The 107087-nt window shown below is 29.3% G+C and overlaps 8 protein-coding genes across 18 annotated transcripts; 2 read left to right on the forward strand and 6 right to left on the reverse strand.

Annotated features, from left to right (window-relative positions):
• The first annotated feature begins 12847 nt into the window (after positions 1-12847).
• On the forward strand, positions 12848-16630 carry LOC132947342 (cyclin-J-like). The gene is made up of 6 exons (XM_061017607.1): positions 12848-13724; positions 14069-14191; positions 14266-14437; positions 14506-14781; positions 15543-15699; positions 16116-16630. The coding sequence occupies exons 1-6, from the start codon at positions 13722-13724 to the stop codon at positions 16270-16272; spliced, it is 888 nt and encodes a 295-aa protein (XP_060873590.1). The 5' UTR covers positions 12848-13721; the 3' UTR covers positions 16273-16630.
• A 2373-nt stretch (positions 16631-19003) lies between these two features.
• LOC132946984 (pseudouridylate synthase 1 homolog) lies at positions 19004-24236 on the reverse strand. Of its 4 annotated transcripts, none has more exons than XM_061017140.1 (7): positions 23655-23924; positions 23181-23379; positions 22953-23119; positions 21969-22236; positions 21787-21887; positions 21418-21718; positions 19004-21100 (listed from the first exon to the last, which is right to left on the reverse strand). In XM_061017140.1, exons 1-7 carry the CDS (start codon positions 23659-23661, stop codon positions 20863-20865), a joined length of 1281 nt encoding a protein of 426 aa, XP_060873123.1. In that variant the 5' UTR covers positions 23662-23924; the 3' UTR covers positions 19004-20862. The 4 variants fall into 4 exon arrangements, with proteins under 4 accessions (XP_060873123.1, XP_060873125.1, XP_060873122.1 ...); XM_061017142.1 differs by lacking the exon at positions 23655-23924 and adding an exon at positions 24021-24236 and having other exon boundaries at positions 19005-21100; XM_061017139.1 differs by having other exon boundaries at positions 19005-21100; positions 23496-23923.
• Positions 24237-29585: 5349 nt separating this feature from the next.
• LOC132946412 (cyclic AMP-responsive element-binding protein 1) lies at positions 29586-36619 on the reverse strand. 2 transcript variants are annotated; one of them, XM_061016405.1, is made up of 8 exons: positions 36161-36619; positions 35175-35289; positions 34952-35095; positions 34669-34786; positions 34508-34597; positions 32879-33013; positions 32713-32806; positions 29586-31439 (listed from the first exon to the last, which is right to left on the reverse strand). In XM_061016405.1, exons 2-8 carry the CDS (start codon positions 35262-35264, stop codon positions 31292-31294), a joined length of 819 nt encoding a protein of 272 aa, XP_060872388.1. In that variant the 5' UTR covers positions 35265-35289; positions 36161-36619; the 3' UTR covers positions 29586-31291. The 2 variants fall into 2 exon arrangements, with proteins under 2 accessions (XP_060872388.1, XP_060872387.1); XM_061016404.1 differs by having other exon boundaries at positions 34949-35095; positions 36161-36615.
• Positions 36620-59285: 22666 nt separating this feature from the next.
• LOC132946650 (uncharacterized) lies at positions 59286-60092 on the reverse strand. Its single transcript, XM_061016695.1, has one exon. It carries the CDS (start codon positions 60090-60092, stop codon positions 59286-59288), a length of 807 nt encoding a protein of 268 aa, XP_060872678.1.
• Positions 60093-63328: 3236 nt separating this feature from the next.
• On the reverse strand, positions 63329-73254 carry LOC132946497 (uncharacterized). Of its 5 annotated transcripts, none has more exons than XM_061016520.1 (18): positions 73100-73254; positions 71164-71263; positions 70963-71102; positions 70633-70693; positions 70446-70576; positions 69968-70371; positions 69117-69415; positions 67269-67453; positions 66909-67195; positions 66744-66846; positions 66570-66660; positions 65801-65899; positions 65327-65523; positions 65048-65247; positions 64703-64961; positions 64431-64616; positions 64131-64344; positions 63329-64065 (listed from the first exon to the last, which is right to left on the reverse strand). In XM_061016520.1, the coding sequence occupies exons 2-18, from the start codon at positions 71225-71227 to the stop codon at positions 63968-63970; spliced, it is 3018 nt and encodes a 1005-aa protein (XP_060872503.1). In that variant the 5' UTR covers positions 71228-71263; positions 73100-73254; the 3' UTR covers positions 63329-63967. The 5 variants fall into 5 exon arrangements, with proteins under 5 accessions (XP_060872503.1, XP_060872504.1, XP_060872502.1 ...); XM_061016521.1 differs by lacking the exon at positions 73100-73254 and adding an exon at positions 72884-73076; XM_061016519.1 differs by lacking the exon at positions 73100-73254 and adding an exon at positions 72420-72856 and having other exon boundaries at positions 63330-64065.
• Positions 73255-74599: 1345 nt separating this feature from the next.
• Positions 74600-80593, reverse strand: LOC132947370 (dynactin subunit 2). The gene is made up of 8 exons (XM_061017639.1): positions 80329-80593; positions 79309-79383; positions 78687-78823; positions 78509-78617; positions 77761-77909; positions 75876-76089; positions 75173-75458; positions 74600-75016 (listed from the first exon to the last, which is right to left on the reverse strand). Exons 1-8 carry the CDS (start codon positions 80365-80367, stop codon positions 74817-74819), a joined length of 1209 nt encoding a protein of 402 aa, XP_060873622.1. The 5' UTR covers positions 80368-80593; the 3' UTR covers positions 74600-74816.
• Positions 80594-84362: 3769 nt separating this feature from the next.
• On the forward strand, positions 84363-87178 carry LOC132946592 (COP9 signalosome complex subunit 6). Its single transcript, XM_061016640.1, has 3 exons — positions 84363-84832; positions 84914-85353; positions 86798-87178. Exons 1-3 carry the CDS (start codon positions 84524-84526, stop codon positions 87006-87008), a joined length of 960 nt encoding a protein of 319 aa, XP_060872623.1. The 5' UTR covers positions 84363-84523; the 3' UTR covers positions 87009-87178.
• A 696-nt stretch (positions 87179-87874) lies between these two features.
• LOC132946591 (protein Fe65 homolog) lies at positions 87875-96937 on the reverse strand. Of its 3 annotated transcripts, none has more exons than XM_061016638.1 (15): positions 96754-96937; positions 93597-93740; positions 91170-91446; positions 90950-91105; positions 90652-90836; positions 90470-90582; positions 89908-90029; positions 89632-89824; positions 89424-89551; positions 89028-89194; positions 88866-88970; positions 88604-88803; positions 88360-88539; positions 88075-88272; positions 87875-88014 (listed from the first exon to the last, which is right to left on the reverse strand). In XM_061016638.1, exons 2-14 carry the CDS (start codon positions 93706-93708, stop codon positions 88096-88098), a joined length of 2115 nt encoding a protein of 704 aa, XP_060872621.1. In that variant the 5' UTR covers positions 93709-93740; positions 96754-96937; the 3' UTR covers positions 87875-88014; positions 88075-88095. The 3 variants fall into 3 exon arrangements, with proteins under 3 accessions (XP_060872621.1, XP_060872622.1, XP_060872620.1); XM_061016639.1 differs by lacking the exon at positions 96754-96937 and adding an exon at positions 96492-96508; XM_061016637.1 differs by lacking the exon at positions 96754-96937 and adding an exon at positions 95734-95892.
• Between the last annotated feature and the right edge of the window lie 10150 nt (positions 96938-107087).

Consider the following 107087-nt stretch of genomic DNA (forward strand, 5'->3'; position numbering starts at 1 on the left):
TATGACTTAGCCGACTTAGGTAGGTACATAATTACGCAGGGATAACAAACATAAAATAAATTGTCCTACTTAGGATAATAAATTATTCTCACTAAGGGCCAAGGGGCATTCGCATTTTGCATAATATACTGTATTGATTCGACATTCGTGCAGTATTTTGATGCATAAGAGCGTAACTACACTCTAAGAGTTGGTAACACCATTGAGTATTGAGTATATTTTGTAAGTACAATATATACTCAATGCACAATGGTAACAAGTAAGCTATATAGTGCTATACAATTATTGTTATTACTGTACAGTAGTAGTACAAGTTTAATATTATACTTTATCGACATAATAAAGTGTAAAATAATAAAAGTACCTACTATTAGTTTGTAATAAATAATAATTACATCATGTACAATTTTCCATTTGAGCACCAAAGGGGGTGGTACAATTTTGATTTTGATTTTGATTTTTTGGGTTAGGTAAAATTTTTTTATTGATAGGATGGTTGTAAATTTACTTTGTTAATTTCTATATCGGTATATATTTAATTTTATCATAGTTCTTGGAGCATCCCCCACTTAAAAAATCTTGTTTGTGCCACTTAGGTACAAGTGAAATGTACTAAACATAGTAAGCGGTGTATCTACGCATATGGAATACTTATTACTTTCCCATTTACCCATTATTCGGACTAACGTCCGACGCGTAATTTAACGATCCGAATGGCGAAATCGGATAACAAAGCAGGTTCTCCTACGTAGCATGTCACTGCATGTCTGCATGACAATATTGAAATTACATTAAAAGAATCCGGAAACAATTGTTTCGTAGGATTAGGTATATACGTACTGTAATTTAAAGTCTAGAAAGTCTAAAAAGTTAAAATCGTAGCTAAGGTGTTTTAGGAATCTACATTTATACGAATATTATATAACTAAATAATAATTAAGGCAGTTATTTGAATATTGCGATAAATATATTATTATGCAAGGAGATATTATTCATATTTCGTATTCTATCCTTCTTCTTGTTCTACTTATTAAATCAAAATATAACTATTATATTTAATATTACAGCGGTAGCGTATACACTGTATACGCATATATACTATATAGTTGAAGGTATCTGTAGTTCAATCAGTGGTACAAATAGGGCGGAGGACCCGGGGCTTTATGTTGCAATGTAGTCAATGTATAGGTATAAATAACCTGCAGCTCACTTATTTAATATTATCATTGAGTGTATATATTGTATATTGTATATATTGTACAATGTATTCATATATACGTACGTCTCAATGATATTATAATAAATGGAATTAATAAAAATCTATATATTAGCCACTTAGGTACGTTATAACTTATAAGGTTATAAGTTATAAGTTATAAGTTATAACATATAAAAAGTATAATTCTTCATTACAAAATATATTAATATTTATTAAGTACAACATTCGCAAAAAAAAATGTTAAAATATCATGCGCTATTATACATTTGTTAACTTAAAACCTAATTAATGTAAAAATACATTTTTATAATTTTTAATTTTTCTTGTCCATCTTATATTTTAATTGTTCACAAAGAAAAAATCAAGATAAAATATACGATAACAGATAAACACGACATTTTGCGGTCCACAATAGGGATTGAGATAATTCAATAATAAATTGTAAAGGTACCTTTAAGCTATCTAGCTTTATCTATCAACAATTACTTACACAATTACACGTGCAGTTAAGTACCTATTACACATTTACATGACATTATACGAGTTACGACAACAATAATTATTGTTTTTATAATTATATCAATAAATAATAATTAATAATATATCCGAATTCTTTTTTAACCCCGCGGTATTGTATTATAAATCATGTTTTCTAAACTATAAAAACAAATAGGCGAATTACATAAAAAAAAATAGACCAATGCCAGGCAACCAGGGGCGTCTAAACTTTTTTTACTCGAGTATCTAGTATCTACGGGCCTACCGCATACAAATAAAATATTCTTTATAATCATATTCACAATTTTTAGTTTTATAGAAATTCAATACTTAATACACATAATACATAAGTCCAAGTTTTTAACGATTGTTACGTCATGGCGTGTGATATGAGTTTAGTATTGTGTATTTTCCCCGTATACGACCTATACTTTGGAACAACAGCTGTATAATCGCAGATTTTTTTCTCAGTAGGTAATACCTAGTTAGTTTGTGGCACCGAAGTCCATGTAAAACGTCAGGCCATTTTCATCATAACTTTATACTATGAGCATGAGTATATATTTAAGCTATAATACATTATATGTACCTAAACATATATTAAGCTACTTCTATAAATAATTAAGATATTGAGATCACAAAGTTTTGAAATTGCCTTACCACATTTTAAAAACTTCGGCGCCAATGCTCAGTATAATCATGCTTCTGAACTCAACATTTAATTTTAATTTAAGTAAATTAGTACTAGGGTCCAGATAGAATATTTGATACTGATACTGATAACAGATAATGTACGATAACTATTACAATGTCAATTTATGAAATGATACCTATCTATTAATAATTTTCTCATCGTATTTCTTACCATTCTTAACAATGCATTAATAATTTTAAAAAGAAAACACTTAATTAAATTTCCTACTTGTAGCAACTAATTTACTAATAATATATAGGTACTTATAAGAAATCAAAATTAAAAAAGACAAAATAAGCATGTAATATTTCTTAGTAGTTTGTATTAGATATACTTTATCCTTATGAATAACTTAAATTCAACCGTGTGATGTGATCGCAATATTGGAACTTGGAACTTGGAAGTATCTATATTCTACGTAGAGCAGTTATTAGTTATTACTTATTACTTATTAGTCTAAGCTCAGGGGGATAGCGAGGTTGTATATAATCTAATAAATAATTTTTATATTATTTACACCTATATATAATAGATTGCAAACTAATATAATAAACATCGAAGTATACGGTTGGTTTTAAAACTAATAACTTGTAACTTTTACCTCTTGATAATGTTAAAATATACGTTTATTTCACAAACAAATAAATATTATCTAAAAATTATTTTAAAAGTTAAAAAAATATAATTTTTTCTTAAATAATTTTTTATTTCCATACCTATTATAAGTGCATATTTTAATTTGAATATTTAGACATTTTTTTAATGTTCATTAAAGTTTATAATATACATATACCTAATAGTTGTAGACTTTAATGTTATTTCAAATTTAAGTTCAAAGTACAAAAACACACTAGGTCAAAAACTTAATCCTATCAATATAACATATTGATTTATGAATTGATATTATTTAAGACTATAAATGGTTTATTAATTATAATTAATATAATTTATTTTAAGTTATAATTGGAATAGTATACAGAATATGGTAGCCAGTATAGGTATTCAATTTATCAATTTATCTATTTATAGATTACTTTTCTATATTCCTTCAGTCTTAACTGAACAATTTTAATTGGTGTTAAATTAAAATTGTGCATATTATTTATTATATCTATAGTCTCTAAACTATAATAGATATGAATATTTTCAGAAAAATATTTTGCTGTATAGGTAGAATGAGAAATTATAAAAATAAGGAATGCCATTAGAAAAACTCACTTACAACAAGTAATATTGAATACATTTGGTTTGTTTTTATCATTAGTGTACACTGTACAGTGTATTTAAGTTATATAATTGGGCATTGGCACCTATATTATAATATAGTCAGATACACTATAGAAAATATTTATGGGGTAGTTAATTGTACATATAGACATATAGTTATATAACTTATAACTTATAACTTATAGATTATAAATAGTAATAGAGAGCCTTAATATATACCTAATTATCTAGACTCTCTAGATAATAAGTATCCATCAAAATGTATAAATTTAATATTACTTAACTACCTAATTAAGTCCTTATAAGTATATAAGTAAATATCTGCAGTGACTTAGTGACAGTGGCTAGTGCAATACATTTTTCAAGTAGACAAAATATAATAATTTAAGTGTCTTTTGTTTTTTAATTTACAAAAATTTCGATTTTAGTTTAGGTTATACCATAATACAGTAATACACATAATATTATTGGATATAACATAAAATTCATAATATCAACCATCGTAAATTATAAAATTGCGTGGTCGAGAAAGATCATGTAAGTAAGTACACTCTACGAATTGGTACATATTATTAGAATAATAATTAGGTATATGTACCTAATCTACATGAGACGTCGGTTTAAAGTTCAGACCGATTATGTTATTAGGTATTACAGAAACTAATACGGCGTAGAAGCGCATATAACACATTTTTCGATTGACGGCGTACCGACTTTGTAGCGTGTATACAATTATTATCAACTGCTTTATTCAACACACTTACACACCCATTCTATTAAATAATATAAACTATTATAGTTTCTATAATATGGCCATAATATAACTATCATAATCTCTAAAATTAAAAATGGCTGCAATAACTTGAAATTATTTTTTAACATTATAAAGGATAGACGATATTTATATTATATTATCCCATCAAAAAACGTGACATATTTTAGAACGTTAAAGTAATGTTTGGGGATTTTTAATTGCTACGTTTAAAATGCACTGACGGGGTTTATGAGATATTTTATAAATATTGTTAATTTATTAAATATGATCCGTAAAAGTAGAGTAGGTAGAGTTACACACTGACATTTGATTTGCACACATAATATAATTACTCGCTGTCTACAGCAGATATAAAGTGATATAAAACTACGTTATAATTATTGAAACATAATATTATATTGTAAAATAAGTGCGCTTTAATTAATTGTTTAGAACTCTATATTTGATCTGATACACATATTACACATATTACACGTTACTTGTAAATTACAAATGCTGAGTGATTATAAATTAATTGCTGGTTTATATACATAATACAAGGTGTAACAGAATTATCTGACGAATGAAATAACTTTTGTTCTAACTTCTAATAAATATAAAATGTTGTATATTAAAGACGCTTGCGCTACAATTCCAGTATATATATATATTTATTTTTTTATAATACAGAAAATAAAATATTTTGATGGTAAAAATTTTTTATTTTAGTTAAATAGTTTTTTTTTTACAATTTTTGAAATATCAATATTTTTTGTACTAAATTTATTCAAAACGTAATAACTATGTTCAAAATATTATTTTTAGGTATTTTCAGACATAAATAAATCTTAAATCATTAGTTATCCATATAATTTTATAATTTTTTTCATCTGTTTAACTTGTATCAATTCTTCATTTTTATTTATCAGGTTTTTCTGTTATATATTTATATATATTTAAAACAAACAATTCATTTTCGGACGGTGAACAATTTATTAGGATATTTTTTTTTCAAAATTATTATATGTCTCACGCAGTTGAATGTTACAACGAAGTTCAATAACATACAGGTTAAACAGAGATATTTTTCATGTTTTGGTGGGATTTTTCAGTCATAACTCTCATATTATATTCTGATACAGGTGAAGTATATAATATAATCTACCAAGATAACAAAATATGATTATAATTTAATGTGATTTGTTCGAATCAATGTGATATAATTAGACGTACAAATGAAACTTGCTTAATAAACTACATAGAAGGTACCTCTTAGTACCTATGATAAAATATAATATATAAGACTACTATGATTTATCTCACAATATCTTATCTTACATTTTTACATCATACTGCACTTCTGCAATAATAAGCAATTTGTTGTACCTCAATGCCAAACATCAATACCATCCCACCATCGCTAAAAATGTAGCCTACTATATACCTATGTATAGCTAATAGCTTATACAGGTTACCATACCAGATTAATATTTTGTATTACTTATATTATAGTATTACATGAACTGCAGGGAAGCTGGTGATGTATAGTTGGTTATGGTCTAGCGGTGAGACAAGGGGTTGTCCTTTAGTGGGGAGTTGATAGATGGGGATAACTCGTACTTCTCCACCGTGGTGAAAAATACTATCCCATGCTCTGTGGTGTATTAATTAATTGTATACCTACGTTTACTTATCAACTTATGATAAAGTTGTAACAAACGTTTCAAAAGCTGTGCTATTCCAACAAAACGTCAAAATGACTATTTAATTTTTAATCTAAAGGACGTTACGCACCCGTACATAATATATGTAGAAACTACAAATCCATCAGACAAATAGAGAACACAGCAAAATTGAGTTCAGCATTTCCAATCTAATTTTCATATCAGAGTAAATTGGCTTAAATTATCAAACTTAAAGATTCTCATGGTGTGTTCACATTTGAGTTCTTGCGTAGATTTTTACATTATTTAAATTATTAAGCGAGTTATGAACATTTTTAAATTACATACCCGCTTGAAAATTAAAATATCGTAAAAACAGACGTCCAACACAGATAATTGTTCTTACCTTAAGTTTGATAATAGATCAATTTACTAAACTATTTAAGCTAACAACACAAAATTGAACCTGCTAAACGTATATTTTAATAGTTCCTATTTTTTTTTTTATAAATGTTATGCGGTATAGTAATATCATTGATTAAATATACAATGTGTACAATGGTAATATGGCGAACACACATGCGGACGAGACATCCACTCGACTATTTTTGTTCTTCGGAGTAGGTAATTCCTAAATTTTTGACAAAAATGAAAAATAATATTATGTCGCGTCTTTACCGAATTATGAAAAATGTCTTTATATTCTGTTATTTGATTTTATTGCCTTTAATATTTTAAATAATCAAGCACCTTTGAAAAAAATGTGTTGAATTTATTTTTATTTATTATATTTTTTAAATTACCTACCTACTGAAATATTTTACAAGAATTTAACAAATTATGTTGGAATGGACAAAATGATATGTTAACTCGGCCCGTGAGATTACGTTCATTGTTGTAGACTTAACAGCAATAACAGGTAAAAATAGGTCAATTGGTAATAATTATTTCGAAGAAAATTACTTACAGAAACACGACTTGGTTTAATTGGCAGGCAACAGAAAATGTATCCAAGTATACAAAGTTAAAAGTTGCAGGAAAAATACGCTTAAAAACACTAAAATAGCAAAATATTAACTATAAATAACTTATTACTACGTTTAAAAATATAAATAATTTTGAATTACATTTTCATACTGGATATATATATTAACTAATATAACCATTTAATAATATTTATACACAAACTTATAGGGTTCAACAAATTTAATATTTATATACTCGAACTCGATTCCGCATGATGAAATAAATGCAGCGTTGCCGTACCGTAAAACATATATATATAAACAAAGATATTATTGTAACGTATGATTTAAAACGTATGATGTTTAGTGCATTCGGCCACCATAAAAAAAGGTTGCCAAGTCGGGGACGGTATGTACAAGTGTCTTTTTTAATTTAGTGTTAGAAATGGAATATTTTCTAAACCGGAACGCATTTTTTTTTGCGTGTGGATGGCCACTTCGCACAAACCCTCTGTGAGTGAAAAGTTGTAAATTTAATTTAATTTATTTTTCTGATATTTCTTATAAATTCACATCACGTGCGGTTGTGCTTATTGTAAAAAATAATACTTTACAGATTGTACAATAAATTATTAGATTAAAAATAAAAAAGGTGGGTAAGTAGATGTCACTCTGCTGTACACTAGATTGCAATTGGTCACTGTATAATAATGGATGGTATAAAATTTGAATTCAATGATAAAATATCATTGTATACGAAAAACAATTTTGAACGGTTTGTCCACGTCTTGTCAGTGTGGATATTTTATATTATATTCATACTGTTATTACTTATATTAGTTATTAATACAGTAGCCCGCTAGTCGGTAAGTTGAATTAATATTAAAAAATTAGAACAAAAACAATGTTTTTATACTTTTGAAATATTTTGGTTACAGAATAACATACTTACGTGGAACCTTATTTTAAATTTTCAATCCTTAGCTATAAAAGTTGATTATTTTATACATTTTTAACTACAAAATCATTTTAAATTTTTTAATTGATAAATATTTTAAAAAAAAATGAACTTTAAATGCTTATAGAAAGAATTGTGCAAAAATATTTTGAAAATTTTATCAAGTATATGAATTAATAAAATAAACATATGATATAAATTTCAAGTGTACGATTATTTGTTTTTAATTAATTACAACAATATAAGAAGATCGCTACTTGAGAAATCGAGTGAATGTCCAATAATGTAAAAATTTCAAACTCTCATAAAAATTTAATTTAATTTTTTTATAGACATTTTTTTTTGATTAAGGTAGACAAACTTATGAGGAATCTTATATTACATTTTCAAACCTTGGATTTAAAAATAAAAATATTTTTGAATTTCTAACTCAAATTAATTTGCACATTTTCAAAAAAGAGATTTTAACTTTAAATGCTCATAAAATATGCTATGGATTTTAAATATTTTCAAATGTTATTGAGACAATATATTAGGAGCCATGAATTAATTTGTCAAGCTTATTTACCCAACAAATAAAATGTTATTAATATTCACAGAAAAAAATTGGAAACTGAAAATATCTGTAAATAGTTCAAAACAAATCGAAATATTTTGAACATTAATTTATCGTGTATAGAAAATGCGAATATAAACAACCAGTGAAAATGTCATGTCCACTCTAAGATAAATGGTCGGATCTATAAGTTAATTTACGCTTTGATTCTTATACATAATAGCTGTTACTCAATTTTACATTTATCGTATTAAATTATATAGAATAATTAATATCAGCCTAAATTACCAAACATAATTATAGGAATATAGAAAATTATATCCAATCACGATAACTATTATTTTATTATCTGTATTATCTATAATGGCAATCCTATCTAATATATTATACAAACCAAAAAATGAGCCGAAACAAAATGCATGTTCTAAACTTCTAACCACTCTATATAGTGACATATAGGGGTTGAAATACGAAGCCACGAACCCACCTCAAGTCCCGAGTAATCTATTGATATACCTTTGATCGAAAACGGTTCTGTAGTTTTTTAGTCTATATCGGACAAAGAATAAACATTCATTTTTATATATCATAATTCATAACCATAGACTTACCACGACTTTCGAATCCTTAAGATTATAATATTAATGTAATACATATTTTATAGTTTAAACAAAGGTATTATTGGTATTATAATAACGAAAGAAAACGAATATGACATTATGGCAACATTGCATAAGGGCCTTTCTTACAATGTTTGGTTAAAGTTAACCGACACTTAACCGGCCGAATTCTGCCGGTAATAAAATCTGTTATCAGTTGATTAGCGTTAACCGACACTTTACTGGACATTGTAAGAACATACAGAATCGTGTATAAATATAAGTAATTTTCGGAATCGTGTAAGTATATAAATAGTTATTAAAATCTACATGATACCGCAAATTTACGATGTCATTCTCTACGTCATTTTTGTAAGGTAATGCGGGAATTTCCTAATCGTTTCGCCTTATCGTGGTGGCGTTCTCTGGAGTCTGGATAATGTTCAACGCTTTTTAAAAATAAATACAATTATTGGATGCGGTCTATACGGTATTATGATTTACCTATAATATAGTCCGGTATAGGTACAAGGTAAGTACCAACAGTTTACATAAAAATGCTGTGCTCTGTTTACACATCAAATTTTTACCACCCTAACAACAACTCTATATATAACGTAGTTACACATAACTTGAGCACCACTTAAATTTCGTTTTAAGTTTCACCAGTAGAAAAAATCAAAGAGTTTCACGTTAGTTAGCAATTTTTACGAACAACGTCAATGATAAACATGAAGAAAAATACAGGGATGACCTCCGTGTTTTCCCATAAACATCTACTGCTAGGCTTAGGATCTCTATGGCGTTTATGCATAGATAATGGAACATCTTTTTTACATTCTTCTTAAATTTTAGAATTCAAAGAATAAAAATATTTTTTTTTATCATTAAATTTACCTATTGCATACAGGTGTTGTTCACGCTACACAAGCGTGTCATTCATGCTTTTACAGATATATACTGTGGCAGTGACGCAGTGTAGCCTGTACTCTGTAGGCAATCGCAGAAACCAGTCACTATATCCGCAGATAATATACGTAATAATATTACCTAATATATTATATAGGTAGGTATTAAACATTGTTGTTGGTGTCACTCACAAATCACAATTCATGCAAACGCACTATAATACATGTATAATCTATTAAAAATATTCACCGTATACTGTACAGCGGTAATCGGAATAAAAATCCCCGAACCTAGGAAAAAAAATCCACAGACTACAATATTACTCATAATTACATGCAAATGGTTGAACAAATATTTTTTTAACGTTAATTAGTATCTATAATTAATATTTACACTATTAATATTTAATTACAAATACGTTAATATGTATTTATTTATGTATTATACTGTACTATATTATATCATTCAAAAAATTAATATAATATACAACACTATAAATAATTTTCGAAAAATTAGCAACGTAATTTAAAACAAAATATAATTTTGAATGATATAATATAATAGGTTTAATATAATATACGTATTTGTAATTAAATATTAATAATATGGTAATTATAGATATTAGATACTAATTAACGTTTAAAAAATATTTGCTCAACCATTTGCATGTGGCTGTGAGTAATTTTACCAGTCTGCGGATTTTTTTTCCTAGGGTCAGGGATTTTTCTTCCGCAATTCCTGTATAGCATAGAATTTTTAATGATAAATAGTAAATACATATTATTATTATACAATTCCTACATGTATTTTACACGTTTTTAAGTTGATAAATATTTTAATAACCCTAAGGTTAACATGGAACGAGAAACGTGATGTCTACCCTGGTCCTTGACACCCTATAATATAAATATATTGATATTAACCTTAATGTAATAATATTATATAAGCATGTTTTTATAAATTTTCGAAGGTTAAATGTCTGTACGGCTATACTTCAGCGCTTCTCAACCTTGGTCATGTGGCCCCTTAAATTGAATGATAAATAATCAAATCCTTCCCTTTTTTTTATTAAGTAAGTATTACATTTCTAAATAATTCAAAAATAATTTGTATAATAAACTGTATAATTAAAACAAATAATTAATTAATTTTTTTTTGTTTAATCTCGCTCTATAGGTTTAAAATACAAATAAATATTCCTTGATTTTATCATTTTGTTGACACGTGCAAATGTGCAATTGCTTAAACCGCTACAGTTAGTGTGCAGAAAGTATATTGCATATAGTCCAATACAATGCAGCAATTTTAACATTTTTATTGTTTAGTTATCATTTACAAAAAATTTAAAGTTGCACAATCTCTACATGTGTGACCTTTTTCTACGCATTCGTTTTATACTTCTATAGTTAATTATATTTAAGACAATATTGTTTGTTTACTATTTACTTATAACTTAACGTTTGACTATCAACTTAATCAACTCGAGTACATTTTTGTCATAATTTATCCGTCTGTCACTGTTACCTAATTCTTTCCTCAAATTTTCTTATTGTACACTTAGTATATATTGTAAATATATCAATAAAAAAAAACTCCGGTCTTTGCGTAAAAATCCGGCACCACATAATAAAAACCACGTGATTTATCAAACCTCCTATAATATTATGCAGACTAATGCGAATACGTCATGAGATATTAATATAATATTCGGACTTGTTTCATCGATGTTGATGCTGTAAATTGTTTTCGTGCGGAAAACCAAAACGCACTAAAATATAAATGCATAATGTATCGCCACGTGCATGTCCTCTTTATGGTGTGGTTAGGAGGGGGGTAGTGTTAGTTAGTTTTGCCAAACGCGCATTACGAGTTGACACTGCACCATCGCTATACACTATTATGATACTATATAGTATATAATATAAAAGCGGCACAGATTTCCTTTGTTCGGTTACCCGGTAACCAACAAGTGGGAGGAGAACTGGTGCAGAGCAATCGCACTGTGTACGACCCACGTCTTAGCACACCACCTGGCGAACGTAACTACCTACCCTCTATACTGAGGCCGAGGCCCAAGACCATATGTATAAAGACCCGAAACCGAATAAACTATCGTGATTCAGTGTCTTCAACACCCAGCCGTCTCTCGGCCACCTGTTCCACCTGCTCGCGGGATCTCACCCCCTCTCCCGTTTCTGGCACAAACAGATATACCTACCCCAGTACTCCCTCTGATCATACACAATATATGAAGTAAGCCTACCCCCTAGAGCGACGTGTCGCAACTATATATGTATCGTAAAGCGTGAAACGGTGGATTCTAAAACCGTGTTTTTATTTCGATTTCGATTACCTAGTCCCCGTGGTGATCGCGACTCTAATCCATAGAGTAGTATCCTACTCTATGCCCTAATCGTACGCAATCGTGGTGAATGGGTTATTTGGTTTTCTTCGATTCGTGTAAGTAAGTTCACGGGTGACGGGTGGTGCTTTAGTGTAAGAGGTTAGGTTGGGCTACTGAAGTATATTAATATGTTATGCACTTCGCCGATCACAATATGCGATCGCGGACGTCGAGAGAGACTTTCCAAAAGTCGTGTTTGGTTCGCGTCTAAAAATAAACTACACACGACGGGCGAGTATTGACGAGACGATAAGACAAAAGTTTCCCTCGCAGTGCGATTGCATGTACCTACCGTACAAAATATTAACAAAATATAACAATATCGCCGTGTACATTTGACACGCGAATCCTATATATCCTATACATTATAGCGGATTCGTAAAAATACTTCTGGAAATAATCGTCGCGGTCGTCTAAACTCGGATGTAAAACCGATCGTTTCGCGTTATCTCCGGCGCGTGTACGGATACCTGCCGCGGCCGTGTAACGCGTCGTACCTATAATATAGATGATCAGTTTTGTCGCGGCAATGTTAAATAATATTATTATATTGTGATAAAATAATAATATTGTGCCGCCGTCGCAAATCGCAATCACCACCACCACCACCACCTTCACCGCCAGCCATCACCGTATCGTGTACCTGCGACCTGCTTAAAACACGATAGACGATATCTAATTATTATTATTATACACTTTTGTGCGGCAGAAGCCCCAGCAGCTGGACGGGCTCTCGGTCGGGCGGGGGTACGGTATCCGACGTCGACGACGGGGTACGACGGCCTGCGGTGCCGGGTCGTCCGCCGCAACAGCAGCAGCACTTCGCGGCCGTCGTCGTCACTCGTCACTCGTCAGTAGTCAGTACTCGCCACCCAGCACTCGTCACTCGTCCGTCGCGTATTGTCGTCTGCAGACAGCCGGCAAGGGATCTCCACATACCCCGCGAAATATTTCGTCCATATTATCCGCATTCCCGAGTGACGAGTGTGGTTTTTTTTTTTGGAATTTCCGTTCATAGGACGAGCAGACGGACAACGACGATTCATATTTAATTATAATATTATAAATATACCTACCAACGTATTGTTATTTTTTGTAAACCGCAATAAACACAAACGCTATTTCACCGTTCTCCAACATCGGTCTCAGCAGCGGCTTATTCGACCTAAAAAACGAAAACTTTATACAACCACTTCGGGGAAGTCAGCTGCAGCAGGACCATAACGTGGCCGGGTCCCCGCCACTGCCAAGCATAGTGCTTACGCGATAATACTATGGTAAGTGACCTCCTCCCCTCAACAGAGTATCGTGGAAGTTATTGATGGCTTTTTTGTCCCCGACCACATGACGTGCGTCGTCTTTCAAGTTTGAAAATAATTAGCTTACTTGAAGGGCTTGACGTTGTGTGTCTTATTTTAGAATTGGCTGTCACCAAAATCAAACAATATTATTTTTAACGATTTGTGGGCAGAGACACAGAGTATTGAGTTTTTGCTTATATTACCATATTAAACTGTGTGCTTGCTTTATTGCTTTAGTCCACCAAAACATAATAATATTATCTTATTAGTGTTGTGCAGTTTTGTAAATAACCCTAAGACTAATTCAAAATTTGTTCCAGGCATTAAATCATCAAAGACATACTGATAAATGGTGGGAAACAGAGTACAGTGACAATATACACTCATATTTACAGTACCATGAAGTTAAATGGAGGATGGTATATGGAGCCAGATCACCACAAGTAATACATTATATAATGATATATAGTATTTAGTCATTATACCTATTATTATACTCTAATTTCTCTATATTTAGATTCATTTGCGACCTGTGTTGTTAAAAACCATTAGAAGTATAGCCAAGACGTGTGAAATTTCAAATGTATGTGTTCATTTGGCCGTCACCCTGATGGATTTATTTATGGATAACCATGATCTAAAATTTGATACTATCATGCTAGTCTCTTTTGCATGCCTAACATTAGCTGGTAAGTGTCGTTATTACCATTTTTAACTATCAATATAAAGGTAAATTACATTCATTTTATTTCCATAGCAAAAATTGAAGAACATTGCTTAAATATACCAAAGCTAAAAACCATGCAAAATGTCATTAGTAAAGATGTAACAAACTCCCACTTTCGTAAAGTTGAGATGAAAATTTTAATGTTTTTTGAGTTCAATGTCGCGGTACCTACAGTTGCACATTTCATTGAATTTTATAAAGACCATTTTTACTGTGATAATGATTTTTATCATAATGAATTTGCATGTATTTTAAAAGATAAATTCAATAATATGATAATTTCATACCAGGATGCGTCGTTGGAAAGTTAGTATTCTGTATTGATTAAATTCATACATATTTTATGATTTGCTTATCATACAATATTATTTTTAAATACTTATTAGTTATTATACGCTTTAAGTTTAAGAAGTACGGCTTTGGGTTATTTAAGGTTTATTAGCTTTTGAATTTTAATGGAACTAACACATGGTTTTTAATTAACTAATAATTACTACAGGTATGTTTTAGTACACAAGTAGATCTAAATCAATATCATTAGTATGATAACCTTTACATATAACCTATGTTTGCGTCTTATTGGTTTTACTGAGTTAATTTTTATATATATGATTCACATATGACATACAATGCAATTTTTAAATATATTACGTTGTTCGATATGAAAACTCAATGGTGATCTGTCTGTCAATCAGACAGCGTACCACACCTCTCGTTAACTATGATGAGCAGTTGTAGCAGGTTCCATCGTACTGAAAAAAATAATATTATTCTAAATTTAAAGATCCATATCCAATTCTTATTTTATATTTCCAGTGATTGGAAAAATAGTTTATTTAGAGTGATGAATTTTTTGTTATTTATCTACAATTTGTACCTTAAATAAGTAGTTGGCCCTAGAAATAAAAAGCTAAAACCAACCTATGGTTAATTAATAATTAACTATTTAGAGCCACCAGAGATGTATCTGAATTTATTGAAAACTGTATGAACCAACTATAGTTAAATGTGTTGTGTGATTATATTTCAAATATAATATTATATAATATTATGTTTATGTGTTTCAGGCATAAAACTAATATCTTATAATCCATCAATTGTTGCAGCGAGTATTATTTTAACTACTAGGCACACATTAGGATTGGTACCATGTTGGACAGCACAATTACGAAAAGTGACTGGATACTTAAAAAAAGATCTTGTGCAGTGTTGTTCTCTATTAGGGTATTTTTTTTAATTATTTTTATTATACATTTTATTTAGTGAATTTTTTATTTTAACATGTGTGAGGTTGATGTTAGGTTTATTGCTTTAATAAACTGGACTCGACTGGTGCACGAAAAAAAACTATTACAAACAGGACATCAATTTTCTATACAACATTTAATGTTATTATTTATATTTATATTTTTATTATTGGTTTTGTCAATTAGGATTGGTTTTGTCAATTTGAGATTTTTTATTCAATTTTTATTATGCCAACCATTTAAATTAATGACTATATTTATTTGACTTCAATAAATGGTACAATCGTAATTAAATATAATTTTGATTTTAATTTTTCAACCACCATTTCTATCTTATGTTTTATTTATTATTGTCATTAAATTGTAATTACTAATTAAAACATTGTTTTACAGAAGAAATGTAATGCAGCACAGAAAGCTTGTGCCAGTAGATGAAGGATATCTTAGTTCTTCTCCAGGTTTTCAATCTCCAGTTATCATGGCAAGTAAAAAGAAAAGAAGTCACATTGATGTACCAAATGTAATTTTATCAAAACGAACAGCATTCTAAAATTTTTACAACTGTGATAAGTTATCCTAAAATTATTCCTATTTTCCTAGTTGTGTCATTTCACAATGCCTATCCTAAGTTATTTATTTGTTTCTACTATTTAAAAATATATTGTGATATTTATTCATAAAGCTCAATTTATTTTATGAGACTGAATTTGTTTTGTTTTATTGGGTAATTTATAATTATTTTTTTTTTTTTGTTGTTATAAACTTAAATTTTTATTTATTTATATTTAATTGTTTGTATAGATAAAACTAGTTAAAAGTGTATTCAATCATTTATTATGCAATTGTTGTCAAAATTCCAAAGAGGTAGATTGAATATAATTGTAAAATACAATTATGTTAACTAATAATGCGTTTACTTTTTCATTAATGAACTTCCTCTAGTGTGTAATTTAAAGACTTGACAAGGGGTTTTTTTTTAGCCAACCATCCCCGTTAAAAGTTTTACAACTATGTATTTAAATACTTTTTCAAAATATATGCTTCTTTATTCATAAATCTGATTTAAGAGGACACTACACCCGCATGTCTTGTCTCTGTCTTACAAGCAAATTTAGCAATTTTACACTCAGCAGATCGCATTTAAAACTCCATTAGTTTAAAAATTTGAGTGAATTAACCTATTACAAAACTTGATGGTAAGAACATTATCTGTGTTTGTATGTTGGTTCAATTTGTTAGCAAGTTATGCGTAAATTCAAAATCATCTTACCATGATGATTTTGGCACTATGACATAAAAATCATAACTCACTTAAAAACTGAATAGTTGTAAAAATCCAACATACGAACACAGAAAATGTTCTTACAATCAAGTTTTATAATAGGTCGATTCACTCTTGTTTAAATTAACAGAGATAAACGTAATCTGCTGAGCCTAAATTTGTTATGTTACGCACTTGTAAGACGGAGACAAACGTGGCATCCTCTTAAAGTAAAAATAATTTAAACAACGTACTACCCATGTAAACATTTTTAGTTATTTGAGTATACTTAAACTTTAAAATATTTTGTTTATTCTAATATATACATATTGATATTTCTTTTTATTTATTAAATACATTTTAAATTAAAATATTAATATAAATACCGCTAACAAAATATAATTAAAAACATTGACACCAGTTATTTTACCTGAGTAAATTGATCACTCTGTAGGTAATTAAGAATAACTCTTAAATAGTACGTAGTCAATTAGTATTCATGCATATATCAAATATAATTTTTTCTTTGTCATATACAGTGTGTCCCAAAAGTCCCGTTTCACCCTTAGTATCTCCGTGGAAAATCAATATATTTAAATCCTGTTTTTATACAGTAATAAATATAGAAATTCTGATTAAATAGCATAATTTTAAATTTTATTTTACAAAAATTCAAAAATTACCAAAATTTTTTAGGAAAATAAGTTTTTTAAATTTCCAAGATAGCCATTATGTTGATTGTCTTTTTTAAAACAGTTTAAAAAAAAAATATTAAAATTTAATGAAAATCGACCAAGTTAGAACTAATAATTATTTTTAATTTCTAATAATAATAGTTATGTAATTTTTAAATGTTTAACAAGATAGGTACAAAACAAAAAATTTTGCTAAAGACGACAGTACGACCACTATACGTATGACACTAATAAGCAAAGCTATAATGAAAGACCACAAGTGTATAATTTACTAAGCTGGGATATTCATAAATATTATGATTATAAATTTCATTAATAACTGTAAGATAAAATCAGAGATCAGGGCGCCACGGCTGCTATTTGTGCCATTTGGTGATTTATTTTAGGTCCACTTCATGATAATTAAAATACTTAAAAATAGGTAACCAGTTTCACTGTTCACTGTTTAGTAAACGATAAGACATAGCTATTAATTATTATTTCTATTAAAATCAAAATTTTAACTAAGTTGTGTATTAGTTTTGTCAGATTGAAATTAAAAAACAAATTTTTTTTTTTGGAATTATTAAGAATTTTGACATACAAAATTGAAATTTTTTAATCTTATAAGTTATAACTTAAGGCTTTTACTAATAATTAGATATTAATAGATAGTCATAAAAAAAATCAGCGTTCCAATTTTTAATTAAAGCATGCAAATCGTAGTTTGCTAAAGCCGTATCATTGGTAACATCATAACTATTATTCTTAGAAATTCAAAATAATAATTAGCTCTAACTTGGTCGATTTTCATTAAATATTGATATTTTTTTTTTTGAACTGTTTTAAAAAATATGATCATAAAACGGCTATCTTGGAAATTTAAAAAAAAATGTATAATTGCCTAAAATTTTTTTTTGAATTTTTAAAAGAAAAATTTAAAAATATTAATCTTTATTACTGTAAAAAAACCACATTGAAATATATTGATTTTCCTTGGAGATACAAGGGTTATACGGGACTTATGGGACATACTGTAGATCATCAAATATCAAATAACCCAATTACTATTAAATAAATTATTTTTAATTGATTAATTTCAGTTTTTATTTACATCCTTGAATTAAAACTGGTCAATGCACATCTACAATAGGAATATATTATTACCAATTGAATTATAATAAACAAGTATTGGTAAAAAAAATAAATGTAGGTATGTTCATTGTTCGTTAAGCTTAAAATATGATAGATACTACAGTAGTACAATATAATGATGAAAGGTTTTTCAAAATATTCATTCTAACGAAAAAAATTGAAAACACAAGTAACAAAATACTTATCATCATTTATTTTTGATACATTTCTTACAGTTTGAACATTATTAAAAATAACATTGATTACAAATATACATATAAAATTTACCTGAAATCATTAATTACCAACATCCAGAAAATTGCAATAATTCAAAGAGTATATTATTATTAAATATTTATACATTATATTTTGCGACAATTTAATTTAGTTAGGAACATTTTATGTTTAATCATAAAAAACAACAGTTATACTCCTTACAGTTAATTGTATTATATGCATATTATATAATAATTAAATATTTATAAAATATATTACATTTCAATTCAGGTCAATAATAATAATAATAATCAGTAATTGATAGTTAAATTATCTTCTTGCGGTAGTTTAAAAGGATAGTTACTTAAGAGAAAGAAATTATATCAACAGCAGGAGAAAAATTGAATGTGAATTTTACTTCATTTTCAGATCTGTTACATAGGTACATGCATTTCAATGATAATTGGCACACAGTTCCAGAACAAATTGAATTTCCATGTTCGGCAACTTGGTACCAACTATAATTGGTATGGATGTAATTATATTTTATTTTCAAATATTTAAATAAGCACTTGTTTTGAATGCTCAAAATAAAGGTTCTAGAAGACTTGTTTTTGACATGCGAAAAGTAAAATTAAATGTCACACATTATCTTTTTTCATAACTCTCAGTATTGTAATATTTCATTTATATTAGGAAAAGATATTTATAAGTTATAATTATTTTAAATGTGAATTCAAATTTTATTAAAATGTTGCCTAATTGTTTTGAATATCTTTCAAACTCATTATGTGAATCTCTTGAATTTGTATTTTAGCATATTATTTAGAACACTTATTTACTGAGATAGCTGCATAAAAGTACTAGATATATTATTTTGTATTGTACTTTTTGGCACTATTCCTGATCGTATAATACTGACATGCTAGGCATACACATGATCTTTCTTAAGAATTTTTGACAAAATCTTGCTGTCCTCAGAAAAAACTCACATAATATGATATTATTATGCAATAAGTTACAAGAGTAACAGTAATTATTTAAATTTGTATCTTTTTATTGATATAAATAAATGGTACTTAACCCTTTGACGACACAAGTATTATACAGAAAACCATCAAATATGAGATGTTTGATGAAAATTATATTACTGAATTGTTGTGGACTGCAAGGTTTTGATGAAATTGTTAAGGAAAATTTATGGAGATATTTTGTTTGTAATATATCAGATATTCAACAATTGGTGGACTAGTCCCAAGAAGTACCTACCAAAGAATAATTTAAAAACATCTTGAACCCCCATCCTGTTCTGAAAACGTGCCTAAATACAAATCAAGGTACAAAAATGGATATTGAAGTCAAAATAAAAAAAATAAAAGATATTTGTATTCTGTTGAATAAAATATAAATAAAATAAGAAGTACACATATAATAGGGGCCAATATAGAAAATTCAGGTAAAGAAATTATGGTGATTGCATGCATTTTTTTTTTACTTTTCAATGATAAAATGGATGCCTGACTTTAGGGCATTCAAAATCAGTACTACTAATAAAATTGAGGAATTACTAGTTTCCATATTCAGCAACTGTTCCCCAATTATTATTGGGATGAATTAAATTAAGATGCTACATGACCCAACCTTAATTAATGTGGTTCTTTTAATAAAATTATCAATTACTGATGCTATTTATCCAAATTTAAAGTTATTGTTATTATTTGTATTAATATTCTGAAGTTGAATTTGTTTTTTTTTGTTCACACTAGATGCTACCATTCATTAATAACAATTATTGTATATTTAAATCTATACTAGTAATAATGTAGTACACTTCTTTCTCAATCAACTTACAAACTTAATTATTTTCTGTACTCATTGCTTGAGCAGCATCTGCAAGTGTAGAAAGATTATCAGGTGGTACTTCTCCATTTGTATCAATAGCATGTTGTTCCTCTTTTTCGATTAATTCAGCAGCTGCCTGTAAAGATGCTAATCCAGGACTATTTATTTCGTTAACATCTGTTCGCAAGTGACGGTGCTCTGTACGTACTTCAAATGTATGTAATGGTAGCTGTTCAAGCCATAATTGCATACTAGAAATAAAGACTTAAGTTAAGGTTCATTTATGTATCATAATTAATAATGATCTCGTCATAATAAGTTGCTACACATTGGCGTGGATTAAGATTTAAGGGTCTTCTAGCATTTCTATAGCACTATAGAAAATTAATTATTTGTTCAACTATATAATTAAGTAGTAAATGTGATGTACAGACACTTTACTTAATACATAGTAAATACCCAGATGCCATGATTCCAACGATCTAAGATCATATATTTTATAAAAACATTCTTAATAATTCTGAGACTAATAATTTAAAAACTTAATAATATTTTTGTCAAAGGATACGAGCTTTCTTCTTTTTCTACTTTGATAATAGTTGGAAGTATGTATTTAGCTCTAAATTCAGATACTTGATCATTGAGCTCAACAAAATCTAAACGCTCATGCATACCATCATTACCAAATTTTCCATTATATTTATCATAATGCACTTCTTCCAATACCAAGCCTAAACCTGGAGCAATAGGTAAATCAAGACGATCAGGTTGCCATGCACGTTCTATCACATCATGCTTGGCTACACCTCGGCAAATAGCAATAATAACACCAACCATTTTACGAATCTGATGAAGCATAAAACTTTGTCCTAAAACCAAATTAAATATAATATAAACACTCATTCTAATAATAAGAATATGCTACTATAAATATTACCTCTAACATACAGTGATATTAATTCAACACCATCTTTTTCATACGGTTTATCACAGTAAAAACTAACCATGTATCTTTGTGCACTTGGATCACCTGGTTTTCTGAACAATTTAAAATCCAAATTTATAGTTTCTGTTCAATGAACTTATACAATTTATCAATTTACCATATTTTGCACTTACTTTTTAGAAGTGTAATTGTGATAGTTGTGGCATCCTAAGAAACTCTTAACTACTTCATTTATTCTATCAATAACGGTGGCATCAATCCGATAACTAAAATCAATGGTAGCTTCTGTTGGTGCAAAAGCAAAAGTTGGACAAGTGTATGAATATGTTCGCCCATCACAAGAATTTTTACTGTTGAAACCTTTAGTTACTCTTCTAATGTCTAGAACTCTAATTTGCTCTGGTAAAGCTGTATTAATAACTTGTTTATCTACATCTTCAGCTGAAATGGTTAGTAAAATATTATTTATAAACAGATTTAAATTGAATATAATTTAAATAGTTAGAAACAGGATTTAACTTATAATCATAAAAATTTCAAATTATGAAGTTATAATTGACGGAAATGATAATGCATTATCTTAGTTTAAAACTAAATAGGTATATACTTAAATTTTCAATACAAAGTTAGGATGTAGTAGATTTTATTCTAAAATAATAACTCTTACAACACAGTATCGAAATACCAATAAATTATTGTGTTATATTTTAAGGAAATAATTAATAAAATGTATGGAAATTATTTATTAATTAGCATAACATTGCAAAAAATTCATCATTCTAGGATTAGGTTTTTCAATTTTTTGTGTGCATGAAACAGAATATTACAGGGGATATGATGTAGTAAGTAGACCTTTAAGTTATAATTTGAAAACAACAATTCCTACGTTTCAAAATATAGAAAGGTAGTTAAGATTATATAAATTTGTTGGTAATATATCATTGTAATAAAGTAATTTATTTATAAAAACATACATAAACATAGGCAGGATGGAAAGTTGATGTATTGTGTGTGTTTATATATTTTATTCATCGATAAAAGATGGCAGCAGAGGAGTAGTATTGTTCAAACAGAGCCTCATCTGTTGTCAGTTAAACAAGGAAAGAAAAGGATGGAAAATTGCTAAAATTATAACGTGAAGTATTAGAAATACTTACGTAATAAAAGTGAAATTATTTGTCGCAGAGCAGATACTCCTTTGTCAGTTCTAGCAGCACGTTGAAATTGCATGGTTTGAATTTGTTCAAAACCCTCATCGGTAATTAAATTTTTTGATTTTAATGCAAGCAACAATTCTTCTTCAACTGTTTTGACACCCTTATTTCTATAAGTGACAAAAAATTTATGAATTCATTCATTATTGACAAATAATATTTTATAATTACCTCTGTAAACCCAAATATCCTAGTCCAGAGTATGCCAATAATATGGCACATTTTTTTCTTTTGACTCTTGGTTCTATGCATAGTTTTTTAGTAACAATATTCTCATCATCCTCTGAAAGTGGATGCTTCTGATTGATTATCGGATCAGACACCATCGTGCGGACAGAGAATAGAGTTGCTCCAAACGACGTTCGACAGACTATTATAAAAACGAACAATATCAGAATAATTATATAGCTCAGTAGGTAAATATATCGCCCATATATATATATATATATATATATATATAACCCTGCAATACCTACTACTGTGTACCTGAATTTATGGGCAACAAGGCTTTAAGTAACTGACGAGTGGACAATACCATTTAGCGCAATTTATTTCACTTTCGACAAAAACAAGATTTACAGAACAGGTGTAAAAGATGTTTTTGTTTTTAACAACAATATAATATTATAAGCAAATTTTAACAACCTAGCATCGGCCAGCCCCAGAGCGTTTCATCAACTTTTAAACTTTCCGACAAATTGGCAAGATTGCGCGTTCGTGATAATACAATTCGGTGTACACATCATATTTATAATTTATAGTAGTTGATATGGAAATCACCACAATTTAATACCAGACGATACACATTTTTATTTTTGAACGATACACATGCTAAAATAAAAAAATTGCTTCCACAAGGGGGAATCGAAAAATGTGAAAATTATTTCGTGACGAACGGTTACCGCGTTACCGGTAACGCAACGCAGGTATAAAAAACTGCCCGGACCACGTTTCTCGAACAACCGGTTAGGACGTGCCTATGCCAAAGAGTATTAAATATCAATTACTCACTGCGGCGGCACTTTACATTTGTCTATCACATTAATTTTCGTGTGCGAACTGGTTATTTCTCTCAGATACCAGGAGCATATGTGTACGCCGTACGCATGTACACACGAGCAGTGTTTGGACGACCGGCAGCGTCGTCCGAACAATATTCGTATCACGCATGTATAAACGACCAGCTGCAATCGTGTGCGTGCGGGTACGGTTTAAGCTGCGTTCTTACATACGGATATTGGACGACTGGCAGCGTCGTACAAGCAATATTCAGAATCCGGATATAATAACTTATAAGCAACGCGCGCAATCGTGTGCGTGCGGGTACGTTTATTGTTGCTGCGATGTTATATACGGATATTGGACGACTGGCAGCGTCGTACAAGCAATATTCAGAATTCGGATATAATAACTTATAAGCGTCGCGCGCAATCGTGTGCGTGCGGGTACGTTTATTGTTGCTGCGATGTACAGGAAAATATTTATATATTACTATATTGGGTAATTTATTTTTAAAATTATTAACAGCGCTGTCGGTTGCTAATCGCTACTATTATTATTTTAATTTCCATTTTCTACTGTGACCTACGACCATATAAAATGTAAGATACATGACAAAATAGATCTATTTTGTCATGGTAAGATGTATATTTTCGTATTTTTAGATAATTTGTTATACCCATGGCTACCGATATTATATTTAAAGTCGCACCCCAACCACCAGCACCCACGAGCCGCAACTGTAAAAAAGCCTATGTCATTATATAGATATTACCTTTAAATTTTATAAGAGCTCAATTCGATCTTATTTTTAAGCTAACAGAGATAAATGTGTCCTGCTGAGCGTAAAAGTTGCTATATTACGCACTTGTAAGACAACAAATGTCGCTGTAACGTCCCCTTAACTAGTTGAACTAATGTGTAAAATAATTTAATCTAACTCGTTAAAAATAATAAGTACCTAACTAGTAATTTTTTTTCATTTATTGAATTTTTCAATTTCTCATTTCGTTTAACTTTCTATACTTTATAATGACTGATATTCCAAGAAATTCTCTGTTGACAGTTCAATTTAATTTTTCATTCATCATCTATAGTTAGTTACTAATTAATTTATGTAATGCAATAAATCTGGAAAAACTGTTTTTAAATTTATATTTTAAACTAAAAAAAAAACTAACTTTTAACTTCTACTCGACCTTAAGTTACTATTTTCACCAAACTAACTTCTAACTAAGTTAGAAATTCAGTAAATTTCAGAAACTAACTTATATTCTAACTTGGTTACTTTTTATATTAATGTAGTAACTTAACTTGCCCAGCTTTGGTTTTGTTGTAATTGAAAAACAAATAACTTTCAATACTTGAATTTTTCACGAAATGTATCTTTTAAAATATTCTGACTATTTTTGAGCTATTTATAGACATTTAACATTTTTTCTCAATGACAATTTGGTCAAAAATTTTGAAAACTTAATAGGTACTATTTTCCTCATAACTCTTAAGTAGTAAATACTGGAAACAAAAATCCAAACATATATTATTGATAATCAGTCATTAATCACAATAATATACCTATATATATATATATATATATACATATAAAATAACTTGTCCTGAGTGGTTCATCATCGCCTAGCCAGAACCGCTCAAGCTATGAGTGCGAAATTTAGACAGTAGTTTAGTTTTGTGATGTAGACCCCACTATTGAAGGATTTTTAAAATTTCAACCCCTACATTCAACCCCTGATAATATACTGTTCGCAGGGCCGGATCTAGGGGGGGGGGGGGAAGTCAGAGATTTATCCCCGGGCGTATAATTTTCGTGGGCGTATTTTTAAGATTTGAAATTTGTAAATTGAAATTTTAAAATTGACTATAAAACAAAAGTCAAAATTGGTTCAAATAATATTTTACAGAAAATGTGTAATATTGGATATGCGAATAAAATAAAATAATTTTATTTTTAATCGAGATAAGTTATATCTAATAACATTGATTTAAAAATTAAAAAGGACAAATATGAAATAAAATAGGTATACGCAGTGTCGTGGAAATACCCGTCCGCAACTGTCAGCGCGCGAGAGTGACACGCCTTAGTCTATCATAGATTCATAGATTACACTTAGTTAAACTCTCCGATTAGTGACATATTAAAGTATGGTAAATTACATCGTTTTCTTGCATATAATATATTATGTAGATACTAGATACAGCCCCCCCCCCCCCAATTAGTCGTGTTATTGTATAAACCTTAAATAATAAAAGGCAAAGTAAAAACCATGATATTTTAGGAAACTTTTAATGAAATATTTTTCCTATTCTTATTATTAATTATCAGGGTTGGGATTTTATAGCACATAAAATATTATTCACTCGAATTGCTTCCTAAGAGGGTCACTACCTACTCTTGTACTGTAATCGCCTGCGATAGCTATAATTAATCGATTTATAAAAAAATATATCAAACATAATTTAGATGAAATATCATTCTGTTATACAGTCAAAAACTTAAGTTTGTATAAAATAAATGTTGTTTTTTATTCGTGTCAGGCGCATAGTATAACAGTAATAATAATAATGATATAAGTTGTATAGTGTAACATAATATAAACAGTATAAAATAAAATAAACAAAAAAAAAATAAATAAAATTAACAAATAAATGTTGTAATAAATAGACAGACACAGCAGTAATAATTGATAATATTAAAAATAATTTTGCTGGTCGTTCAGAGATCTGTTCTAAAGCTTTTCGTTTCAATTTGTTGCTGAGTATCTGTCTGTTAATTTTTTGCTCTGAGTCTTTCGCACAATCGTGAATAAGTTTACTATTTTCGAACTGGATTTTATTGCGTTGATCGGTTTTCAAATAGGCTGTACATATTTTTTCCGTACATGTCCACCGTTTAATGTCAATAGCTAATTATTTTTTGTATCCAAACTTAAAACCATCACATATTATAATGGTTAGGTTAGGTATATTAGGCACATATTATAATGGTTTTACCCTTTTCGCTGATCTCGCTTATCACGTTCATTTTTATAAAAATGTATGTATACTATATAATAACGTGTTATTTATCGTGGTTGCGAAAACGAAAATGATTGTGTTGAACTGGTGATGATAGACTAATCACTAATCGCGGATAAGATTATTGCATTCGAAAAATTAATCTGTCTGGTAAATTATACTGTCTTAAACATTTTATTTTTGACCATTACGAAATAATATAATAATCGATAGTACACGTACAACTATCGATATATTAATTAATATTCCAGGCGTGTCATGTGAGGCAATTCGAGTAGACCATTTGGGTATACTCGAATATTGCCTCCGAAAAAGCCGAGAGGCAATTCAAGTAAAAAAAGGTCACCTACCTAAGTTTAGGAGGCAATTCGAGTGTCACATATACATTTTATCGATAAGTTATAATCCATGATAAAGTAAATTTCATGTTATAATCATTATATTACAATTTACAGTACATAACATTTTTGTTTCATTGTATTTTTTCCGTATTTAGGTACATAATATTAAGTTTTGATTGTAACAAATATTAAAAATGAAAAATGTATAATATTGTTATGTTGCAAATTAAATATTGTTCTTTTACATAAAGCTTTTTATATTAAAAGTAAGCAATGGATACCTAATTTAGATTTGTTAATAAATAATTTATACATGTTATTACTATCAATATTATTTTTATTCTAAGCCTGAAACTTGGAAATATTTTCCACATATTTTAGCTTTAAATACACCATTAAGAAGTGCTTCTAAACTATTATTTGATTAGTTTAAAATCGTTTAAATTATTTATGGTAAATAAATTATTGGTCCAGTATATTGCAAAAGGTTTTGTAAGTGTTGGTCCTCACAATACTGTGTGAGTGTGCTTGATTTTCCGTAAAAAAAATACTAATTCTGGTTAACCCTGAGATTGGCGTATTTTTTTAATTTTCCCCGGGTGTTAAAAAGCTAAGATCCAGCCCTGACTGTTCGCATAACCATAAGCGAGACTCACGGGCATCTCCACGCGTGATAACGGCTAAAAATTAAAATATAATCTGATTTTGCTTCGATATGTATGTCGGCCACAGCGAACCTGAAAGGAGTTAATTAATCAACATTTTTTTCCAGGCAACACCGGGTTATTCAGCTAGTATAATATTTAGATATTCTAAGATAAAAGTTTGACAAAATTAGATAAGAACCTATTTAAATGCTTACAGTTATTTTGCTGAAATTAAAATATATTTTTTCTGGAGATTTGAAACTCTTACTTATTTTATTATACATAGACATACACAATGACTTTTTCAATCCAGGTACCTACCTTAAGATTTATAAAGTACACTACTACACTATACACGGCATATTATAGGATATAATAGTAAATATTTTAATATTATTAGGTATTAAGGTATGAATATTAACATTATCTTATAGTTACGATTAATGATGAAAAGATATAATATTGACGATCGACGGCCGGAGAAGTAGGCGTATAGCGAGTGACTGTTTACCTGTCTACTTTTAACTACAGGCCGAGGGCAAGGTTTCAATTTAGGTACTCACTACTCATTACCTAAAGACTGAAGATAATTGCAAAAACAGTTATTATAGCTTAATATATTATAAAGATAATTAAAAGAGTGGTAAACTAGAGCGTTATGTTTATGTCGTTATTAATGCTTAAAAATCATAAAAATCTCGAACTTTATTGAGTTCATTTCTGAACGCATCTTTCTTAACTACTTGAAATACACAGGTTTTCGAATAATTCACCTAAACCTGATTTGTTCATTATCCTTTTTGATGAAACAACAATATTTCTATGCCATATTTAAAACAATAAGCAATGGAAAAACAGATGTTTTCATCATTGAGTCCCAATAGATTACCATGTTCATACATTTGAAAATTAGGTTATAACGCTTATACATTATTTATGTACGCTTATTTATTATTATTTCTGGCAACATATAATATTATAATATGATTTATTCAGATAAAAGTGCTATAACATATAATTGAGCTACATTGGGGTAACAAATATATTTTAATATATATGTATATCCACATATTATGTGACTTACATAGGTACATAATACATATTGTGTAAAATGAATGACATATGATTGATATGTTTATGGCATAAAATAATATTACTGTATGAACCATACCAACGATCAGAAAATATAGAAATTGAATATTTATCACGATTTAATATAACTTTATAGTAGTTTATCTGAATTCATAAATCATGATATTTATATACACCAACTAAATTGGTGTTTGATTAATATACAATTGAGATTTAAAAAACAATTACACAGTCGATTTAGAATTTTAATTCCATTTGACAAGGGCAAACGCAGGGATAAGTTTTAAAAAATGTAAATTAATTTTATTTTTAGTTTTCCAGATATTTCTACGAGAGTTAACTCCTTCCTCTTGCGTTCACCCTTGCCGTTCAAAATTACATTTCGCGTGAACCAAGGAAAAAAAATACCAATAAAACCAAATAGGATTATAAAAATAGTAATTATACAAGTTAATAAGAAGATATACCATAACAACATTAACCCTTTATCTGAACAAAGATTTAAACAAACTAAAAATAACAAAATAAACAAAATAAATTATAATATAAATTAGTCATCTATTTAACAAATTTAAAATAATCAAAAATTTGTTTGGTAAAAAAATTGGTTATAGCTTCTTTATCTTTGGTTTATTTTCAGAGTTCAGATTAAAGAAGTTCAACCATCTAGTCTACATTTATATAAACAGTTAAACACACAATGTATCCATTTTAAATTTCAACGGATTTTTTTTTTATCAAAATAGTATTAAAAATATTTATCATTATCATATTATATATAAATATATACATGAAACATGATTATCGATTATACACCATACACAATATTTAACAAATTCATAATATATTCATAAATAATCTTTTTCTAATAGACAACAAATTTACATTAAAAAAATTACAAGTTTATGCTCAATTTACATTTAAAAATAATAATAATAAAACAAATCTAAAATAACTATTTACACTAAACAAATTAAAAATATCTAATTTCTACCAAAATATTTTATTGTTCCGTTTTAACAATTATACCGAGATATATTATATAGAATATGTATACACAAAAGAGTTCTTCAACTTTTGTTAAATGATAAATGGTAGTCAATTCCAAAATTAACATCAAACAGGGGTTAATTTTCAACTAATTTATAGAATTATTCAAGTTATAATTATATGAAAAAAAGTTTCAATTAACTTGGAAGTAAGCAATACATTTTAGTCTCATTTCTGTGAAACATTATCACTGTTTAGGCTGTTTCAGCATAATGTTTTAAGTATTAATAAAACCTTACTTTTATTCTATAAATTAATATAATTATTTAAATAATAAAAAATTAATCTCTATTTTTGAAACATTAATTATGTTTCCCCTGTAAAATATCATTTATTAACACCATTTTTTTCAACAAACTGTAAAACTCATAAATTGATGGTTATAAAATAAAATTATGGCAAATATCAATGCTTAAAAAAATGGTAAATATATCTGAGTACATAAAATAAACCAACCTATCTATATATTATCTTAAATCGAAATAACCATACAGGTATTGATTAAATATACATATATCCAATCAATGATACAGGTAACTTAATATTTTGAGAATTGTATGTTTAAAAAAATAGTCCATTCCATTTATCATAACCAAACCTGGATAGTACATTTTAACAAGTAAATTTAAGGGAAAAAATAATTTAAATTTAGAACAAACCCCATTAATTACCGCATAAATTCTTTTGATTGACACTTAAAAAAAAGTTTGCCAATACTAATTGTGAAAAGAATCTATTTTTTTTTAGTTTCAAATTTCACTAGAATATAAAATTATGTCACTGCTTAGATAATACAAAAGCTCATGAATTCGTTGAAAATATTAAAAAAAAAATTACTGTGATGTCATGTAGTAGACAATTATGCACTAAAATAATCGTTTACACGGAATTGGCCACTCATTTAACTGCACAATTGACCCTTTTACTAATTTCTTGGATATAACAAAAATAAACCATTTTTAAAAATTACGTAATTCCAAACATAACCAAAAGATTAAAACATATTATATAAGTTAAAATGAGCTTACAAGATTTTTGAAAATATCACTTTAAGCATGCAATTTTGGTCATGACTGGTACTTTGTTTTTTCTCTTAAATTTGAAGATTCAAAAACTATTTCTATTCAGTCTTTGTTTGGCAATAAAGTTCTTTTAGCGCTTTTAACTCTTCAATTAGTGCTTTATTCTGATTTTCTAATACAGATACTCGGTTTTCCAAGCATTTAATATATTCTTTCTTTTTTCGTCTACATTCTCTTGCTGCTTCTCTGCAAAATAATGTAAAGCATAAATTACCATAAAATATTGAACAAGAAAACACACCTTTTTAGTCAATTTTTGTGTTTTAAAATAATTAGAAGTATTACCTAACACTAGATTTTTGTAGTCACACTGTATATTCCCGCTCTCTAACAAAACTGTAGTGTGATAGCACGATATAAATTTATTTTATGCATCAATAATAATCTTATGCAGATGCCATCAAACATTAATCATATTTATAAAATACTAAATAGTCCGAGGTGTTTTTAGAAATATTGATTTTTTTATTTTTATTATAGATATTAAATATATGGCACCTCTCCAATGTTTGACCTATTACGATCTACGAATAGACATTAGTACATGCCCCTTTATTTATTATTTATTTTTAGTGACTTTTTATAATATTAATGGGTACCATTACGATACCTTAATTGGAAGGAAGAAAAAATGTGAGATTAACTTTCACAAGTTTGAAATGTATTTACCTACCAACACAAAATGATAATAATAATAGTTACACCAAATTCCTGAATAATAAAGAGTGTAGTGGTTGTTGTCCTCAGTATCAGCACTGGCCGCAGGGCCGGCTCAAGCACAAATGGTGAATTAGGCAAAATCAAATTTTGCCACCCCTAACAATATAATATTAATAGTATTTTGAAAATGCCGCCCTCTTACTAAAGTGCAGCCCTAGGCGTGGGCTTATATCTCCTACCCCTTGAGCCAAGCCTGATAGGCCGGTGTTACTATTTCCCGGATAGGGGACCACCCGGGTTTTATTGACAAATACTAGCCACATATACACGTGTTCAAACTTCAAACCAACCGTATCCTCCCCACAATAAAAAAAAAAATAAAACAATTAAAAACCAACCTCCACCCAATGGCCTGTTTTCGCGGGTTAATTAATAATAATAATAAAAAAATAAGATTAAATTGTGTGTCCACTTTATTATAATCACCATACTTAAAAAGAAGTATTGGTGATTTCTTCGCCAAAACAAGCAAACTAAATTTGATGATTAGAGATATTATTAACATGAAAGATGCTTTGACAACATAAATTACACAAATCACAATTTGGCTACTTAGAATATGACTGATAAAAACGTATATATAAATTTCATTATGAATAATTTAGTGTAAACCGCACGGACATTGAGCCAGTACCAAAAGTACTAATTAACCAATAATAATTTATATACACTATACAATATTGTCCACGTGAAGACAAAATCATATTGTGGTGTACTTTTAGCTTATACAATTAATTACCTATTTTTTAATAGCCTCATTTCACGTTTTTTAACTTGGTCTTCAGGTACCAAAGAACTTGTATTTAAAGTGGAACTCCCTCCTTGGGTAACAACTAAAAAATATTTATAATACATATTTAAAAAGTGCTAATTTATACTATTAGTATTGAATATAACAAATTTACCAGGTACAAAAAATTGTCCATCCTGACTCGCATACTGTAATATAGTACCACCACCAGTGGAAGTTGTATTTGACATTGTTAATGTTGGTATATTATGCATTTCACCTTGGCTACTTAACTGAATTGCTGGAGGAACTGAAATATAAACAATAGTTATGAAAACATATACCAGTGGTACAAAATTCGTTGGTAATTGCTTAAAATACATAACTATTAAAGAGCTTACTAAGACTTATTGTGTACATTATACATATAACAGTATTGTTATAATATGTAGGGTTAAAATTAAAAAACATGGAAAAATAATGGTTATTTATTTAACATCTAATGGAATCAATTTTAGTAAGATTTTTTTTGATATTTTGTGTTAAATTGACTATATTTTATTTCAATAGTTTTGTACATATTTACAGTAAAAAATGATAAGACCTTGTGAAGATATTGCATAATCAATATTAGTACATAGTAAGCACTACACATGTGTCATTATCATTGATAGATGTATTGATAAAGTACTTGTCAAAACTTGTTAAGCGTTTATCAAAGTACCCATAGGCCATAAAGTATAGAACCTACTATTAAAATGTGTTTTTAATGGGTGGATTTGTTTGTCAGTTTGAAGTCGTCAACCAACAGAATTAATAACAAATAATTAATAAAAATAATACATTTTTTTTTTTTGGTTTTCTTCATATTTTAAGAGTTTTTGTTGTCATTTATCATAAAATCAGAACCCTTATTTTAGGAAGGTAATTTAAACATTTTCTTTTTATGATACTAATATCTGTACTTTGTATAAGATCACTTATTATTAATCATGCATGTTATATTAAGTGTATTATATATTTGTAAATTATACAATATGTACAGTATTTATGTCAAATATAGTTTCTCGAAGTGAGCAAATAACTGTATAATAATATAGTTATTCAGGAATCTGTATGTTAATAATAAATACTTGTTTACAATTTCTTAACCTATTAATACGATGTCATTCATAATTGTGTTTAGAATGTAATTATCTCTTTTAATTTAATATGATAACTAATTAGTGATAACATACCCGCAGTAGCACACAAAACATTTTAAAGTGATAATGTCTGCTATTTTCGAGGCTATTTAGTAATATGATATAATGGAATGTTTTTAAAACAGTTTACCATTCCACTCCAAAATGACAATAATAAAAGTTATAAACATTTTTAACTGTTATAATTAACTTCAACAAAATCAGTGATATGGATTTTAATAACAGTATATAATTTAAGTAGTTAAATGTGTACTGTAAACTAGTTGTTTATTAAATAATTGAATCGTTTGAAAAAAATTTAAATATGATTTAAAAAATTGATTAATTACTTTGTCCACTATGTATGGTTTCTATACATATATTGTATACTGTAGGTCTGTAGATTTATATTATTACTTATGACAATTTCACACTAGTTGAACAATATTAATTTAATGCCCTTTTCATCAATAAAACTAAGATTAATTTCTGTGTTTATTTGAAGGTACAAAAAGTAAATATTTTGAGGCTATTGTCTGTCATCCCATAGTAAATTAAAACTCAACTAATCCAATTTACACTACCTATATTATTAAGTTGTTATAAATACATTAACTCACCAGTTTGGTAATGAGCAGACAATGAATTTGAAGATAATTCACTGTCAAGATTTGAATCACAATCTGAACCGGATGATTCAACTTTTCCGCCTAAACGGAAAATGTAATTGTAATTATTTAAAATGTTTGGAAGCATACAACACACGGATAGATCAAACAACCTGCGATATCATTCAAGATCTTCCGATAGGACGGCCTTCTCGTTAAAGCATCGTGGCGTCCTCTTTTTGGGCTATCCTCGTTTGCCGATAAGCTTTCATCACTACCGGCTTCAACAACCTTGAAAAGTAATAAGAAATGCAATTATATAATATTGTAATAAGGTCAACAGATAATAAAATATTAAATACAAGTCTCATATAAGCACACTCGATTTGCAACATTTCAATAGGAACAAACGATTATTATTATTATTAATTGGACAATATAAAAATATACTACTACCTGAAGAGTTTGTATATTTCCTTGAGGGGTTTGTATAACTGAATTCGGCTTGCTTAGCAATATAACATTGCCTTTGGTGAGCATGGTGCCTTGCGTTGCAGTCTGGATGACTGACTGTTGGTTCGCCTGGATGACTGAGTGCACCTGTCGACAGTTATTTACCGATGTTAGAAAGACAAACACAAGTATAGATAAACAACGCTGTTTGACGTCGATGACTTACCGACGTGACAACGATAGGACTGCCAGTACCCTGCGAGACGAGGGCGTCAACTGAACCGCCAGTCCCATTTTCTTCTACCATACCGTCCATAACACGATCGGATCGTCGTTACGTCCTACGCAAACGAATAAAAAAAACCCTTGATCATGGCACTGACTAACTGTAAAGTCAAGGTGGCGGTGTAAAGGCCTACACTATCACGGTTGTGCACGGACGATTGCCGCTCGCGAGTAAGTGCATACACAAAAAAAGGTATTACAATTAATACGATCGCGTCGTCCGGTGTCCGACCACCGGTGGCCACGAGAAGTGAAAAAAAAATACATTCGGTTTGTTTACGACATTTAAATTGGCTTTCTGACGTCGCCGGACAGTCTCCGCGGGTATCCGGCATCGGCTCCGTCCGTGGTCTGATCGGGTAGGGGTAAACAACAAAAATAAATAAAACCTCTCGACAACAATAATAATAATAATAATAATACTGTAACGACGACGACGACGACGGCGGTGGTGATAACGCGCACGGACGATTGTACAATTTCGCGGGCCGGTCGTCGTAGTATTGTGATCCACGCCGGCCGTGTCGTCGCAGGACAGCCGCGGACGGGCATCGCGAGAAGAACGACATTGTGAATATTTTTATAAATTATTATAAATCGAAAAAATGTCGTACGACTGTCGCGGAAGAGTACGATTCGGCGGAAGTGTCGTCGTCGGTGTCTGTGATTTGGGCCGGACGGAACCGCAAACGACGAGTAACGATAATAATATTAATCAAACGGGTAAATCGTAACACGACCGGTGACAGCGAACGTTAACGTAAACGATAAAATAATAATAACGACGCGGACGGACGTCGGACAGCGGCGTCGGCGGCGGCGGCGGCGGCGAGAGAGATAGGTACGGAGGAGACACACGGGAGTGATGACAACACAACAAGGTATATAGCGAGCGCGCGGCCCCGTAAGCCCGCCGCCGTTACTTACCAGCAGTCACAATGTTACGTCGTACGAGAGCTTGGTCCTGCGATCCGACTGGCCCGAGCGAGTGCTACGTAGCAGCCACGTCAAATGACGTCTGACGGCGGAGTGGGGTGCGGGCGGCGCGCACGGAATTCTGCGTCATCAAAACAGGAACACGGCGGCCGCGCCGACTAACACCGCGCCCTCACCGCCGCCGGCCACTACCACAACCGAACATGCCGCCGCCGCCGCCTCCGTCACGATCGTCGTCGTCGTCGTCCGTCACCGCCGCGCACGCCGTACACTCTAGCGTGTAGCAATGTACGGGCGGGGGACGTGGAAGGGAGGCGCTCGTCGTACTCCGCCGCCAACAATCGACCCGTGGCACAGGCGCACCGCCGCCGATGCCGCAAGCCGCGGCCGCCCTCCTCTACCACTTATACGATCTACGCCGTCGACGTTTTTTTTTGCGTTATGCCCTTCGAACACTTGCGCGATTACTAATTTCATTTTTTTTTCATCCTCTTGGGCGCGCATCGTCTAATATAATATTATTATTATTATTATTTTGTCTTATCAAATTGGTAATATTTAATTTATCAACTAGTTCCAAACGCCGCCGCGATTTTCGTACGAATGCGTTCAGGCGTCCAGCGGACTTGGGGGAGTTAAGGCGTGTTTAAAACAGTTACGGACATGACTTGATCGAGAGTAGTTGTTTTGGAAAGTTCCCTTAAATTAATCAGTTCCACGATATGAAAGAGATTCTACAAAAAAAAACAGTTTTCAGTTAAATTGTCAGGTCTGGACGTTAGCGCGGATGTTCACGCCGTTAACCAAATGACGTGATCATGAATCGATTATTAAATTCAGCACGCACGTTTACAATTTTCAAATGCCTATATTGTAATAATATTATGTTTGTCATGGTGATGTATCGGCGAATGTTTGTGGTCGATCTCTGTACGCCGACGGCAGACGACGATCGCAACTCGCAAGTTGCTACGCGCGTCTTGCCCACGCTAGCGTACGAAAATAGAAAAAACGGACGCAACCTCAAAGTTTACATTTTGCGAGCAATAGGTCGTGTGGCCGGCATGAGTCGAGAGTGGAGTGAGGTGGGGTTACACATCACCCAAATGGGTGGTCGAGTGTCGGCGACGTAATTTATCATCGTTGTATTTGTATACACCATAGTGTATTTTCAGGTTTCAATGCGCAACGACCAGTGTTGCCGAACTGGCTATTTTATAGCTAGATCTAGCTTTTTTGAATCGACGTCTAGCTATGAAAATATTGATCTAGCAGGTAGCTATTTAAATGGCATTTTCTGCAGTTATAATACAGGCAATATAGCTATTTTAGCTTTTCCTCAAAAAACAAATTTTTTTTTTTATAATAAAATACAATTCTTTATTATCACGGTTGTAGATAAACAACCTACTTACCCGCGGGCTGACCACAAAGAAAGTCTTTCTTTCATAATCTATGATTACAAGCACGGTTTAAGATAGTAATATCTTAAACCGTGATCACGAGTGAAGAATTAAGATAATATTTTAAATTTTAATCATAACAAGGACTACAACATGATTCGAGAATAGAGATTCATGATGATAACGTTCGTTATCATTAACTCCAAAATTATAACTTAATTTTAAACTATATTTAGATGATCGAGTGTGTAGACTAGTGTTTACTGTTTAGTGTGTTTATCTATCTCGAGTCATAGAAGTATAGAACAATAATTTTAGTTTGAGTTATCCGCGTAGTACTGTTTGTTATTTATTTAATTAAATATTTTATTTCATCGTTATAAGTATGGGTAAAACTCAATACCCACAGAAATTTAGAGATGAGTGGTTAGTTGAATCTTTATTTAAAGACTGGTTATTAAAAATTGAAGAAAACGACACTAAGTGTAGATGTCGATTTTGCAAGACTGAAATAAATTCCAAACGTTTTGACCTTTTGCAACATTCAAAATCAAAAAAACATCTAGAGGCCTCCAAAGCGTTTTCAACGTCTCGATCAATGACTGCTTTTGTACAACAGACCTCATTAAAGACAGCAGCTGCAGAAGGTGCTCTAGCATTATTTATCGCAGTCCATTGCTCAATTTTGTCTTGTGACCACCTCGGAATATTATGCAAGAAACAATTCCAGGAATCGGAAGCAGGCAAAAACATAAGAATGCATCGTACAAAGTGTACAACTGTAATAACTAATGTCTTATCACCACATTTTCAAGCTACTCTAAGGGCAAGTATTGGGGATCAACCATTTAGCCTATTAATTGATGAAAAAAAATAGGAAAGAATTTTTTTTTAGCTTATTCTAGCTTATTGAAAGAAAAAATGAGATAGCTTTTTCTAGCTTATTTACATACAATATTTACTTTTTTTCATGTATGAGTTTTGGCAACACTGGCAACGACTGAATTGGCGCATTCGATGCGAAAAAGAATGTTTTATTGCGACCGTTTTGGTCGTCGTGGCTGCACGTTTTCAATATTTTTCATTTTAATTACTAATTATATTTTATAATGTATACACAACAATAACAATGTCAAAAACGTATAATAATATGTACGCCGTACGTGGTTCGGTTACGCGAGCGTAACCGCGTTCATGTCGCCTAGCCCCCCCTCCCCCCAAGCTCCATCCGCACAATATAACGCTTCAAAAATCGTTTCGCTGCCGTACCGCTTTTACATATTATTATTTTACATTAACATATTATTATTATTATTATTGCTGTTAATATTTTTCATCGTTTGAAAACGACGTCGTAATCCGAATATTATAGTTATTATTATTATAATATTATAATATTAATATATTATTACTTATCTATAATCCGGTATACGCGTGTTGCGCGTATTACTTGTAACGGGGGCGGCGGCCAATGTGCATCATACGATTGTGAATTATTATTAATAGTTTTTCAAATATTATGATATCGAACATAATATTATTTTCAATTCAGAGCATGAATTTGTTTATTATTGCTTCGTGGTGTGAGTGTGTGCGCGCGTGTGTGTCTTACAATAGGAAAATTTGTATTCAAATGAAAACACGTCTATAACTATACGAGGACACGATTATTAGAACACCGGCACGGCGGCACCATACATATTATTGTGCGCGGTGAAGTTTTCTCGGGCGAGCGACATTTTTATGCTTTTTTTTACCGACAATCCGCGATAATAATTGTTGCGCGGTCGGTCGTCGAAAATGCCAACCATGTGCAGCGTATATTATGATTTATAAACATTACAAGTACTTAAATTGCATCTGATAAACGCCACTACGACGAGATAAAAAACTCAATAAACCTTGGAAAATATTTTTATTAAACAATTATTAATATTATGTTTATAATTATTTATCTAGTCGCGAAAAGCAGAAAACTGCTAAGTGACGGGGAGTGGTGACTTCAGCGGTTCGCGCGCGCGAAACGCTTCACATATCGAAATGTATATTAATCGACGACGCACTGTTGTTGCTCAGTCGCTCGTCGACGATAATATATTATAGGTAATTATTTATTTTGTGCCCATTGCGCATAAGCATATAATTGCATATATTATTATTGTGTTGGAACGCTTTGTACGGAATGCTTGCGCTATGTTCTATATTATACATATTTTATAGTTGTATACTATAACGAGTGAGGAAAGAGCTTATTTGATAAAATAAAATATACATATTAAGCCTGCAACCACTGAGGTACCTATAAAACAATAATTATAAACCACATGACCACACGGTGATGTAGTTGAATATTTTCAATCATTCGCCATTTGGTATATCATGGACCATTATGGTAACCGTAACACGGTTTACACGGTAAACGACGAGTGTAAAGGGGGATTCACACGACACGGTGTAGTGTGAACCGCCCTTAATAGTAATTAGTGGACACGTTAAACCGACGAAAATCTTTTCATTTTAAAACTAAATATTTATTATACTATAGATCAAAAATCAGAAAACCACAGAAGGGATCAATGGATTATCGCGTTTGTCACTGCGAACCGCACGCAAATCGAAATGGATTTATTACGCATAAACATGATTGCCTAATATGTTATTATTGTGTACTCTCTTTTAATGAAATACCTCCTTGTTCTACATACTATATATATACACACTATCGAGTGTGAACGGCGTGATTTGAAAACAAATATTGAAATATGAACCTTGATAAAGTATATAGCCCAGGAGAGGAAACTGGGGGTCAGAACATTTCAAAGGGCCACTTATTAAAACCAGATTAGAAATCTATACTTGTGTACTAGGTATATAAAACAAAAAAAATGTATTTATACTGTATGTGTGTTTATTCGACTACTACTACTACTATACTACCCAAGATCTGAAAAGAGGCCAATTTGATCAGCAAATATTAACTGTGGATCAACTAATTTCCTGAACCCCCCCTAGATCTGCCCCTGATATAGCCTATAAAAACTATGAACCACGGACATACGGACACACAGTGAAGAAGGTGGCGCAACCAGGGGGAGTGCCCCAACGGTCCGGACCATCCTTTGGAGCTTGGGCCATCTAAAATAATTTATTAAGTATATATTTTGTTTACTGCAAAGAACATTTCGTAACACCCCCCTCCCCCCCTCGTTTAAAAACTCTGGTTGCGCTAATGAATGAAGTACCTAATTGAATATTTTTATCTATTATGGTACTGTATGTTAAACACACCGTTTACACGGGTCACGGACACCGGTGACAGTGTAACAGTAGTCAGTAGATACCTTAAAACCGACGAATATATTTTTATTATTGAATTAAATAATTATTATACTATTGTTCGAAAATCAGAAGACCGCAGGGGAGACACATACACATCGTGTGTGACTGCGGTTCGCGCGCAAAACGCTCCACAAATCGAATAATATTGTATTTGTCGACGAGTTGTTTTTGCAGGTCTCTCGAAGCCAATAACATAATATAATAATTATTATTTATTTTGTGCCAACACGCAGAAACGTAATTGCAAATATTATTGTTTTGTACGAATGCTTAGAGGAATATCTGCAATGTTCTATGTATATTATGTATAGCCTGTATAGGTAGTATCGAGTGTGGACGCCGCGATTCGAACAAAAAAAAATAAAAAATATGTAGCCATGGATATCGGTACGTATAAAAATTACGATAAATTCCCGGTTTGTCTAAAAATATTTTCTATTACACGTACCTATACCTAACCCGTTCCGAATCGTGGAATCGCAGAAAAAAACTCACATTTTTTATGCGGAAAACCCAATCACACTGGCCCATCAAGGTCGTCGAGATACGCGTTGCTAAATTATATTATATTATACTATCTAATAATAATATTCTAATCGAAATATTATTATACTATGTATGTCCGTGAATTGTACATAACGTGTTTATTCATTGCATGGATCTCAAGTTGAGACTCAAGAGATTCTCAACTCCGTTGAAAATCTATAATATTATTAAATAAAATCCGATTCGCTTGTTGTTACATGAACATATATAATATATTTTAATCATGATATAATAATATACGCATTCGAGTCAGTAGCGTATTTTTTCGCGTGCTGGTAGAGATGGGGTGTCGGGTGTATGGAATTTTCATCAATTAAAAACTTTAAGCTAAGGGCCTCTCCTATATTTGTGGTCTTCCGAGTTCTGGACAGGCCTGCAATGGGTACATATCATATACTATTATACAGGTACTACAGTATTATCTAATATATTAATATGTATGGCTGCCATTTATACAAAATTATAATCTGAGACACTCCGATGACTATTATTAGATTGAATATTTCTTTAAGAAATGTGGAATTATGTATGTGTGCTGTAAACTCTGGTGTGGGTCCGTGGGGGAGGGGCAGATGATGGATACGTTCCTTGTCCCGGCGAAATCGGGACGAATGTCAACCGCCTATACAATATAATAAGTAATATTTTAGTGGGTAGATGCACAAGCTCGACATTGTAGTGTTACCGCGATAATTGTTATAGATTATTAAGTATACCGCGGTACCTATACACATACGTATTATATTATTATGTAGATACATACCGACAGTGATGGAATGATTTATACATTTTCCAGGAATAAATCGAGATCGATTTTCTCGTCCACTAGTCGCTACATACGTAGGTACTTTATATAATTCTCGCATTGTATACGCGACTATCGGACTATGACACCACAATAATATAACACATATATATAATAAATAATAATATACATTATTATATATATGCGTATAACCAGCACTCTGTAGCTATATGGCTATTTTTGACCATGAGTTTCGGCGTTCGCGCTGTATATTATATTTGCGTGTATAACTATTACCTATAATATTATAACATAATATTATTGTATGATAGTATGATACACACATACATTATCATAATCATAGACATAGACCTACAGGTGGAGGAATGGTACCTATATTGTTATAATATTATATTCATACGACTATAATTCGAGTGCATCGACGCGCGCCATTTACACTTACACTCGATTTCGTGGTAATAATATTAGATTTATATTAGGTGTACAACCTATATAACAACCTGTTAAAGTACATTATGTAGAGGCGTCTACTGTTTAGACGTTTAGTTATAGTGTAATATAAATTGTAATTAATATAATATATACTTACCGTATACATAGGTATTAGGTACCACTTATAAGTTCCATAGTTTCTATAGTTTACCATAACAAACAACGAGTAGTACCTACTAGCAAGTACCTACTGTTATATTTCTGTACTCGGGCAGCATAACTACTATAAGTAATAATATAATATAATACACTGTAAAATTTGTTACATAACGAGTATATTTCTACAACTACTATAATATTATATATTATAACAACAACTACTTAATACGCTACTGGTACCAACTATATAGATGTACATATGTTTTTCTTAAATTTGGAACGTCAATATCGCTGTTTTTCGTATTTTATAAGGAGTGCTCCAAAAGTTACATATTAATATATTATACTCCTATTGCTCTGTTGTCACTTGTCTGTATGAGTATGACTGTATAGATTAGAGTTCCGACACGTAGAGTATTGTTTACAGCGTGAAATCTAACATTAACATTTAGCAAGGACCTCTATAGTTCATTACCGGTCCCTATACCGGTTACAAAAATATTTGAATTTTATTTTTTACAACACTTGCTGAAATTGTATTTTAAACACGTCATCTTTATTTGAATTACCCATTAGTTTTCAAGAGAATTGCAAAAAATCATTCAATAAAGATAATTTAATGAAATGTAAGCCAGTTTTAATTAAATTTAGTTTATTAATAGGTTCAATAATAATCTTAAAAATGTTGACAGATTATGTAATAATGTAATTTATAGACATGCCCATACAATTTTTTAACATTTTAGTTATCAAATTATTACGACGATGTATATTTTAATTCCTAACCTAACAAGGAAACTTTGTAAACTAAATAATTATTGTTATGTCCAAGGTATTTTAGAAAGTAATATTTTTTTTTGCGACCAATAAAATTATTTAAACTGTCATGTTACTAAATCAATAAGTTTTGAATTAAACAAAAATTGTGCTTGAGATTTTAATAAAGTAATTTTTAATTTTCTCGAGAAGTTGTGAAATTCATTTGAGAAATACGCGAGGAAATAATTAACTATAAAGTGACACTTAAAGTATAAAATAAAGAGCGTACATACAGCAAATTAATTAAAAAAAATCTTAACATTTTTTTGACTGACGAAAATCTTTACCATAATAGTTTTTTGGGTTGTTAATGTAATAACGAAAAATGTGAGACTATATAAAAAAAATTTAATTAAAATTCCGGCTACTATAATAGTCTACTATTGCTACTATACATACTATTATAGCAGATTTAGTATATTCGTAATTTCGCGTTTGTGCGACATTTTCATTTTCAAAAATAGTGATTTTCCTAATGATTAGCAATATATAAACAGTCGGTGCTCATTAATGAATATATAATGTGAACTACTGAATTATCAGCTATAATATATACATATTATTATACCTACGTGTTTCATATTAAAGTTAAACTAAAAAATCGCATTCGTTTCAAACATATACATTGCAATTATTATTGTTACAACAGGCGTCTAACAAATTAATTAATCATTATTATTTATAGGTAATAAAAGTAAATAAAAAAAACGATTTTAAACTCCATATAGATACATACAAGTATCTAACATTGGTGAATATTTCGCTTGTATACTGTATGTCTGTATACAGATAGAAATAAAATTATCATACCTTATTGAATTGTTTATTAGCATTTACAAATTACAATATACGTATTATAGGTACTTACGGTATGGCCTTAACTTTTCTCCAAAAAGTTGTTTGTTTAATATATTTTTATAACCGCGCGCACCCTCAAAACTATTATAACTATAATATTATAATGTATATAAAATGTGTTACTCTGTAAAGTATGTTAGGTATAATATTATACTGTCGTCTGTCCGTATTCTATTATATTCTGGAATAATAAATGGGCACATAAACATATACTTTTAGTTGTTTTCTATAGGTATTGAACGTAATATTTTTTAGTAACTGTTCAATGTTATTGTTCAATTATTTTTTTTTGTTAAGGATAAACGATCGATCAATATGTAATTATAGTGTTTATTATAATTTATAAATAATTTGTCTAAATATTATATACAATGTGATTCTAAACATGAGTAGACACTCATTACATCAAAAAGTTTAAAATTTTTTTTGCATTTTTTTTGCATTATTTAATATCATTTTAAAACAAATTTAAAAAATAATGTTGTTTTTACTGACTTAAAATTATTTAAAGAAAAATATTTCAAAAATCAGTAAAAATTATAAAAGGTCTGCATTATTGGCGTTTTAGGCGTCTAGTAATATAGATAATAATTAATAATTAATAATGCCAATAATTGGAAATACAATAATGTATAGTAAGATGTAAATTTTATGTTTGCAGTTTTGCACCCACATAAATTTCGGAATTATTGGATTATAATAATTTCTATAACTCAATATTGAATATTATACGATTATATTGTGAGGTATATATAAGAATTATAAGATCATTGAGAAATAAGCCATAATCGGTGATACACACATTATAAAATATGCATATCAATTTATAATTTTTATTTATTCTTTTGGTTTATGACGCCCATTTTCAACAGTATATAAAATCAAATTTTATTGCAATGATTACCTATACTTGTTTTATTATTGTTATTACTCTGGCTACTTAAATTGTTATAAATTCTAAACTAATATTGTATGATAAAATAATGTTTTTTCAAAATTAATAATATTACTTAAATAGAATTATAATATGCCTACATAAAACTGCCATAACATAATTTATGCGTGACACCTTTAACACGTTTTTTTTTTCAAATTATTTTCGATTGAACATAATTTTTAAAATTATAAACTATATATTATGGATAGTAGATTATCATTTTATTTTGAGCAAGTCAAACTTTTGAAATTGTTAATTTATTTTATAGGTCCTATTTTGTAAAAACAAATTGACATTTTCGGTAAACCTTACAACTTTTTGATTATTATAATAACTTATTGTCACGTTAAAATTAAAAATAATAATAGGTAGGTTCGCATCAATACCGTCGCTAGTCACACGAGTGAAGCGAGACGAGACTAAACGAGAGTGCAATATAAAAATCGCTGACCAATGCATTTTTCAAGTTGAAAAATATTCATTCAAATTTAATTGATTTTTTTTCTGACTCCTTTCAACGAGTCATATCAAGTCTTGACTACTAAAAAAAATTAGCTAAGTATACTTGGTAGGTATATCCATTTGTATTTGTTCACGCGCTGTGCCACTGTGATTTAAACTGAACAAATATATTATATTATCATGTAAAAAATATCGATCAATAGTTTTTAATAGGTACCTACTTTAAAAAAAGATCGTTTTTCTATCATCTAGTACCTATAGGTAAGAGGTATTTATAATTATTAATTACTGTTATATATTATACCTCGACGCGTATATTATACCATTTATACCTATGTGCACTTACACTTTGTCGATTTTAGTATTATATAATATAATATACAGAGTGATTCACCAAACATTATCCTTCTATAACTAATTTATTCAAATTCAGAATTTTGCAATTTTTGTGAACATATAGGTACACTGTAGAATACCATATTTCCAAAACTTATAGATACGATTGTTTATGGCGTATATAATCCTGTGGCGCTACAATTTCTTTTTCAAATAAGAATCACTATATTTATTGTAAATTGTTAAGTTAATGATTTTTTTATCGAGAAATGATCGAGAAATCTAATCGAAATTCAAACTAGTAGTTACTAGTTTATGATTTAATACTTATTATACCAAGTATAATAGTCCTTAATAATGATCTTAAAAATATATCTAATATCAGCTATTATACTATTTATACATATTATTATTTTGTAGGTACTCAGAAATTTTTACTTATTATAAAGTATAATAAATTAATATTAATTACTATAGTAATTATGTATACATAGCCACATAGGTACATTGAAAATCATCGTACGGTGATACATAGCACTTATATCTTTAAAACCTATTATTATGGACTATATTGTGCTTAGTACCTACCTTAAAGCTTAATATCTCAGAAATATATCTGTTCGAATTTTGATTTATATCGGCACATTAAAAATTGTCAATAAAAAAGGGTATTGTTTTTATTTGAAAATAATGATTTTGTATCACTACGGCTTACGGGATCTCCTTATTATTAAGTTGCATATAAAAACTATAAGTATTTAAATATATGATCCTTAAGTATAGCTAAAAATGCCATACATCAGAATTTTATTATTTTTTTTGTTAAAGGAAAAAAGGGGGTGAGCGTGCTTGATTAAACACCCTGTATCTCACTTGAAGGTTTGTACACCCCTTGCTGCTCGACTCATCATTCTATAACAGCTCACCGGCCTTTTATTTATTATTCCCGTGACGTTCAAAGGAATAAAATAATAATGAGAGCAAATAAAAAGTTTATATAGGTGTGCGTATTACTGTAAGTATACAGGTATAACTGTATAAGGTATTAGTTATATTACATAATATTTATGTAGGTATTACAACTTTGCATTAGTATTACATGCAGTGATGAACATTTAAAAAAAAAATTATCAACTACAGTTTCCAATCGATTTTACGCTACCACTGGTAGATATAACTACACCTAAATATAATGTAATATAATATGTACCTATGTCAATATTTTGCATCAATTTCAGAAATAGAGCAACTCTTAATATATTATGTTTTATTAACACGATGAAGAATATACCTATAATTGGCAATATAATATATAATATATATATTAGAAATAATTATAATTTCATTTATATACCTGTATGGCTGTATCCACGTCTTATGAATTATATTAGATGCCTACATATATATGATTTAAATAAATTACTGATAATCTGGATAAACTTATATATTGGTTTTGATTTTGATATTTACTTATTTTTTAAAAAAGTTTTTGCGCACTATTTGTCAGAAAAAAATTAAGTCAGACTGTTTATTTATTTTTTTCGTCATTACATCATAATATACTTATATACAGTTACAGTTATTACTTATTATACATAAAGGTACATACAAACAGCGTTACGACGTTGTTGTACTGTCTCTGTAAAAATATTTGGTGAAAATTAATTTTTTCAACTTGGAATTTTAATGTAACATTTTTAAATAATTCAATAAAAAAATCACAATTTGTAAAATCATGTGTATAATCTATACAACTGCAACACGTGAATGTGCTTTCAGTACCCACTTAAACATATATATAATATTTGTATATTTACTCAGGTAAATGATGTATTACTTCTATATCTGATTACACAAATTTGCGTGTTCGTGTATGGTGTATCTACATTGTGTTATGTATGTATACTAAATTTATTGTTTATGGCTTAATTAGGTTTAAGAAACCATGAATAAATATACCTATTATTGTATACACTTAGATAAATAATATACTTGACTTAACATAAATACACACGTTACAAGTATACACACGTTTAGTGTCAAAATCAGTTAATTAGTAAATAATAATTCACTGCAATGTCTGCGCGTTGAATCAACAGTGATTGTACAAAAAAGGTGCGAAATAATATTATAATAGGTAATATGCGTTCAGATTTTTATCATAGGTAGGTGGTAGGTACTTACTTATAAAAAAACTAAAGAGTGTTGCTGGGATGGGCAAGATGTTTGAAAAAAATATTTATAGATACATGCTACTAAAGATACATCAATATTTACCTCTAGGGCCTATATAGACTTTAAATACAATATACAAGATATTAGATACTTTATGTCTGTATATCTAAGATACAAGATATATACTATTTAATAATTTTAAACTAATTATTTTAGTAAGTACATTTGGTAAACTGTTAAATACTTCTATATTATTAATTTACCTAACTTCGTACAGTTTTTAGTAACATATAAGTAAATTTTATATTTATTAAAAATCATTGTATACGTGCAGATTAAACAAAAATTAATTACTTAATAATGAGTTTTAACTGCTTTCAGTAGGATAATATATGTACCTACCTATACTTATTACTTAAACAAACATGATTTTAATACTTAACATACTTATTATTTATGAAATTAATTGGAAACCGGTAGGCTGTTACAATGGATATACGTATTTAACTAGTTTGAAAATTAACCAACCAGTTAAGTTAAACAGTTTTTAAAAATTTAACTTTTTAAATAGTTAATGCCCATCTAATTTGCACGATGGCTCATTATAATATGGCATGAAAATTCGATGATGGCAGATTACTTTTAATTGTAATCATCGCATACACGATACACCTGCTACTATGTGTTATAATTTGTAATTAATGTTATACCTATATAATAAGTACACAAGAAAATAACATCACAGCGCGGGGCATGTGGAAATAAATGGAATTAAGTAAAAATATAATAGGTATTTAGCTAAAAATTGTCTAAATAAAATATAATTAATAACTAATACCCAGACATCAATTTTTTGTTTAAAAATATTATTTTAACATTATAATTACGAATAATAAGAATGCTGTCTGGGTAAAAATTGCTAAAAATTCCGACTTAAAAATGATACATTTTGTAAAGAACATTTGATTTATGATTCTTTTGTTATTCCTAAACACAGATTTTCAGCATTTGTTCATATTTCATTTTTATTTTGGTAAAAACTGTACCAGTGCTAAACTGCTTTGAACAGTTTTTATATAAAAGCTTCCTCAATGCTCAAGACGGTGTAAGGTTGTATAAGAATGTTATCTTAATAGTCTAAAACTCTAAAAAATTGATTGGGGTTTGGACAAAATTTTAAATTGCTATGTTACCTACCTAATACAGTACTAGTATACTAATGTATAATATTATATTATATTTAGACAATATTTTAGCTACCTATTATATTTATTATAAATTAAATTTTTACTTAATTTGTTTTAAATATTACTTATTATTTTTTTATTATTTTAATAGCAATTTTTATTGTTTTAAGTAGTTGTCAGTTGATCAAAATAATACATCTATAATTTATTATATTTATTAAGATATTTGGAAATGTATTCTGTATTTAAACAATATTAGATAATATTATATAGGTACACAAAAAAAAAATTTCATGTTATTAAATAGTTAACTTAACAAAAAAAATGGGGGGGGGGGAAATGTACTACTACACCGAAAACAGCCGGGGTCTTGTAAACATGCCCAGTATACATACCTAATAAATAACATAATATTGTATTATATTATCGAAAGTAAATTATTATTGATAGCCTGTTTATAGAACTGCATTTTTACCACGAGTATACCTAAACCTACATCTATTATACGTGGTACGTGCAGATTGTTTCAGCGAAACTATAATAATATATTAAATCGGTTGGTCGGGGGGTGCTGGCGGTGAACGGTCCCGCGTTCTTTAGTTGGCATTTTTAAGCAGCGTAAGGGGAATTCGTTGTCGTGTAAAAGTAAGTCATATTATTATTATTATACAGGAAAACCGCGAGAAATATTGTTTGTTATTGTTAAATATTGATTATAATATAATATAATATATTGTACTAAATTTGTCCGTATCCATATTTTCTGCCGACCACGGAATTTTAATAAAGTGCAAAATTAATTCTTAATTATTACAACTAAAAAAATGTACAAAATGTTGCATAGGGGTCTTATTACTCTTGATGTCTTAAGTACCTATATATAATTATTAATTTTTATAGCATTGTACGCTACAATATTAACGTCTGCAGCCGACGAGGTACAATATTATATACCCTATAGCTGTATTATGTCTTAAAAATATCACTGTACCTACTTAAATGTCTGCGCAAATGCACATTAGGTATATGTATGATTATGAATGTCTTAGATAATACGTATAATATAGCTTTAATTTACCTATATATATATATCATAAAAAGACATTTTTAAAAAATTTACAAATGCGTAAGTAGAGTATAGCTCATGAAAAAATTACTACTCCTGACAATATTATTATATTTTGTCGTAACAATTGTATGATGTATATTAAGTATATTGTATATATAAATATAATAATATATATTATATTATTTAGTATTTTCTACAACATCGTGTTAGAGTAGTCGGTAAAAAAAAAATATCGTATGTACATACTATGTATAATACGACAACGAGTCACGGGGATTACGTCATCGGGTGACGTCATTCATATAATATGACCGCGTACTACATCACAAACACGATCGCAGCAGGGGCGCATTTATGGGTGGTAGGGTTTTCACCAAGTCGCGCCGGCGCGTATCCATCTACAACATGTAATATTATAATAACACTATGTGCGTGCGGTGATTTAACTTTAAACGCAGTGCGCGCAATTATTATTGTTTTCATTTTAACAATAATTTAATAACCCCAGTAATAATATCAACTAATGCAATTCAAATGCTATTTAATAATAAAACATATTATAACTAATTCAATATATACTGATTTAGTGATTTTTAAAGGTTGTATAGAGACGGCCGTTGCCACGAGCTCCTATATATTATTAGATATATTCACTGGCGGAAATCGTAGGAGGGTGGCTTGGGGGGGCCCTCAAAAGCCTTTCAAGCCCGCCTAAAAACGAATAAAAAATAATTGTATTATTATTTTCCTTTGTAAATATTGCCCAAAATATCTATAGAAAATTACTATGCATATTTTCTTGTAATATTGGTAGATATTTTGACTGAAAAAAAAATTCCTTATTTTCCTTGAAGTGTTTTGTGAACGGAAACCGACAAATATTATTTAAAAAATAAATTTTGAACGACCAGAGAGCTTGCAGCTTCTGCAGCATATAGTTGGTTTGAATTCTATAAGCCATTGTAGGTACCATGATGTATTCGAAAAAACGATTCTGATTGATTGAGACGGAAAATATTTGAACTTAAAACGCTTATCAAATAATATTTTACACATGTCTTTCGATTTGTATAATACGAAAATAATAAAAATAAATAAATTTATATTTATAGAAATAAACAGGAAAAGCTCATTCGTGCTAAATTCCCGGTTTCTAAACATAGTTAATAAATTATAATTCCATATTTTCATATACAAGCAATTTAAAAATAATTTGCTAACATGCTTAATGCTTATGTATAGAAACCTAAATAAATTAAACTTCTTAAATTGTAAATAAAATATTTTATATTTTGGTATAGATTTTTAATATTGGGTAGTATGAATTTACTTTTTATAGAACCGTTGTAAAATTATTTATTTAATTCTAAATCCTATTTTGATAATATCAAAATTTTATATAGCTATATATCTAATGGTAACTAACTAACGGGCACACACAATGGGGATACAGGGGATAAATATATCTAAACTTATGCTTAAAAACCTATAAAACCGTCAAATATATAAATCAAAAGAGTCAAAATATTTTTAAAATTGTGTAATTTCATTAAAAGACAATGTTAACATTTGATGAAAATTTCGAGTAATTTGTTTTGAGTTCCACCAAACAAAATTTCAACAGCAAAACAAAATCAATTTTGCGTAAAAATACCCGTTTTTCTTAATTTTTTTTTTATTTTTTCCAGTTATGTTGCGATACGTTGAAAAATAGTGTTTTTTTATTGCATTTTAAGTAGTTAGCCCGATAGCCCCGCCTTAATAATAGTATCCGATTTCAGTGTTAACCTTAAAATTAAAATTATATTAAGTATTATTATTATTATATCTAAATGTTAGGTTGAAAATAGGTAGCCTTACTATCGTCTTTTAACTCTGACCACTATTTATATTATATAGGCATTATTATAGTTGCCATGCGAATATATGTAGTTTACTGAATTGTAACTATAGGGATAAACCGAGTAAAATTGTTTCTATGTTAATGCGATTCTAATGAGAATCAACCGAAGTTTTAATAACAATATATTAGGGTATAATACCTCCGCCGTGAATCTATAAAATATAGAACTTTCTCTCCATGCGTCTTGCTTTTTCCTAGGCATCCTGATATATACATATTGAAAATTTCCACCTAGATTGTTTATATATTATATATTAAGTATTAACATAAACAATTTGTATTTAGCTTGGTATTTAATAATATCAAATAGACCACGCTATAAAGGGCATATAGGAATATGAACAAATATAATAAAGGGTAGGTATTTTTATATATTTTGGTTGCTCTCGTGCTACATAGTATCAAGGAACTAGACTGTTAAGTTTGATCGCTCTTTCAGCTCAAATTGAAAACATCCGACGAAATGTAATGGGAAATCGGACAGCGAATGTATAGTAAGGTCGGTGGGTCGCATAGAAAATAAAAAAAATCGAATACCTATTTATCATCGTACGCGATGGGTCTGTATGATGCGTAGGATGGGTCTGTCCAATCGTTACAGTGGAAATATATCCTCAAGCTGCAAAAGACAGTATAAGTCTTAAAGCCTACACAGGTAATTGTAAACCTCACTGACCTGCACGTTGCGTATCGTAAACACAAACATTGTTTCGGTAGTACGCATTATGGCAAAATACGTCGAGACACTTAAATTTATAAAATTGTATGCGGCATTATACGGCGGAGGTACTACATGTTGGTATCGTAATATACATATAGCTATGGTAAATCCATAATCTATTATGATTTCAATGTTCTATATATTTTAAATTACACCGTTTAAGTGTATACGCTCATGATGCGGTGAGTCGACTAATTTATTCAAGCATATTCAATATTTATACTTATAAATTAAATTTTAAGCTATTCATAATTTGATTTAGTATAGGTTTCAAATAAATATTTTCGACCTCATGAAATTTAATGATCTTATACGCTTACAAATGACAGTTTCTCAGAAACGTAACAAATTAACTAACTATATAATTATTTAGACTGTAGTACTGTACAAACATCGTATGTAGGTGTACTAGAAAAATCAAAAATCAAACGTAATTGCAATGATTAAAAATGAGAAGCGGTTCTTCAAAATGGCATTGTAATATTGTATAGCAATAGTGATGTTCGATTTGAATGTATAAAGTAGGTTACCTGCGATAGCTAACGTTTTTGGGATTTAGTAATGACTAATGAGTGTACCTATAGGTAATGGTTAATGACTAATAACTTTTCTAAAATTGACAAATGTATCATGTAATTTAGACACACGAATAACATTACAATAAAATATTATAATATGAGGTTAGTTTGTGTTTATAAATATTAAAAAACCTATAATGATGGTTTTCTTTTTTCTTTTTATGTTATAACAATAGGTACATACAAACTTTCAGTAGGTACCTAATAAAAAATATGAATTGCGGAATAAAAATCCCCGGGAAAAATAATCCCCAGAAAAAAAATCTCCAGACTACAATATTACTCACAACCACATGCAAATGGTTGAACAAATATTTTTTAAACGTTAATTATTATCTAAAATTACCACACTATTAATATTTAATTACGAATAAGTACGGCGTACGTATATTATATTATATCATTCAAAAAATTAATAATATATATAATATTATAAATAATTTTCTAAAATTTTAAACTACAATATTATAATTTGCAAATTTTTGTAGTTGAGTTGAATTACACATACCTAATATATTATCGTAATTTAAAACCAAATATTATTTATATAGTGATTATAGAATAGGTATAATTTTTTAAATGATAATATAATATACCTACGTATTTGTAATTAAATATTAACAATGTGGTAATTATGGATACTAATTAATGTTTAAAAAATATTTGTTCAACCATTTGCATGTGATTGTGATTAATATTGTAGTCTGGGGATTTATTTTCCTAGGGTCGGGGATTTTTTTTCCGATCACCAAAAAATATATCATTTAAGTTACAAAAGTTATCGTTTACTTAATTATTATTAAGAAATAAGTGCATTAAATATATTAGCTTATAATGTCAGTGTCCAGTGCCCAACCCCCAAGAATGGTGGTACATGACATCCTCTCTTTGGGATATCACCAGTACCATAAATTGGGAAACAGGGGCTCTTCCTTAGGTGCAAATTGGGGGGGGGGGCTCTATTAACTAAGCGTCTAAGCCCCTCAACAATTTCAATAGCCTACCAAACATATCCTAAGACCTAAATTATTATTTATCTGTTAAAATAAGATAACTGAACAAGCACTCATTGCACATCTCATAGTCTTAACTCGAGATCCTGTATCATATCATAAGCAACAACAAAAATACAAATATATATTGTGTATACATTTTAACAAGGGTTTTCTACTGAAGCCTAACATGGTCATTGGTCAACATATAAATATATAATGTAATGCCGATTCTATTGACTGAAAAATTATATTATGTGATGACGCCACACTGCGACATGCATAAATAAATTTAAATTATAACATAATATTATATTGTTAAATTAATTTTTTAATATTTACACTTCTCGTAAAAATTATATTTCAAATATGAAATAATTATATAAACGTACGTGTTGTTTATAATCTTATAATTATTTATATTATAAACACAAATTAGGTATAAATAAAGGTACAAATATAGACGACCGTAGTACACCTCAGCGGCTCAATCCCATAATGACAATGTATTTTCAAGAATTATGCAAGTGATGTAATATTAGTATACTTATTACCTAGTAGGTACAAACAGAATTTTTAGTAGGAATACCTACTGAATATGAACACCATATTATGCGACTATGAGACCTCATATTCATTCCACCCTCTATAAATAACTAGTTGTTAGTAGTATTGCTTATAATTTTATGAGCATCTATGAAAATAAATCTTTATGAAATTATAATGAGTAGGTATTCATATTTTATTACTATGCCCGAATACTTTCTTAGCTGTAATATTAATGTTTAATTGTAAATAAAGTATAATTTTTAATTTCTAATATATAAATACACATATTTTGTAGCTGTAAATAATTTATCAATATTGTCTTAGCTGTTTTAATTTGCGTATTTGGGTGTACTCTGATGTGTGATACTCATTACTTTTTATTATTTGAGTCCTAAAAGGGTAGTCAGCGCGCTCTAGTGGAGATCTTAACCAAAATTAATAAATGGTTAATTTATTATTTTACGGTAGATGGTAGCACTACGGACTAAGATATGCATTTTAATTTATAAGCACGGTTTAAGATATAATATCTTAAACCGTGTTTATAAGTTATTACTTATAACAAATTATTAGAAATAGCAATAGTTTTTTTTTTTCATTAATTAACCCGCGGAAACTTAGGCCATTGAGTGGTTTTTAAACTTGGTGTAAACACGTGTGTGTTATTTTATAGTTTTATTTGCCGGAAAAAATACATTTATTGTATTGGTGAACCTTATGCATTCAATTTTTCAGGTAGGTATTTAGTATTTACTTTTTTTTAAATGTTATATTTGTTGGAAATTATTACAAATTATAATCATCATTATTCATTAATCATTATAAATAACATGATCTCAGCAGTCATCACTCAGCAAGTTTCGGAGAAGTCTTCACAATACCCAACAACACTTATGTTTTTACAGGTGTATAAACTCCTGTCAAAATATTCTATTTTAATACCTACAATTTACAAAAACAAGAAACTGTCAGATTCCAGATTCAACGACACCTAAAATCAAATTAATTGACTTAAAAGAATTAACTTAAAGCAATCAATCAGAAAGGCAACGGAAAATAGAAAAACAAAATAAAAATAAATATTATTATTAATGAGGATGATGAATGTGATCCGTTAGATGGATGCTGCAGTTATTAATATTAAATAAGGTTTCGCACTATGATTATGTTTATTTTCTTAGCCGAGGGTCCAAAACGATCACCTATCTAGTCAAAATATGATAAACCTTGTATTAGATTCTAAAGTTTTTTCACCAAGCAAAATCATTTTTATGGATAATCATTTTAAAAAATGGTAAAAATTAAATTTAACTGCGGTACGGTTATTTTTTTAGAATTTCTATTTTTTCTGATTTTTTACTTTTTGTAAACTTTTCATCAAAATATCAACTACCAGAAAAGTGATGACGGACAAAAAAATAATAGATTTGATACGCTCAGAATCCAAAAAAAGGTTATGGGGGGAGGAATCCATCCCTCATGTACACCTATGATTTTCATACGAAAATATAAAATTTAGCTCCCCACATATTTAAAAAAAATTATTTGAATAGGATAAAGATTTTAGTCTTGCTAAGCCCTCTCAAGCCCCCCCCCCCCCCGATTTCCACCAATACTTGCACCCCTCTTTCTGCTATTTCCGCTGTCTTGACGCTCTGTCAACAGGCCCGGATCCACAGAGTAACCGGCTCAATGAAGAGGTGACTGCAATCGAAACTTATTATGAACAGCAGTGGTCACCAAATGGCGGCCCTCGGACAAACTTTATCTGGCCTAGTTGGCCTACAGACAATGGAAAAAAGTAAAAATCGATAATAAACTACATAGGTGGCCACTGGTGACGCCTATATAACATGGATTTAATAATTTTTTATGAGATTTTCGAATCTTATAGTGGTATATAGGACATAGGTAGTACTAACTTTTTAATAACTATTTAAACAGATTTGGACAACCACGGTATTGATGGGAGGGGTACCATGTGAAACTCCTGTAAACATTAAATGTTTTGTTCAAGTATACCTATAGATTTTATATATGCGCCATGCCGCCATCCATCGCTTAACTACAAAATAACGTTGTTTATATACGATTATTTGTTATTGTCGTTATTGGACATTGTGAAAAAGGGGCCTACTCGCTGCAATGTCCGAAGTGGAGTCAGATGGCTGAAACAAAGAAGAATATATTAATTAGTCTTAATAGTTGTGAGTACATAATTTCAGCAGTGTGGTCAAATTATCAAAACCTTATAAATGTATTAATTTTATTAAAATAGAGACATTTATGTTTATTTTTTTGGGCTTTTTTTCCGCCTACCACAACGTTTAAAACCCATAAAATATTCATGAAGTAGCTACTTTTGATATCGATTTTCCCAGATTTTTATTTTATCCCCTTAAATCATAAAAAAATCGTATTAAAAAAGGAAACTAATTATTTTAATTTTTGAAGAAAATAAAATCAAAAATTAAAAATCTGTGAAAGTTGATCTACGATAATCTGTAGTAGGTACTATATAGAAATCTGTGCTTTAATATGAGGTCTATGCCATAAACATGGTGTGTTGAATATTGCACCTTGGCCATAGATAATGAAGAATTAAAGAAATTGATAGGATATAACATACACGGACTAAGATATACTTATATATATATCTTAGTTCGTGTAACATATAACGTCTTTATATATTACTAGCTGACCCGGCAATGCTTTGCTATTGCAAGATTTCTCAGATATTTTAAATTGCTATTTATTTTCTGGATGTTAAATAATTATTTTTATTTTAGACCACTTTTAGTCACGTCTTCGTGGTAATGTAGCCATATAAATTTAGCGTCGCCACCGCGGATTCTTCATAATGTTTAAAAAAAATTATTTTGTATGTAGTGGTAAATGTTCATGTAGGTATGTAAATTGTGTGTGTACATTTTGTATGTACAACTATGGATGGAACAAAAGATATGAATTATGACAGTATTTTGATAATTATTCAAATACTCAAAAAATTTCTTTGTAAACAACGTTATCAACTTTTTCTAGATCGGGGGCAAAAATATACAAATTAAATTTGGATGTCACACGTGACAGGGCGACGTATAGTTGACCGTGAGAAAAACATTGCACGCTTATGTCAATTCCAGCAACGTTAAGTGTTTGTCCCTGTGCTTTATTTATAGTCATTGCAAATGCTAATTTAACGGGAAATTGAATACGTTTAAACTTAAAAGGTAAATCTGAGGGTATAATTGGTATTTTTGGTATTAAAACAGAATGAACTTCTCAATTTTTTGATTTGTAGTCTTGTACCGTTGCAAAGTGTAGGTGGGCTCAAATTTCTCATTAAAATAATAGGTGCCCCTATTTTTAAAATCAGTGTATGTGGTGGGACTCGAGAAGGCGTTAAAGAGTTAAGAAATTTAGTTGGTAAATGGACTACATCCTCTTTTTCTAAAACTGTATCAACTGAATAGTACATTTGTGATTGAGCATTTGAGCGTCAAACCTAGATAGAATCAAATCATTTAATTTGCGACTTGCTCATTAATTGTTGGTGACAAAATAGCCCTTTCTTGAAACCATTTCATAGTATGTGATCATGTGTCATGGTAGTGAGTGGGGGCGCCAGACGACGCGAGCGCACAATACCTGCCTTGGTTATTAGTAGTATACATTTGTATTATTAAGATATTAACACAGAATAGATTAAATATTTATACGAATATTGGATATACATGTTGTTGGTGTAAGTGTGTTTTTATTTATAAGCATTTAAAGTTCAAATTTTGACAAAATACGGAAAAATCATGAAAAAATGTTTAAGTTGTTCCTTTATTCGGTATGTAAGAGTTGTTACTACCGAATAAAGGAACAACTTAAACGGTCTTACCAAGAATAATCCCTCATCCAACCCGGCTTATACTCTACTCGCTGGGAATACATTCCATCAGTACCCAGTGTCTTTGGCAGTTGCGGATCAGGTGGAAGTGGCTCCCTACCATCAGGCGGCTCTGTCTCTGGCTCATCTAGTTCTCCTTCAGCTTCATCATCATCATTTAGATTCATCCTTAAAATATCATTCAATATTTTATGCGAGTTGTCGTCGATATCACTCACTCGTCTCGCCTTTTTCTGTTCCGATACTCTAGACTTAGGCGTTGCGTCGAATCTCGTCGATGATCTGCCCTTCGCAGGAGTGGAGAGCCAAATGCTTCCTCTCTCCTCTTTCCTAGCCCTTCTCTGCTCATACCTTAAATCAATTTCATCACGTGATAAAGCCACCGCGAAATCGGGTAAACTGCTGGTCATTTCTAGTAACGCATCGTTCGCAGGACCGATCTCTTTCGTCGAGCAGTACATCGTCGCGTCTACACCATCGAATAAATTCACCCTTGCCATCACACCCTTTACGACTTCAAAGCTTACACCTCTAGATCTTTTTGGGTTTATAATTTTAATGCTGTCATCACATAACCTCAAAATGATGTCTTTCTCTATAATGTACACAGTTATCGCGCTATAGCTCTTCACAATCATGTCGATATCATTGCGACTTTCAACACGGGTGGTCAGGTTAAAATATATTTCCTCGATCTTATCGCTAACAGTTTTAATTGCATAAACTCCTTTAAACATTGAGCGGGACGAGCTGTCGCAAACATAAAAGATATTGACCGATACTCGGGACGCCATAGTGATTTCGGGGACTCTTTTTAAACAGCGAGTAGGGTATAAGCCGGGTTGGATGAGGGATTATTCTTGGTAAGACCGTTTAAGTTGTTCCTTTATTCGGTATGTAAGAGTTGTTACTACTGAATAATCTTATTGTAATCATATCAATGATGTTAGTTAATACTTTTTGTTAGATTGTTTTGAATTATTTTGGATTAATTTGTACTTTTAATTGGTAGGTAAAGAGTTGTTGCTGCCTCTTAATCCTATTGTATTCATATCAATGATGTTAATTATTATTTGTTTTGATCATTACCTAATTGTATTGTTAAATAGTTAAATTGTTCAATGATGTTAGTTATTTTGTATTAATTTGTATTACTTTGTGTCAATTTTGTATTTTAATTTACTTTACATTGTTAAAAAAAGTCTATAATATATTAAGCGATATCTGTCGGGGACGACAGAACGTCAGGAGGGTCGCATGTAATCTCCTCTATATGGCGGGTCGGTCCTGCCGACGACGGCGGCCCCCTCTCTGCCGTCCGTGGTGAGGTTCGGCCGAGTGAGGAGTGCAGAGAGAGTGTAGTACGAGAAGTACACCTTATGCGTATATGTGTCGAAACGTGTCTTATTAAAATATGTATTGTATCGAATATTATAAGTGTAACGAATAAATGAGTTTAATGAATATTGCGTCTTTTACTTATTAAGTGTAATCGAAAGGTTACCATTCTAAAACGTATTATACATTAAAACCTTCCCCGAGACTCGGCCAATTCATTAGTGAAAAGTGTTTATTATAATTAGAGTATATTATATATAAATTTATTTATATATTTGTTATTGGCTTATAATTTTCCATTGCGTAGGTATTCGAAAACATCATTCTACTTTTTTATAGTCACCATAAAAATATTGCCACCCCTGACATAAGCCAGGGTATTGCCCTCCTGAACCACTCCTTTAATACGGCCCTGAGTTTTTGAGTTAATCCTTTACAAATAAACAAAAAAAACAATTTTGCCTCTTATTTATAATATCAGTACCTAGGTATAGAAGTATATATTAAAACATTTCAAACGTGCAGCATATTTCGGATGTTATAATATACTGGTTTGATATATTTCATTTATCTTTCATTTCAAAAAATTTCTTTGATAAACTAATGTCAATAGTATTTGGAAAGTTAATATTATACATACATAATAATATAATATATTATAATATCATACCCGTTATCGAAGTAATAATACCCGATGTCGGCTGTTGTTGGTTTTTCGGGCCGTTGGCTTTCGTTTATCGATTTATCAGCCGTCGACTCACCGTCCCTAAATCACCAATAATTTATCATTTAATTCAAATTAATCACATCATTACTGTGACTGTTGAGTCACCTCGACCAGCGAAGCGACTTCCGCCGGTTTTCTTTTTATTATTACTTGAGCAACAAATATACGGGCCCAGTCACAAGATCTGTATTTAGGAATTCTCCACCCGGTGGCGAAAAAAAATTGATCAGTTTCGAAAAACGATTTTTATAATAATATGAACTTCTATGTTAAAAAGTCTTCTTGGACTGTGACTCGGAAAATTCTTTAACTATATAATCACAGTAAAATTGACGGTGGAGGTTAATGCTTAATGCTTATGCTAAAAATTATAGGTAGGTACATATCAAATTACAACATATAATATAATATTAAAATATTAACTATAGAAAATAAGTCAGTGAAGTTATGAGATAGAGGATTAATACAATACAATTTTGTGGCTGTAGGTACCTAGGTAAATAGGTAAAGATCGTGCTGGAAGAAAATTTTAATATCCAAAAATTAACACATCCATTACTAAAGTAGGTAGTGACTTACTGACTTCTTACTAAAAAACAAAGTGTACCTGTATACAGTATACTGATCGAATCCATATAGGTACTTACAAACGGGATTACTGTACTTAGTCACTACATAATGCATACCTACTCTTGGCGACTCCATGACCTATTTGTTTTCCCTTGAATGTCTTTTTTCTTACCAAACACAAAATGTAATTCATAAATTATAAATTTTGTTTTTTTTAAAACTGACCTGACCTCGGAAGACAAAAATAGATATTAAAGAAGTTATACCTTATGGCTTATAGCTATAAGCAAGATTAAAACGCTATGAATATTTTTTTAATGAAAATTACTAGCAAATTTTATAATCTAATAAAAATTTATTTTAAACTTTTAAAGCACTATTTTTGGAACTTTTCTACTTTACGGGACACCCCTTTTTTTTGGTCATTTTTTTGACGAAAAAAATGATGGTGAAATACCCTATTTTTATATTATTTTTTGTTTGTAGACCTTGCTAATGTCTTATGGAGTCTGCGCGCGTATATTCTCAAAAGTCAAAACTACCTACTGTACAGCTACAGGCGACTTTCCCGGTTTTTCGAAATTTATAATCGCCTATTTAAGTTTTTTTGTTTTGTTAATGTGAAGGTTTATCTTTTTGTTCAAATTTGTAATAATAACTAACCATCATAGTTTCATAATTAGGTCAGCAGAGAGAGACGATAGTGTTCAACAGACACCCGTGATCTCTGCAGTATCATAGTTCATGAACAATGATTGGGTTGTACGTCTACCCGCACTCAAAATTCTTGGATTCATCAAACTCCAAGTTAACACCAAGTTCTCCACTCCAAATACCCATCTTCATTCACTTTTACTGTTAATTCTTGAGTACGGTGTAGTAGTTATAACTTGCGAAAGACCAATATTAATAATATAATAAAACTGGGGCGTGTACAAAATTGGTTTTCTCCTTTTTATTAATTATGTATTTATTTTGTATTAGTAGGTCACCTATTGTTAACTTATTACTTGGTTTTATTTTTGAGTACATCACATTTACCTTAGTCTAAGACACATATCTGTGTGTGTGTGAGTGTAGTGTATACGATATATTCTGAGTGTGTAAGCTGTGATAGTTGCGATGAGAAGTAATGACAAAGTGTACTCGAACCTATGACCCAAAAGTAAGTCTCAACTCTCAAGCAATAGGTAAGTTGTAAGTACACCAGAATATTAACAAACCATGTATTATGTATAATGTATTCAGACGTATATTTATCATAACAAAATATATTTGAAATGTTCATACATAAAAAAAATAGTTAAAGTATAATATTTTTTATTTCCAATTATGTACATGTATAAAAGATAACTTAGTTCAGATTTTATTTTAAAATATTTAGTATAAAATTAAAATAAATATATTATTTTATCAATAAAATCTAGTCTATATACATGAAAATTTTACATAACTGATTCCATTTGATAAAACTATTGTATTATTTTAAATAATATGGGTTTTGATTTATTAGTAACAACCAAAACCTAAGTTATTTACATAAAATCTACAAGTGTTTATTTTTTTTTATTTAAACAAGTGATCAAATAAAAAAACTAATTCACTAAACATTTTTCCAAAATTATTAAAAAACGACATTTCCATTATTTGTTAAAATAAGTTTTTAGCAATGATTAAGTTTAAAAATTAAACCAAATCAAAGTTAAGAAATAAAAATAAAAAAATGTTATAATTAGCCTTAATTTTGTAATCATACATTTGTAATATCCCATCAGAATAATATAAACTTTTTATTTGGTAAAATATATATCTTAATAGATATAATGTATTGTTTTCAATAACGAAACATTTTTTTGCTTTCTTCAATTTGAATCAGTCAGACAGACAGAAAGATTTAAAAAATCTTAATATGTCATACCGTATATACAAATAAAATATAACAATGTATATTCAAAATTTAGCTATTCAAAATTGTTAAAATAGCTGAAAAAAATTTGTATTGACTTTAGCATCAATAGCATTCTATAATGTATACTATTTATCCATTTCCAAAGCAGCAAACTGTTCTTCGTCCATTTCAGTCACCATTAAATTACCATCAGGTAATTGCAACACAACTCTGCGTGGACCGCCTATTTAAAAAAAATAGTTATTAGTTAAATAAATAAATTTCTAAACACAAAAGAATAAAACATACCTCCAGGAGTTGGCTCTCCAGCATCAACAATTTGCGCTACTAATTGATCTGGATCTTCTTGCATAACTTGAGGTTCTTGTGTGAAATTTTCATTTGTTTGTATAACAACTTGGCCTCCCTGTTCTGTTGCTGATACGGGTACATATTGACCAGTTTCATTATCTTTCATATACATATTTCCAGCATCATCAGTTACCAAGTTTCCCAAGTCAAGCTAAGATAAATAATTGTGGAATTAAGTATTAAGTACCAAATTATTGACTTTCACAATAGTATTTTTTTTTATGTATTTGTACATACCTGATGAGGCATTAATTGACCAACGGTGTTGCCAAAATCATCCAATGCTATCATCCCTTCTTGATTTTGGTTGGTTTGCATTATACTAGCATTATCATCAGCAAGGTATACACACTGTTGCCCATCACCTTCATTACCAGCTAATAAAACTGTACCACCACTAGCAGCTAACTGTGCAGCAGAAACCTAAAAAACAGTATTTTAAAATTTCAGAAAATTATATTTTATTATAAATTCATAAGTATGAATTTAAATCTATCTAATATTTTTACCTGATAGAGCATGCCATCATCGCCTGTTAAAGTAATCATACTATCAGTATCATCAGCAGATAATATCAAACGACCAGATTCATCTGTCAGTATAGCTTGCTGTCCTGGGAAAGGTTGAGTAATTTGTTGTTCATGATGTTGTTGTTGATGTTGATGTTGTTGTATTTGTTGTTGTTGTTTCTGTTGTATTTTTCGAGCTGGAACGTTTAGAGAACTATGGGATTTTGAAATTCCAGAGCTCACATGCAGCGATTTATTACTAAAATAAATAGATTCAATATATATTTGATTATACCTACTAATTTAACTAAAGACTATATTAATGCATAAATACATTGAACACACCTGTTATTATTAGGTCTTGAATTAGTTTTTTTCATGCGTAAGCCAGAGTTTGAAGCAGCTGGAATGTCTTTATAATTAACAAAACTTTGTCTGGCTTGATGATGTTGCATCTGAGGTGTACGATTTATATTCACTTTTTCCGGCTCAACATAAGACATCATAGGATTTTGATTTCCTAAATGTCCAGTTCCAGGTTCCAACTAAAAAAAAATATTTATTTATTAGTAATATTAATATTTATTTATTCTTTAATTTAATTTTTTTTTTTTAAATGCATACTTTAATTATTGTCGGTAATGAAGAATTGTCATGTTGTCTACCCATCAAAGATGATTCATCAATAGTTATCATTGTTTTAGGACTTGATGGTGGAGTAGGCTCTGGCGTTTTTTCACCTTCAGCTTTCATTAATCTTTTTCCAGTTGTTGGACAAAGTGTTAATGGTCTATTTGGACTATTAGGTGGAATTGAAACGTCTGAAATGATTAATAAAATATATATTTTGACTGTAAGTGTCATGACAAACTTTTGATGACAAACGTCATGAGTATGCTTTACATAAAAGCCGATTCTCTATTGCGGCTAATAACCGCTGCTGTCGTGACCAAAATGTTGCGTTTTCTAAAACTATTATTTACTAAAAAATAATGTAAGAACAATAACTATAATTTCTGAACCAAGATGTAAGTCATCAAAAATCTGTCAAAATGATATGAAAAACTTGTTTCAAACGAAAATCTAAAAATTAAGAACCTTCTGATGGGAAATGGTCCGACAGGCCGCCGTCATCAGTGTCGGATGCCGTGTCTTCCCAAAATTCTAACTGCTCTAGGGTGTTATAAGCGAAAGCACCTGGAAAATATTGGCCATGAACAGCAGCGATTAATTTCGCATAAACTTATAATTTGAGACACCCACTATTTACAATAGCTTTTGTTTTTATAAAATATGAGTGACTGTTACCTAAATTAAATGAATATTAATTAATATTTATAATGTTTGATAATAATTAACATATGAACAATACATCATGTTAAAAATTTAAATATTAAAATATAATTAATTCAAATAATTTAAACTAAATTTTAGTGTAATCAAATATAAATAAATATATACAACATAGGTATTATGCACTATTTAAATTATGGCCATAGATACCAGCGTTACACATGTTTATGGACAAAAAAAATTATAGCTGTATTTTCGACAGATCTGTAACCTTAATCACAATCTTTAAGAAATTATTTTTAGAAACATCATCTTATTCTCAATTTTAATAATAAAGAAACATGTGGTTAGTTATAATAATAATTTTCCTTGGTAGCTATGAAATTAAATAGTAAAAATATCAAAAATTAAAAAATTATAGTACATTAATATACAAAATATTGAATACACAAATAAAAACAAAAGCAGTTACTTTCAATGTTGTTTTTTTTAGGTAACCAAATCAGTAAATATAAATAATAACCATTTTATTTATATGAAAATAATTGTGTTATTAACTAAAAACAATAATTACCTTGTTGTACTGCTCTGTTATTTAGAGTACGTCTAGGAACAAATGTCATATTACTATGATGAGGTTTCATCCCTGGAGAACCTTGATGTTTCTAGAAAAAAAAAATAAGCATTAAAATATAAATATTTATGAAATCATATTTAACAGGTAAAATAATAAATTTGCAATTTATACCTGCAGCAAAGATTTTTCATACTCTGGATTAGCAGCAGCAACTTTGTGTAAAAATGGTCTAGGCTTTACAGCAGCTTGGATTTTTGTGGGTGGAACAAATGGTCTAAGGAATGTACAGTATAAATTTACAGAATTTTCTATAATAAATAATAATAATTCACATACTTCTTAGCATAGGATTTCATTAAAGGAGATGATTGGTGTACAGTTTCTCTGGCTTTGGATAGGTCAAGGGTTTTCTTTGGAGGTTGCAGAGCTTGAGCTCCGTCTGCATAAACCACTTTCCCTTTTTTTGGATCATCCCTATTCTTCATCATCAGCATCATACTATGAGTCTTATCACTTAAGTTTAATCTAATAAATCCTTCATTGTTAGAATATATATATATACCAGATAGCGGAACTTGATTAGTTTCTAATTTCACAAAACCCTTAGATGATGCTAAGGTTACCTAAATTTAAAAGAATAATATTACATTTATAACAATTGAAAATAAAACTTACTGTATTAAAAAAATACATTACTTGAGTTAAATGTGGTGAAATTTGTAATAAGCCCATTTCAGAATTTCTATGGAAATTGTTGAAATGAGCCAGATGAGTTTTAACTTTTTTAACCCGTTCTTCTCGTTTTAACACAGGAAATGCTGAAGGTCTTGCGATATTTCTTGAAACATTATACTTTATGCGCTCCTCCATTGTCAGTTGACCTTTAAATAATTAAAATTAGTATGTTATTTATTCATAAGTAATAAATATTGGAATTTATAACTCTCAAAGAGGTAAGATAGTATAGTTTTCTATACGTAAATTGTATTAAGGGGATTTGATACCTTGATTTTCTGTTTTTGTCTAACACATGCGTGACATAGTATTTTAGACGTGTTTTTTGCCAAACATTCCAATTGATCTATTGAAGCAATAAGAATTCTAAAAATAGATTTGAATTTGACATCAAGTCTACTTAAAATCGACTTTCCCACATTTTTGATACTATCCACCAAATTCCAAAAAACGTCATATTAAAAAAGAGTATAGGAGAAGCTAAAATAAAAAAATCAAAATTGTGGGAAAGTTGATTTCAAGCAGACTTGGCGATGAATTCAAATCTGTTTTCAGAATTCTTATCACTTCATTAGATCAATTGATATGTTTGCAAAGAATCCGTCTTAAACTCTATGTCACGCGTGTGTTAGACAAAAACAGAAAATCACGGTATGGAATCCCCTTAAAGCAATTCTTATTTTAATAAAAGCTATGGGGGTAAATTATATTAACTATTTAGATAATGTTCTTCTTCTTATCTTGTCCAGGCTGTATAAATGCTTTTCACATTCATTTTTTGCTCCATTGATTATGCTAAGCATTGCATTCATTATATCTTCGGGTAAACATGTTACTGGGTTTACAGGGCATTATAGTATGTTGTTCTATTTGTTCGGTTACACAGTTGCATTCTGCAGACCTTGTATTGTCCCCCCACTTGAATAGATTCTTTATCATTTCATGTAACAGCATAGATAATATAAACTTGGATGGGACTAGGGAACTATAGATACTGTACTACTGCCACGAGAAAAGTAATCCGCTACGTGCATGCAGACTGACGGCAGCGACCGTTCCGAGGCCCAGTTTCCCCCAGTTTACAACATGATACATACTAATAGTATTACTATATAACGTTGCCGACCGTTAACGGTTATGATTGTGGAAAGTTGACATATCAAATAGATGGGGGGAAGCGCGGATTAGACCGCAATTTGGTCGGGAAACGGGTTACTTCTCTCGTGGCACGGAGTATAGGTATGCTACGCCGCCATTTAGCGACTAATAATGTTATGTGAATATCAATTTTTCCTCCTTTATTTTATCATTGATAAAAGAGTTGCAAAATGATGGCATAGTATACCCATTATATGTAGAGCCTTAATGGGACATGCTATGCATTTAGGTATGATCAAAGAGTATACAAGTTAGTAAAGTGGTTACATGTAGTTAAGGTGTGGTATTACCATCGTGATAAGTGATAACAACATTTTTTGAAATGGAACAAAAATACAAACCTTTATATACCATTTTAGTTTGTAGTTATTATAAATAACTTAAAAATTACAAATTAGAGGGTAATAACAAAAGTAAAAATAAATAATATTGAATTGAATAATTTAACAGTCAATGGATTGGAAGAAAATTAATACACTAATTATATAAAAATTATATAAATAAACTGTAAATTACTAATTAATCAGTGACAGAGTTATGATTTTTCATGATAAGTAAATTGATATATTTAAATAAAAAATAAATTTAAATTATTAATTATACAAAAATTATATGGTCTACATGTATTAAATATTAATGAATGAAACTTACTTCTAGAAATAATTTTTCCATAATTTATGATAGGTTCTTCATTTTCACTAATTGACGCATTTGATTTATGCAATGATGGATCATCCCAGTCTTCATCCTCGGAATCTGGATGAAAATATTTTTTCTTTAACACTGGAGTGTCTTCATCTTCCTCGTCTTCTTCCAACATAATGTAATCACGTTTTAGAATGTTTGGTTGAGATGGTTTACTTTCAATAACTTCTTCAGTGGCTTTCATTGTACCACACCAATATTTAACTTGGTCCATTGCTTTTTGTTTACTGCTACGGACGGGTCTCCTTTAACATGTATTTAAAAATACATTAAAAACAGTGAAAAAAAAGCTCAAAAAAAAATCAGGAAACTAAATAACAATTTTTTATTAAGTACTAAAAAAAAAAATATAGGTGAACTTATCTTTAATAAATGAATTTATTTTATGAACGATTATTTTATTTTAAAATTTTTTGGAGTGGAATACTTAAAAGCTTTAAATACTTATACCAGCAGTTACAAAAATGTACTCGGTTTAGCCTCAGAAGGAGGCATGCCAACCAAGTAATCAATTATATAATAAATAAAATAAAGGTTATAATTATTTTTAATTTTTAACTATCCATTATACATATGTTTAATAACTATATGCATTAATTCCACAATTTAAATTATTTCTATATAAATCATGGGGGGTGTCATATTTATTAATTTAATAGTTCACTTAAGTAAATGGACCAATCATAGGCCACTATACTATGCTTAAGAGAGTATTAACACCATTAATTACTTAAAATTTTAAAACAGTTATTCAACCAGTACTAAGTAGGTATATAAAACAAAACTTTTAATCTTACCCTGCTATTCCAATTTGTTCAACTTGCGCTTGTGGGGATACTTTAGGTTTAACAACACCTATATTTTGGATTTGTTCAATCTTTCGTGGGCGTCCGGGTCCTGCCCTCTTTCCTGGGGTAGAAGCGGTACCATTTTTAACTAATGAATCCTCATATTGTTTTATAAGGTGGGAACAAGCAGACATATTATCTGCTGGCTCCCAAGTATTCTGTTCAGGGGGATAACCTTCCCACTTTAATAAATATTCAAATTGTCTTTTTTTCTGATTAAAACGACGTGCAACAACTCGTTCAACCACAAACTCTTGACCTGAAGGAAATTCCCCACTAGGTTTCATAAGTGCTGGCGGAAGTTCATCCAAACTGCCATTCGAAGAACTTGGTAATGTGTCAAGTTTGATCATCTAAGATCAGACAAAATTATCAAACACGTATTAAATAAAATATAATTTACAATTCTAAAAAAAAGTATGACAACCTTATCGGGAATAGTTTTAGCTAACTCATCATAAGAATGGATAGTTTTGGCAGCTTCTATCCAACAGTTTCTTACAGTTTCAGGTAAGACACACCACATTTTATATACTTTCCATGCCTCTTCATTTTCTGCTATAAAATAATGAAAAGCAATTAAATTTACTTTATAATGAGATGAATGTACGTACCTATTTGTTTAGTTTGAGAGTTTTTCCATAGTAAAAATCCAAGAATCTGCGGTTTGTTATCCTAAAATTAAATATTTTAATTAAAATCAAATGTTATAAAATAATAAAACTGAAGATGATTAATATTTATTTTATTACTGAATCATTATTTTGTAATTTTTCAGGATAAAAATTTAGTTTAAATACTAATAACTAGAACATTATAGATTTATAAACTATAATTTGTATTCAATTAATATAACACAATAATACAAAATATAAAGGTTGTTAACAGTAAAATAAGTAAAAAAAAAATGTATATAAAAAATTAAAAATATTTTAGATAAGTACCGAGGTATTTTGGTCTCGAAATGCAGATACTTTTTTACATTCTCCATCTTTATGTTCTTGAAATTCTTCTACAAAATGAAATCCTATATGACATAAACCACATACCAACACATCTACATTGGTAAGCTCTTGTTTGATAGCTATCAATAAACAACAAAAATCAATTAGTACAAATTAAATATTGTTATGATGAAAATTTACCACTTCCGTCAGTTTCTGCTTCATCGACTTTTGTAACTAATGCTTCATCTACTTCTGTACTCATTATTACTGAATAAAATTTCACATAGAAACCAAAATGCTATACAATTTGAAAAAATTTACATTAATAAACGAGTACATCAATACAAATATACTTCAATATAGTTACATTTTAGTATTTAAAAATTGCTATTAGTTATTTATATTATAAAGGTAAAATCATCTATAAAATATCCAATAATATTAACTTTGGTATTTACATGTATGTAAAAAAAATTGTTTAAGATGATTTTATACATTCAAAACCTAATTAAGTTTACCAAAATTGCTAAATGTCAAGAATCGTGATTTTAATACAGTATCCATTAGAAGTTAAGTTAATTATAAAAATCTACAGAAATTGAATTTGTTAACTACTGTAACTACAAATTAGGGATATGTTATTCTTTATTTATAGTAAATATATAAAAATAATGAGATGTAAAAACACTAAAATATAACAATTTTGTATATAGCCGGATATAATTTGGTAATTTTTAAGTAAACATTTGATTATTGCTATAAATTAATAGCATTTCAAATACATTAACATTATGAAATGTAGGAATTATTGAACACAACTAATACGCAATAATAAGATATATAAGGTATTTACACAAGAGTTGTACAAATTGTTTCCAATTTCCATATTACCTAGTATAGACATTATTTGAAAATTAAGAGCCAACAAACATCAATAACAAACAATGCAATATTTTACAAATACCTATGTACCATACTATATTACAGAATAAACCATACAAAGCACATACAGAATTCAAAATTTAATAGAGCTAAAACCTCAATATTAGTTGTTGAACTCATACTTATTGGTAATTAATCTACCCAAGTAATTATAGAACGATTTATAATTATTTATTAAACAGCATGACATCACGAAGGTAATATAAAAAAACATTTTGGGGATTTTAAATGAAATCCAATCTGCGATTAACAAGTTATCATGAGAATTGACTAAACACAAAATACAATAGATAGGTAGGGACAGAGAATCTGTTTTGGATGATGATGATAATAATATGCTAACTATAGAAGATACCGAGATCAAAATCAGACCCCTCGAAAGAATTTTCTTTGGGGGTTATGATTTAGGTAGAGTATATTTTAAAGGAGAGCGTACATTGCGTAACAACAAAAACAACAACAGATGGAAAACTATACGAGTGGACGACCCTTTGACGTTTAACATTAATTACCTGTTAAAGACAACCGTTTTTCGTTTTCACGTTTCCAACGCGGCGGCGGACGGGACAGCGGGACTTTAAAGCGTACGGACAAATGGCGCCATATTTTTATAACCGCTCTGGCGGCTAGCGGCTGCGTTGCTGGCTGTAACGAGTAAAACGACGACGGACGGTGACGGTATTCGAACACAAGTTTTGAAATTCGCGCAAAAACACTGTTATCATGAAAAAGCTCGGAAGCTCGGGGGGAGAAAAAAAAAATCAACAAGAACCGAACGATGACAAGTACCAACAAATTTTATAACCTAAATTTAATCGGAAATCGAAGAAATCCGAATAGAGAACGGGCCCGCGGATGAGAGAGAAAAGCGCGCACTCACGGCAAACTCGCACGCACGCACAGACCAACGCAACACACGCACACACACACACACAATGTCGCGTCCTTTTTTTTTTTTATGTACGTTATTATTTACTTGAAATATTTTCCCGGCCACCACTGAATAGATGCCGCCGCCGACGCCGCCGATTGACCAACTATCGTAAAACGGTACGCTCTGTGTTTAAGTTGGTGCCTACTTGTTCGCGGCGGGTAGCGCCCGAGAGGGATGATAAAATATTCCTAGAGATCGCCGTGAATAAAAAATTTCGGACCGGTGACGTGAGCGTTCCGATCGAATTTTAATACTTACTTATCTTGTGCGGGAAGCAATTTTCGTAGATAAAAAATTATTCAAAATTCGTGTTGATACGAAACCGACGTCAAAATGGAGGACGATGCGGTTGCGGTCGTTGTACATAGGTAGCGCCCGCGAGCGGAATGCTGTTCGCGCCGTCTGACAAGTCCCCATTGGACGGCCGCGGTCACATGACCGCTGCATCGATTCCTGGCCGCCGCCATTTCGTAACGAACCCGCACACGCACGCACGCACTCACACACACACTAACACAAACGTACCGTATATTATATCGGCGTACAATACGTCCCGCGCACCGACGCTCACGCAGCACACACGCACACGCACACAATGCACATGCGTTACTCCTCCCGCGTCGTTTGCCGCCCGCCGTTTCGCTTCGCCTTTGTCAATTATTGTCGCAAGGCCCGCGTTTTATATTTTTACAATACAATTTTTTTTTACGCTCGTACCCACATGCATATTACTGCAGACAACTGCTATGTAACGATAATGAAAACCATTTACCATTATCGTCCGTCTGTTCGGTTTAAAAAAAAACAAACCGAAACTGATATATTAAGATAATATTATCATCGTTTACCCTTTGCCCATGTACACGTCATAATCAACACGAACAATATTACATTGCTTTATTATTTATTGCAATTATTGCTCACGAATTGTGATTTTGAATTACTTGTGCGTGGACAATGTTTTATGTATTGTACTATTGTACTATTGTATTTCTGGTAGTGTCTGTCACCGCAGACTTGATAGTTTTTACGAAATTCACGACCTTTTAAACCGTTCGCGAACGCATTTATAATTATACATGACCCGCGTAGGTACTTAAGTTCAGAATGCGGTAGAGCCCTCCTTCTGATACAATATTATTATTACACGACGTCGCTACTTGTTGATTTCTATTTTATTTACCATTTTACCATACCCTCATGAATCATGATAATTACGACCGTGGCAAACTCGTATGATGACTAATGTGCAAGATAATTTTGTGAATCGATAATTTGTGAAAAATTACCGCTCAACTATTATGCAAATTATTAATTATTAAAAGTTAATTCTGAATTCACATTCATAACATATTATTTAATAAAATAATTATTGTACCCAAAATTATATAATCTTTTTTTAAGAACCCGACCATTAATTAAAAAGTAAATGTACTTCCCAATATATGTAATACTTCCCAGCTATAATAGACATTTTTCAAAAATTTAATTTAAATTGATTCATTAAATTAATTAAAATTTAATTTGATTGCCTATTTCATTTTATGCTTTTAAGTTTTAACTGATTTTCACTGATCACATTTAAAATTTTTAATTAATATGAAAAAGACATTACACGTGTAATCAGGATATGATAATATAAAAGATACATTATTTTTAAATAATTTAATAGTAAATAAAAAGTTGTTATACCTATTTAAATAACTAATAATTAATAAAAAAAATGTATACTTAGATGTTAATGTAAAACAATAATAATAAATCTATGAAATAGATTATTTATTGTAGCATAAGGAATAATTTTAGGATCTCTACGATTAAGCAAGTTGACAATTTTAAAAAGCATACAAATTTGTACATGTTAAATTATATATAGATTAATATAAAAGATCATTATTATTTATATAAATTAATAAAACTTATACTCCGTTATACATTTTATTTGGAAAATATTTAACTTAATTTTGTTTAAAATTTAAGCTTCAGATTGTTTCAATTTTTCTGCAACAACTTCCACTCGTTCGTACAAAGATTTCATATTAGAATTCATTTTAATCATGTTTTGATTAATGTGAGATTCTATAGTCTTCAGAAACTCTTCGTTTTTTTCAATATTTTGAGCATTTTCTGTATGCTGGGCACTCAGGTTACTAATTGTCATCACTAATTTTCCAACTGAAATAAAACACGATTTTTCAAATTAATATGTTTAAACTATTGAGTAGTTAAACAATGGTCAATTTAAATTAAGACCACAAATCAATATTATTTAATCAAATACTTTACCCCATTCTAACATCCGAACAATTGTAATATAAATAGTATAATCACCTTTTTGGTGCAGTGATTCTAATGCTACCATCCTTTGTAGAACTTCAGGTAATAAATGTGACTCTTGAGTTGCTTTTAAAATTATTTCATAGAGCTCATTAATTTTTTTATCTTTTTCAGGATCTTGAGAATCTAGTTTTGCTGCTGTTTGTTCAAGTTTGGGTAGCAAATTGGAGACTCTAGTATCTACTGCATCCAATTGAGTTGAGTTAAGAACAGATAGCTGCCCTAATAATAGTCGAACAGCCTCAATCAAACCTCCACTCTCACAAACACCTAAACGTTTCTGCAAACATTTGAAATTAAAATTAGAACTCATCAATAGAAACCATTGGTTTATTTATTATGTGTAATCTATCACTGTCAACCATATATTCGTTAGTTACTAACAACTTACAATTGATATATAATTACACACACTAGTCAGAAGTTAATTTGAATGTATTTGATTAAAATATATTAATAATTGAAACATTGTAATAGACGGATTTAATTGAAAAGAAATGGTTGATTTAAATAAAAATTGTAACTAAAACATTAAAATGAGGTAACATAATTTCTACAAGTTTGGTTTGTAAAAATGATTTACAAAAGAAAAATTAAACTTCATATATGTTAGAGATCTGCTCCTTAAATATTTAAATCAAAATAAACTTTACTATATAGCATGATTAGATATTAAAATATAAAACAATATCATTACCAGTGTTAAAGCACCAGTTCCAATTGTTGCTTCCAATTTACGCAAACGTTCTTCCAATCGAGAAATTTGAGAAACTTGATCAAGTTGAGCCCTATTAGGTCTTATTAGTGCCTGGAAATTTAATGCCTCAGAAACACATTCTGATGTAACTTGTGGTTTATCACTGCTATCTGGTCGTTTATTGAGCAACTCAGTAACAGTTTCTAAATACTTTCTAAAACATATATTTGAACATGATTAATAATCAGAATAAAAATGTTTATTAAAAATTAGTATTTATGGTTAACATTGTAATAATTTTAAAACAATTAAAAATATATAATTAGAATGTATATGAAATTATAAAATCAAACATTCTAAAAGTTTCATTAAAATTGTTCAGATAAAAAAATCTTTTAAATGAAGCCAACCATTTTTACCAAGTTTTTTACCTAGTATTTAGATTTTGTATTGTTTTACACTCTTTATATTCACTTTGCAATAAAAGTTTCAATGATTTTCCAAAGATATTTTTACATCAAAAATAATTCTATGATGATTAAATTTATATTAATTACGATTAATTTGACTTTCTGTTCTTCTTATACTCTTCCATTTATATATTCTCCAATCAGTCCTACAATATATTCCTTTTCTGTAATTTACAATTTATTTTATTCTGAATATGCTTTAAATAAATTACCATAATAATAATATAAAAAGATATATTTATTAATTCTATTTTAAATGCTTTCTAGACTTATGCCCAAATATAAAATAAAATTAAATGTTTTCATTTGACTAGTAATATTGAAGGAGTTGTGAAACCGGTTATTATAGCTTTCAATGTATGCAACACAAGAATCCTAAATTATTGATTTTGTAGAGAATTTGAGCCATATACAGTGTGTCCCATTTTAAATGTACCACTAAATATCTCAGCCTGATAATCTTAGATTGAAATATGGTTTGCTGCAATAGCTAAGGGGTACTGAAGTACACATTTAAGGACAAATTTCAAATTTTTAACTCTTGTAGTATGCGCATGATTAAATTTTTTCGATTTTACCTAAAACATTACACGCTTGAATTTCATACAAAAGTAAATCATTTTTGAACTAAAATGAAATGCATTTAAATAATTTAATACAAAATTACCTAACAAAAAAAGTATAGCTTATTTAAATTTACCAACTAAATTGACAATGACGTTGTAATTTGCGTTATTATTGTGCGATAAAAGTTATTGAATTATTTCCAGTTTTATTATTAGTCCTTTGATAATAGTACATTATTTATAATTTTATTCTTAGTACTTCGATAATTATTGTAGATATTGTTTGATTATCAAAAATGAACTAATGCACGTTCACTCAGTATTGTACGTTCATCGATGACACTTATAACTTTTAACATAATACTTTGAAAGATTTTTCTTTTTTTCTTCTTTAAAATGTTAAACAATAGTGAACAAGTTGATATGATTTTAATTTATGGTGAGTGTCAACTTGTTCACTATTGTTTAACATTTTAAAGACATTTAATTATTTTAAAATTTCCAAAAGCTGTAACTCATTCAATTTTAGGTTTAGAACTATGGTCAATGGATCAAAATTACTTAGAATAAAATAATCTATCCATATCCGGTGACAAAAATAGGTGTTGTAATTTTAAAAAAAAATTTGTATTGCGCATGCGCATACTACAAGAGTTAAAAATTTGAAATTTGTCCTTAAATGTGTACTTCAGTACCCCTTAGCTATTGCAGCAAACCGTATTTCAATCTAAGATTATCGGGCTGAGATATTTAGTGGTATATTTAAAACGGGACACACTATATAGCCTTTATATTCTAGAAAAATAAAAACAATAAACTAGTTTGTATATTATTTTTAACAACACTTACTGTAAATTATCAATTTCAGATGTTCCTAGTTTTCCTAATTGTTGTTCAAAAGACTTCTCTATATTTAATGTAGACAATTTCAGTAAAACATCTTGTACTTGAGACCCTATGTTAGTACATGATTGCTCATCAAGATCATTTTTATTTTCCTAAAAAAAAAAAAAATATATTAGTCAATTTAATTAATAGTTATTCCAGTTATGTCTGATTCAAACATAACCAATCAATTTTTTCATCATAGACAAGACCATCTAAATTTTTTTTAAACAAACACTGTTTTCTTTTAATTTTGGTGGCTATGTGTATTTATATTTTTAGTAATAGAGGGCCTTTAGAGTAATAGATGATAGGCTCTCTATTTATTAGTATTTATGTTATTTATCAAAAGATGTATTTTGAGCTTAATTGTTTTATTTTGAATAATAAATAATAAGTTTTTTATTGTATATATAATCAGATAAAATATAAATAAAATAGTAAATTTAATATCTTATAAGTACAGATCACAAAATACTTTTTGTACCATTACATTTAACTATTTTGTTTCCATTATTTTTTCTATTAAATAAAACAGCAGATACAATTTTAGATTATTAGGTAAATATCATTGTAATAAAAATAAAAATGAGAATATGTGATTTCAGTAAATGTAATCCGATAAATAATTTGATGACATTTTTCTAACCATATCTAACATAAAGTATAATTAAATCAGGTATTATACAATTTATTATAATGTAAAATTCACCTGCAAAGTACTTATTTCTTGAACCAATTCTTCAGTTTCCAACTTCAACCTATAATACTTTTGTAATGGAGTTTCTTTTTCTCCCTGTGCAGCTAATTCCCAAAGTTGGCTTTAAATATTTAAAAATGATCATGTTAAACTAAATGTAAACTGGTAAATACATTTTGTAAATATTTACTTTGAATTATATCCAGTTTTTATTGACCTGCCCAATTTATCAGAAAAGTCTATATTGTCTGAGCTGACAACTTTGTCTTTAAAGTGTTTGTAAGCTTCAGTTGGAACCAATTTGACGCGTTCGATATCTTCATTGTCCTATATTGGATATTAATGTTATATTAATTACACATTTTATAATATTTGTAATATTGAACTTAGATTTGAATGCATTTGTAATTTGTAGATTGTCTCTGGTTGATTTTTTTTTATATTGATAATATTTTATTGCATATCTATTGTTTGACACACTTAAGTTTTTAAAGTAACCTTTCATGTAATTCAAATATGTTTACCCACAAACATGGTTAAAAGTCTTAATGTTTCCTGATACACATGATAATGCGTAATTTTGATTTTATGTTTAGAAGTTTTAAAAGGCTTCTTTCCCAAAAACAATACTTGTAACCGGTATTGAAACAATACTTTTAAATAATTTAATAGTTTTAAAAATACACGTTTTTATAATTTTATAAAAAAAAATCAAACATTATACAAATTATATAGTAATAGTAAATCTTGCGAAATGCCCTGTCTTTCCCATACACTTTCCTATGAATAACAGACATAATATTAAAGCTTACCTCTTCTGCATAATCAAGTTGTTGGTCATCTTCTGGCAATTCAAAAGTCTCATAGACATCGGGTTGGTCATAAGCCTTGAAAAAAAAAATTATTTATTGTATAGTCTTGATATTGAAATAACCAAATTAGTGTAATAAATAGTGAAATTTTTATCATAAATTGTATTTAAATTGTAACCCGATAGCTGTTCCAAAATGTATGCTGAGATTTTCAATAATAGATTTGTTTAAGTAATTAGAATTACTCTACTTCTACATAAAATATTCAAGATGGATGTAACAAAATATTACTCATAAGTAAGGCACAGATTTCAATGCTAAGTCCATCTTTTTTGAGTGATCTTAGACAATGCTTTCCAAGCACATAATTTGTTTTATTAACCAAATACTTCAACAGTGACAATTTTATTTTTTATTTTATTTCATATTTGGATGTTTTTTAATTTTTAATGAATATTTGTATATTATACGACTTCAGTGGCAGATTTGATTCGTCTTCTAGGGGGAGGGGGAGCAATATTCTTTTGGTCCAAGAATAATATTTCTAACTATTAATCCACTTAGGCCTGGAGAGAGGAAAAAATATGTATCCAAAAGAAAAATTTGTAGGCCATGATTATAATTTATAAACTTCCAATCAAATTTCGGTTTTTTTTTTATATGAATAAATGTTTATAAGATTATTTTAAATTTACTGTACATTTTAAATTAGGTAGGTGTATTTTATAAAACTGCATTAAAAAATTAATTTTATATGTCAATTTTTAAGGGGATTATTGCGATATAATACATTTTTTGAGGACATTCTTAGCCATTTTTTCAATGAATTTTAGGGCATTTAAATCCGAGCCCTACTTATTAGATATAATATTTTGTTTTACACTTTAATATAGAAAGCCGCTTAGTTTTAAAATTCTTTATTATTTTGGAGGATACCTTAACTGTAAAGTAGTACACATATCACGAAATATTATAATACTATGACCTGTGGGTACTGAAAAACTAATAATTTATACTTACAATTCCACTTAAATGAGCGTATTTTGAATCAACAGCCATCTTAATAATTTATTAAAAACTTAAATAGTGATAAGTGGCTATTTACACGTATGACGTGAAACTAAAATACGATCTAAGTTATATTTTACAAAGATAATATTGAAATAGAAGGGCTCTGCCGAAACTTAAATACCCAATACAAGTAATACAACAGATTTACAAGTTACAACTCACAAGGTTGATACTTGATGCTTATAGTTTATGTTTGATATTATAGATATTATAGATAATGAAATAAGTGTTTTTATTATCTTTAATTCTTTATCTGTACAAGGCGTATTGATATCAGGGGTATCAACTATCAATATTCAATACACCTTTGGAGGTGCGCCACAGATATATAAACATATATAATGTATAAGTAATAGTTATAGTAATAACATAATGTAGGTTTATATATCTTTGAGATGCACTTAAAAAATGCGTACGGGTGCAATCTAGTAGTTCGCATCAAGTGTCAAGTCTCAACAAGCGCTGGCACGTTGCCCCATACCTCCATGGCTATGAATAGTATTTAATATTTATACGGATACAGTCATAAAATATTGAATCCATTAAACAATAGAGTGAATTTACTCTATTTATAAAATATCATAACTATAAGGTTATTAAAAAAATAATTCAAGATACGGTTCCTAGATAATTTTGATAGAAATGATAAAAGATAACTTTGAGAAAGTTGGAATTGAAAGTCAAATTGGTTCTGGTTCAAATGGTTCAATAGTACTTTGACAATAGTTTATTTTTGATTATTTTTTTACTTAGACCATAGACTGAGTCACTGAGACAGTCTTAACGATAAACCTCCGGTTTATAAACTAGGCAAATACTTGGTTTAAAGCATTTTAAAGATTTTCGTAGAAAATAAGAACAACAGCTTTAAAAGTAAAATATTTGTTTAAAATTATATATTTATATGCATAGGTACTGTACCTTTTTAGTTGATCCGTCATTGTCACAGTCAAAATCGTTTGCATCTTTAATAAAATCCATTGGCAATAGAGACTGCAATGTCATGAGTCATGACCAATTTGCTTATTGATTTTGGTGGTGAACCTCCTCCAGTTTGTTTTAAATTTTGTTTATATGACTGTAATAACGTAGAAATAAGATAAATATAGGACGACTCCTGTCGATAGTTAAATTAAAACAGTAAAACTTAGAGTAGTAAAATTACGCTATCACCTTCCTCCAGGAGTTCGGAGGGCTCTATCGAGATCGTGTATTCGACAATTAGATCAAATACACCGTACAATATAATTTTATGGAAAAAGGCACATAGAATGTATTAACTGCAATCAACATAAAATATTATATTATATGCCTTACCTGATTCGCAGTTGTTTGTAGATAATATTGTAGGAGTTTAAGGTTTTAGATGAAACAAAGTAATACTCCAAATACACAAATTGAATTAAAGAACGCACTGATTATTGCTCGCATAAGGAGTCCAGTTGTCGCTCGTTGAAATCGGTTTTTTTGAGACTTGAGAGGTTGTTACTCTAGCTGGCGGTTGGTGCTCATGCACTGGGACGACGCGAGGATTCTGACCAGAAAGTGGTAGGCGGCTTTATCAAAAAGTTATCGTGAGCCTGGGAACTAGATTATTCTTTGGCGTCACCATAAAATAAAGTCACACACATCCTACGTAATACCGTTATAAGTGCGTGCCGATATCTTAATTGTCGTTGTTAATGGTCTTATTTGATGCGACCGATTTCTACAAACGACAGTCTGGCCGTTGTTTATTATTCTGTAAAATTTTAGTTTATTATAATGGTGTGTGAGCATAATATCATTACATGACGAAACATTTTTTAGGATCGGAGCGGAGCGAATTGACATCTTGTACAATTTAAAGGTAAGATTATTATCTAGGAAATATCATAGGTTTTTAAGCTTTTTCTGATGTTTTAATTTTAAAGCGAGTTATGAGTATTTTAAGATGTACAATTATATGTATGTATTTGCAAATAAGCAAAGTATACTTTGGGGATTTTCTTTCCGATTACTGGCAGAGTATAGCACAATCGCAATACAATTTCAATATTAGCTGGATATAAACTATTCAAATTTTTGTTTCTCAGAATTGTCAATACATTTTGTGTACTTGGTTTAGCTTGGTTAATGGTTTGATTCATCTGATTAGGGAAAAATAGAATTAACTAAGTATAAAACTAAATTTTTGCAATGCTTCCTGAATAAAATATTTTTCTATATTATCGCAACAAATATTTTGAAAGTGATCAGCATTCTCTTTAATATCATCCACTTTTAAATTGCCAAAATTAAATAAAAAATCAAATTGATCATACATTTTATCGTATGCAATTTTTCTTTCAGTCAAATCAGTATAATCATACCAATAATAACAAAAAAATGTTTGTGGAAGTCGAAGTTAATTCGTGGAAACGCGTATATGACTGCACGCGCCGAATATACTATAGTATATAGGGCATCTGGGCATAGGCTATTAGGCTATATATATATGTATTATACTATTATGTATATAAAGAATAAACAAACAAATTTATATTTTGTATGGTGTAATTGTGTCATACATAAATGATGTAATTATTTATATATATATTAGGGTGGTCAGGCGTTCCGTTTTATACGGGAAAGTTCCGTATTTTAAAAGTCTGTTCCGGTGTCCCGACAAAAGCTTTCGGGACACTTAATCGTCCCATTTTTTTAAATATGTCCCATTTTCATACTAATAAAAAATACGTGAAAATTACAACCGCAATTGGTATTACTGTATTAGACATTTAGACGCTAAAGATGTATCAACTTTTAAGAGCAGTTATGTATGGGTACTTTAGTACTTATACCCTGTTCAAAATAAGAAGCACACAGATTTACATAAAAAAATCGGTTTTGCCCGTGGCCGTCTAAGTGCTTCTTATTTTGAACAGGGTATATACTATATATTAGTATCATTATGTAAATAACAAAAAAATAATTTTTTATTGAATAGAAGACGATATTAAAATAATAATATGTTAATTTATTAAAAATAAACGTTTTATTTCAGTAAATATAAAAGTAATAATTAATCCCGTATTTAAATATTTTATATCTGAACACCCTATATATATTTTAATTTAGAACTAAGGTTGCAATCTTTGCCGACCGACCCTACCGCAGTAAATCACCTCCTCAAAAAGGAACTGTTTCTAGTTTTTGAGACTAGATATCTCTACTAAATATGTCATGATAATTAGTTTGCCGTGTTCTTTAATGTATAATCCTAAGTAAACAGGATATAGATGTTAATAATAAATTTTAATTTTAATGCCGATAGGAAGAATTCTAAATGTACCCACTTATTACCACCACTCACGATTTAAGAAGAACTATTAAAACATAACCATTCAAAGTATAGTCACAGAATTAAATACCTGGCGTATACTATTGTATTTTATTAAGGTGGGATGTTTACATCACCACAGATGACTGTTACTATTTACCACATACATTTATCAAAATAGTAAACGATATGGTCCAAACATCCCGGTGCATTATTTTTCTAGCAAGTTTACACAGAACGGCCCAATAGGTTGCCAAGGGTAATGAACCGCCTTGGATCCAGGTGATCGCATAGGTCTATGAGTGATCTAAATATTAATCCCGGGGATCTAGATAACCATGGGATCTTGTTAACCAGAGGTCTAGGTAATACGTTCTTTTTATCCGTGTACGTCACCATCACGGACTATAAGATATATTATATCTTAGTCCGTGGTGGCGTGGACGCGTGGTCACCATCGACTCATTCGACACCATAGACCTATAAACTAGTTAATAATATGATAATAATAATAATAATAATATGATCAACACCATAGAGACACTCTATGGCCGACACCACCTATTATCAATAAATCTTGGTTACCACGAACTGGATTATGGTTTATAGTTACAACCAAATTACAACACGGAATAAAAAAAATACAGATGTGGTTAATGCACATCAGTTATCAAAGTGATAACAACATTAAATTCGTATTTGACTATTGTTCATTTTACATATTTTATTATTAATAAGAAGTGTTTTTTTTTAAATTTAAAATTATTATTTAATTCGAAGATTTGGTCCTAAATTTGTGTTAAAATTTCTTTTCTTTTAATATTTAATTAAACTTATTCCAATATGGAAAACACAAGTGTGGAAATGGAAGTAGACGAACCTCAAAATAATGTTTTAGCTACAAATGTTACGGGCAGTGTGTCTATATCTTTACATCCACTAGTCATCCTTAATATATCTGAACACTGGACTCGTTTAACAGCTCAAGTTGGTAGTTCAGTTCCTTCAATCGGGGCATTGATCGGTAAACAAAAGGATCGAACTCTTGAAATAATGAACTCGTTTGAATTGTCATATACCCTACTTGAAGATAATGTGACGATGGTTATTGATAGAGATTACTACAACTCTAAAGAAGAACAATTCAAGCAGGTACGAATGTATGATAAATATTAGCAATTTGTTTTAATATTCAGATCCTTATTTTTTCTAATTTTATATTTATTGAATTAGGTGTTTTGTGACTTGGACTTTCTTGGATGGTACATAACTGGTACTGGTTCAGATAAACCGACATTTCGGGATATTGATGTACATAAGCAAATCATAAATATTGCTGAAAGTCCCATATTTTTGAAAATGGATCCTCATGGTGGACATACTGATCTGCCAGTCAAAGTATATGAATCCATTATTGATATAATGAATGGAGTGCCAAAAATGTTATTTGTTGAATTAACATACACCTTATCTACTGAAGATGCAGAGCGTATTGGTGTTGATCATGTTGCACGAATGTCAAGCAATGATGCACAAGAAAATAGTTTGGTCGCTGAAACATTAACTGTTCAGTTTAATGCCATCAAGATGCTCCATAGTAGAGTTAAAATGTTACTCCAGTATTTGAAGGAAGTAAAGAAAACTGATGAATCAGTAAACAACGAATTATTGAGGTGAATAATTTAAATTTAAGTCTTAAGGAAATTTAACTTATATATTATTGATTATTTAGTACCTAAATACCTAAATAATAGTTTTTTTTTTCATCAACTATCAATTCACAACCAAAATTTCTCAAAAGAAACTACCTGATCTTCTCAATAAAAAAATAGGTCTAGGCACCAGTAACAGGCACGGATTCAGGGTGGCTAAGAGGCTTTAGTCCCCCCCCCCCCCCATTTATCAGTGTTATATTATAATATGTATTTATTTATATAATAAATAATTCATATATCTTAAAATCTATAAATTTAAAATATAAATTAAATTTGTAATACTTAATATTGTTAAATTGATAGGTCCGTGCCTGGTACTAAATAATATATAAATAAACAATGATTGTTGAAGTCTAATAGAATGCCATAAATAACAGTCAGAGTATCAAAAAAAAAATATTTGTTAAAAAAATAAAATTCACTGGTACTATAACCAAGCAAGATTTTCAATACAACCAATTATATAGGGCATCAATTATGTAATTGATGTATAGTAGTTGCATACCAACTTGTATTGTTGTATCAAGGTCTGAATTCCAATATGGTAACTAATGTTATCAGTTAATCAGTAGGTACAGATATTTTCTTGAATGCTTAATTTTTTACATAAATTTATCGATACACTTAATTTTATTTAATAAACATAAATAATGTGTATATTGTATATATTTGTATTTAAGTGCAATTTCTCTAGTATATATTATAATAAAATTAATAATCAGTTGCATATGGTTTAAAATTTCAGCCCAAAAATTCATCATATTATGTTCTAATTACAATGTTTGTCCAAGACTATATCGATTTGCACATTGATTTGCTTACCGGAAATTCGCCTACCCATTTACAAATAATATTAAAACCAATTACTTGTACTTTTATATAATTGATTATAATTTATAAAATACCACCAATAGTAATTTGATTTCACTTTTAAATTACATCTCATCTTCTTCAATCGCTTAATTTATTTTTCATTGCGTTAATGAATTTGCAGATGTATATGTAATTTACTTTTATATTTATAATTACATAATATGTCATCCAACTACCATACATGAAGATATCTTCTATTTAAGAGCTTTTCATACCAGAAAGTTAACCATTTTATTGTCCAAGATGGATTTGTATTCAAATACAATCAATATAGTACTAGATAAATTAGTTAATTAAAAATGGCTGATTTAATGGTTCTATAAAATATTAAGTATATTATAATAAACAAAATCTTATTTTATTTAGTGTTTGTTATAAAACTAATTATAACCAGAAATATTAGCATAATAATAATAATAATAAAAAAAAAAATCCAATTATGAAATCAATAACAATTATTAAGTAAATTAAGTTATAAATTATTTGTCAATAAAAAATATATTATATTTAAACATTTTCTATTTTCTAGGGAATTCGTTTCTTTGTGTCATCGACTGCCAGTTATGGAATCTGGAGAGTTTTACAGGGATTTGTATACACATTGTAATGATGTAGCACTGATTGCTTACTTGGGAGTATTGACAAAATGTAGTAATGAAGTAAATGATTACTGTAACAAGTTCAATGCACTTTATGACCGTCAAGTGGTTGGTAGAAAAGTTAAGGCTTTGTTTTTATAATTTTTTTTCCATTTAAAATGTTGAAACTTTATGAATCAATATGTAATAATTCACATTTATTAATACCTTAAACTTTTGTAAATCGGTTTAGGCTATGTAAACCAATATTGGAAAATAAAAATAAAAACTAAGACTGTCATAATATTGAATAAATGTACAATTTAAGTGAACTTCTGAATATTTTTATTTATTTTTTTATTTTAACACTTATAAAGCTTAGCTCTAAACTTCACAACATCAATATAGTTGTGCATATTCCCTAAATAAGAATTAGTTTTTAACAAGCTATGTTTAATTTACAAATAACCCATGTACCAAAATGTTCGAGATCACTCAATAGTAGGAATTTAATTTTGTTTTATTTATTAATAGGTTTTAAATAATTATGTTTGAAGAAAAAAATTATCAGTCAAAAAAAATATTATAAATAAAGCTTGATATGTGGAGAGCATTTAAGAAAAATAAAAAAGGTGCTTTTTAAATTTTTGTCTACATGCTTGTAAAACTTCAGGTTATTGTCATCTTTATTTCCTAATGATTAAAAAACCAGCTTTGGCTTAATTTAAATGAGATTCTTTTTCATAGTATTATAGTAATTATAAATTTTAGCAACATTTGAAGGCCTAATTTCTATATATATATATATTTATAAGTATACATTATTATTTAATAATACACAGCTTTTGAAGGACGAGTAAGATCAAGTCCACAATTAAAACATATTCAAGGACTGTCTTCTATAGTACTCTATACCTATTTAGATAAGTGGTATCTCAAAATGAGTAAACTAAAGTTACTTCATATGCTTCATTTCCCTAAGTGATTATTAGTCACAATTTAGTGTCTTAATCAAGAATTAGTAAGGGTTATTTATGGTCCGGTTGTCAATGGTTGGTGACAACAACGACTGTAAACTGGTCGATAGAGCATAATATTTTATAGTGTGTGGAGACTGCAAATGTCTATGTGGTATTACTTCACGCACTCCAGGATTCGTTAATTCTTCCTAAATTATAAAAAAAATCATGTAAATAAGTTTTTCTAAGTTTTAGTTATTTATTTGTACCTGTAGCGTGAAGACTTCTTCTCAGGATTGGGTTAATTTCATTTTACGACCCGTGATGGTGCCCACCAATGACTTTAATGTAGAACTGATACCTTTCCTTGATATGCCATTTACATTTGGACTATTAATATTGTGACTTAAAGATGCATTTGGATTCAAACCTTGAGGATGTGCATCTAAACATTTTTGGTATCGTAACTGCAAAAATTAAAAATTAAAATAAAATGTAAACAACAATTATTAATCATTGTATTTAATATTTTATATGATTTCTATTTGACATACTTTGCATGCTGCTTCGATAGTTTTACAAAGTGTTCCAGCGGATGGATCACACTCGAACACATGTGCAATGAACAGATCTTGGGTAGTATGCATTATAAAAGCGCATTGTTTTATATTTTGACCTATTCCCAAAAATGATAAGTACCTCACACGACATTCAACCATTTGATCTCCTTCATCCTGAAAATCAAAAGATATAATGGATGGTTGTGTTCAGCGTGTTTTTGAATATCTATCGTATTACAGTATCTTGTTGTATGGTAATCATTGAAGGTGCTACAGCAACTGTAACCGTTTGGGGTACTGATGTAGGAGAATTTTCCAAAGCGACAATCGCGTCATTTAGTACATCCATTCCGGATGCCTTGCTCACTTCAATTGAACCCAAGTAAGTGGCTCGAATGACTTTACGTGGTTCTTCCATCGGTGTAGGGAATGATTGAGCTTTAAAAATAATATTGCACAATTATTACATAATTGAATAATATAAGAAGACGTGTGTATACTCAAGTTGGTGGTTGCAGAGTAACTGCCTCGGTAACTTCTACGTTTACGATATTCCAATGGAAGGTTCGTCGGTCTAACCGGCTGATTCATTTTTGTTGCAGTATCTACGAAACGGTTCTAATTAGTCGCCTTTTAAAAAAATAACATGTTTTAGTGTGTACTTATGTCTGTAGATCTAGAAATGTTCTGCTGGAGACTGCGCTCGATCATGATTTTTTTACAAATGTCCCTAAGAGTGTTAGCAATCGTACGAGCAGGCATGTCACATCTGAACACATGGCACATGTGTCGCCGAGTTATTCTGTCACGAGCTACATACGCAAAATCTCTAAGAAATAATTTTGTTAGTTCGATTTATGGATTTATCTAATGCCACTATGCTACATTACTTTTATATTTTATTATTATTTTTTTTAAACTCATAATTAAATTGTATACATTATTATTATTACCTTTCCCTGTGGGTAAAGCATTGAAAAAACAGAACAATGGATTATAAAAACAATACATTATTAATGTAGGTAACAATATAAATATGATATCAATGGCTAACAAACCTGCCATTGTCTCGTCCAACTCCCCATACTCTAATTGTGTGTATGGGTTGCGTATTCAACACAGTGAGATTCTCTGGATCTATTAATTTCAACGCTCCTTCGTCCAAATCCATAAAGAGGTCTTTTCCCTGAAATGTTATCCATTAAAAAAAAAAAATTATATTTATTTAGCAGTTAGGTACTTAGGTATACGGATATAGGTACTCACGTCCCCCCATCGCCCGACATTATCAATAAAGTCGTTACGTCCAAGTGATAGATCAACAATACACTTATTCACAGCTTTGCTACTTCTTTCTGGGGTTAAATCGTCTTCGCAAATTTCTACCCATCCCAAAGAACGCACAGCAAATCGTATACCTTTGTTTTCGTTTTCGATTCGAGCTGGATAACTTCTTCGTCTAAAGCACACATCATAATATTTAGTGAGATCAACGTCGGTATATATGTTTTGAATGCTATACTATTTTATTAAATATTTTACTTATAAGCCATGTCTTCTTTTCTATTCTTTTGGTAACAAAGATTTTCAAGAGCTGAGCTCGTTGTACTTCTAGTCACTGAACTTATTAAACCTCCGGTGTTATTTTGAAAACTATTCAATACCTTAAACGAATACCGATACATTATATTATATATTTAATATATATAGTTCTAATAATTAATATTTTGAAGTCTCAAAGTTTTATTTAATTTTTATGCGTAGATTACATATTTTAATTTTTTAGTCTACGTGTTAACAAATTATAATTTAAATGATTTGTTACTGTTTTATCTATTACAAATTAATATTATAGAATTGATTTTAGTATAATACTATATAGCAGTGGTGGATCAAGGGCTTAATTTTAGGGGTGGCATGGAGGGGTAAAAGTACAAAAGATACATAAATTGGCTACACAATTGGCTAAACACAGTGTAAAACAAAGGGAAACTACGGCGATTGGGGGGGGGGGGGTAAATGCCCCCTTTGCACCCACTCTGGATCGCCACTGCTATATAGTTTACCTATAGGCATTTAATATTTTAAGCTATATTGTCATTACCGATTCTGCATCTTTGACCAATGGTGTTTTAGGTTCATTTTTACCACTGTATTCGGGAGGTTCCCTTTGAATCGTCCCGCTTTTAATGTGCCAATAATAAGGACCATCGTTATCTAAAATGGAATTAGTTCAATACTTATAGCTTGTTTGAAGAAAAAAAACCACTTTAAAATTGTACGCACCTTCGTGTTTTTCCCATCCAGCTGGCAATTCATCGGTGCATTCGTGTGAATTATTTTTCATTGGAATTGCATACAAATCATTATTCAAATCACCTTGTATGTGTTGTATATCCATGTTAATATTAGATGTATCCTTTTGTTTGTTCAAAGATAGAGTATTAGGCGGCGTGCGTTTTTCGTTTATACTATATAGGTAGGTATATATTATACATTTTTTATTTGATCATTAATAAATATAATAATAATATAACATGTGCATATATCAAACGTGTATTATTAATTGATCGAATAAACTTACTTCCCGCCTTTACATTTTGTTTGCTCCGATTCTTCGATTAAATCTGGTTTTACGTATGACACTTGCATTTGGTGGTTTTGGTTGCTAACGTTTGTTAAATCATGTTGATTTGTAATATTCATGTCTCTTGTCACGTTACGATTTAAATTTGTATTCCTATAAAACAATCACATGATTTACTGCAGTTTTGAACAATTTTAATGTCAAACCAATATATTACCAATTTTTTCCGGTTTGTCCCAACACGTCCACGCCCATTGATCCCAAGTCTAATGATTTGTAGCGTTTTCTGTTAATGTTGTCTGTGTTAATATTACAGACTGTGTCAAATTCCCGACATAAAAGCTCTGAGTATAATATACAGTCATCATTCAAATTGAACCCAGCTGGAGAGTCAGTAGCTGATGTTAGGTTTGAGTTCAATGCATCATCTAGGGCTAAGTGGCCAGTTCCAGCAAGATGATAGTTTGGATTCTCGTAACTCAGACGACCGTTTTCTAAAAAAAAATTCAACATTTTTGTGAAAGTTAATAATAATAATAATTATTATTTATTTATTTTTTGTTTGTTATGGATTTAACTATAAATACATCATAGTCATTAGTCGTACTTTTAAGTTATAGTTGGAACATGGTCATAATTCACAATGCTCATTTTTATAATATATCTTTAAAAAAATGCATACTATAGCTATACTATGGTAAAATATTTTAATATTCAACATTTAGATAAATACCCATATTGACGCAGTCATAGACTATTATTTTTATGACGATATGTCTTTGTCTATGTATGCGTATATACAAGTTGTAATATATTATCTTCTCTTGGTTAATTTTATTTTAAAATGAGTTAAAAGTACTAAAATTATTAATTTTCCAAATGCATATGACTCGTTTTATAATGAATATGTGAAAAAACCTCTTTGCCTGGGCAAAGTATATATTACTCTCTACAAATTCGATATTATGTAAATTTGCTCTAATATTAACTATAAATAAACTAGTAAGAATCTGGTAGGTACGTAGATTTGTTATGTCACGGCTGTGATAGAGACAAGACATGCAGGTGTAGCACTGTAACGTCCTCTTAACCGTTAATTTAAATATAAATATTTACACATGTGTACTAGGTATACATAAATGTATATTCATTGGTAAATATTAAAAACCAAATATTATAATATAATACTAAACAGTAAATAATTGTTAATAGTGATAAATAGATTCTAGTGATTTTTAGAATTTAATAATTACCTACCTACATATTATTATGACTAATTTGACAAGTTCATTTAATGAAATAAACTAATTATACCTCTATACCTATATTTATTAAATCATTTAACATAATATTTTACTACTACTCTACTAGCTAGTTAGTAGTTTCCTTAAAATATTCAATAAAAGCTCATTAATTGTTGTAGGTTTATTGTTCGAAATTATTTTCAATAGTTAAATTGTTATGTTTATAAAAAAAATAACCATGTTTACGTATCTATTTTCGAGACAAAGTAATAAACAAAACATTAATTTTAAGAATAATTAATCAAATTTTTAAGTTTATATTGATTTTATAAATAATTATTAATTTATTAAATCATTTATAAAAAAAAATACGCACCCACAATTACTTTAACACGGTCCATTGATAAAAGCATAATGAATTATATTGTTATGGTAAACTAAATAAAGAAAACGTATTATTATGCGTAGTACAACTGTAGTCGTGTGTAGTAATAATCATGCGCACAGTAAACCAGCTAGCTCGCCGCTATATAGTAGAGATGACTCATAACGCTCGAACATAAAAATCGATATATATATGGGGTATACCTACTCCCGGATGAATAATATACAGTTTCTCAAAACAAAATAAAAAATGCTACTGCCATTAAACTCTAGAGTCAAGATGATTTGAAATATATTATATTATTATATCATGATGAAAGATTCGTACTAAACATTTATTTTACAAAGAATATCTATTATTTGTACAACTGTTTAAATGAATACGATTAATTTTTAATTTCGTTTACCCTGCGTTGTACTATTGTAGAAATAACCAAGTACCAAACATCAGTGTATATTATAAGTAACTTGAACATTTCAAAATTCGATCAATATTTAGAAATGTTTTATGCTATTTCGGTAATAATATTATAGATTAAATACCTATAACATTCCTATATATACATACATAGTATATAATGATAAGTACATTGTACAATTAGCCACTTACCATTTATCTATTATAGACGCAAATAGGGTGTTTTAAAACCGACCAGAAAGGGCTAATGGTTTGCTTTGTGGTTTAGCCCCCCCCCCCACACAAAAAAATTGATCATATACCTACAAGACGAAATATTCCATAAGAAAAGTATTTATTGAATTTCATCAAAATATCCTATAGCACCGAAAATATAGTTTATTTGCGCTTATGCGTTTAACACTTATGTTACTATACCGTAATAATATAAATTACAATAATTAAGTAGAAATTAAAATGTTGGTAATTATTTTTATAAATAATTACTAAAATGTATCATTCAAAAAATGATTTCATTTAAATGCATTTTATTTTCATATTCCACTGCCAATTAACTTCACAAATAATACGAAGAAAGTATAAAACAATTAGTAATTACCAAGCAAATTGTCGTCTTCAACAACTGCAGCAGTCATCATCGGATATAGTGACGACAACAACGTAGCGTATGGACTTCGATTTGGGGATCTAATTATTTCACCACACAACATACCATACGTGTTCTGACCTCAAATTATGCACCCTGGATAACACAAATAAGTACATGCGTAATTAACATAAGATATAAATAATGAGTTAACTAATACTATAGCACTCATAAATTATATTATTTTAAACACTTCATTATATGGACACATAGTTGTAGTTGTTTTCAAATTTTCAATTGAATTGAGTTAACAACCAATAAAATATTTTATTAGTGTTTGATCAATACGCGTGTTTTTAATAAATATAATTAACTAGTAATGTTTTTTTTTCGTTTGTATTTATAACTTAATATGTAATTCAAATAAAAACGGATTTACTTAATGTTCGATATTAAATATTATTTTGTTAAATCACTATACGGGATTATCAGTAACTATTAAATATTTTAATATTTTACAATATAATACAATGATTTTTTTATACTTTTTAGGGAAAACTTGAACGTTAGATGAATTCATTATATTATACGACAAACTTTTCATAATAATTTACATCACATTATATTTCAACCAACTTTTCGAAAAGTTATAAACGTCTATTGAATATTTGATGGGTAAAGTAACTATATTAACTTAAACTATTGTAAATAATTATTTCTTTTTATTCAAAACGTTAATTTTCTTAACCATACTATTGGTACCTATATAATATTATACAAATACTATTTAGTTAAACGAAATAAACATGAACAGTCAGTATATTATCTATAGTATGTATAGATTCTATACAGTTCAAAAACAAACCCTTTTAAACCTAATTATGAAAAAAATCACGAAATCACAATGCACTAATACAATGACGATTGCAGCCCAGAAACGAGTTTGCAAGACCAGGGCGTGAAATGCGTGAAATGTTAAGACGGCCGACGGGACGTATTCATTTCCTCCATCCTACCGGCAATATTGATTGGGTCTGAGCGACCATTTTTGGCGCCACAAAGGCTGCACTTTATTACACTAGTCTTGCGTGGCGGTCCGAAATTAAAAAAGACATATAGACTTGTTGGAGCCAAGTGCATTATTCAAATCAGTCAACTAAAACTATTAGGTTATTTGTATTTTGTCGAATTCATAGAATATGCTCAATATTCATATTATAATTAATGATTATTATTGTGAACATTTTTTTTCATTATTATGCATCGACTACTTTATAATATTGGACTACATGCGCGTCTAAGGCATTGATACATATATACTTTACATAGGTACTTTATACGTTTGAATATACCTATATTTAATATCATTCATGGTAGGTACTATATTCCATAAAATACTAATGATAACTTTTGTCTTAGTTTTAATTTTGTTGTATATAATTTATGTTAAAAAAGTAAAATATCCAATAACCTACCGTGTCTGGTGTCTATCGGTAGCAAAATCGTTACTATTTTAATTATTTGTTCATAATTTATTAGTTTGTAAATATATATATATATTTTTAAAAATTATACTTATTACTTACCGAGTAATTACCAATTATAAAATAAGATTATTATAACGATATACCTACAGATAACTTATTAATTTTGGAGTTAATCTGATTTTAATACTATACCTGCCTAAGTATCGATTATGCTATCAATTATGTACTAATATATTGGCATAATATCTAATGAAATATCATAAATATATAATTATGATAGATTTTAATGAAAATAGTTATAAAATGATTGTAAGTACAATTTTGTACAATATACAACTTTATTAAAATATTAAATAATAGGTTGCAATCACTAAAAATTGAATGAATCAATAGTGAGCCAATGATCCCTTAAATATGATTTAGTGGCCCGTGATCGGTTCATTAAGTTTTAGTGAACTATAACAAAAATAATTATTTTATGCAACTCGGCACTAGTATATTTAAAACAAATTATGATGACAGAATGTGACATTTTGGCGAAAAGCTTAAAACCAACGAAGTGTTTGACATATATATAATACAATATACATTCGTGTGTTATTATGTATTATTACATGGTCACGAGAATAACTATATAATGATATATTATGTATTATACTCACAAAATATGTTTTTCGACAGGATTCGGGTGATTTATAGCCTTGAAATAAAAGTTACAACTAGCGTTCGACTGTCACCGCAGCGCCGAAATGACAAACAAAGTATAAGAAACGAGAACCCAGCTGTTGGTCATTAAAGGTTAGTCAGGCGCAGGACGCAACAATACAAACATGGCCGACGCTAGAGGGTATCGATTATTTTTCCTGCGCTTGCACGCACACAAGCACACACACACGCATTACACAGACACTCGGCGAGACATTAATAATTTTAAAACGGGATCGAACCAGGTTTCGACGCGTTTAAATGTCTGGACAAATACTTAATACAGAGAACGATTTGGACAGTAAAAAAAATGGCACTACAAGCATTGCGAAAAACGATTTTAGCGCACGGTTCGTTTCCCGTTCGCGTTCCTGCAGTAGTGCAGTCCAGTGAAAGCGTACGACATGTTTATAACTCGCAAGGAGTCTGCACTATATATATGTCTATATCTACAATGCTACTTAACTCCGCGTATAATGTATCCTATGCATTACAATAAACTTTTCACCACATCGATCCATTTTTAATAATCATAATATATTATCATCTTGAATAGCTTACGCGAAGCTCATGATATATACATTATGTATATATACCTAACTACAACCACACCTAGTTTAACTGATTTATATATACATTTCGCACTGTTTTATCTGCTGCCAAAGGTCGAGTATTTCAAAAAGCTTTTAGCGATTAAACAAACAATCATACTTACGCCAGTGGGTTAGTATAATATTTACTTCCGTATTATGAAAATATTATAATTACGTTTCGCGTGCAGTGTTTATAATATTATAGATGCATTATAATTATTTTTGTATTTACTATAACGTCAACGAGATACTGTTTATTTTATTATTATATAGATACCGTTTAACTGTTACAATAGCTGATGAGAATTAACCAAAAGTATAGTTATTACCCAAATACATGACACCCGTGTATGCTGTATACATAATAATATGCATGGAACTTACGGCTTTGGAAAATACTTTTGGAAGGAAAATGACTTTTGACACATTGGAGCTAAAGGCAGTATTCGTATCGCACTAAACACAAAAAAGAAAAGAAAAAAAGTTGCACAGCAGAAAAATTAACCGCGTGGAACTCACAACATTTAATCCAGAATCGAATTGGCGAATGACGAGACCATTGGAATAAAAGACCGCGCGCACTCGGTCTCCTGATAAGGAAATAACGACCCGGCCACTGCGACGCTGCACATGATAACGGTACCCTGGATGACCTCGTGTGTCTGTCAACTTATCGTGTATTCGTGTGTATACAATGTAATGTGCCTACTGCAGCTTATATAGGTAGAATGTAGACTACAACACCTTTATTCATCTGAAACAACAAAATCACTTTTGAGAAACGATTGTCCGAATTCGATTCTGTACAAAAAAAAAATGTGATTTAGAAACAGAATAAATTATAGGGACCTTGGGACCTACCTATTGGCTATTTATATTAAATGAACAATGAAATATTATTGTACATTTCATTGTCGTTTGAGAAATATCCACATATTAATATTGAATTTAAGAAGAATTTGAAAACAAAAGAGTTAAAACGCGCTCTAGTAAATTAATTGAAAATGCTTCTTTATAATCATTTTTTTAAAATAATATTTCTTTTTAAACCAACCATTATGTAATTTCGTCAATTCCAAATAATTTTATAAACTAATTTTACGAGCACACTAAAAACTAATTTTGGTATATATAACCTAACCTACCAAATGGTAAAGTCAATATATAGATACAATTCTATTATACGCGTATTACGTATAATTATAACTATTAATTATCTCAACTATTCAAATGAACCGACTTAGAATTGGCCATACGAGAGTTACCATGGATACCTAATGAAAAAGACCGAACCTCCAATATGTTCTTGCAAAAGTCAAAACACATCATCATCCATTTCCAAATCTTCACGGAGGCCAGAAAAATGCAATAACCAGACAATCTATACGAAGCTATAGGACCCCATGCTGACACACAAAAAATAATCACATTTTTAAAAAAATTTAAATGTACAAATTAATTTAATTTAATTTATATTAACATTTTTAAACATCATGTTGTAAAAACCCCTTAATGTACATAATTATACAATCAAATTGTAAGATAATAACCATGATGTTGATACAATTAAAAAAAATTATTTTCGAACTGCATAGTGGAGTACTTACGATTTTTTAAATGGGTTGATATCTTATATATAATTATAAATAATTATAAATATATCCATAAAAATCTCATTATTACTTACTTGACTTCTAAAAAATTAAAAAATAATAAATATAAATTGAATTGTTTTTTTTTTTTTTAATTAATATCCATTAATATTTAATAACAGTAAACTGAAATTCTGGATAGTATTATATTATTTAGATTTATTAAATAAATAATAATAACATGAAAAAAAAGCTCTGAGAGATGATGATATATCACCCTGGTCACTCCCTGTAAATATGTCACTTGCACTGCATAACATAAACTCGCACTCGTTTAGACAGTATCATTATAATTAATAAACTAAATTACTACCTATATAGATTATTATTTAATGTTTATCCATACTACCTATAATTTGTTGGTAATATGTATCTATAGTGTAAAATCCAAGTAAAACTTTGGTGAAATATAGTCGTGTTAATGCACAATATAGGTATTAGTGAATCTGTCAGTGACGTATTTTGATGGTTAGTTGTGGGGAGGTGAGAGGTTACTTAAAATTTGGATCAGAAATATTTAAAATGATTTTTATTACAAATACATACGAATTATATAATTGATAATTCAATAAATATTATTATAAATACATACATTGTTTTAATGAAGTTTTTAATATCAAATAATATCGAAGTACTTACATAATTTAGGGCTGGGAATGTGATGCCCTATAAAACCCTAAAAAATGCTTTTATGCCCTAAAAATTCTAAATAATGCACTAAAAAAATGCTGGTAAAATGTTATTATTTTTAATAAATTGTAAAATATGAGTGATAAAAATAATTTTTATATAGGCTAAACTTCAACTTGGATTTCTTTTAATGTGAAAAAACAATTATTTCCTTATATTATATTATTATTCTAACTATTTTGATAGATTTGGGATTATATATTAATTTAAATGTACACTCTCAACTGTTACACTGAATAATAACCAGAGATTGTTTAAGATTTTCGAATAAAAACGATCTTCTGTTATCCCCAAGTAAATTTGTGTAGATAGTGAAGCTCCTTTCAACGTCTACCGAAGTGATGAGTGAATATTTAAAGAACGCCTAATCATTTACTATTATATAAAAATATATAAATTTATAAAAACTCACGTTAGCATGTAAAATCTTGAAATACAACTTCAAATTTGAATTTTGGACCCAAAAACTCCAATAATGCCCTAAAACCCTATAATGCCCTAAAAATTAAACAATGTCGTTAAAATCAAAAATTGTCAAAAAATGCAAAGTAAATTTTCTTATTCTCATTCAAAAGTATATGTTACGGATTTGTGACCAGACGATCATCGTACAGCAACCTCTGGAAAAAAAATGAAAAGTGCATCGAAATCCCAGCCCTATACTGTATAATATAATTAGGAGGAACGCGTAAATCACGATCACCAAATCAACTTCCCATAACCTATCCAGTACCCACCCACTCGACCACTTCTGAAAACAATATTTTCATAACTAATTTGACGTAAATATTACATAAATATCTGCAGGTATTAAAGTAAGCATTATACTATTATCATTTTAGATTCTAAGTGAAGGGATAAATGGATTGATTTTACAATGATGTATGTTTTTTTTGTACGTTTTCAAGGTTTATAGTAAAATAAATACTTTGACTTTCAATTTTTTTTATATTTTCTAGTAGGAAAGTGAATGTAGTTGGTACTTTTGTGAGGTAAAAATTATAAATTTGCAGTAGGTACCTACTTTCAAAAATCATCAAAAAAATAAAAAGACAAAAACGCTTTTCTTATTTTGTTGTAATTTAAAAATAAATGACCGTAAGGCGTAGACACTTAAAATTTTGATAACAGTGTCGTAAGAGACTGTTCAAAAATGAATAAATACATACAAATAGTTCATACAATTATACAAATTATTAAGCTATACTTTATTAAATATTAATTTATGAAAAAGCATGTTACACAAAATATCATTATTAAAAACAAAACAAAAAAGGTGGGAAAGTGGCTGTTGCTATGCTGTACAGTGTGTTACAAGTGAGTCACTGTAATGGATGGTAAATTTGAAATTTGAATACAATTATAATATAATATCATTTAATATTGATAATACTATAATATTGTAAATTCGTGGAATTTATATTTTATAGTAATCCAGGTAAACTTTATTTATTATTAAACAATTTCCTGCACTCACTACTCGTACGATGCGAAATTTACACGGTTTTTCTGTGTGCATTTTCTAGGAAAATGACTTTAATAAAAACCAACAATTAACAAACTTTTTATTTATTACCCACTTGCCAATACCTACCTACTCAGATAATATTACACATCGCGTGCTTAGGTTTATATTATAATAATAATTCGAGTATGTACGTACTATTGTTAAATAGCTCATTTAATTATATAAACATACGGGCGATATGGAACCATTGAAGTATAAAGTAGTTATTTTAAGCAATAGTCTTCCAAATTTATTGAAATAGGTGAGATATATATATATAAAAATTATAGGCTATACGATAATATTCGTAATATTATCATTTTTATTTATTATGCGAATATTATGCTGTCCGCGCACTCGAAAGCGCATTATTGCAATACTATTTCAACAACTCACACAAATTTATTATTTCCCCTCCTATTATTATTATTATTTTTTTTTATTAAACAGTGATATCAATCATTTATTTTTAACATAATATAATAATAAATATTGTTATACATGTTGTTGCATTTATATTTGTGTCACAAAGCATAATAATAATATTATACTTTTCAACTTTTATATAATAATACCTACGTTATACCTATCACGTATCGTGCAATGTTATTATTGCACGTTTTAAACAATACGTAATTCACTTATATAATCGAATTTTAATGTAATTTGTTTTATAAAGCATATCATTATATATTATATTTTATAATGAGTTTTAAGAGCATGAAATTTACAAATTTTACAATTATGTACATAATATATTGATATATATATAATATATATATTTTTGTATCTGATTTTATTTTATTTTTAGTACTTTACAACGTAGCTCGAATAACAACAAAAACTAGGAAACTCACTTCTGCAGCAGCATAGTTTTGTAGTGGTGTATTTAATGTAGGTATATATCTCGTCATTGAGATATAGTTCACTGTAATGGATATGTTAAATTTTAACTTATTGATTTTGATCAATCATTGTGCTAAGGATGGGTGGATCAGCATCTATGTCTAAGGAGTAAGGATGTAGTTTGTGTTGTATGATTATTATTAATTTCTTAATTCGATAGATTGAACTAATTTTTGACAAAAACGGGACATATAACATGTAAATTATTAGTAATTAGTAATTTACATACACATACACCACTTTCCTCACTTCACTCAGAATCTAAAATACATTTATTTTATTTCATACGGAGCGTTAGCGGAAAGCTGCGATAGTGAAGTCGGGAGAAGGAAATGGGATTAGGAAGTGCGCGTAGATGATACAATAAGTGATCTGAAACCTAATGTTAATTTAGCCAATAGAAAGGAGTAATCATATAGTCACGCTACTACGCCAGACAGGATGTCATGCGTAGTCCATTTACGATCTGCCAAGCTATAACTATAAGACACTATATTAAAGAATATAGGAGTATATTTTTATATATGTACATAATATAACATATGTTAAGTATTAAGTAGATATACCATATACATAGCCAGTTGTAGCTCAGGTGCAGCTCTCCTGCAGGGACGTCGAAAAGAGACGTGATAACTGATAACGGCTACTTGCCTACCTAGAAATGGAAAAAGAAAATCTTCATATCCAGCTTTCTTGCATAGATTGAAGTAGACTAGGATCTTAATTTATATTTTCTTACATATATTTGAGACTTCTTTAGTCATTGGGTTTCTAGAGTTTCTATAATAAATCATATGGAGTCTAGTCGTTTAATATACGGAACTATACTGGTTTTAAAAACATATGCCTAGACACCTAGCTGGTACATATTATACCACATTACATATTCATACACATTATTGACACTAGGTACTGTATTCATGCTGCAGTAATTCTTGCAACAGTAATATTATATGCTCAAAAAGCAATTTATAGTTTTAATAATAAGTAGAATCCAATATCTGAACGTTACTTAATACCTACAAATTATACATTATCACGTTTCTATATCGAGGATGTTTCATCCTTATGCGTAATATGTAAAACAATAAGGTGCTATAATTGCCACGTTGTAGTTGCTTAAAAAGACAAAACAATTCATAAGAATTTATAAGTAGCCAGGTATGGTTTTTTTTTAATCGATATTTTGTAATTTTATCTTTTAAATCATGTTCAATGTTCATGTAATTAGGTAGGTACTAGGCATACATAGTTTTTAATTCATACATACGAAATTATAAATATAAAAGTACAGTTTTAATATATTATGCAAATCATTTTTTAAGCTATATATTATAATTATTAATTAATATACATCTCGTTTGCTGTTTAGTATTTTTGATTAAATTAACGTGACACGTGTTCATAACTGAATATTCAAAGGACGTTCGGCTATATTTTGTATGGATGTATATTATGTTCTGTAATAGCACTAATCACTTTAGTCACTTTACTCTCTATTCAGACTATTTGATTAAACTAATTTAAATTAAATAGTTTATTTAGCGTTTCCTCTGTCGAAAATCGGAATAAGTTTTTAATTTTTTATAGGAGAGTTAAAACAGTGGCTTTCGTCAAGAATGATTTTCTATTGTTATTAAAATGTCCATTGCTACTTGGCAACGATGTTTTAAATAAAATGTATATATTGTTTTAGAATTTTGAATAATGTTTGTAAAAACTTAAAGTAGAAGTTCGGAATTTAAAGTTTAAAAGAGCAATGTTTTATTTTTTTCAGACTCCGCAAAGGTCTTTTCCAAAACAACAAGTCCCGCAATAGAAATAGCAGCTTCTCGCAATCACATCTAACAGTCATCAACAAATTAAAAAATTTAAGTACAAAATACAAAATATTATATATCGTATGTGGTTATTTGTGCGTATATCCGTTGAACAACTAATTTTAATCATACTTCCTCTGTTAATAATATAACCTAACCGGACCTACCTTCTACAATAATAAATAATACCGATCATAATATCATATTCATATACGATATACATGTTTTATACACACCCACATTAAATATTTATACATAAGGTAAGTAACTAGCTTCTATAGCCCTATAGGTATATTTAATAGCATGCGTATGTTATACATTTAATGATCGTTTGGAATACGAATATGTCATCATAGCATAGGCGCAAATAGAAGTGGTTATTACTCATATAATGGCTTGAGAGTTGAGAGTCCCCACAGTGTTCCCCTAACAATTTGGCCAATCAACTGAGTAGGTACTATAGATTTAATTCCTTATAATCGGGTCATATTATTTAATAATATAAGCACTCTCAATTTTTTTCTGGCAAGAAAATAAAGTGTATGTCTTAGTTAAAAGTCAATAAATGTATCTACTATCTAATATTTATAGATAGGTGCCTATAGTGCTATAGTTTATAATATACGATTTTTGAATGAGCTGTGATATATTAATATCTACACTAAAGGATTATTATTTTTATATGAATGGCTAATAATAAAGTATACACCTTAAATCATTACAGTAAATAGTAATTGACCAAACCGTCTATATTTTGTAAGTTGTTATATCGTTTGACGTTTGTCTACACTCTAGTATGTATTATAGTGACGCCTGCAGTATTTTTAAAAACAGATATAGATTGTATACCTACCTACTTCAAATAAGAACCCAGGCACCCAGCATCCAACAACCATAGTAAGACAGTAAGTATTAATTTTAAGCATACGGCAAACTACAAAAGTACAAATTAAATAGTAGGTATAGATCATCATTAATTTATACATGCTTATAAATAATAACACTTGTATAATTCTGTAAAATAAAAATGTAAATGTTAGGCTGTTAAGACACATAAAACAATAACCAAGTCATAAATATCATATTACTAAACACTATATATTAATCTAAGTTTCACAACAATTATTCTAATAAATTCTAAAATACCTTCAAGTTTATTCGAGCGTTAATATTACGCGACTATATTAGTTGTAAATTGTAATATTAGGTACTCCACAAATTTACGATTTACGGACGTATATTATAGCCGTATAGAGGTATAGTAAACAATAGTTGTAAACTTGTGTTATTTGTAATATTTTGTATAGTGCCTTCCTTTATTATTGTAGTTGTAATGTTGTAGAGCCGTAGAGGTATAGCTATAAGTTCATAGTTTCTACTATAAAGCTAGTATACTTGTAAATTCAATAAACCTATGTATATAATATAATGTTATCGTAATTTATTTATGAGGCATACCGTACAATCTATATTCTATATTCTATTATATATTATGTACTTACCTATAAGAATAAGATACTAACTATAATAATTATTATTCATTGATATAAATTTTAAATTCTGAGCAGAGCGATAAATGTATTGATTTTTCAATGAAGTGTTTTTTTTTATTCTTTTATTTGTATTTGTGTCTATGTACACGATAAGTAGTCGAAATAATGGTTCAATTTTCAACTTGAGTATCTTGTTTGATGGGAAAGTGAATCTAGTTGGTACTTTTGGGAGGTCAAAATTTAAAATTCCCAATGGTTTTCAAAAACACTTGAAAAAATAAAATAAAAATTAAGGAAAAACGGGAACTTTACGCAAAATCTTGGTTCTTGGTGTAACTCTAAAACAAATGACTGTAGAAACATGACATTTTCACTGGTTGTTTTTACTAGCATTTTCTATACACTATAAAATTTTCAAAATATTTTGATTTGTTTTGAACTGTTAATGGACATTTTCAGTCTCTAATTTTAGATTCTGAGTGGAACGATGAATGTACTGATTTTACAGTGATGTGTTTTTTTTTTTTGTATTTTTTATTTTCGTGTCTGTCATCACGGTTTGGGGCAGTAAAACTCTTCGATTTTCTTCAACAGTATCTTGTTTGATAGGAAAGTGAATCTAGTTGGTGCATTCGGGAGGTTTAACTTAAAGGCTATAATAAATAATAAAAATTAAAAAAATCCAGACTGATAAACCGTCTCCGCTCAGAATCGTTTTTCTTATACAATGATATTATATCATTGATTTCAAGTTTAATACAATCTATTATACGTTGACTTACTTGTAACCTACTGTACAGCTGAGCGACATCCACATACCCGCTTTTTTTTTAGTTTTTTTTTCTATGATTACCGATAAAATTTTATTTGTTGGGTAAAAAATCTTGAAAATGTAATACAAGGCTCCTGATATATTGTTACTTTAGCAGTTCAAAAATATTAAAAAGACGTATGCACAATTTTCTTTTACAAGCATTTAAAATTCAAATGTTGACAAAATGTGCGTTCAAATCACAAAAATATGTTAATTATTTTAAGTTAGAAATTCAAAAAAATGTTTATTTTAGATTCTGAGTGGAGCGAGGAAGCTAGTGGTTTTACAATAGTGTTTATTTTTTTTTTTATATATATCCTGTATACAAATTTTCTACCAGAAGTAGTGCTTCAATTTCAATATATAGTACCTTATCTTTTAGCAAATTGGATAAAAATGGTACTTTAGAGAGGTAATTTTTCGATTTTATCAATACTTATTTAATGCCACGGGAAAAATCACCGAAAAATCACTAAAAACCGCTACAAATGGGACTTTAATTTCCAACGCTTTGTTTATCACCATCGAAACGAATAAAAAATAATAATATTATAATATTAATTCAACTTACATGATATAATAAATAATAATAATATAAAATATCCAGACTGACAAACCGTCTCCGCTTAGAATCGTTTTTCTAATACAATGATATTATATCAATGAATTCAAGTTTAATACAATCCATTATACAACGGTCCACTTGTAAGCTACTGTACATCAGAGAGACATCCACTCACCTGATTTTTAAATCTAAGATTTGAAAATGTAATATAAGGCTTCTGATATATTGTTGCTTTAGCAGTTCAAAAATAATAAAAATACATTTGCACAATTTTTTTTTTAAGCATTGGAAGTTCAAATTTTGACAAAATTTAATAATTATTTTGTAGTTAAAAATGTATAAAATGTTTAACTTTTATAGCTACGGATTGAAAATTTAAAACAAGGTTCCATGTAAATAGGATACGCCAAAATAAGATGCTAATATTTTCTTAAAAATTTGAAAATATTCTTCCAATATTCTTTAAAAATCATAGTAAAATATGCAAAATATATGCTGTTTTACTAAAATATTCTCTTGAATTAAAAACATGTATTTATATGCAAAATAATTGAACACATAATACAAAAAAACTGATATAAATAGATACATAATATGCAAAATAATTAAGAAAATAATACAAGAACCTGATATAAATAGGTACATAATAAAAAATACTACATATGTTTTGAAAAGTTTGACTAAATTATTAATAATAATATTTAATATTCAATTATTTTGACAGTTATTTATATTACTATTGGGTGATTTTTGACAACTTAATTCATCAATAACTTTTTTTAAACCTTAGAAATTATCGAAATAGCAGCTTTCCCCGTTCCCCATCTGGTTAATACTGGTTCAGGGGGTAACGGAATATCTGGTAATATTTCTTTATACACTTGTACATGGTATGGAGATTTTAGAAATACTTTTTTATGTTATTAATTAATTAATTTATGTCTGGATACATTTCTCTAACCCTATCTGCAACCCTATTGAACATGTGAGCTACACATGTGACATGAATTAAATTGGAATAAAAAATTGCTAGTGACTGTCCCGTAATAAGTCCCGTATATACGATGGTATATAAATATGTATTATATCAATTATCAATATCATATCACTATTATCGGACATATAATTTATAATATTTACGCCACTGCAACAAAAAATATCGAACATCTATAAAAATGAATCGATATATTCTCTAATATTCTTTATTATACGAAATATTCTTTTATCTTGAAATATTCCTAAATATGGAAAAAAAAATAAACGTTTGCCAT

Source organism: Metopolophium dirhodum, chromosome 6 (assembly GCF_019925205.1).
Source record: "Metopolophium dirhodum isolate CAU chromosome 6, ASM1992520v1, whole genome shotgun sequence".
Taxonomy (NCBI): domain Eukaryota; kingdom Metazoa; phylum Arthropoda; class Insecta; order Hemiptera; family Aphididae; genus Metopolophium; species Metopolophium dirhodum.

Coding starts and splice junctions, on each gene's coding strand:
- LOC132947342 (XM_061017607.1), top strand. Junction 14,782..15,542: donor CCAGGATGCGTCGTTGGAAA/GTTAGTATTCTG, acceptor TATGTGTTTCAG/GCATAAAACTAATATCTTAT. Junction 15,700..16,115: donor CAGTGTTGTTCTCTATTAGG/GTATTTTTTTTA, acceptor ATTGTTTTACAG/AAGAAATGTAATGCAGCACA.
- LOC132946984 (XM_061017139.1), bottom strand. CDS start 23,547: ATGGTATTGTCCACTCGTCAGTTACTTAAAGCCTTGTTGCCCATAAAT. Junction 23,120..23,180: donor GGATATTTGGGTTTACAGAG/GTAATTATAAAA, acceptor TGTCACTTATAG/AAATAAGGGTGTCAAAACAG. Junction 21,888..21,968: donor CACAATTACACTTCTAAAAA/GTAAGTGCAAAA, acceptor TAAATTGTTCAG/AAAACCAGGTGATCCAAGTG.
- LOC132946412 (XM_061016404.1), bottom strand. CDS start 35,264: ATGGACGGTATGGTAGAAGAAAATGGGACTGGCGGTTCAGTTGACGCC. Junction 34,598..34,668: donor GATCTTGAATGATATCGCAG/GTTGTTTGATCT, acceptor TTTTCCGTTTAG/GCGGAAAAGTTGAATCATCC. Junction 32,807..32,878: donor TGGACAATTTTTTGTACCTG/GTAAATTTGTTA, acceptor AATATTTTTTAG/TTGTTACCCAAGGAGGGAGT.
- LOC132946650 (XM_061016695.1), bottom strand. CDS start 60,092: ATGGCGTCCCGAGTATCGGTCAATATCTTTTATGTTTGCGACAGCTCG.
- LOC132946497 (XM_061016520.1), bottom strand. CDS start 71,227: ATGAGTACAGAAGTAGATGAAGCATTAGTTACAAAAGTCGATGAAGCA. Junction 65,524..65,800: donor GGACCATTTCCCATCAGAAG/GTTCTTAATTTT, acceptor TAATCATTTCAG/ACGTTTCAATTCCACCTAAT. Junction 65,248..65,326: donor CATTACCGACAATAATTAAA/GTATGCATTTAA, acceptor ATTTTTTTTTAG/TTGGAACCTGGAACTGGACA.
- LOC132947370 (XM_061017639.1), bottom strand. CDS start 80,367: ATGGCTGTTGATTCAAAATACGCTCATTTAAGTGGAATT. Junction 78,824..79,308: donor AACTTGATTATGCAGAAGAG/GTAAGCTTTAAT, acceptor TATCCAATATAG/GACAATGAAGATATCGAACG. Junction 77,910..78,508: donor AAGAAATAAGTACTTTGCAG/GTGAATTTTACA, acceptor TTTTTTTTTTAG/GAAAATAAAAATGATCTTGA.
- LOC132946592 (XM_061016640.1), top strand. CDS start 84,524: ATGGAAAACACAAGTGTGGAAATGGAAGTAGACGAACCTCAAAATAAT. Junction 84,833..84,913: donor AAGAAGAACAATTCAAGCAG/GTACGAATGTAT, acceptor TTATTGAATTAG/GTGTTTTGTGACTTGGACTT. Junction 85,354..86,797: donor GTAAACAACGAATTATTGAG/GTGAATAATTTA, acceptor TCTATTTTCTAG/GGAATTCGTTTCTTTGTGTC.
- LOC132946591 (XM_061016638.1), bottom strand. CDS start 93,708: ATGTTGTGTGGTGAAATAATTAGATCCCCAAATCGAAGTCCATACGCT. Junction 91,447..93,596: donor TGAAGACGACAATTTGCTTG/GTAATTACTAAT, acceptor ATTTTTTTTTAG/AAAACGGTCGTCTGAGTTAC. Junction 89,195..89,423: donor GTTGGACGAGACAATGGCAG/GTTTGTTAGCCA, acceptor ATTATTTCTTAG/AGATTTTGCGTATGTAGCTC.